Genomic DNA, 144179 nt, shown 5'->3' on the forward strand with positions numbered 1-144179 from the left:
TTCATACCCAATTTCATACTGAAAATTTCAGTATCGGTTCGATTTATTCAGTATTGTTAGTTTGGTTTTTTTTTTTTTTTTTTTTATCGGTTGGGTTTTAGTCGGTTTTGGTATTTTATGTATTTTTTTTCCATCCCTATCGTTAACAAACGCGATTTATGCAACATTAGTCATGCCAAATTTGTGTTTTAACTTGTAAAATTATGATTAGGGACCTCACAATCTCATAGCCCCGTTGTGGGCCGCAAGTATGCCAACAGTTTAATCCACATAGTATTAGGAGTTTTTTTCATGGCATTTCCATGTCTAGTGCGGTTGGTCCATGAGGCAGGCAGGCCTGGCATCTAATATTCAAACTACAAAAAAACAATTTTTCCCCAAAGCCCATTCTCAAATTTTCACGCCTATTATGTTAAGTCCATATACATTTCTTTTAACAACACTAGTATTTGCCTACACACTTTATATATATGAACACATTTTTTTGGAAAATGAGAAGGAGAGACGGAGAGAGAGAACGTCGGGGAGTGAGAGGTTTTTTTTTTTTTTTTTTTTTTTTTTTTTTTTTTTTTTTTTTTAATACTGAAGGTATTTTAACATCACCTGTATGTGAGGCTTCAATAAAAAACAGAAAAATTTGGACCTATGAAATTACAGTATTGCCCATCATTTTTTTTGTGTGATAGAAGACTAATTTGTCTTTTTACCCTTTTTGGTTGACAAAGAGGGTTTCATTAATTAATAGAGATAAGAAAACCTAAAATAGCCAAGACTTTGTTTATACAACGAAATTCTAATTGTATGGGAGGGACGAGATTTGGTTTTAAACGAAGAGCCAATCATAACTAGGTATCAGACACAACATTGACAATAAATTTTATCATCATTTATGTGAGTCGAACCCGCAACTAATTTTTTTTTTCTTTTGATACAATGCTAACAAGCTATTATAATAGAAAACTTCATTTTAATCCCTATATAAGATTGTTTTTTCACTAATACCGTATGTAAGATTACAAACTAAAAATAATCCTCCATGTCACATTTAATCATTTTTTTTTTATAAATTTATTGCATTTTCAGTTTCCCTATTTACCCTTATTACTCTCTTAAAACCAATTAGAGAAACAAATATATAATTAATTTTCAAGAGTGCTTAATTAACTAGATCCATAAATAACATGTTCCTTATAACAATAACATTACCATAAACCTCCATGTGTTATTCCAATCGAAGAACCCATAAAACTTAGAAACCATTATCAAACAAAAAAAATCCAGATAAATCAGAAACCAAATTCTCATTGTATTCGGAAGAAAGAAGAAAAAAAGGGCTTTTAGACGCCAAATTGATGGTGAATCCAAAGATAAATGGAAAAAAAAATACAAATAGAGAAAATGGAATGTGAAATCACAACCTCATTGACCATACCGAATTCATCAAACCTACACATAGTACCTAACCAGCTGTACCGAATATTAGGACCCAATTGACAATACCCAAATGAACATTTTGTATGTAGAACAATATAGTGTACCTATATTCTCAATGCATTTTTTTTTTTTTTTATAGTTTTGGATTCAATAAATTAAAAATGAATCCAGAGATAAAGGAAAAGAACAATTTTGTATGTAGAGAAAATAGAATGTGAAATCACAACCTGATTGACCATACCGAATTGATTGGACCTAAACTATATAACGTACCTAATTTATCAGATCTAGTGAACTAAAACATAAAAATACAAACCGTATCAAATCTATTGGACCTAAACTATATAATGTGCTTATTTGACCGTACCGAAACTATCGGACATAAATAGTGCATTCTCCACTCAATATAAAATTTGAATAAATATAAAATAAAATAAAAAAAACACAAAAATTAGGTAGTTATAGACAATAAAGATGACATTTTTTAGACAATGAAGATGGAAGTTACTTTTATGAGTGATAAGATGTAACCGTTACATTTTTCAAATTTTGATGGTGGAGGTTACATTGTAGACAATAAGGATGACATTCTTGTAAATAGGAGTAAAATATGTGGTTTTATGCCACTTAGTACTACGGTTTAGTGGTATTCCTTTTCACTGGTAAGTGAGAGGTCTTTATTTCAATTCTCGCCAAGGTCAAATTTGAACCACATTATTGCTAGCCCATTGTGAGGCTAAGCTCATCCCCCTCCTCTTAGTGTAGATAATAATGATTGTTAAGAAAAAAAAAAAGTGGTTTTATTATTAGTGGCATGTCATGGTGTATTAAAATGAAAGAATCTTTTTCAGACATTGAAAACCTTTCAAGTTATATTTTTAAAAATCATCTTTGACAAACCCTTATCTCTAAAAGCCTCTAGTTTATGAAGTGTATTACTTTGAAAGCGTTTCCTTAACATTTCTATGTTGGAATTTAAATTGAGTATTTCAAAATACAATTCTTCAGTGGTCACTTTAATACTATTCAATTTGTTTTTAAATTCCTAATTTCAGTTTTGATTTGTAAAACTGAAAAGTGGTTTTATTATTAGTGGCATGTCATGGTGTATTAAAATGAAAGGATCTTTTTCAGACATTGAAAACCTTTCAAGTTATATTTTTAAAAATCATCTTTGACAAACCCTTATCTTTAAAAGCCTCTAGTTTATGAAGTGTATTACTTTGAAAGCGTTTCCTTAACATTTCTATGTTGGAATTTAAATTGAGTATTTCAAAATACAATTCTTCAGTGATCACTTTAATACTATTCAATTTGTTTATAAATTCCTAATTTCAGTTTTGATTTGTAAACCTGAAAAGTGGTTTTATTATTAGTGGCATGTCATGGTGTATTAAAATGAAAGGATCTTTTTCAGACATTGAAAACCTTTCAAGTTATATTTTTAAAAATCATCTTTGACAAACCCTTATCTCTAAAAGCCTCTAGTTTATGAAGTGTATTACTTTGAAAGCGTTTCCTTAACATTTCTATGTTGGAATTTAAATTGAGTATTTCAAAATACAATTCTTCAGTGGTCACTTTAATACTATTCAATTTGTTTTTAAATTCCTAATTTCAGTTTTGATTTGTAAAACTGAAAAATGATGCATTATAACGTTGAGGTATAATGAATGGTTTTGAATTACAATTGATGGACTTTGAATTACAATTGTGGTGCTGCCTAATCAATCATCTTTTTAATCCTCCAACGTTCTTTTGTATTTTGTCATATATATATATATATATATATATATATATATATTATATCTTTTTCCCTGGAGTAGATTTTGGCTATTGAATTTCAAATTCTTTCTTTCTTACAAATTCCACTAGTTGAAAAGAATCCCATCGTCCTCTCTTATTTTAATTTCATGTATTCTCTAACATGCTATTATAATTTCCACGTCATATATGCTAAAGGAAAGAATTGAGTTGTTCATTCGATCCGAGTATTGTGAGTGTACGCTTACAAGGATCATAGGTTGTTGTATCCGAGTATTGTGAGTGTACGCTTACAAGGATCATAGGTTGTTGTATCTTGGAGAGTAGGGCGCCATAACCTGCTACACTGAGACATTGTCTTAGAGGGGTGAAATCTACTCTTAAGAACAGTGACTACACGCCTCAACCTAAAATCTCGTTCTAATCAAGGATCGGTGAAAAGCGTTCTCTACCTATAAAGATAAGTATTTTGTTGTTAATATATTAGTTTTATCTATTTTATTATTTCGATGTGAAATAATATTTACTAATATATATTTATCTTATGATTTGTTGTGGAAGAAGTAGCATCCATATCGCCAATATTTCCAACAATCTTAAGAGTAGATTTTGGTTGCTACTTCCATCATTTGCCTATCATTGTTCTATATGTTGGTAGACGAAGCTGGAACTGAGCTATAAAAGATATGGTAATGGCATGTGATAATAATCTTATAACATGAGCCATGGTCAAGTGACACGGGGGAATTGTCATGGACCAAATGAATAAGGGGTACGTTTTTCTTATGGCCTCTATTTTGGTTGCTACTTCCATCATTTGCCTATCATTGTTCTATATGTTGGTAGACGAAGTTGGAACTGAGCTATAAAAGATATGGTAATGGCATGTGATAATAATCTTATAACATGAGCCATGGTCAAGTGACACGGGGGAATTGTCATGGACCAAATGAATAAGGGGTACGTTTTTCTTATGGCCTCTCATTAGTCCGAGAGCAAAGGATCCAACCTTCGGTGAATATAAAGGATGAAATTTTGACAAGTAAGATCCAGCTTGTTACCTTATCCTCTTTGAATTTTACTGATGGCTATATCGTATTGTTTAGCAATATATAATTAATTTGATCTTGTCCGGTCTTGAGGCTAAGAGATAAAACAGTCGTTGCCCTTTAATTCGATTAATTTACTTTTTATCACGTATAGGTCTTTATATTAACTTTTTGGTTGGTGCTATATTGCCTTGCCTTCAGTTACACCAATATAATTTAATTGCACCGTTTCTTGTAGAGATTTGAATAAGGAATGTTTTTGGCATCTGATATAATTTATTTTGTATCAGTTTTGATCCAAGTGATATTAGCATGCAATTTAACTCAGCTTTAATTTTTATATAGTTTCCAATAACAACGGTTATATTTGTCTAAATTGTCCAACCTACTAGATTAGATTCCAATCTTAAAAGAAAGGTTCTCAGATAACTACATATCTTTTTTATAATATTCCAATTTGTGGAGTTTTCTTCTGCACTCTACTTGTGAATTATATAACTTGAATGACATCCCAGATTTTGTAAGTTATCTCGAAGAGTCTCCTAGCTCTTACTCTGACAACTCAGAAGTACAAGATTATATTACTTAATTTTATTATTGATTATTTCAGTCAATTACTTCTCTCAAATTCAACTTCAGTCATATGAAGAACTGCAAATAAATGAATTAATATTTTTCTTTTTCCTGTTGTGAAAGCAAGTGATTCTTATTGTGCATGAGTTGAGTTCTCTTAAAAGACTAACAACTATGTCAGCATGGAAAGTTTTTATGCAAATGAAAGTTTTTATGCTAATTTTTCAGGTCTTTTCTAGAATACCATTCAAATTGTGGTGGTGGAGAGCCCTTGTACGGAAAAGTCTTTTGCAGGTGTCGACATACATGGAATGTGGGGATAAAGCTAAGAAGGTAGCCAGACAATAACATATGTGACTGTGAATTCATATGTGATGAAACACTTAATTGGAGTACATTCAAAAGTCTTAGAGAGCCATATATTTCGCGTGCAAATATATGAGAGGTACTCTTTATTGATAGATAATGTATGGTGAGTTTTATCTTTCATGTATGATGATAATATTATTTCAACTATGATACTTACTTTTTTTTTTTTTGAAGAAGAAGAAGAACACTATGATACTTACTTTGATATGTTGAGAAGCGATGTCTACAGCTATCCTAATTAGACATGCAGGCCCAATATGAAATCCAGTTGGTAGTCTTAAAGAAAACTTAACATTGGATGGCAAATGTTTTTAATCCTTTTATGTGGAAGAGATCAGTTTATCTGTGTTTATATGTGGCGATAGCCTAGCTAAGAGAGTTTGAGCTGAATTTAAATTTATCTAGCATATATGCATCTGACATAATATTTTGAGACACATTCTGAAATCAATTTTGTTCTCACCAATTATGGTATGGAAATTATATGACCATTATGATATTAACACTCAGCTGGTGAGATATAAAGGATTTGAACAGCTATAACAAAAAGTTCCATGGACCATTGCAAAGGCATATTTTGAGTGCTAAATATTTTGAAGTACTATATAGTATATATTAATATGAATGAGCAGTAATTTTTATTAGACAGCTTATGGTAATGTTGTAAGTGCAAATGCCATATTATGTTGAAATGTCATTGGCAAAAATATCTTAAATAGATATGCATGTTCACTTTGGATTGAAACATGAGTTGACACTAGTTGGAAAAGATATTTGTTTGAGGCTTAACAATCTCTTTGTTATATCCCATTTTATATGGAAGAGACCAACTTTGTTTGAGTATATTATTGTGATATCCCACTATCTGTGGAAGAGACTAGTTCGTTCATTGTGTGTGATATCATAGATATGAGGGCATTAAGCTAAATGACATATGTATTTGATATAATTGTTTTGAGGTAAAAAATGGATCTAGCTAATCCTCTGACAAATCCACTAAGCTAGATGCTTGTGATGATTATTAAATCGAGGGGGATGAAACTTATGCCTATAACATCGATCAAGAGTGATGGTAACCCTACCTATGTGAACGGAGATCCCAAGAATTAGGTTCATATGGGTAAGAACAAGTCACTTGTTGATCGGGCGTGCACTATCGTTTATATCGAATGTTATTATGAACGAGAGTATATCCTTATGGTGTAGATAGTGCTCTTACTGCAACGTGTGAAGTTGAATTTATGTTCTTAATGAATATCATAGCCTATATATAGGTGGTGTGCTTGACTGCAGTGCACACTTAATGGTTTCACCTATTTGAGTGTGGGAATGGGGCCGCTTCCTATGAGAGCTTAGGCAGGTTATCTAGAGCACTCATGAATATCCAGGTGGGCGCATGGCCTATTTGTGCCAACCCGCTAGAACAAGCTCGATTTTGAGGTTCAATATGGATGGTTAGTCCTATGATTCACACAAAGAAATCTTGGTTCATAGAAAATTAAATTTTCACCAAATTTCTGTGAGTTATGTATGACTAGCTCGTCCTAAGGCTGGTTCATAGTCCAAAAGACACCAGTTTTGATGCGTTGGATTCTCACTTTCCTTTGGTACTTCCTTGTCCTTTCATTATACTTCTGTTTCTCTAATTCCCTTCTTCTTGTGAGTCGATTTGTATTTTGAAATATGTGAGGGATTGCTGGAATTTAAATTGGGTATTTCAAAATACAATTCTTCAGTGGTCACTTTAATACTATTCAATTTGTTTTTAAATTCCTAATTTCAGTTTTGATTTGTAAAACTGAAAAATGATGCATTATAAGAGCAACTCCAGCGTTGGAGCCCTCCCCCCTGGCAATACACTATTCAATCCACCTAATAAACAGTAATTGCCCTTAATGAACAGTAAGTAGCCCTGGCAATAGAATTTGCATCTCCACCGTTACACTTCAATAGCCCTGGCAATAGGCAATAAAATATTAGTATTTTTTTTATTTATAAAATAATACAAAATAATTTTAATTGTAATATCGGATAAGATTTTTAATCGTTCTCGTTGCGCCACGTGTCATTATCCGAAGTATTATTAAATAATACAAAATATTACAAAATAATACAATTATTGGTGATGGATTTCTGATAAGATTATTAACCAATCACGTCGCGCCATGTGTCATAATCGGTTCACAATCTTTGAGGATAGATTTCCATCAGATTTTTAACGAATGACGGCATGTCACGTATCATAATCTGTTTACAATCTTTGAGGATAGATTTCCATCAGATTTGTAACGAATGACGGGATGCCACGTGGCATTATGCACAACCTAATCCTTTCTGAATCCTCTATATAATCCACCATCCATCCTCACAAATCTCACACCAAAATTCTCAAGCTCTCTATCATTATTCATAGTTTCTGCTTCCTTATTCACAAAAATCTGTATCATTATTCATAGTTTCTGTTTCTTTCTTTCAATGTCTTCTTCTTCTTCCTCAAGGATGATGTGGGAATTCAATCAGGAAGAGGAAGAATTGTTTAACGAATCAGAAGCAACATTCAATCACCAAGGGGTAAGAAAATGAGAGGGAAGAGGATGAGGAGCGTCAAATGAGAGATGACAAAGTAAGAAGGGGCAGAGCCTCACATTCCTGTCGATTCTTTGGTTCTTTTCCCACCAATTTTCCCAAGAAAATTGGTATGAATAAGACTCCACATTTCTCGCAACTGCATCTCATTACCCGTAAGCGAACTATGAGTAACTTCAACCCAGCTAGTACACAACGTAACATCTTCAATAAGCGACCAATTCGTACCTGCACCAGTGGTCATTTTGTTGAAAAAAAATGGATTCAAACTTTGAGACAAAGAAAGGAATGTGATTGAAAGTAGTTGAGAAAATATGAAATTGTTGTGTAAGGTAGATGATAATGAGAAGGTATTTATAGAAAAGTAAAAACAATTTTTTTTACAATTTTTTTTCAGATTTTTCAGATATTTTTTTGAATTTTTTTGAATTTTTTATTCAATTAATTAATCTCTGCCGTTGGATATAAAAAAATTTGAATTCCAACGCTCCAGATTGTGCCACGTGTCACAACGGTAACTTTTCAAATTTTTAAAACTATTTTTTCATTTATTTTTTCATTTTAATATCCACCGTTGATCTCAGATCGAACGGTGGATATTAAATCTGACTTTTTTTTTTTTTTTTACCGTTGAGATCTAACGGTCCACATTAAGTGACCGTTAAGATCTAACGCACCGTGGGAAGCCACATGGCTTCCCAACGGTAACTGACACAACCCTTTTTTTTTCTGATTTTTGTGTCGGGACGCGCCCCCACGCGTGGGTAGGGTGCACGCGCCTGACACAAAAAAAATTAAATAATGCGCTGACGCCACCCTGGCGTCAGCCTTGCGTCATCCCCACCTCGGGCTCAAGGGCTGGCAATCCCTCACGGGCCCTTTGCTCGGGCCTCCCCCTTCCACCGGGCTTCCTCACGCTGGAGGCCTGCCACCGGCCCTCGGGCCTTTGTTTTGGACACTGTCCCCCGAGCAATTTGCTACGGTGGGAATGCTCTAACGTTGAGGTATAATGAATGGTTTTGAATTACAATTGATGGACTTTGAATTACAATTGTGATGCTGCCTAATCAATCATCTTTTTAATCCTCCAAAGTCCTTTTGTATTTTGTCATATATATATATATATATATATATATATATAGATTCTATCTTTTTCCCTGGAGTAGATTTTGGCAATTGAATTTCAAATTCTTTCTTACAAATTCCACTAGTTGAAATGAATCTCATCGTCCTCTCTTCTTTTAATTTCATGTATTCTCTAAAATGCTATTATAATTTCCACCTCATATATGCCAAAGGAAAGAATTGAGTTGTTCACTCGATTCGAGTATTGCAAGTGTACGCTTACAAGGATCATAGGTTGTTGTATCCTAGAGAGTAGGGCGTCATAACCTGCTACACCGATACATTGTCTTAGAGGGGCGAAATCTACTCTTAATGACAGTGACTACACACCTCAACCTAAAATCTCGTTCTAATCAAGGATCGGTGAAAAGCGTTATCTACCTATAAAGATAAGTATTTTGTTGTTAATATATTAGTTTTATCTATTTTATTATTTCGATGTGAAATAAAATTTACTAATATTTATCTTATATGATTTGTTGTAGGAGAAGTCGCATCCATATCGCCAATATTTCCAACATTCTCTACATTCCAAAATGTGAATACACCCTCCAAAGTCCACAGCAACACCAATTCTATATTGCTTCATATTCCATCCTATAGAAAATGATTACATTGCAAACAAATGAGAGAGAATTGACCATCAAAATCAGACTTTATTCTATCCTATAAGATATAAAGATTATGAAGAATATTAATTTTCTCAACGCAGTAGGACGCGGCTTGCCGCAGCATGAAAATGATCTTCTAATTAGACGTGTGTGGTCATTTGAAGGCCTTAATTACAACTCTGATTATCTCAATTTTCAATTTAATTACTTGCTTCAACTAATTTAATTAGCCACTCAAGCATGAGCATCTGCATCACTCTTTAGAAGTGGTTGTCAATTTGTCACACACCAAACAGAAAAGCATGTCCAATACATTATATATAGGTAATGCTAGATAAACTAAAATTTTAAATTAAATTTATAAACTAAATGATGTGTCATCAATAAGAAATAAGCACGTTAATAAACACTTAAATAATAATTAATCTAATCATTAACAACACATCAACACTTAAGTAATATAATTCAATCATCTCCTTAGCATTATCCTTATATATTTTGTTGGAGAACCTTAGCATGTCCAATACTTGGAAGTTGTAACTAAAGCATGCGGTTGTTATTGTGCGCTCATGATTCAGGCGCACGTTAGCGTCTCCACCAGAAGAAAAATAGACAAGTATCGGCCATGAAAAGCAAAAGCAGCTTGTTAGGCATTGCCAACTCAGGTTTTGCTGAAATTCCCAACTGTAAAAGCTTTATCGAGAGTGGGGGACCGGGGGTATCTAAGTATCTTTGCTTTGCGGATCATCATTGAGCACTCGTATGAATGAAATGGTCCTTTATATCCCAACTGGGATTCCCATCAGCCATGATTATTCATTTGGGTTGTGGTGGTTGTTGTTGTTGAAGAGGCCTTTTGATTGGGTTTTTGCACTAAATTAATAGCTGCCCCATTTGAGTCGAGCATGCATGCATGCTACATGGCACCTCTAATTACACACAGATATATATGCCTCTGTGTGTTTGTGACCACACAAAGTGAATGTTTTGACAAAAGAAAGGTGCACATTTTAGTTGCTAAACATCATATCTTGAAAAGTATGAGGCACTTTAGTTTATATACATACCTAACCTAGCTAGCTTCCGCCTTCATACGTTCAATTGAAGCTCTTCGAAATTCCTCATTTGACTTGGCTAACGCTTCCTGAGATAGTTAACGGATAAGATGTTGTTTGAGTTATAATAAAAATAAGGCCTGCTATGGTCTATCTATTTTTATGTACGCAAAAGTCACACGATTCCGACCCACCAACTTTGAAGTCCAAATCAGGGATTGGATGACCATCTCATTTCTATCTAACATGTCCGAGGGTTATACACGGTTCTCTCCGAGGCACGTTTAACACGCGTCATCTCGCCCTCATAAATGCATACGCGTCATCTGACACGCTGAGGTCACTACCAAGATCGTGCTAACCTCCTCAAGATAAAACTGAAGGTCACCAACTAGGAATTACAATCACTATTAGTGCCAAATAATCGATCTACTCCAGCTCTAGCCCATTGGTATGATCAAGGTTGCTCCATCTCCCCTGCCTTTAAATAGAGCCATAAGCCTTCAAGATCAGAACCTTCATCAAATTCAATCATTACAATTAAACAAAATCCTTGAGTGATCCTTCAATCAACCCAACTACTTTTTAGCACAAACTCAATTGCTCTTTAGCCAAAACTCACTTAGCTCTTTAGCTACAATCTCAAAGCCTTCATTTGAAGAAAATACTGCCTACCATCATGGAGATCTAAAACTTTTATAGCTCTGCCATGGTATGATTTGGTTGATGTACAATTCCAACCACCATCACTTTCTCGATGAGATAAATGTTTTGTACTAAGCTCAAACTGAAACTAGTGATTTTGGCGGGCTCCTTTAGCATTATCTTACCCTTCGTGGCGTAAATCTTGCTAGACTTTTACTATTTTCATTACATTTCAAGTTATGAAGCTCGGCCCATCGACCTAGATTTTACTTTTGTGAACATTTGTAATCTTGACTCCATCATGAGATGAATATATTCTTTTGTCATTGAGTTTCTATTTTTCTTTTATTTACTTTTTTGGCAAGTATACATAGAGTTACACTGAAATTTTTGTCCTTATTCGCTAGAGGCACATAAAAAAACCTAACAAAACCAAAATCGCACTTAGTGCACAATCATTTGATTAAGAACTTAGATTAATGCACATCTTTAACATGCACTCAAACACACTGTTTATTGGCAGCTTCCAACAGTGGCAAGCTTGTATAGACATAAATTAACCACATCTAATAGGAGAAGGACACATGGATTATATGCTAAATATGACGGCTTTGCCCTTGACATTATGAGTAGACCCCCAAATTACCTTAAGGAAAATAAGACATAGTCTGCCCTGAGGTAATGGGCCTTTAAGCCATAACAGACTATGGCCTCTCTGAGCCGCCTATGGTACAAGTCATGAGCTCTCCGAGTATGATATAGGCTCTCTGAGCTGCCCATAATAGGTTCTGCCACCGGGTCATACCCGGTCCAATGATGGTAGATCACCAACTCTCCGGAGCCTCCCTTTAGACCAAAAGCGACACTCAAGATACATGCATGTTGAACTCAGTCCAAACTCCTTCCAAGTTTTGACACCAACAAATGCCATGTTGTGTTCTTTTGCAAAGATTAAATCAATAATTTGCTTTATGATTATTTTCTGCTAATTACTGAAAGGAAGCACATTTAAGACTTAAAAAAAATTATCAAGGTATGCATACTATATGCATTGATTTTGGATGTTTATAATTTTGTAGCCAATTAAATACGTTTTCTATATTTTCAGTTAAAATTGAAAACATCACTTATTAAACAACCTCGCAAATTCTCACATTATAGAAATGCACAATTCTATTTGTCGGTGTTTTTTTTCTTTTTCCTTTCTAAAACTATCCTTCAAAAATCATTCTTTAAGACAATACCGGACAGACCATATAAAGTCAAGGTGAAATATTTTGTGGTCACGAAGTACTATAGTATAATGGTATTTATTTTCACTTGTAAGTGAAAGGTCTTAAGTTTAAATCTCAAGAATGATAAGTTTGTAACTAATTTGTTCATGCACCCTCTTATATTGTTGTATAAAAAAAAAAGGTTAAAAAAAGGTAAAGGAGAAAAAAAGCAGTAAAATAAAAAAAAAATTGTTAAAAGTTTAGGTTTTATGTATCCGCTTGGTACCTTAACCAATTGGATTTAGAGTAAGAGAAGTCTCAACAAAGAATGAGCCTATGTGAATAGGCTAATAAGTGTACACAAAGAACAAGCCTATGTGAATAGGGTAATTTTAGGATTGGTGACAAAATTTCTAAATTAAATTTTGTAAACTAAATAATGTGGATGTTCATGATTGAATTATTACTTGAGTGTAATTAAGGTACTTATTTTCTAGTATTGCACGTCTTTTAGTTTATGAATTTAGTTAAAAATTTGGCTTCCTTCACATTATTCATGTGGATATTGTAAGACAAATTACAATGGTGCACTCTCTTGGTGCCGTTTATCTACTTTTTTGGGTGTGAGTTCCCCTAACACAATTTTGAAATTGCTGTAATTCCAACTTATCCACCTCCATCCAGTTAGGAATATTTGAGGATTATTATTACTGATCTGTGCCACTTAGACAATGATCCATATAAAAATTCACTCGTTAAAATTATTTATCCTTTTGTATTCATGCGTAGACAGTAGAATATTCATAGATTTTGATTGGCCTAAAATGGTCACTTGAAAAAGGGTGGTTTTGCCATTATGTGCTGCTTATTTTCTTCCAACAACTGTTTCATTGCCTTAATTACTAATTAAGGCACATATACTCTTTGCCAATTAGCTGGAATGATCAAGTTTTGATACTAGTAGAAATTATCAATCGTTATCATGTCATCGTTATTGTGCGGTTGTTATGTCATCGTTATGTAATATAATTTGTATGCTATTATTACTAAATACTGATCATTTCAGCCATCAAATATCAAAAATTGATCATACCAACTAATTGCCTTATGCTCTTTTCCCTTTGCATGATGAGGAAAGAGTAAAATTATATCCCAATTCCATACACTGGTATGCACAAAGAGGTACAAAATTATTACCATACCGAATATATACTTACTGTTGAATTTACTAAATTCTTTCTTTTATTTGAATTCTAGTAATTGAAAACAGTAAAAAAAAAAAAAAAAACACCCAAAAACCAACTGGCAGAATCAGACCAGCTGATGCTTAAGCAGTAGGTGTGGTTAGTCCATTATTTATTAACTTGACTGTATCTTAATATTTAGTTTATAGCTAGTGTATCAGCATATTTAGTGCAAATATTTTGTTATTAATTATTAGCTATTTCAATTCCCATAAAATAGAACAGATTGTGCGACAATACGTAGTATAATTTAGACTCCTAAGCCTCGTTTGATGTTTAGGATTTGTTTGGCTTGGACAATTCACTTAATTCTATGAATGTTGATATAAATATGGATGCCAACTTGTATACGTTGTTCAAGTGAAGGTAAAAGATGAAATCATGAAGAAAATTTATCTAATTCACACAAAAATAGTAGGATTAATTGAGAGGGACAAATTTTCTTCATGACTTCATGTTTTACCTTCACTTGAACAAAATATGAAAATTGACGTCCATATTTCTATTCAACATTCACTCAATCTGGTAAGTTGTCCAAAAACAACTAATCCTAAGCATCAAACAAGCCCAAAGATACTAAACTCTCCATGAACAAATGTTTATATAAGATCGAATCAATCCCTCGATCAATTTAGTGCAATAGGTATTCAATTATGAAAATGGCTATTACATTGAGGCAAGGGTCATTCTATGCCCGTATTATCTTTTATGAGGTGTGACATCGACATATCTTTTTTTACTTTTCACACATCCTTCTAATTTTTGACAGTCGAATCTAATGAATTGAAGAATATCAAATGACATAAATTAACAAAAGGTGTGTGGATATAGCACACCCCGCATTATTTATTTATTTAAAATATAACTCTAAGAAGTCAGTAAATATACCACAACTAGCTAAAGTGTGTACATTGTTGTATTATTAATGTAATTAATATAAAGCATTAAAGCTGGCAAAAACACTGGAGATTTTTTGGTTGAGAGTTTTGGGAGAATGTATATCATTTGACTATGGTTAGAAGTAGGCTGAATGCCTCTAGTCTTTTCAGGTCTACTAGAAACTAGTCCTATCTTTCGAAGTATAGGATACCCATCAGACTTCCAAAATAATAATAATAATAATAATAATAATAATAATAATAATGTAATATTAATCATATAGTGGAATGTTTGTAAAAATTGTTCCCCTACAAAGTGTGGGATAGCTCAGGCTTCGAAAAAAAAAATGTAGTATTAAGCATATAGTGGAATGTTCTGTAAAAATTGTTCCTTACATCATTAATGAATTCCTCGCGGTATCAATAAAGAACATAACGTAATTAACCTTCTATATATGCAACTGTCAAAGTGTTCCACTTGTAAAAAGTGAGCCAGTAATAACATACACGAACCAACTAATCCAACTAGCAGAGAGCGAAGAAAATCCTCACATTAGGGAGAAAAATAGAGGAAAGACAAACTACCACAGGCCTTTGCCTTTGACTGTAGGGCTGATAGTAATCTCTCTTGGTCTGTTCCCTTCAACCACTCTCTGTTTATTCTATTTTCTATCCATCTCCATCTCCTGGGTTGTGGTCGTTCGTTGCTCTCTTGAGAAATTTTCTTTAGCAGCTATGACCTACTGCTTAACATCAAACCTTAGTGCAGCAACTGTTGTTCAAATATGAGATCGTGATTTTTGTGCACTTGAAAAAGATTATGAGGATGAAGTTCGATCCGTAATTCATAGCACTACTTTTTGTTGATGGTTGTAAGATCATCAAAGAGTGATGCGGTCTTTTCATTGTGGTTTCTTTAACTATAGGTCTCTGACTTCTAAATTTAGTACTCGTTGATGCTATCATGCTCTTATTTGTGCTCCAGTATCCACTAGTGGCTCTTTACCACAATAATGAAAAGCTCCAGTATCCATTAGTGGCCCTTTACCACAGTAGTGGAAAGGAGTCAAGCTCTTGTACAACGACGTGAGTTCGAACCTCATCGGTGACTAATATAACAAAATCTATCATTTGACAGGAAAAAAAAATCCACTACCAGTCTTCCCCTTTTAACTTACACAAAATAAACCCTAACCCTAAATTCAACGACAACAAGAATCTGTAATTTTCTAACAATATATAATTTAATTTTCAGTCTTCATCGACTCCTTCAAAAGCCCATGCATACTCATCGCGAAGCTTCCGCTCTTCCTCGGGCGTGAAATCACTCTCGACGCCGAACAACTTCCTCACGTACTCGACGCTCTTGTTCTTGATCCGATCGGCGACGCACTGGTTCAGCACCTCCAGCATTTGATCGACGTTCAAGTAATCGGCGGCCAGGGTCAGCTCCATCACGTTACCGGTGGTCTCGTCCTTGACGAAATCGTTGTTGAATTTCCTAAGCTCCTTCTTCGACACCTCCTCCTGCTCCGCCTTCCGATTCAGATCTCGACTTTTGGTGCAGAAATCGATGATCTTGACGAGCTCCCCGCTGTGGACATTCGGGACCGGCATCACCATGTCGCGTGCCACGCTCTCATCTTGGAAGAACGTCTTGACAGTCTGGAACTGCATCGCGACATTCTCGTCGATCTCGAAGATCTCGCCATCGGAGGTCTTGAGGGAGATCTTCTTGCTCTCGTAGTTTTCCGTCGCCAACTGCGCCTCTTCCTCAGTGTCAGTGGCGTCAGGAGCTTCGATATTCTCTTTCTCGGTCGACATGTCGATGAGCACGGTTCACGAATCTATGTTTAGGGTTTAGGTTGTAAAGAGAAGGGGATTATATATATAGGTGTTGTTTGGGATTTTCCGAAAGGAACTGAGGTGGGATTAATTCACTTCTAATTAGGATTAGGGAGAGTTTGTGTGTGGCTTTAATCGTTAATGTGTTAATCACACGTTTGGGATGGGAATGAGAATCCATGAAGGATTTGGAGTTCCTGCGGAAAACCAGGACTTTCACATTTGACATGTTTATATCTTTGATCATGTTGCAAGCATCGTTCTAAAAATCCCTACCTAGCGCCACCTAAGTCTCACTTAGACGTTAGACGGCTAGCCACGATCCCGATTAATGCTTAAGTATTTGAAAATTAAGAAAGGGCGCTAGACCTGATGAGGCACCCACCTAGACCGCCTAACCCATCCAGACCCGCGTAGATTGCGATTTATTTAGATAGAAAATAGATAATTTTCATTTTGCATTTTATTTTTATTTTTCAAAAAATTGTAAGAGACTTGTTGAATACTTAAATGAACACACATTATGTGTTTGTTCCCCATGGTTTCATTATGTTCCAATACTTCATATAATATATATATATATATATATATATCATTCTATTTTGTAGTTTATGACGTAATTAATTATATTTTAAGTATAAACATACACTTATTTACACGAAATATAATAAATTTACTTAAATCGGTCTAGTTCGTCTAAGTGACTGCCTAGGCGCTAAGCTCTAGCTTGTCGCCCGACTAGCGCCTCGCGTCTTTTAAAACCTTGGTTGCAAGTGGCCCTTTATCACTGCGGTGGAAAAGTGTTGAGTCATTGTACGACGGCGTGGGTTCGAACCCTGTAGGTGGCTAACCTAACATTTAATCTAACAAAATCTGTCATTTGACAATATCTTTGATTATCTCCAATGAAATTTTCTTTGATTTTCTGTTAATAAAAAACATCAACAAACCAATATATCTAAACTACATATTAATGAAACTCTTTTTGTCAACCAAAAGAGGATGAAAAGGTAATTTAGTCTTCTACTAAAAATAAAATTATGGGCAGTTAAGTAAATTCACACAAACTAAATTTTACAATTTTTTTTTAACCTCACCCACAGGTGATCATAACATCCTCTAATTTGAAAAATAAAAAATAAAATACAAACTTCTCTCTCCCATTCCACATTCCTCTTTTTTCTCCCTCTCACTTTCCAATTTTAAAAACAGATATTATCTTTACCAAAAAAAAAAACAGATATTATCACACACAAAGTGTGGGGTATTATGCTAGTGTTAATAAAAAAAAATAAAGCAATATATTTGACGAGTTTCACAACCTTCTTTAATATTGTGTTTATTGATTCTTCTTGTATGTTACGAGAACTGTTTCATATTCCCTTTGATTTGCTTCTAATACATTTTCTTTGTACCTTCGAGGTTTTTGAAATAAAAACATGTTACCATAAAAATGTTTGTAAGAGTATGTGCGATTCGGTTTGATTCAGTTAAATACTAAAAATATAACCAAATCAACTAGTACTCTATAGTTCAATTTGATTCAGTTTTGACCAATACCATTATTGAAAACAAAACCAAACCAAAGCATTGTTAATCAATTTGATTCGGTCGGTTAAAGTCAATTCCAACGCACTAATTAAAAAAGGTCAACATTTCAAGAATTTTAATTTCTAAACATCCTCACACCTAACACATTCCAATTCAATCAAAAGACTCAGTTTAACGGAACATAAAATTTCATCAAGTTAACTAGGACTAAGTTTTATTTAAATAAAATATCATACTAGAAAACGATTTACTAGTTAATTATAATTTTACATAAACATAAATACAAACATATCTCCTAATTATTAATAGTCATTACAACTTATATCATGTAGAAACTCAAAGTATGGTACCGTAAGACTTCCAAATAACCTATAATAAGTCGACATGTGCAAAATAAATAAAATGAACAATTCAAAGATATATGGTCGATACAGTTTGGTTTTAGAACTCTTTGAAAGTGTTTTTAAAATGACTGAAGCCACTTTTGATGAAATTGATTTTGGGTTCCAAAAGCATTTAAGTGCTTGTTGGATGAAGCACCGGATATGTGTTTCTTGTAGGAAGCACTTAAAGTATTAAGAATTGGTTTCAAAAATATTTTTACTAAAAACATTTTTAGTCATTTTTAAAACACTTCCAAACGAGTCCTTGTTTCAAAAGTATAAAACCAAACCAATAAAAGTTAGTTCTGTTGATGCTACCTGTTTGGATACTCCAAAGAAGCAGCAAGCATCCGTACTATGCTTGTGTAACGTGTCACAAGTTTGTTTATTTATTTTTTAGCAAATGATAATATCTATACTAAGAGTAATGTAATTCAAATTCGTCTTTGATGAGAATTATATCTAAGACCTATCACTTACAAGTGAAGAAGAATACAACTAAACTCGTAGTACAAAGTGACAATGTGCCACAAGTATTAAACATTATACTCAACATGTTCCCAAGTTTTTGAAGTCATTCATATCCTAATTGAAATCCAGTTCCGTTTCCAAAGAAAGATCAGTCTTAATATCTTATCAGTATTGGTTGTTTATACGATTATCTTTTTATTATTGGATATTGAGTACGTATAAACACATGAACAGGTGCTCCAGCAGTGTACTCCTGAAAACATTATATATAAATCGAACAAAATATTACATGTAAAGATCTCAGGTGCGCTTATATCTGTTTATGTCTAATTTTGTGAGTGGTATAGGAAGGGGGTGGGTGGGGTCCTCTCAGAAGAATGAGATTCATGGAGACAAATACACTTTCTTTTAAATTCTGGGCATGTGGCTTTCAGTATAAAGCAGTTGGCACTGATCGATGTTATTCCCCTACTACGTGCATCTTAGTGGAGTATACACGTAAAGCTTCTTTATGCAAAGATAGGTAGATATATGCCATCTCTCTCTCTCTCTCTCTCTCTCTCTCGCTCTCTTAAGCAGCACTACTATTCTGTACTGGTGCACAAACAATCCCTCCTTTTTTTTATCATCCATGCTTGTTCTTACTGCTGCACCCAATGATCCCCTCAATCATCACATTTATAAACCGCTTCTCTTCCTCTCCTCCTTCCCTGCCACAATTCCTACCAGATTTTAAAAACTACCCTTTATTTCCCTCTTTCTAAAACCTTCTCTCTCTCTCTCTCTTCATCTTTGATTTTTCAAACATGGCTTCTTATAATTTTACCAGCTTCGTCCTTTCTATCTTGCTTATAATTCACTCGCTTTTTTATCCGTTTCAAGCCGTCATCAGTACAAATACTAACCAGTCTGAGTTTTTTGTGCTCATAATAAAGTCTGTTTCAGCTAACTCAGGAAACTTCCTGTCAGATTGGGATGTCACAGGACGGAAACCTTACTGCAACTTCTCCGGCGTCACCTGCAACAATGATGGGTATGTTGTTGAGCTTGATATCTCCGGTAGGTCTCTGTCCGGCAAGTTTCCTGCAGGAATCTGCTCTTACCTGCCTCAGTTGCGCGTTCTCCGTCTTGGACGTAACAATCTCCAGGGTGACTTTGTGGACAGCATCACCAACTGCTCATTCTTGGAAGAGGTTAACATGGATCATTTGTTCCTCAGTCAGACGCTTCCGGATTTTTCACCCTTGAAATCTCTGAGAGTTCTTGACATGTCTTATAATTTGTTCAAAGGCAAGTTCCCCATGTCAATGTTCAATCTCACCAATCTTGAGGTGCTCAACTTCAACGAAAACGGAGATTTCAACTTGTGGCAACTTCCAGATGACATCCAACGGCTGACAAAGCTCAATTCTATGATCTTGACAACGTGCATGATTCAAGGAAATATCCCTCCATCAATAGGAAACATGACTTCTCTTCTTGATCTCGAATTGAGTGGCAATTACCTGGTTGGTAAAATTCCTGCGGAGCTTGGTTTGCTCAAGAATTTGAAACAGTTAGAGCTCTACTACAACATACTTGTTGGAACTATCCCTGAGGAGCTTGGAAATCTCACTGAACTCGAAGACTTAGACATGTCAGTCAATAAGCTGACTGGAAATATTCCAGAATCTATTTGTCGCCTTCCCAAGCTCCAAGTCCTGCAGCTTTACAACAACAGTCTTTCAGGTGAAATACCAAGCGCCATTGCAGACTCGAAAACACTGAGCATGCTGTCACTGTACGCTAACTTCCTGACAGGAGAAGTTCCAAGAAATCTGGGGCACTCATCATCAATGATTGTCCTGGACTTGTCCGAGAACCATCTTTCTGGTCCATTGCCAACGGAGGTTTGCAAGGGAGGTAAGCTGCTCTATTTTCTTATGCTGGACAATAAGTTATCTGGGGAGATACCAGAGAGCTACGTAGAATGCCAGTCTCTTCTTCGATTTCGACTTAACGGTAATCATCTGGAGGGTTCAATACCTGCAGGACTTCTTAGTCTTCCCCATGTTTCGATCTTTGATTTGAGTTACAACAATTTGAGTGGTCAGATTGCAGATACAATTGGAAGAGCTAAAAACTTGTCAGAATTTTTTATACAAAGCAACAGGATTTCAGGTATTCTACCACCTGCAATCTCTGGAGCAATCAGCCTAGTGAAGATTGACCTCAGTAATAATTTTCTTTCTGGTCCAATTCCTTCTGAAATTGGCAACTTAAAAAAGCTAAATCTACTGATGTTGCAATGCAACAAGCTCAACTCTTCCATTCCCGATTCACTTTCTTCACTGAAATCTCTCAATGTTCTTGATGTCTCCAACAACCTCTTGACTGGAAAAATCCCAGAGAGTCTCAGTGAATTGTTACCAAACTCCATCAACTTCTCAAACAATAAGCTTTCTGGTCCAATTCCACTCTCATTGATAAAAGGCGGGTTGGTGGAAAGCTTTTCAGGCAACCCAGGCCTCTGTGTTAAAGTTTCTTCAGATCAAAATAATTTTCCCATATGTTCACAATCTTTGAACAAAAAGAAGTTGAATGCTTTCTGGGTTATTATAGTTTCGGTAGTCCTCCTCCTCATTGGAGCTCTGCTGTTCCTAAAGCGCCGATTTGGAAAAGAAAGAGCAGAGGTGGAACATGATGAGACCCTGTCCTCATCATTCTTCTCATATGATGTAAAGAGCTTTCATCGAATAAACTTCGACCACCGCAAGGTCATTGAAGCCATGGTTGATAAGAACATAGTAGGCCATGGAGGATCAGGGACAGTGTACAAGATTGAGCTGAGCAGCGGGAATGTGATTGCAGTGAAGAGGCTGTGGAGTAGAAAAGCAAAAGATTCTGCAGAAGATCAGCTGTTCATACACAAGGAGTTGAAAACTGAGGTGGAGACGCTGGGAAGTATCAGGCACATAAACATTGTCAAATTGTACTGCTACTTCTCAAGCTTGGACTGCAACCTGTTGGTTTATGAGTATATGCCAAATGGTAACCTTTGGGATGCCCTTCACAAAGGATGGATCCCTCTAGATTGGCCTACTCGTCACCAGATTGCGCTCGGGATTGCACAGGGTTTGGCATACCTCCACCATGATCTGATGCCTCCAATTATTCACAGAGATATCAAGTCTACGAACATCCTGCTTGACGTCAATAACCAAGCCAAGGTTGCAGATTTTGGCATAGCCAAGGTTTTACAGGCAAGTGGGGGAAAAGATTCCACCACCACTGTTATTGCTGGGACTTATGGTTACTTAGCCCCAGGTAATTTCCTGATCAAACTTTCCATAGATTGATTAAACATTTACAGTTAAAGTAAAACTATTATTTATTCTACAGACCTAAGCGTAGTCTAGTTGACTAAAGCAGTATGCTCCCTCGTCGACACCCAAGTTCGAATCCCCTTAGATTAGAATATCACTTGATACAAAAAATAAACCATTATGCGTTACCTTTTGTATCAAATTTGTTTTTTATGCTTGCTCTTAGTTGTTGCTTTTTTAGGTTAAACAAGTACTATATGCGTGGTATCTTGATTTACTTTTACTAAGTAGTGTTTTGACTTAAATTAGTAACTACTCCAAATCATGTTTAACTAAATTTAATTGATTGATTTGTTTTTTTGGGACAGAATATGCATATTCATCCAAAGCAACAACCAAGTGTGACGTCTACAGTTTTGGGGTAGTTTTGATGGAGCTGATAACAGGGAAGAAGCCAGTGGAGGCAGAGTTTGGAGACAACAAGAACATCATATACTGGGTTTCAAACAAAGTGGAGACCAAAGAAGGAGCCATGGAGGTGCTTGACAAGCGATTATCGGACTCATTCCAGGAGGAGATGATCCAGGTTCTTCGCATTGCCGTTCGATGTACCTGTAAGGCGCCTTCTCTGCGTCCGAGCATGAAGGAGGTGGTTCAGCTGCTGATTGAAGCTGACCCTTGCAGATTTGATTCATGCAAGTCATCAACTAAGACCAAAGAAGCACCAAATGTGACGGAGGTCAAGAACCCTTATGAGTTCTGATTTGCATGGAAGAGTTTGTTTGTTGGGTCCCCCAGTCCTAGGTCAAATACTGTTATATAGCCTATATATATATATATATATATATATATATATATATATATATATATATATATGATATCAGATAACCATATAAGTAAAGTTCCTCCCAAGCTGATTGGGGGACTGGTCATAAAGGTATAACTAATTATAACTCTCTTTAGTTTTTCATGGAGGTGGCTTGTAGATTCCATATCTCAATCTCTTTGTCTATTTTCTACTTTGTAATTTTGTTTTTGTAACGATTTGAGGAATTCAGTCACTATAGCTGCTTTTTTACACTAACCCTAGCTCATCAGCATCCATATCTCAGAGGGATCAACTAATCAAATCTTCCCTAGCTTTTGTGAATTTTGTTTTTTCCTCTTTATCTTTTGTGCTCTTTTGTATTGGAGTGGGGAATAAAAAGGCACATATATGTTAGTGAGGAGTGGAGGGTTGTGAATTGTGGGAGAGCCTTCTTTATGCATCCAAAAAGTGCGTTCCTGATTCTGATTTTAAAGGTAAGGAAGCATATATGATTCTTGTGCGGAGGGGCCACTTGAGTTAGCAACCCTTTGGGCATGACTGACAGCTGAGCATATGTTGCAAGACGATATTTTAAACTAGTCTAATTGACAGGGAGAGATATTTGGACTTAAGAGTAACGAACGAACACATTGTCTTAACCAACTGACATAACTCGTATCTGTAACATTATCTCCATTTATAAGTTAAGAATAGATGAGAAGGAAGTAAATCTTTGTATTCTTTTATGTTGTTTCCATTTTTTTTCTAAATGAACTCGATTGATTTATGTTGGAGTGAGGTGTGCGCGCATGGAAAAGCACCAAGCTTGCTTCACCATAGATAGTGAGGCATGAACTTCCCACTCACAAGGTGGAAATAGTCTTTAATGATTAAAGGCATTCCAAATGTGACATATCTTTATTCCATTTCTCTCAAATTCATTTCGTCTAAATATTTTATCACTACCTAGTTTTATGATGCTTTATAACTAGCTAGACGATGTTATAGACAACATCATGTTCAACCTAAAATTGATCATTTTTCAATTTTCGTTTTCCTCGATACCAAGGGTGGACTTATGTACAAGCATTTATTTACGAAAATATAATTTAGTGTGTTGTGATTAATTTATACCTTACTAGAAAAGAATGACCCATCAATCTGACAGTCACAAAAATTTTATAATTAATTTTTATCTTAATAAAAAAAGGATGAACCCAACAATCTAACAGCTACAAAAATCTTCGTGTCATGTACGAATTCGTATCGTATAAGAAAAATCCTAAAGCATATCTTAATTATATGGTAAAAGAATAATCTCATAAGAAGTGAGTCATGTCACACATAAACACCGTGATAGAAAAGCAGTCGGCCATTTGGTGCAAATAAGAGTCAATGGGAAAAACAAGTTGCAAGATAAGCATATAGGGTTATATATATATATATATATATGATTCATGAACTACACGTGCGTGTGTTTGCAACTGTGTGAGAACACACACTTGCATTGCAAGTTTGTCTGCGTCTAAATTTGTGAGTGAGTGTTGTGCGGGGGTCCTCTTAGCAGAATGAGATTCATGGGGACAAATATTTTTATTCTTTTGGCATGGTGGAGACTCCATGAGATCAAAAGCAACAAGCTTTCGACAGTTTAAGGGAAATAATGGTTCTTCAAATGAAAAGTACAGGGTATCAAGATAAATACATAGTTGGAGATGAACTTGTATGGCACAGATATATTACTACGATAGTGTTTTTATGTAAATAATATAAGGATATGTTGAGAAAAATTAACGTATGTCGTATTATTGACACGAAACATTATTGTCACGAAATATTATTGTCACTATGACAGTGTATGTGTATCTATGTCATAAAATTTTAAGAGGCAAATATATGATATATGCTCCACAAGAAGTACAAGAGGCAAATCACAAAGCAGGCCACTAAATTCTAAGTTGATTCGGTCATTTCTACAAACACCTTTGCAATCATTCTCATGAGCTACCATCATTGACTTCCTTCAAAATTCCAAATTTCTTTTACATTCTTACACGAAATATAAAGGACATAATCATGACTTTTAACTGCATATAGTCCTAGAAAACGAGAGATATTTGGCCAAAAACAAGGTCCAAATCATTAAATGTCATAATACAAATGGTTGGGTATTTTAAAACAAATTTCAACCATTTGTATTATGATACTAAGTATATCAGATCGTATTCTCAACACATTGAAAAAAAATTAACTTAGAAAACAAAGTTGCCAGTGTCTGTTTTGAAATTTTACATGATTGTACGGCATATGATTTGATTATTTGAAGCCATTGCACTGCCTGAAATGACAAAATAGCTCCGGTTACTAGGGCTACCAACTCGTAACCCGACATTTTAATATCATATAATATGATTATAAGTAAATGAAAATCACGGTGGCCCGAAAAGATAAACAAATGAACTACAACCGCATCAGTTGGGATTTAAAAGTTATGTTCCGAGCTTGCATCCTTAGGATTATTGGACAAAAGAAGCATTGAAGGTAAGAAATTAGTGATGTTTGCCTAACAATGACATGCACAAACATATAGAAACAATACACAATCATAACAATGATTACTATGTCCACAAATGAAGCACTGATGAGGCCAAGCAATGGTGGTTTAAATTTAACTGGGTTGAAAATCATACCACATGGGAATTATGCCTTTGGGACTCTGATTCTTTGAGAACTAGACTGTGGCAAGAAATAGTAAAGCAATTAAAAAACTCGACACTTCCAAACATTTTTGTTTTTTTTTCTTTCTATTTTCTGATAAATGTTACGAGTGTGTTTTGTGCTGTAAGCCTCGTAAAAGAGAGTCGCGCCCATATTTAAGGGTTAAAATGTTGATGCCCTTGCCCTTAGGTTATGTTGTGGCAATGTCTGCCAAGTGCACACTAAAGCAGATGTGCAAAAAAATAGGATCCCACCCTAATATAATCAAAGTTGACTTGGATAGTTTGGTTTGGATTTGGCCATTGGAGCAGTGTCCTTTGTATTTGGTAGTAAACTCCATACGACAATATCTACCTAGTATTGAAGATATATCAACAACATCCACTTAATATGAAAACTTTCGTCGACATCAACAACAATTATCTCCATCTACTTCACCATCTCAATTCTCCACTGCCACCATCATTGAAGACATCGCAAATTCGCAACCATCACTAAAACAATCGCCACCACGATTCAGGCAACACAATCAGCCACCACCATATTGCAAATCTCCATCGTCTCCACCAATCAGTGCTACACCACCACCACCACCATCGACAACATCACACCACATCTTAGATCTGACAACCTTGGGTTTTTTCCCCATCCAATTGGAATATTAATTGTCATTGTGTAACTTAGCTGAACTTCTCTTCCTCTTAATGTAAAAATATCGATGTAATCAAAAAAGAAGATTAGGGACCAATTTGGTACAAATATTTTATTTTTATTTTTTTTTAACTAAATTGAAATCCCCAAATGCATATAAGGGATCAATTTTGCAATTAACTCTAAAGCGAATCATTTTGCAATTAACTCTATAAGTTAAATGCTAGCGTATGGACTTGGGTCCATAACGTGGACTTAAAGCCTAGCTTAGCATAGCATTGGGCCTTTTTAAAATGATCATATACCGGCTTGGGCCTTGGTAGTTTTTTATAAGACAAAATATATACATTAAGGGCCCGTTTGATGGGCTGGATGAGATTGAGTTTTAATAATAGGACTAGACTAACAGAGACTTGTAACACATGACTTATACCATATATATAAAGATAGGTTAGATAACTCACTATATTTTGGACTCGTAACTTATCCCATCCAATCCACCAAACGGGACCTAAGGGTGATGAACTTATATTATGTCAAACAATGAGTCAGCTAACAGAATGACGTCGAACTAATTACTTACGAGATTCATACGTCTTACTTACAAATAAAGAAGAATATCATTATATCATAATATTAAGTGGCAATAAATTCGGGTTTCCTACTTGTATGAGTTTGAAAAAGGCATCAAACTTAATACGTCAAAATGTGCAACACAAAACACACATATTAAAACTCAATTGTTCAAATAATAATTTTCGTTTTTGCTCAAAAAAGAAAAAAAAATCGTTAAGAAGTAAGAACAATGACCCATTATGAAATTCTACATTTCAAGAGAAAATATCCTGCAAAAATATAAGCATGGGAATTGGAGCGAAATATTATTACAACATTGTAAAGTCTCAATCACAATTTAATAAGTCAAACAGAAGTAATGAACATAGTTAAACAAGCGATGAGAAGAAAAAGTGTGTTTTTATCATTCTCTTTGTCAAAATCATCACAATGCATGCGGAACAAATAACGTCAACTCGACCAAAATCACAATTAAGGTTTATACCTAATACAAATTAGGGGGCAACCCTTCCTTAGAGCAACACAAACACACTTGTAAAATTGAAAAAAAAAAAAAAGAATTGGCTGGTGTTAATGTGAATTAACTCTCAACGCATTCAAGTTATGCAATGATGTTCATCTTTTTTTTTTTTTTTTCCATTCATTATTGTTTTTACCTAATAAGAAATGGCAAAGCAAACAAAACAAAAGGGATCGGAAATGAAAGGGGTGGCCGATCACTCTCTTTGTCGGGTTGTATGTCTTAATATATAGTCAAGTCCATTTAATCGTCCACCCGTTGGAGTTTCTAAAAATGGGATGTCTCTCTTTGGTGAATGCATTCTTTGGGGTCATCGCGGTTTGATTTGGAGTCAAAAGTATATTACTATCTCATGTTATACAGGAGCTAGATGAGGTGGAGAGTCTATCATCAATGTGATGGAACACCTCCTGTATTTATAAAAATAAAAAAAAATAAAAAAATAAAAAAAAAATTCACAATTTTCAAATAAACTTACGAAGAATGAGTTCACCGTCATATGTTATTTTTGACCAATAATGCATTGGAGTGAGATATTACAATGGTGGTAAACGTGTTCATGAACTTTTAAGCACGACAAACTTGATCAAATTTACATAAAATAATTTGTCGAAAAGTAACATAAACTAAAACTAAAACCCTAATCATTATTCTCCAAGTGCAGACAGCAGCGTAGCTGCTACGAATGTCTTGCCAGCAACCACTAAAACAGCAATACTAGTGAAAACGACCGAGTGATGAATTCGACAGATCACAGCACATCTGCCATGCAATTACAAAGTATTCCTGACGGCTGTGGCCTATGTTATTACTACCATTTATTAACAATTAAACGCTGGATTAATTACAGCCATCTACCACCTTTGCATCTGACATCCTTATATTAAATAGCTATATTTAAAGCAAACAGATCGAAATCAGAAACGTAAAAAGTAAAAACATATCAAATGGGATGTTTTCGGACAACAATTCTGTGGGGCTTCTAATTTCTGACTGGTGTTTGGGTGGGCCCACGAGTTTTGCTGGTCTCACATGTGAAGAGGATAAATTAAAAATGGTACACAAATTAGAAAAGATGGTGGTGTTCATGGGATTTCATAAATGGACCCAGCTTCTCTGTCCTTCTAGTTTCTATACACTCTTATCCTCTTCTATTTTATGCAGTCACGGTTAAGCCGCGTTAATATTTTATATTGATTTTTTTATAGAGATAATAAGACAAAAAACAATAGTGATATAAAATGTTAACGTGGCTTAACCGTGACTGCACAAATAGGTGGGGATAGGAGTGTATGAGAACTGGGAGGGTAGAGAAGCCAGGTCCTTCATAAATATGTATATTAGTAAGTGGTGGATTACTCTAATGATTAGGATATTTCGAATTAAAATGACGCATAACTGAATTAAACAAAAGATTACTTAGTGTTAGTGTCTAAGATGATTAGTCTCAGTTGTAAAACATACTCCATACTCATACTCTAACATAGGTCACCTCAATAAACCTTTTTTACCTCACAACGTGGTTAAGGCATTTTGAATCAAAACCGACGTAGTTGAGTTCATGGGCGAAGCTACATGGGGACTTCGCCTCTCTGGTCTTCTGAATTGCGCTAAAATATGTTGCGCTACTTCTTTTGCATTTTATTTTTTAAATACCCAGGCCAAAACGATGTCGTTTTGGAATTGGGATAAAAAAAAAATATTGAACGACATATATCGTTAAGGAGAGTACAGTAAGGCTGTCATTATTCAAGATCCTGTCAAGTTGTTTGATAGTGTAAAGAAATTGGGTGTGCAGAGAAGTTTTAAGTCCTATGAAGCTCTATTTAAGGCCGATTATGCACCACAATCGTATATGATGGCTAAGAGGTATTTTAATGCAATGTTGAGTGAGAGTATAGAGCCCTATAGGCATACTTATATTTATATGAGTCACTCAGTCATACTACAAGGTGTTTGATGAAACACCCCTACTTAACTGTCTCTCTCTTGAATGCCACGCTCATGAGTTATTGTAAAGATAATCGATGGGAAGACACCTTGTATCTCTTCCATAACATGATATTTGAGTTAAGAGGCAATGATGAAAAACTCGATAATTTCACCATTCCTATTGCTCAGAAGACCTATGTGAGGTTAAGGCACTCACATATGAGAAAAAAATACATGGGTTTGTGAAGAAACATGACAATGTTGGATTGAATATGTTTGTTAGTTATGCGTTGATTGGATTGTATTCCAAATGCAAAGAAATGGGCGAGATTGTGGAAGTGCTTGACGAGTTTCCCCAAATTTATGGCTTTGCCACTGGTTGAGTTATATAGAAGGGTGTCAAAGATAATTAATCTAGGTCACCTCGATAAAAGTTTTTTCCCCTTACTGCCCAATGAAGCTTCAAAGTCATGTCTCTTGAAAAAAAGGAAGCCTTCATTTTTTTTTTTTTTTTCCTTTCAATTTTTTGGAAATTGAAGAACTTTTTTAAAATTATTATTAAGGGGAGGGAAAGTGTTTGAAACTATTACAATAATTTAAGGAATGAAGTTTCGAACTCATAACGAATGGGTGAAAATTCAACACCATATTAGTTCACCTACTTGCAAACTGAAAAAAACTTATTTGGTAATTGTTTTCACTATTTTAAGAAAAATGAAAGCTAAAAACAAAATTGTTACCAAACAAGTTTAAATTGTAAACATTTGATAAAGAATGATATCTAGATACAAGAGAATTTGGAAACGTATAAGATTTTCTCCGATAATAGATCTCTAAAATTTAAGATATTAAAATGGAATAACATTAGGGAGCTGTTATTGAAAATTCAAAATAATTTTTGTGCACTCTAACCGTATAGAAATACAAGAGGAGAAAAAAAAACACGCACTTGGAAAGAGTGTCGAATAACTTTTTTAAAGCGTCAATAACACTATAATATTTTTCTAGTCATGTATTGTCAACCTCTCAATCCATCTCAACTAAAAACACTCAAAAATGGAGGTACAAAACATATTATTGAGTGCATCTGTCCAAACTACACTAAAAGATGAAAATACTGCATCATATTTATCATGCATGGACGATACATGATAATTGTAGGGAAAAAATAACAAACTCCAAATAGAGGTAAATGAATGTGACAATTCATAAATCTATGGATGGCCAACTAATCTCCCTTTTCATACAATCTCTGTACCACATAATGCGAATGCAGTTGTGTTTTTTCGGTTTTCGAGTTAAATGGTACGTTAAATTAGAGCCGATGACGTCAAAAAATACATCTTAAGAGCTCAAACTCAAAATTTGAGTTCTAAACTTTTGCTCATTTTCCACTAAACCAAACCTTTGTACGCAAGTGCCTTGGTGGCTTGGCAGTTGGCATTCAAACCTTTGTACGCAAGTGCCCGAATGGCTTGGCGGTTGACATTCATTGTCCAGAACTTCAGTGGGTCACTTGGTGTCTTGCACTTCAACTCCCACCATTTTATAAACTAAACTAAAATTCAAGAAACAAATTCTATTATTCATGAAATAAATAATAATTGACGTTAATTTTTACAACGACAACGACAATAACAAAGCATTTTTCCATTAGATGGGATCATATGTGTGAATTCTAGAACGTACGGCACTGCACTCAGTTTTCTGTCAAATCTTTCGTTAGCTCTAAGTACTCTATGTCTTTTCTTAGAGTCTCTTTCCAAGCCTTCCTAGGTCTTCTTTCCCCTTGTGCTCTGAGCCTCTATCTCATATCACATTTTCTAATCGAAGCATCTGTAGGTCTTCAGTTCAAGTGTCCAAACCACCTTAATCATTTTCTCTCATCTTATCCTCAATGTTGGCTACTCCTACTTTAGCTCAAATATCCTCATTCCTAATCTTGTCATTTCTTGTGTGGCCGCATAATCGGTGAAGTATTCTCATCTCTGCTACACTTATTTTTTGCACGTATTGATGCTTAACCGTCCAACATTTTGTGCCATAAAGTATTGCTAACCTTATTGTTATCTTATAAAAAAATTTCCCCTTAGCTTTATTGTCATATGACGGCCACATAACATCTGATGCACTATTTCACTTTATCTATCCAATTTATATTATATGGTTAAAATCTCTATTAAATATAAAGAAAAAAAAACTCAGATCTTGAATGACATGGTGCTCTGCAATTTCATAACAAGGTGTATCGAAAACAGTTGGATCGTATTAAATGCCAATCTGCAAACAACTTTTGGGTGGATCGATGTAGACATTCTTCGTCAATGAAAATGTCAGGTCGCGATTTTGACGTCGATGCAGTCTTCTGGTAGAAAGTCTCTTTCCACCTGTTACAAACATATGAAATATTGGATTCTAGAGATACTGTGATTTCATCGATTCATCGTATATCGTGCAATCAGTTTTCGTTAGGTACTATTTATATTTAATTTTAAATTTTAAGTTTTGAAATGATTTCTACTTGTCCGATTTACGATAAACGAATGAGATCACAGAATCTTTAAAATTCTTAGAAAAAGAATCCAACGAAGACCTTTTTCTGAAATATTGAAATATTCATGCTGTCTTAGCCGAGTAATGCCGCGCTTGCAACTGTACTCCTCAAAGAGGGTTTTCTTGCGAACTTAAGGGGTTCTTGATTACTGCTTAAAATATTTCAGTTATCACCGAAGTGGACGTATGCATGCATGTTTAGTTGAAACATGTGCATGCATGTGTTCGTAGGGTGCGTGATGCTATTTATTTTGCGGTTTTGTTGATTCTGTGCGTTGCTGGAGTCCGTCGATAACAAGATCTATGGGGACGTTTGTACAACATGTTGAGAGTATTAATTTTACGTGGAAGAAAGGAGGAACATTGAATGTACTTATAAATAATTAAATTTTTCTTATATTGTCAATTAATCTTTTTGTGTAACCTTAACTTCGTCACAACAACTAGTATCTCATTAGCCATGTTGGGCAACAATACCCATTCATGTTTGGAAAAGCGAGTGATTTATTCACTTGCAAATAATGTATCTTTATCAAAAAAATATTTCATGATCAAAACCATTTAGTCTCTTAATCTTAATTCGAAGATCACCCATACAATTTATTTGTTTTGATGCATTTGGATGACTAAACAGTCTCCAATTCAAATGATTTTCTGCAGAGATGATCTTCAAATGAAAATTAAGAGACTAAACGGTTCTTATTATGAAATTTTTAAGTAAAGATACTTTATTTACAAGTGAAAAAATAAGCTCATCCAAAAAAAGAAATGCATATACAAGTACCATCCGCTTTTATTTATGAATAAGTCTATTATTTTTGGATTCACGTAAATCAATAGTCAACTTTTCTAAGGGTCCAATTTTTGTCGACTTACATTAGACTATCCTCATTTCTACCACCAATTTTTGTGGACAGAAATTTTAGCGGACTCCATAAGACAAAGACAAAGTGTGCCAAGCCAAAAGGCTAGAGGGATCCTTATATTTGAGGGCCTCAAAGATTTTTATTCTACTATATATTATATGTAAGTATAAATTTTCTAATAAAAAAGTTTTTAACTAAAAATAATCATCATCATTTGATTTATCTACATTACAATTGATTAAGTGGAGCTTATACTTAATTTATTAATTTTTCACTTTTCCCTAGAAGTAAAAAAAAAAAAAAAAAAAAAAACTTGTGTTCTTCCACTTTCCTTTAGCAATAAAAAATTAACTTGTGTATAACTTTTTTTCATAAACATAAACGTATTTTAGTATCTCTCTTTTAGTCGAGCTCCATTTTTTCATGGATGAACCCTAAATCATGATTCATTGCAATTGGACATTATTCATTTAGTAAAAGTGAGATGCCAATTTCATTAAGTTTGAATATTAATTGATGAACTTTGTATGAATATATTGTCCAAAATATTATCATGTTTTTAAATAAGGAGGGATTTTTATTTTTTATAATTCGCATAGGACCTCTAAAATATCAAAAACAGCCATGCCAAAAGCAATGGGTAAATTGCGATTCAAATTGAGTGCAGAAATAAAATTAGAAAATACACGTATTTAAAATTAAAAAAAAAGTTCGGGGGATAGATTATAATGACGAGTGAGCGAAAAATAGGTGATTGGGTACCAAAAATAAGCATAACTCATAAGGGATTATTTTTGCTCACTATAAACTTAATTATTTGTCACGTGTTATTTCAACTAACTCTAGTTAACCTTCACATTAAATATTATTTTTTCAATTTTGAAAAAAAAAAAATCAAAATTAAGTGAAATGAGACATGGCAGATGATTAAATGTATATGAGCATACACTAAAGTTTAGGGTGGTGAGCGAAAATGCTTCTAGTAATTAATAGTCAATTGTTTTATGAATTGAATTTTTGTTGTGTTGTCATACACTATTTATTGTATCAACAAATTTATCATCTATGGATTCATGTTAATGAATTCTCATTTCTTTTTTCTGTTTGCTTTTTGAAATAAAAAATTATTGAATTTAAATTTAGTACTTTCTCCAACAAAAAGAGGGTAAATATCAATTGTTCTTTACTTGTAAGTGAGATCTCCAACAAAAAGAGATCTTAGGTTCGATTATAACTAAAGGGGAATTTGAACCACATTATTGCTAGCTTAATTAAGGCTAAGTCCATCCCTTCCCTTAATATAGATAATATCGTTTATTAAAAAAAAAATATATATATATATATATATATATATATCAATTGTGTACACTGTGGTCATTTATTAATAGTCGATCTCTCTTTCAATATATTTGGACTCATTGTGACAACCCGTTCCAAATTTTACGTTTTTATTTTATTTTAAAAGCGTGAATTTATGAAATTGCTCTAAAGGCAAGGACTTTGACTTCCGTTGACCATCGACTTGAGAGATGTGGGACTTATTCTTTTAGCATATCCTCGTAGTACTCATTGGTACGAACGTATAGGCGAAAGCCGTTTGCGAGTCCGGATTATAACGGTATAGTTACAGACGTTCGAAATTGGTTATTCAAGGTTTAGTGTTTATTTAAATTAAATCCCCACTTTGTGGGGTGAAGCCCAATCAGAAATGGAGGAAAGAAAGACAAGGAAAAAATAAAAAAATAAATAAAGGGAAAAGGAAGTGGTTTCCCGTCCACCCGCACCCACCACGAGTTCCCATTTTCCAAGGCCGATTCCGGCCAACTCCGGTGGAGTTTTTCGATGCCACCACCACCATCTTGAAGCTCTCATTCCCCTCTACAAAACTCATCCAAGAACCACCTTGATTAACCATGGTATGTGGCGGTTTGAGGCCACGAAAGTTGACGAAAATCAATAGTGCTCCGGCCACCCTTTTCGATTTTCCGGCAAATCGGCAAAGCGATGGCTGATGCCACCACTTGGGCTTTGTAGCCCATCATCCCAGGAGCAAAACCCAACCAACCTTGACCCCGTTGGACCACCATAGATAGGCCTGGCAAACGGGTCGTGTCTGTCGTGTTCGTGTCGTTTTCGTGTAACACCTGTTATCTTAACGGGTCGTGTCGTGTCACACCCGTTATCTTAACGGGTCCTTAACAGGTCGTGTCACTTTACCCAACGGGTAAAGTGACCCGACCCGTTATGACCCGTTAAGAAAAAAATATATTTTTTTACAATTTGCACATACCACACATTGCGACATAAATATTACTTGAAAACATTAAAACATTTCTCGTTCAAGTACTATATCTACACTCGAAAATGAAAGCCTAATAAAAAAAATAATACATACACTACTATTCTATTACAAATATTTTAAATTTAAATTGAAGATCGAATTCATTCATTGTATTCATATAGGGTCAAGGAGTGTAGTTATAAAAAATCATCAAAATCGGAGTTAAAATAACCGTTAAATCTTGATTTTTCGTTTATAACCGTCGAAAAGCTTTGTCCCGTTACTTGATCTCTGAATGTTTTTTTTTTTGTGATTTTTTGCTGATGTGATCTCCAAGCATATACAAACAATTTTGACGGTTTGGATCGTTGAAATTAGTTTTGGAGAATTCGTAAAACGATAGATTGACTAACACTTAGAGTTTATATATATTTTTATTAAGTATAACATAAGATTTTGTGGTATCCACTTGTGTAAATATTTTAAATTGAAGATCGAATTCATTCATTGTATTCATATAGGGTCAAGGAGTGTAGTTATAAAAAATCATCAAAATCGAAGTTAAAATAACCGTTAAATCGTGATTTTTCGTTTATAACCGTTGAAAAGCTTTGTCCCGTTACTTGATCTTTGAATGTTTTTTTTTTTTGTGATTTTTTGCTGATGTGATCTCCAAGCATATACAAACAATTTTGACGGTTTGGATCGTTGAAATTAGTTTTGGAGAATTCGTAAAACGATAGATTGACTAACACTTAGAGTTTATTTATACTTTTATTAAGTATAACATAAGATTTTGTGGTATCCACTTGTGTAAATATTTTAAATTGAAGATCGAAGCCATTCATTGTATTCATATAGGGTCAAGGAGTGTAGCTATAAAAAATCATCAAAATCGGAGTTAAAATAACCGTTAAATCGTGATTTTTTCGTTTATAACCGTTGAAAAGCTTTGTCCCGTTACTTGATCTTTGAATGTTTTTTTTTTTGTGATTTTTTGCTGATGTGATCTCCAAGCATATACAAACAATTTTGACGGTTTGGATCGTTGAAATTAGTTTTGGAGAATTCGTAAAACGATAGATTGACTAACACTTAGAGTTTATTTATACTTTTATTAAGTATAACATAAGATTTTGTGGTATCAACTTATGTAAATATTTTAAATTGAAGATCGAATTCATTCATTGTATTCATATAGGGTCAAGGAGTGTAGTTATAAAAAATCATCAAAATCGGAGTTAAAATAACCGTTAAATCTTGATTTTTCGTTTATAACCGTTGAAAAGCTTTGTCCCGTTACTTGATCTTTGAATGTTTTTTTTTGTGATTTTTTGCTGATGTGATCTTCAAGCATATACAAACAATTTTGACGGTTTGGATCGTTGAAATTAGTTTTGGAGAATTCGTAAAACGATAGATTGACTAACACTTAGAGTTTATTTATACTTTTATTAAGTATAACATAAGATTTTGTGGTATCCACTTGTGTAAATATTTTAAATTGAAGATCGAATTCATTCATTGTATTCATATAGGGTCAAGGAGTGTAGTTATAAAAAATCATCAAAATCGGAGTTAAAATAACCGTTAAATCTTGATTTTTCGTTTATAACCGTTGAAAAGCTGATGTGATGTAACATTCCGTCCCGAAACTAACGAAACGTACATTGAAATTACAATTTTACCCCTAATCTATTCGTTTACGTGTATATTTGTGTTGTGTGGGTGGTGGGACCACACACAATCATACATTTTTTCTTTTCTTTCCGGGATTCCCTCCCTCATTCCCTCACTCTGTCTCTTCTCTCTTCTCTCTTCTCTCTTTCTCTCTCTCTCTTTCCCCGAGCTCCATTATTCTTCTTCTTCCTCTACACACGGACACACATACAAGCATACCCAAATCTTCACCAAACAAGAAACCAATTACACCATTGAACTCGTGAGGTTGTGAGGAGCACAACCATACTAATTCCAGGTAAGAATTCGAACGTTTTCACGTCGTTTCAACAATGGCCGATTTGAACACTGTTCATGCAAACCTAAACTAGCTTGTTTTTGGAATTTCTAAGCTTGTAGATGTGTTTGTGAGGTCCCAAGGAGCCTCGGAGTGGTTCGTTGGGTGAGTTTGGACGTCGGGATCGTCCTGTGCAAAGTTGGCCGAACTTGGATCGTTGTTGCAGGTGAGATTCCTTGATTTTTAGGCCTTAAAAGTAGTCCAACGTGATTCTACTAGTCCTAAGCTTCATTTTGGTATAAAGAACGTGAAAAATGGTTGAAAAACGAAGGAGAAAACTTAGTTTGAAAAATTACCCAGTTTTCCGGCGCCGTCGCCGGCGCCGGAGGTTCGCCGGAGAAGAAAGGGGAATATTCCGTTAAGTCTAACGGAATATTCCTAACGGCAGTGACGGAATCCGGTTAGATTTAACGGAATATTCCGTCAGTTAACGGAATATTCCTGACGGCGTCTGTTGACACCGTCAGTGTGCAGCGCACGTGACCGCGCGTGGGGGGCGCGTAGGTCCGTGGCTGTTCAGGCGCGTGGGGGCGCGTGCGTGGTCCAAAAATTTTTCTAAAAATATGGGCGTGATCCTGAGGTTGTGTAGATCACGTTGGTATATTCATTTGTCCAATTTGAACAATGTATGAGAAGTTATTACGAGAAGTTGCTTAGGTGCTTTTAAATTAATGTTTTCGTAACTTTGTCGCGTATAGGTGATTCGTTCTCCGAGGACGAGCGTACACACTCGAGGCAGGGGGGCTACGACCCTTCTAATTACCAGTGAGTGGGCTTTTGTTTTCCGTATATACCTATATACATATTAATTCCCAGAAATTAAATAGAAAAGGTTATATGTTTTATGCCATGCATTATTTGAATATTGTTTACGCATCATCGCATGTATTAGTAATGGCATACATATATATAAATGCGTATTTGGTGCTGTGGACGCACAGGTAAGTGCCAGGTAAGCGGTATTCATGTGGTTATCCATTCCTGTTTATTATGCAATGGTAGTTTGAGAGGTTTAGAGAGCTCATAATCTGCACCCCCGGTGTTAGTGCTCCCGCCCAGAGAGGGGCAGAGTCCTTCACGTGTATGTTCACCAGCACCACACGCTCGCCTTGGATCCAAGTTAGGTGCAAGCCTTGTCGTGCAGACCACAATAGGTGGTTCCGACTCGTAGGTGACCCGCGATTATTCGCATAGTCTTCACGTGATCGTAGCACTAGAGCGTATATATATTACACCCAGTCTTGTCGTACAAACCACGTTAGGTGGCTCCGACTTGTGTGCAGATTCAGATGTTGAGTTGAGATTGGAGCTCTATAGGCAGCGGTACATGTCACGTTAGGTGACTCCCGGCTGCCAGATTATATGTTATTGATGTGGTTATGCTTGAGCATTTATATTTGATTATGAGATTCTGTTGTGGCATATTCTCAAGCATGAATGGCATATTGTGAGCATGAATGGCATATTGTGGAGCATGATTGGCATACCTATACATACGTATATATGTTCATTTTCTGGGAAGTATACAGGTTTTACGGCGAGGGGATAGAATGTATTTTGCTAAAGAGTTTTCAAAGAACTTTGTTTTTGCCCACTCACGCTTTTGTTTTTGCGCCCCTCCAGGTTCTAGTGGTCTAGCAAGTTCGGTGGTTTATCCCAGAGGGCGTCCCGGCATTTCTGACAGACACTCACCATTGTAGGGTCACCTTCGGGTGTAAATATGTCGTATCTTTTCCTTTTGGACTGTTGTAGATTTGCTCTGAATTGTGTCTCACATACACTAGTACTTCGTATGTTATTAGGTTTTTAATTATTCGTACTTTTATGTTACTATCTTAATAGCTTCCGCACGCGCACATGGTTACGTCACCTTCGCGTGACGGCCAGCACGCCCTGATCTCGGTCGGGGTGTGTCATGTGATCTCCAAGCATATACAAACAATTTTGACGGTTTGGATCGTTGAAATTAGTTTTGGAGAATTCGTAAAACGATAGATTGACTAACACTTAGAGTTTATTTATACTTTTATTAAGTATAACATAAGATTTTGTGGTATCCACTTGTGTAAATATTTTAAATTGAAGATCGAATTCATTCATTGTATTCATATAGGGTCAAGGAGTGTAGTTATAAAAAATCATCAAAATCGAAGTTAAAATAACCGTTAAATCGTGATTTTTCGTTTATAACCGTTGAAAAGCTTTGTCCCGTTACTTGATCTTTGAATGTTTTTTTTTTTTGTGATTTTTTGCTGATGTGATCTCCAAGCATATACAAACAATTTTGACGGTTTGGATCGTTGAAATTAGTTTTGGAGAATTCGTAAAACGATAGATTGACTAACACTTAGAGTTTATTTATACTTTTATTAAGTATAACATAAGATTTTGTGGTATCCACTTGTGTAAATATTTTAAATTGAAGATCGAAGCCATTCATTGTATTCATATAGGGTCAAGGAGTGTAGCTATAAAAAATCATCAAAATCGGAGTTAAAATAACCGTTAAATCGTGATTTTTTCGTTTATAACCGTTGAAAAGCTTTGTCCCGTTACTTGATCTTTGAATGTTTTTTTTTTTGTGATTTTTTGCTGATGTGATCTCCAAGCATATACAAACAATTTTGACGGTTTGGATCGTTGAAATTAGTTTTGGAGAATTCGTAAAACGATAGATTGACTAACACTTAGAGTTTATTTATACTTTTATTAAGTATAACATAAGATTTTGTGGTATCAACTTATGTAAATATTTTAAATTGAAGATCGAATTCATTCATTGTATTCATATAGGGTCAAGGAGTGTAGTTATAAAAAATCATCAAAATCGGAGTTAAAATAACCGTTAAATCTTGATTTTTCGTTTATAACCGTTGAAAAGCTTTGTCCCGTTACTTGATCTTTGAATGTTTTTTTTTGTGATTTTTTGCTGATGTGATCTTCAAGCATATACAAACAATTTTGACGGTTTGGATCGTTGAAATTAGTTTTGGAGAATTCGTAAAACGATAGATTGACTAACACTTAGAGTTTATTTATACTTTTATTAAGTATAACATAAGATTTTGTGGTATCCACTTGTGTAAATATTTTAAATTGAAGATCGAATTCATTCATTGTATTCATATAGGGTCAAGGAGTGTAGTTATAAAAAATCATCAAAATCGGAGTTAAAATAACCGTTAAATCTTGATTTTTCGTTTATAACCGTTGAAAAGCTGATGTGATGTAACATTCCGTCCCGAAACTAACGAAACGTACATTGAAATTACAATTTTACCCCTAATCTATTCGTTTACGTGTATATTTGTGTTGTGTGGGTGGTGGGACCACACACAATCATACATTTTTTCTTTTCTTTCCGGGATTCCCTCCCTCATTCCCTCACTCTGTCTCTTCTCTCTTCTCTCTTCTCTCTTTCTCTCTCTCTCTTTCCCCGAGCTCCATTATTCTTCTTCTTCCTCTACACACGGACACACATACAAGCATACCCAAATCTTCACCAAACAAGAAACCAATTACACCATTGAACTCGTGAGGTTGTGAGGAGCACAACCATACTAATTCCAGGTAAGAATTCGAACGTTTTCACGTCGTTTCAACAATGGCCGATTTGAACACTGTTCATGCAAACCTAAACTAGCTTGTTTTTGGAATTTCTAAGCTTGTAGATGTGTTTGTGAGGTCCCAAGGAGCCTCGGAGTGGTTCGTTGGGTGAGTTTGGACGTCGGGATCGTCCTGTGCAAAGTTGGCCGAACTTGGATCGTTGTTGCAGGTGAGATTCCTTGATTTTTAGGCCTTAAAAGTAGTCCAACGTGATTCTACTAGTCCTAAGCTTCATTTTGGTATAAAGAACGTGAAAAATGGTTGAAAAACGAAGGAGAAAACTTAGTTTGAAAAATTACCCAGTTTTCCGGCGCCGTCGCCGGCGCCGGAGGTTCGCCGGAGAAGAAAGGGGAATATTCCGTTAAGTCTAACGGAATATTCCTAACGGCAGTGACGGAATCCGGTTAGATTTAACGGAATATTCCGTCAGTTAACGGAATATTCCTGACGGCGTCTGTTGACACCGTCAGTGTGCAGCGCACGTGACCGCGCGTGGGGGGCGCGTAGGTCCGTGGCTGTTCAGGCGCGTGGGGGCGCGTGCGTGGTCCAAAAATTTTTCTAAAAATATGGGCGTGATCCTGAGGTTGTGTAGATCACGTTGGTATATTCATTTGTCCAATTTGAACAATGTATGAGAAGTTATTACGAGAAGTTGCTTAGGTGCTTTTAAATTAATGTTTTCGTAACTTTGTCGCGTATAGGTGATTCGTTCTCCGAGGACGAGCGTACACACTCGAGGCAGGGGGGCTACGACCCTTCTAATTACCAGTGAGTGGGCTTTTGTTTTCCGTATATACCTATATACATATTAATTCCCAGAAATTAAATAGAAAAGGTTATATGTTTTATGCCATGCATTATTTGAATATTGTTTACGCATCATCGCATGTATTAGTAATGGCATACATATATATAAATGCGTATTTGGTGCTGTGGACGCACAGGTAAGTGCCAGGTAAGCGGTATTCATGTGGTTATCCATTCCTGTTTATTATGCAATGGTAGTTTGAGAGGTTTAGAGAGCTCATAATCTGCACCCCCGGTGTTAGTGCTCCCGCCCAGAGAGGGGCAGAGTCCTTCACGTGTATGTTCACCAGCACCACACGCTCGCCTTGGATCCAAGTTAGGTGCAAGCCTTGTCGTGCAGACCACAATAGGTGGTTCCGACTCGTAGGTGACCCGCGATTATTCGCATAGTCTTCACGTGATCGTAGCACTAGAGCGTATATATATTACACCCAGTCTTGTCGTACAAACCACGTTAGGTGGCTCCGACTTGTGTGCAGATTCAGATGTTGAGTTGAGATTGGAGCTCTATAGGCAGCGGTACATGTCACGTTAGGTGACTCCCGGCTGCCAGATTATATGTTATTGATGTGGTTATGCTTGAGCATTTATATTTGATTATGAGATTCTGTTGTGGCATATTCTCAAGCATGAATGGCATATTGTGAGCATGAATGGCATATTGTGGAGCATGATTGGCATACCTATACATACGTATATATGTTCATTTTCTGGGAAGTATACAGGTTTTACGGCGAGGGGATAGAATGTATTTTGCTAAAGAGTTTTCAAAGAACTTTGTTTTTGCCCACTCACGCTTTTGTTTTTGCGCCCCTCCAGGTTCTAGTGGTCTAGCAAGTTCGGTGGTTTATCCCAGAGGGCGTCCCGGCATTTCTGACAGACACTCACCATTGTAGGGTCACCTTCGGGTGTAAATATGTCGTATCTTTTCCTTTTGGACTGTTGTAGATTTGCTCTGAATTGTGTCTCACATACACTAGTACTTCGTATGTTATTAGGTTTTTAATTATTCGTACTTTTATGTTACTATCTTAATAGCTTCCGCACGCGCACATGGTTACGTCACCTTCGCGTGACGGCCAGCACGCCCTGATCTCGGTCGGGGTGTGTCATGTGATCTCCAAGCATATACAAACAATTTTGACGGTTTGGATCGTTGAAATTAGTTTTGGAGAATTCGTAAAACGATAGATTGACTAACACTTAGAGTTTATTTATACTTTTATTAAGTATAACATAAGATTTTGTGGTATCCACTTGTGTAAATATTTTAAATTGAAGATCGAATTCATTCATTGTATTCATATAGGGTCAAGGAGTGTAGTTATAAAAAATCATCAAAATCGAAGTTAAAATAACCGTTAAATCGTGATTTTTCGTTTATAACCGTTGAAAAGCTTTGTCCCGTTACTTGATCTTTGAATGTTTTTTTTTTTTGTGATTTTTTGCTGATGTGATCTCCAAGCATATACAAACAATTTTGACGGTTTGGATCGTTGAAATTAGTTTTGGAGAATTCGTAAAACGATAGATTGACTAACACTTAGAGTTTATTTATACTTTTATTAAGTATAACATAAGATTTTGTGGTATCCACTTGTGTAAATATTTTAAATTGAAGATCGAAGCCATTCATTGTATTCATATAGGGTCAAGGAGTGTAGCTATAAAAAATCATCAAAATCGGAGTTAAAATAACCGTTAAATCGTGATTTTTTCGTTTATAACCGTTGAAAAGCTTTGTCCCGTTACTTGATCTTTGAATGTTTTTTTTTTTGTGATTTTTTGCTGATGTGATCTCCAAGCATATACAAACAATTTTGACGGTTTGGATCGTTGAAATTAGTTTTGGAGAATTCGTAAAACGATAGATTGACTAACACTTAGAGTTTATTTATACTTTTATTAAGTATAACATAAGATTTTGTGGTATCAACTTATGTAAATATTTTAAATTGAAGATCGAATTCATTCATTGTATTCATATAGGGTCAAGGAGTGTAGTTATAAAAAATCATCAAAATCGGAGTTAAAATAACCGTTAAATCTTGATTTTTCGTTTATAACCGTTGAAAAGCTTTGTCCCGTTACTTGATCTTTGAATGTTTTTTTTTGTGATTTTTTGCTGATGTGATCTTCAAGCATATACAAACAATTTTGACGGTTTGGATCGTTGAAATTAGTTTTGGAGAATTCGTAAAACGATAGATTGACTAACACTTAGAGTTTATTTATACTTTTATTAAGTATAACATAAGATTTTGTGGTATCCACTTGTGTAAATATTTTAAATTGAAGATCGAATTCATTCATTGTATTCATATAGGGTCAAGGAGTGTAGTTATAAAAAATCATCAAAATCGGAGTTAAAATAACCGTTAAATCTTGATTTTTCGTTTATAACCGTTGAAAAGCTGATGTGATGTAACATTCCGTCCCGAAACTAACGAAACGTACATTGAAATTACAATTTTACCCCTAATCTATTCGTTTACGTGTATATTTGTGTTGTGTGGGTGGTGGGACCACACACAATCATACATTTTTTCTTTTCTTTCCGGGATTCCCTCCCTCATTCCCTCACTCTGTCTCTTCTCTCTTCTCTCTTCTCTCTTTCTCTCTCTCTCTTTCCCCGAGCTCCATTATTCTTCTTCTTCCTCTACACACGGACACACATACAAGCATACCCAAATCTTCACCAAACAAGAAACCAATTACACCATTGAACTCGTGAGGTTGTGAGGAGCACAACCATACTAATTCCAGGTAAGAATTCGAACGTTTTCACGTCGTTTCAACAATGGCCGATTTGAACACTGTTCATGCAAACCTAAACTAGCTTGTTTTTGGAATTTCTAAGCTTGTAGATGTGTTTGTGAGGTCCCAAGGAGCCTCGGAGTGGTTCGTTGGGTGAGTTTGGACGTCGGGATCGTCCTGTGCAAAGTTGGCCGAACTTGGATCGTTGTTGCAGGTGAGATTCCTTGATTTTTAGGCCTTAAAAGTAGTCCAACGTGATTCTACTAGTCCTAAGCTTCATTTTGGTATAAAGAACGTGAAAAATGGTTGAAAAACGAAGGAGAAAACTTAGTTTGAAAAATTACCCAGTTTTCCGGCGCCGTCGCCGGCGCCGGAGGTTCGCCGGAGAAGAAAGGGGAATATTCCGTTAAGTCTAACGGAATATTCCTAACGGCAGTGACGGAATCCGGTTAGATTTAACGGAATATTCCGTCAGTTAACGGAATATTCCTGACGGCGTCTGTTGACACCGTCAGTGTGCAGCGCACGTGACCGCGCGTGGGGGGCGCGTAGGTCCGTGGCTGTTCAGGCGCGTGGGGGCGCGTGCGTGGTCCAAAAATTTTTCTAAAAATATGGGCGTGATCCTGAGGTTGTGTAGATCACGTTGGTATATTCATTTGTCCAATTTGAACAATGTATGAGAAGTTATTACGAGAAGTTGCTTAGGTGCTTTTAAATTAATGTTTTCGTAACTTTGTCGCGTATAGGTGATTCGTTCTCCGAGGACGAGCGTACACACTCGAGGCAGGGGGGCTACGACCCTTCTAATTACCAGTGAGTGGGCTTTTGTTTTCCGTATATACCTATATACATATTAATTCCCAGAAATTAAATAGAAAAGGTTATATGTTTTATGCCATGCATTATTTGAATATTGTTTACGCATCATCGCATGTATTAGTAATGGCATACATATATATAAATGCGTATTTGGTGCTGTGGACGCACAGGTAAGTGCCAGGTAAGCGGTATTCATGTGGTTATCCATTCCTGTTTATTATGCAATGGTAGTTTGAGAGGTTTAGAGAGCTCATAATCTGCACCCCCGGTGTTAGTGCTCCCGCCCAGAGAGGGGCAGAGTCCTTCACGTGTATGTTCACCAGCACCACACGCTCGCCTTGGATCCAAGTTAGGTGCAAGCCTTGTCGTGCAGACCACAATAGGTGGTTCCGACTCGTAGGTGACCCGCGATTATTCGCATAGTCTTCACGTGATCGTAGCACTAGAGCGTATATATATTACACCCAGTCTTGTCGTACAAACCACGTTAGGTGGCTCCGACTTGTGTGCAGATTCAGATGTTGAGTTGAGATTGGAGCTCTATAGGCAGCGGTACATGTCACGTTAGGTGACTCCCGGCTGCCAGATTATATGTTATTGATGTGGTTATGCTTGAGCATTTATATTTGATTATGAGATTCTGTTGTGGCATATTCTCAAGCATGAATGGCATATTGTGAGCATGAATGGCATATTGTGGAGCATGATTGGCATACCTATACATACGTATATATGTTCATTTTCTGGGAAGTATACAGGTTTTACGGCGAGGGGATAGAATGTATTTTGCTAAAGAGTTTTCAAAGAACTTTGTTTTTGCCCACTCACGCTTTTGTTTTTGCGCCCCTCCAGGTTCTAGTGGTCTAGCAAGTTCGGTGGTTTATCCCAGAGGGCGTCCCGGCATTTCTGACAGACACTCACCATTGTAGGGTCACCTTCGGGTGTAAATATGTCGTATCTTTTCCTTTTGGACTGTTGTAGATTTGCTCTGAATTGTGTCTCACATACACTAGTACTTCGTATGTTATTAGGTTTTTAATTATTCGTACTTTTATGTTACTATCTTAATAGCTTCCGCACGCGCACATGGTTACGTCACCTTCGCGTGACGGCCAGCACGCCCTGATCTCGGTCGGGGTGTGTCATGTGATCTCCAAGCATATACAAACAATTTTGACGGTTTGGATCTTTGAAATTAGTTTTGGAGAATTCGTAAAACGATAGATTGACTAACACTTAGAGTTTATTTATACTTTTATTAAGTATAACATAAGATTTTGTGGTATCCACTTGTGTAAATATTTTAAATTGAAGATCGAATTCATTCATTGTATTCATATAGGGTCAAGGAGTGTAGTTATAAAAAATCATCAAAATTGGAGTTAAAATAACCGTTAAATCGTGATTTTTCGTTTATAACCGTTGAAAAACTTTGTCCCGTTACTTGACCTCTGAATGTTTTTTTTTTGTGATTTTTTGCTGATGTGATCTCCAAGCATATACAAACAATTTTGACGGTTTGGATCGTTGAAATTAGTTTTGGAGAATTCGTATGCCATCAATCAAGTTCCGTGTGTGTGTGTGTATATATATATTTATTAAGTAGATTTAAATCTATTTATTTTGTACGTATAAATTATAATTGACTGGTACATGGAATAGTACATACATCACGTGTCACGTGTTCATTATAAAAATAGTGAGATATGTCATGACAGTCATGTGTGTGATAAAAAGTTAATAACTTAAAAAAAAAAAAAAAAATTTCTCACCACTTCTATTAATTTTCATTTTTCCCTCTCTTTTTTGTTTCCTTTTCAACTTTTTCTTATCATTTTAACTTTTCCCTCCAACATCTTTCCCTAATTCCCTCACTTTTTTGTTTTATTTTCAACTTTTCTTAACATTTTCATTTTCCCTCAATTTTTTTTTTCAAAAAGGGCGGCAAGTTGGCAAATGCATTGATCATGCATATTAAATTATTAATTAATATGCATTATAGTTTTTATAAAATTTAATATATATATATATATATAATTAGTATAGATAGACTTAATATTTTGGGGGTATAATTATTATAGTATATATAATTATTATAATTATTATAAATTTTATAGTTAATTTAATATATATATATATATATATATATATTTATTATAATTTTTAGGGGTATAAAATTGTAAAATTAATGTATATAATTATTACAGTATTTTTTTAGGGTTATAAAATTATAAAAATAATATTCTGCTTATCGTGTATCGTGTTTACCCACGTGTATACCCGACCCAACCCGTTATCTTAACAGGTGCTTATCGGGTTACCCGATAAGACCCGATTCGTTATCGTGTCGACCCAAACACCTGTTAATTTCGTGTCGTGTCGTGTCGGGTTATCGGGTCGTGTCAGAAATTGCCAGGCCTAACCATAGACGACAAATCGACATCGGGAAGTTTTAGGCACCCGCCGGCTTTGTGGGCAAAATTGACCATCTTCCGTCCACTTTTGGACTTCGTGGCAGGGACCAATCATTCAGGACGCCTCCATGCGTGCACTAGAGAATCATAGCGTGGACTGCAGGTGAGTGGATTTTTTCCTTTTTATCGTACATATTATTGAGAGTTCTATCGACACTTTTAAATTGATTAGGTATATTACCTTCATATAATTATTGTGAATGCTTGAAGTACCTATATGAACTACGAATGGTTTGATCCCTGTTTAGGGTACGTAGGCAGTCTAACGAGACGTTAGATGCAGCCATAAAATATTTGAGACAAAAGCCTTGCTTGGGAAATTGAGTAATGCGAAGGAAATTGGTAAATGCAAGTTTTAGTTTTGTGAATTAGTTAGTTAAATTAGTGTTAACTGGGTTGTCATGGATAATTATCTTTGAAAATAAGTAGTTCAGGAGTATGGCGTTATTGATTGTACACTTCACACCGTATTGTTTATAATTGAAAATGCTACAACATGGTTGAGTATTAGATTGCATCATGGTATATCCATATGTATATTACTTGCATATAATTATTGGGAATGCTTTCAAGTGCAAAGGTGAACTCAGTACACCCAGGTAAGTTCAGGTGAGTTTATGATATTAGTTGAATCGATTGCGTTACAGCATGACTACAGTTATGTGGTAGGCAACTTCGATACTGTCGTACTGGTTGCCATGAGTTGCACATGTTATATTGAGATGCATTGAGAGCTCATAAACCTGCACCCCGGTGTTAGTGCTCCCGCCCGTGGCCAGGGCACAGTTCTTCACGTGATGTTCACCTTCCGTACCTTACCCTCACCTTGGATCCAAGGTAGGTGCACAGTCCTGTCGTACAGACCACTTTAGGTGGTTCCGACTCATAGGTGACCCGTGATTATTCACACAGTCTTCACGTGATCGTAGCACTTGAGCGTATTTATTTACACCCAGTCCTGTCGTACAGACCACTTTAGGTGTTTCCGACTCGTGTGCAGGTATACTTATTGAGCTATTGGCTAGCCATGATTGATGAGATATTGATAAGTCGTACAAGTCACTATAGGTAACTCCGACTTATATGCTAGCCAGGATTGATGAGATATGGATAAGTCGTACAGGTCACTATAGGTGACTCCGACGTATATGTTAGCCATGATTGATGAGATATGGATAAGTTGTACATGTCATTTTAGATGACTCTGACTGATATATCACTTTGTATTGATTGAGTTCATTTGGCCTACTTATTAATGTATGGTGGAATTGATGGTAAACCGTGGTTTTGGTCATTTCTGAGTATGGTTTGGATATATGTATATATGTTGTATTGTCCTATAGAAAACGATAAGGGAATTACAGTGAGGGGTTATTACTGTTAGAAAGGTAATAGTTTTGGGAAACTTGGTTTTACTGCTTACTTACACTTTATGTTTTGTACCCATTCAGGTTTTAACTGCTAAGTTCGTATCGACGAGGATATATAGCTAATCTTAGTATTGATGGCTACTTTTAATGGTATGATTCTTACCCACACTACTGCACCTTACTTATGCTCTGATATCGCGTGTGAAATGGGTTCGCTCCCACTCGTAGCGCACTCTGGTACTTAGACACTTTTAGATTCAAATTTATTCACTTTTTATACACTATCACATTTTATGGCTTCGTCACCTTCCAGGTGTCGGCCAGCACAGCTCAGTTCAGGGTCCAAGTGGACTTTCTGGGTAGGGGTGTGTCGGTTTAAATTATCACATCCCGGCCCAGGGCGGATCACTTCCCAGGCTCGCTCCACCACCGTAGCACAATATTGTCTGCTTTGGGCTCTGACCATGCCCTCACGGTTTTGTTTCTGGAAACTCACACGAAAACTTCCCGATGGGTCACCCATCCTGGGAATGCTCTCGCGTGCTACTCGCTTAACTTCGGAGTTCCTATGGAACCCGAAGCCAGTGAGCTCCCAAAAGGCCTCGTGCTAGGTAGGGATGAGAATATACATATAAGGATCATTCCCCTGGGCAATGTGAGATATCACAATCCACCCCCCTTAGGGGCCCGACGTCCTCGTCGGCACACCACGGCCAGAGTTAGGCTCTGATACCAAATTATCACATCCCGGCCTGGGGCGGATCACTTCCCGGGCCCGCTCCACTACCGTAGCACAATATTGTCCGCTTTAGGTTCCGATCACGTCATCACGGTTTTGTTTCTGGAAACTCACACGAGAACTTCCCGATGGGTCACCCATACTGGGAATGCTCTCGCGCGCTACTCGCTTAACTTCGGAGTTCCTATAGAACCCGAAGCCAATGAGCTCCCAAAAGGCCTCGTGCTAGGTAGGGATGATAATATACATATAAGGATCATTCCCCTGGGCAATGTGAGATATCACACTCAAGCTATAAATCAATTTTCTTGTTGGGTTTGATAACCATTTCATTTTTTTTAGTTTTAGTTTTTACTTTTTTACAAGACTCAAAATTTGTTTGATAATTGTTTTTAGGTTTGAGTTAAAAATAAAAAATAAAAACTGAAATTCAAAACTAAAGTTACATTTTAAAATTTGACTTTCAGTTTTCCTTTTTTTACCACTAAAAATAAAAAAAAAGTTACCAAACAAGTTTTTAAACGCAAGCTAAACCCAAATGTTATCACATGGACCCTAATTTTTTGTGGTGTGAAGGTGTTTATCATCTTTAGATTTGTTTCAACTTCTCTATTTCATTTTTTTTTTTTTTTTTTTTTTTTTTTTTTTGTTTTGTTTTGTTTTTTTTTTTTGTGTTTATGCAGACAAAGATGTATTTTACATTTTGAGGAGGGGAAGTGAACTAAACTACAAAATGAGTTAACAATAAGTTGGTTCAAATTTGCCGTATTCGAGATTTGAACTTAAGACATTTCACTTACAAATGAAGAGGAATGCCACCAGACCGTAATATTATTTAGCAACTTCTTTTTTTGTTATTAAATCCATACTTTGGTGTGAAAAATTATTTTAGAGGTGTAATATTCACATACCCTATTTTACTTTTCAAATTCTTTTAATTTTCGGTCATCGGATCAGATGAATTGAAGAAAATCAACGGATAAAAATTAACAAGAAATGTGTAAGAAGTAAAATGAGATTTGTGGATATCACATTCCTTATTTTATCGCATCATAAAGAAAAAGAAGACAAAGGGGTGAGTGTTTGTAAGGAGAAAAGGAACGAAGAGAAAGGTGAAAATGGCACTTCACCGGCCTCCCCAAATCCAAAAACCGTAATGCTTTCCAAAACATAAAAACTACCTCCCCCCAACCAATCAAATTTGCCATTATAGACCACCAACAACAACCCACCCTCGTTCGCCCTCTCTCTCTCTCCTCTCTATCCTCTCTCTCCCTCTCTCTCCCAAAACCCCACAACAAAACCCAGAAGGAAAATAGCTTTTATAAAGGACTCAAAGAGGACAGCGAAGGGGAGAGAGTGAGAGAGTTGTCTGTGCTCGCTTGGCTTGCAATGGCTGTGAAAGACATGTCGTCCTTCTCCTTTTCGCCCACTCTGTGCAGTGACCCAGTTGCCCTTGAGGTGGAGGTATTTTCTCACCATGCTTTGGTATTTCGAGGGACATTTTCGTGCATTCACAGACTGAGAGCACTACAATGTAGCTCTTTCGCTCTGTAAAACGACGAAAAATCCAACCTTTATTGGTTGGGAAAAGGCAAACAGGATGGAGCCAGGCAAAGTTCACATATATTTTCTTAAAAAAAAAAAAAAAAAAAAAGGGCAAAAAGTAACAAAATTTCATACCCTCTTATTTATTTTTATGGGGTTTTCCTTGTGGGGGGTTTTTTCCAAATTTATTTGGGAAGTGAAAGGTCCTTGAAATTTCAGAAATGGAGGTGGAGCCTACTGTTCATCATTTTTCATGGGTACTGAAATGTCAAGAACAAGACTCTGTTAATGTGATGATGATGTATGTGTAATTTCCCCCAAATTTTCCATACATCTTATAAAATATAGCGGTATAGTTTATGTGGTTTCCCCTTTGTGCTATTTTATTTTTAATTTCTTTTAATTTTATTTGCTTAGCAATCATATGAAAAATCATCTGAATGTCTGTATGCTGCTTGTTGAAGTGAATAAGGGGTTTAATGATTGCAAAGCAGCCTGCTTGATTAAGAAATTACCCTCTGTCTGTCTTCATGGACCGTTTGATTTGAATCGGTTATCTTTCTTTTTCACTGGTCTATTTACGGATGTGTGGGAGTTGGTAAGGTATAAGACTTCATTCAATGCATTGCATCATAGATGTTATTTTTTTTACCCTGTGTAGGTTTCCTAAGCTAATTAGTTGCTGAAAGTTTGTGTTTTAAGTTATGAAAACACGATTCAAAACGAGAAGGATCGATGAAGCAGGTCCAGGATAAACTCTATGTCTGTAGTGTTGTCGATCTGCCTTGGCGATTTCTTGCCATTGCGTCTCATGAAACTTGAAATTATGAGTGTTTTTGTTGTCTGAAATCAGTAACGATGGAGGAGAAACTAGGTTTCTGTCACCTCAACATTTTCCTTCTTTTGCCCTTCTCTATAGGGTCAAGGTTGTCGACTGTAGAGGATCTAGTTATAGATGTCGGTAAGGTCCAAAATACATGGTTGAAACTTGCTAATGGGTGGAAGGGATTTAGGAAATCATGCTGAAACCATGTTGAAAAAAGAACCAAAATTTGGTTTATCATTCTCTGTTACAATTGCTGTGCATTCTGTGTTTTGAGTCTTGCTTCAGATTGCCAATTTCACGAACTGTTTGTTGGTATAAGTACTTTGTCTTAAGACTGTGCAAAATTTTCCGTCCTCATGTCTATCCCTCGGACAAAGCAACTTCCAGACCTCGTCCTAACAGCCCTCGAACCAATTTCTACACATGGCATGACCGAAACTTTATCAGAGTCATACTTCGGTATACTTCAGTTGTCTCCTTGTTTGACATGCAGTCTGCTTAAAGGTCATCTGCATATATTCTCCCAGCTGCCGATACATTATAATTCTTTTATAATCATTGCAGAATTAGCCTAACCATTTTCCAGTTTACCTGCTGAATGTCTTCTCAGATCATTCAGAAGCGATCAGTAAGTGCCGTTTCATAATCATTTGATACCGTCTCTGGTTACGCAATGTAAATTCTGGGTTGGGTGTAAATTTCTGCTATGCTACTTATAATATACCTCCCAAAAGTTACTCTTTAAGTTTGCCTTAGTCTCTAACATGTTTAGGTTCTGTCTTGAAGCAATTTAAACCTTTTACTTATAAGCAGTTCTTGTCAAGTATTCACTCCGCGGTTATATTTGCTAATCCGATGGGGATCTAGCGCCGCTTGTTGAATATTTGTATAACACTACAATTTACAATTGCTTTTGAATGATTATGCGATTATTAAATCTGTCGTTCCTGGATGATTGGATATCGTTTACATACATGTTCAGTAGAGAAGACAAAGATGGCTGACCTTGGCCTGCTTAGTAAGTTGAGATCCTACAGCAGGCCTCGATCAACAAGGTCTTTGATTTAACACACTACATTGCCACATATTTTTAGCATTATTTCTGACTTGTAGCTGCAGAGCTCAATGGATCTTCTGCAGTTTGTATTTGTTTGTTTGCTTGTTTGCTTCTGCTTTGTCTTCGTCTTCCTTCTCGGGTTTCCATATGAGCATATTTTACATGTCTCTGTTTTGATCATGTTCTGGTACGACCGTAGGAATTGAGGTGATGCAATAACGTGCTAAACCTAAACCCTTCTCACCTTACAAGGTTCGTCGTTGAAAAATCCGTAGATTTGAAATGTCATCCATGAGATTTAAATTCAGGTCATCTTCGAGCAAAAGGAAATGATAAATACGAACTCTTTTTTAGTTTCGCACACTTTTATTTATTTTTGTCGTTGTTTTTGTTTGATTTGTTCAATCCTATGGCTAAAAATATAAATGAGCATGTGTAAAAATTTAAAAATGATATGTGAAAATCATCTCTCGCGATCAAAATCGCTGACGACCTAGTCCTAATTATTGTGCGGCTTTTTAGCCAAAATGATCTCTGAGATTTGCATAACTCCTCACCTTGGTCATTGAGATTTGAAATCAGTAGAAGTGTTTTCTGAGATTGTTTATTATAAATCATTTTGGTCATTCCTTGAAAAATCTCCATTAAATAAGAATAAAATGATAAAAATACCCTTAATTTTTTGTCAAATCATTTTGGCATATTGTTTGTTAAATTGAGGGTATTTTTGTCATTTTGATCCTTATTTAATATAATTTTTCACGGAAGAATCGAAATAAATGATCGTGGACAATCTCGATGATCACTTCTATTAATTTCAAATCCCAAAGATCAAAGTGAAGAGTTATACAAATCTCATGACCATTTTGACTAAAAATCCTTATTATGCGAACCATCAATTCGGTAGGTCTAGTCTGCATATGGGCCTACAGCATGCATTACTATTGGGCCTCAAAATTCATGCTCACCAACACTGAGATCCATCAACAGTGGCTCACAAATCCGCCGACGCGAGAAACGCTGCAATATTTTTGCCTGCCTTCACAAGATCGGCGGTGGAGTCGCCTTCTTCCTCCGTGCGAAGTGAGAGGTAGTGAGTCGGGGAAGGAGAAAGTTGAGCTGAATGAGAGTGTGGAGGGAGACGCAACCGAACGCAAAATAAAATAAAATAAGAAGTGCTCAAAAAGTGATAAAATTACAAAAGCATCCTTAGACCATCTTCAACCTTTAAGTTAAAACATAAAATTTTTAACTCAAAAAATTTAAATTTTAACCTAGAAACAAGTTTTTTGCCCTAACTTTTCTGAGTTAAATTTTTAGTCCAATGTCACTAACGAATGAATTTATGATTCTTAAGGTAATTTAAAAAAAATAAAAATTTATGTAGACTATCCAATTTAATTTTATGAATATTTTAATCTAAAAAATTTAGATTCCAATAAATATTGAAAAATCACTAAACCGACATTATGAAACTCGTGGAACAGTATGAAAGAATATGAAACTCATTTTTTTTCCAATTATTTTAGCTGTTGAATTTAAATGTGGACCATTAGATTTGATCATATTAGATCTTAGCTATTAAATTTAATAAATTTATAAATATAAAAGTAAAATAAAATACACACGTATGATAGGCTAACCCACTAACCCAGGAAAAACCCTGGATTGAATTTGCCCCAAAAATAAGTTTTTGGTTAAAACTCATATTTAGCCCAAAAAATTGGAGCAAGTTGAAGTAAATTTAGAATCTAAAATTTAAATTTTGCTCCAAAGATTAGAGTTAGTCTTAACGTCAAAATTTTATAGAATTTTCGTTTTAAAATCAAATTTTGTCCCGCAACTAAAAATGAGCTCAAATTGTAGGGTTTCCACTCATCCCTTTCAGAAGCATTTTCGTCACTTCACAACTTCGAAAAATAAAATACAATAAAATTAGAGATCAGCGGTAACACACCGAGCGGACCTTGGTGACAATAGGCTGCAGTAGGTAATTGACATGCTAATAGCCTAACATGTAGGAATCTGCACAAAAACCAACCTAGTAATTTGATATAAAACTCTAAGATATTTGCTAATTGAGTAATTCCCGCTCCATCAAAACCCCTAAATTGTAGGATTTTTTTTTGCTAAATGAGACCTGGGCCACCACTAATTTACAAAGTAAAACTAAATTGAAATTTAAGAGGCAAGTGGCCTTCGATGGAAATAAGTGTTGTTCTTACTATAACGTAAGTTTAAATCTAATCTAACTTTTAAATTAAAATTTAAGAGAGCGGCCCAAAAAAATAAACCGATTATTTTCTACTAGGGTCCAGTGCATCATGGTGGAAGTAAAAACAATCCAACCTGACCCCACCCCACCCCACTTGCCCACCACTAATTACTACTCACCCTCTTATTTTAAAATGCCTTTTTTTTTTTTTTTTTTTTTTTTTTTAAAATCTTTTCTTTTTGGCCAGATCTAAATTTGAAAATTTAAACGGTCTAGTTGTTGAGAGGCAGCCAGCGTGTCCCAACATTATTGACAGTGCTGGCAAACCCTGATTTTAACCCCACTCCGCGGTCAATATTTAACCCCGGTAAGATTTACTCCCCTTTATAATCCAGACCTAGGACTCCCCCATTTTCCAATCCAATCCCACTACCCATTTCCTCAGGCGTCTTGGTAAACGCCGCCCTCCTCCTCCTCCTCATCCTCTTCCTTTCTCCTAACAGTCGGAACCCAAACCCTCCCCCTCAACCTCCCGCAAAAATGAGAGAGTGCATTTCCATCCACATCGGGCAAGCCGGAATCCAAGTCGGCAACGCCTGCTGGGAGCTCTACTGCCTCGAGCACGGCATTGGCCCCGATGGCCAGATGCCCAGCGACAAGACCATCGGCCGCGGCGATGACGCCTTCAACACCTTCTTCTCCGAGACCGGTGCCGGAAAGCACGTCCCCCGCGCCATCTTCGTCGATCTGGAGCCCACCGTCATCGACGAGGTCCGCACCGGCACCTACCGCCAGCTCTTCCACCCTGAGCAGCTCATTTCCGGCAAGGAAGACGCTGCCAACAACTTCGCCCGCGGTCACTACACCATCGGCAAAGAGATCGTGGATCTCTGCCTCGACCGCATCAGGAAACTCGCTGACAACTGCACCGGGCTTCAAGGGTTCTTGGTCTTCAATGCCGTCGGTGGCGGTACCGGATCGGGTCTCGGATCGTTGCTTCTGGAGCGGCTTTCGGTTGACTACGGAAAGAAATCCAAGCTGGGATTCACTGTGTACCCTTCTCCTCAGGTTTCTACATCTGTTGTGGAGCCTTACAACAGTGTTCTCTCCACCCATTCTCTGCTGGAGCACACCGACGTGTCTGTGTTGCTCGACAATGAGGCCATCTACGACATCTGCCGCAGGTCCCTCGACATCGAGCGTCCAACCTACACCAATCTGAATCGCCTCGTCTCTCAGGTATTTCATCAAACACCTTACCTGCATAACCACTGATTCGTATTGGTTATGATTTGATGGCTGATGGGTTGTTGATTTTTTGCGGATTTTCAGGTCATTTCTTCGTTGACAGCGTCGTTGAGGTTCGACGGAGCTCTGAATGTGGATGTGACCGAGTTCCAGACGAACTTGGTTCCATACCCCAGGATCCATTTTATGCTTTCCTCGTATGCTCCGGTGATCTCCGCTGAGAAGGCGTACCACGAGCAGCTCTCGGTGGCTGAGATCACCAACAGTGCATTTGAGCCCGCTTCCATGATGGCCAAGTGCGATCCCCGCCATGGCAAGTACATGGCCTGCTGCTTGATGTACCGTGGTGATGTCGTTCCCAAGGATGTGAATGCCGCTGTGGCCACCATCAAGACCAAGAGGACAATCCAGTTTGTGGATTGGTGCCCTACTGGGTTCAAGTGCGGTATCAATTACCAGCCACCAACTGTTGTTCCCGGCGGTGACCTTGCCAAGGTGCAGAGGGCTGTTTGCATGATCTCCAACTCCACCAGTGTTGCTGAGGTGTTCTCTCGCATTGATCACAAGTTTGATCTGATGTACGCCAAGCGTGCTTTCGTGCATTGGTATGTGGGTGAGGGCATGGAGGAAGGAGAGTTCTCAGAGGCGCGCGAGGATCTTGCTGCTCTGGAGAAGGATTATGAGGAGGTTGGCGCCGAGTCTGCCGAGGGAGATGACGGAGACGAGGGTGATGACTACTGATCCTCAACCTTGATGGTTTTATATGTTTTCGTATTTGCTATGTTTTCTTTCGATGTTATGGCGACTGATCGGTGTTTCTGGGTGGTGTAGCTATCCATCTTCATAGCACACTCACTTTTGCTGTGTCAGTATGCAATCTATCTTATATGTCTTGCTGGATTTTTCTGAATACAATCGATCTCAAACTAAAACCCGATATTAAAACGATTAGAATTTCCGGTTCATGACATAATGCAATTCGAAGCATTCCATCCCGGAAATATCAGTGACGTCCTAATTTTTCAACTAGGCGGTTCTCTATTTCGAGTCTCTTCTTCGCTATCAGCCCATACTTCTGAACTAGATGTGTGTCGGGAATCGCTGCAAGTTTGCTCTTGAGGGATGTGTTCTCCGACTTGTGCTCATACAGGCATTTGAAGGGCACAAAACTGCCTTTGTTGTTGCATTGCCAACCATGCGCAGCCCTTAAGGCAGCTCCTAGAGAAGCCGAATCTGTAAGGTTTGAGAAGGAAGAAATAATGAGTTGCGGTCTCTCGATACGCATAACGCATATATTTGGCGAAACGCTTACCCGGCCCTTGAACTGTGTAAACCTCACACCCAAAAACACAAGCTGCGACGCCCAGGATGGCGCGATTTACAGACGCACCCCCGGTGGCTATTAATCGTTTTGGAGAAGGCATTCCAACTCTTTCTGCATGACCTCGCATTGACACAAACTGGCCCTCTATTACAGCCCGAACCTGCAAAACTCGTAAATTCGCCTTTCACAGGGAGAGTTCTTGTGGGGAATCCTCCACCTATGTGAACAATGTGCATGTAAAAAGTACAAACCTCAGAAGCACCATCGAATTCCTTCTCTACTTCGCGTTCATTCACGCCCTCCAGAGTCTCGCCATTGAAATTTTCAAGAACGTAGCGATGGAAACCAGCTGAAGGCATTACAGAAATTAAGTAGTTGAAATGCAGTTGGGTAACCGGGCACTCCAGAAATTGGTTGCGATGGAAACCAACATGTAAACACTTAAAAGAAGCAACAATGTAGTGTTAAAGCTCCCGGGTAAAAGACTCCGTCGGATCGCTTACCTCCGATCAGTGCACTTGATTCCCAAGGCAAATAAATAGACAAAAAGCTATCATTTAGATCAACCGTGTTTTATCTACCTTCAATTTGGCCGGAAACTGCGGTGGCTTAACTAGTATTGTCGTTCGAAAACCAACCCAGAAAAGAAGGCAATTCGACAGGAGATCGTAAAATTGGATAAACCTCAGTCAGTAAGTGAGAGAGATTACAAGTACAAACCTGGAAGTGGGGGAAGAATTTCATGCTCATTGTAGTAGAAACCCAGCTTCCCACCTGTACAAGAAAGTAGAAACTACAATATGAAATATGGAAATTACGACAATAATTCCAAAAAGAAAGTATTTATTTAGCCAAAATGATCCCTGAAATTGGCATAACTCCTCACTTTGGTCCATGAGATTTGAAATCAACAGAAATGGTTTCTCAATTTGTCCCCATCAATCAAATCTCCATTAAATAGGGATAAAATGACAAAAATACCCTCAATTTGTTAAATAATTTGGCCCATTGTTTATTAAATTGAGGGTATTTTTGTCATTTTGGTCCTTATTAAATAGAATTTTCACGGAAATACCAAAATAATTGGTGGTGGACAAACTCAAGGACCACTTCTATTGATTTCAAATCTCAGGGACCAAAGAGAAGAGTTATGCAAATCTCAGGAACCATTTTGGCTAAAAAGCTTGTATTTATTTACTTTTCCGGTTTATGAAAGGAAACAGAAGAATTAATTCAGGCAAGCCATGTACTAACCATTTAGAGGTAATGTATTTGAAAGCGCTTGAGTGAACCTGTCCCAACTGCTTTCCATGTAGCGGTTGCGAATATCTAATATGAAGATTGAGGTCATACCAGGAAACTAGACAGATATCTCAATTGGAACCCATAAAAATGTGTCAGCGCACGGTTTGTACCTTCACGAGTAAGCGACCCGTTCTTGTAAACCAGCATTACCATGTACCCCTTTGTGTCAACAGGGTTAGGGAAAACATTTCCTTCCAAGCTAGGTTGAAGATCATCAGTAATCCAATTCAGCTGAGCAACAGATACGAGTAAATGAGAACAGGAGATATCGGTAAGAATCCAGAGTAACTTCAATAGTAAATTACGTAGAAGAAACCATTGAGATTCTGGTCATGACTTGTGCAACATTCAATACTATAATAATTCGCAAACCTCTGATACCATTTTAACTGGTTACGCTAAGGGCAGGCGAAGATATTTTAAAATGCTACACTATGAAACTGCAAACTATTTAGTAAAAGCAGTTTTAAAGTTTTTCGTTCATACATTTTTCTTTATTTCTCTCTTCGTCTTGCCTTACGTTCTCAAATTTGAACTAGTTTTTCATTTTGCCTCCTTTCCCCACCTTTAGCTGAAAGTGAAAACTAAAAGCTAATATCGAAAAGTAACAGAAGGGAGCCCAGAAACCATTTTCTACTTTTTTTAGCTCTATGTTTTCCTTTTCTCTCAATGTTTCAACTCTCATTTCTCTCCTATCCCAATTCTGTTACTTGGAAAAGATAACAGAAAATAGAAACGGTATCAAGAAGATCCGAATTTCAACTTACGGTGTCACTTGTGCCAAGACTGATTACTAGATCCCCTGGGGTACTTACGGTTAAACCTGCAGCTCCAACAAAACTAAATCATACGACAGCACCCTCACTATATGAAATGATAAACTACAACAACCAACAGCAGAACCATGAAGGAGCTAAAGAGATTTCACCAGTTCATCAGAAATTTAGAAATATTAGCAACATATTAAGTGATTTAAAAGAGTTCGGTTATGGAAACTTGAAAATCAGGCACCTGCCACACTGTTGAGGTTGTCTCCTGTCCACAGAATAACCAAACAATTCTTGTTGAAGCGAAATCTGGAACGAGATTGAAATTTCTTATCTGTTAGGGAAATATTTTCAGACAGAAAGTATACATGTAACTACAGTGGCTGCAGACTCAAATCATGACCATGGTAGCATAACTCCGTTCAATACGAACAAGTTTTTGATGACAAACTTTCATGATCATCCACATTTTCAGGCTTATTATTTGAAAAGTTATGCAGGATACAACTACCACACGACTTTATCGCTCCCTGTGTGATATTTAAAATCTTTGTATCACTTTGTGATATCATAGTCGTTTTTTCCTATTTGATAAGTAGAACTTGGATACTATAGATTAAGTTGATTTTGAAATGGGAGAAACCATAGATTTTTAGCCTTTCAGGTACCATGTAAATCCCTAAACCCTACACAAAAGCGCTTATCCAAAAACGGAAAAACATATAAGATCATAAAAGCGGACTGCGCAAACTACGGTTGTCCACTTCCTGGTTTCAGAGGCGCATTCCATTACTCAAGAATACCATCCCATGGGTCCATTTGGTTTGCTATTTTATTTAATTACTTCACCCTAATGCAGGATTATGTTAACAATTTTTTTCTTTTGTGGCGCACGTAGTTTATTTTGTCCCTCATGAAATTTCTAACACAGCGTATAACGATCTATGTCAAGAGAATGCTACAAGAGTGCCACTGACCTGTCCAGAAAATAGGGAGCAATGTGGCCAGCAACAGAATGGGCAGGAGCTATCTTTCCAAGTTTTTCCTCCAGACCAGGGGCAGTGGCCTTCAATTAACATCAAGCACCAAGAAAATTAATCAAACTAGAAACAGTAAACTGATAATGCTACTCCAAGAAAAAGCGAGAAACTTAACAAGATCAGAGAAACATAATTAACAAGGAAAATTTACTCTTAAAATATGACAGACCTCTAAAAGTTTCTTAGACCAGGCCCTTTTCTTTATATCCATCAAGTTCATCCCTGCACCGTCGGACTCATCAATACAAGCATGTTTCCCTATCAGAAGAGATGCCATAAACGAACTAACCAGGGAGATCCTCTCAGTGTTTCTGTAAGCTTCAGGATGTGTCTCGAATATCTTCTTAATCTGTGGGCCTGTGAATCTTTCATAACTGCGTGAACCCGTAAGTTGGGATAACTCCAATGCTCCACCAGCAGCCTTCTCTAACTTTCTACACTGTGCTGTGGTGGTGCTGTCCATCCATATTGGTGAATCATTTACTGAAAATGCTCCTTTAAACTGATCCACGAATGGCTTCTTGGGGTCCAATGATGACAATAGCGAAGAACTTCCATTCTTCCAATAGACACTGCCATGTTGCTGTCCACTGCCGGAAACAGCAGCAATTTTCCCAAAATCCAAATTTGAGCTGGAAAGCTTTCTAAGCACAAGATCTAGAGCTTCCACCCACATCAAGGTGGGTGAAACAATTCTACCATTAACCGAAGGGTCCCGGTAGACTCCGTCTTTGGTTTTGTAATGAGGCAAATCAGTGTCAAATTGGACAAGCTCTGTAGTAACAACGTTGAGATTGGAGTCTAGCACAGTTGCCTTCAGAGACCTTGTAGTAGAAAGTTAGAAACCAATAACAACTACTAAAACAAAATCATGTTTTACCCAATTCAGATTACGGAGCATCCAGAGAATCATATTCCCATATGAAATTTAATTTCACAGTAAGACAATGAGAACCCACAAAACATTAACAAGTAACAATCAAGTTTTACCCAATTCAGATTACAGGTTATACTAATTGACTTATCATGGACTGCAGTAAAACAATGAAAACCCACATCCATAACCATGCAAAACTGTGAACTTGTGATGTGGGTAATTCTGATTTCATGAGCAGCATCAAGAAAGATATGAAATTGGAGGGAGAAAGAGTGAGGGAATGGTAACTTACTGAGTGGAACTGTCAAACCCAAGAAAATAGGAATCCTTGGGGAGAGAGTAATCTGCCATTGGAGAAGTCAAACCAAGTCTGATGGCTTCTGCTTCAAGAAAATTGGAAGCCTTGATTATACCAAAGTTGGTGACGAGTGAAACGGAGATTGGTAACGTAAATGTATTGAGTCGACACAAATCCCGGTATGGAAATTTTAGCAGCAGAGGATAATTAGGAGAAGAGGATTAGAGGACGATAAAGGTTACTGCTATCGCATGTTTTTTAAAACCAATTGATAATATGAACCAATTTACTGATAAGTCATGTAAGGTCTCTCTTCTCATCAATATGAAAATTTTTAAACTTAACACGTGGACACAATAGTATGACGTGGAGTGCATGTGATAATTTGCCTTCATACACGTGGGACAATCTGTTCTGATACCATGAAAAAAGTTGAGATTCCATCATATAACCATCGATAATATGAGAAGTAACCCAACTTATTTATAAGCTCATGCAAGGTCTTTCTCTCATCAACAATATGAGATTCATTCTCAACACTTACCAATATAATATTTTTTTCATCGACTATTTTCATGCATCTTTTAATCACATGCTGACCCAACATTTATATTATCAATAATATATTCTTTATTTTTTTTTATCAACAATAATAAATAAGAGTTGTCAACGTTAGCTAGTTAGTAATTTAATACAACATTAATAACTTGTACCAAACCTTAACCCACAATGTAGTCTAGGTGTTGAAAAGTTCAGCCAAATCAAAAATTGTTTGGCCCTCTTAAGTATTGTTGCGAATATTTCATTATTTATCCATTCATCTATTTATCAAGTCATAAGATTACTAAGCGGCTTTCAATTTTATTAAATTTTTGCATAAATGATCTTTTAATGAAACCTACAATATGATTAGTTTAGATTATAAAAAAAATATTATAAATTAGAGTCTATAGAGTAGAGTTAAATGAATGATTAGCGCCTTAGTAAAGCACTAAAATAGACATAATTTAACAATAATGGTGTAAAAGAAAAAAAATGCATGAATTTCATTTCCTAAAAATCATCACGTGCGGGACACCCTTTGTCATGCACAGCTGCTAAAAGGTTTTCAAGAGATGGAAGTGGAAGAGGATTCCAAACTTGTCATTGATGCAGTTAAGAAGAATAAGTGCGGGATTCTTTAGAGATTGAAGGTTATTACTCAAGACATTCGCCAAATTTCTTCGTCTTTCAACCATATCTTCGGGAGGCATTATTTTGGAGAGGCCAACTTTTTTTCAAATGCAATTACTAGTGTAGGATATGATGTAGTAAACACCCACATTTGGTATGCTACTCCGATATGGGGCCTATCATGCTTTTTAGGGACTAAGCCAGAAATTATGTTGAATGAGGGCATTTGTAAACAATAAAGTAACATTAAAATTAACAAATATGGTAAAAATCAGACTACTTAGTAGTCTAGATTACCAATATCATCGAATATGGTTACTTCTATATGTAACCATGTTATCATTTATATTTGATCTTCCATCTATTTTCACGACCATTCTATAATTTTTGGGGGTCTTTCTATGTAGGTGGTCATTAATCCTGAATGAGGTATTGTCCATATGACAAGATTATGTTATTTCATTGAATTGGTTTCAATTTGGGTGTATTACTTGGTGTAAGATTTTCTCTCCTCCTAATCCCCTCCCCATCCCTCCCCTCCTCTTACACTTTTTTTCTTTTCTTTCTCTCTATAATTTCTAAGCATGGAGATAATGAATTAAACATACTTTTTTTTTTAACAAATGATATTGTCTACACTAAAAGGAAGGGGATGGATTTAGCCTCACCATGTGGTTCAAATTCGCATTTGGCGAAAATCGAACCTAAGACCTCTCACTTACAAGTGAAGAGAAATACTACTAGACCGTAGTACTAAGTAACAACATACTTTAATTAGATATATTAAGTCTTTGAGTTACTATATGTCAATTAATAGTAATATTAATTTATAACATTTATTTATTTTTTTTACTTTTGTAAAATTATTAATTATCGATTACACTTTGCATGAAATTAAATGTGTAAAAAAAAATAAAATTCAAAGAGGCGTATTTTAGGCATTCAAAAAAAACATTTTAATAGTAAAATCAAACATAATTAATAAATTTGTTAATATGAAAGTAGCCAATGAGTTTTATTTGAGTAACAATTAATATCAATTTTTATGTAAAGAATTAAATTTGAGGGGCTAAATCATATTTTGAATACTTCATTGGCCATATATATGTTCAAGAGTTTGATTATTTTATAGTTTCCCATTCCCAGCTGGAAAAGGAAACCCATTCCCAGTTCATAAGTTCAAAACGGAAACATGAAATTACCAGATATGAAAAGTTATGAAGACAAACTTGCTCTCAGTTGAGTTCCTCCATATTTTCCACCGTTAGTTTCTTCCCCTTCGGTCTCTATCTCTCCATTAATTTTCTGAGATGTTGATTGTTAAGAAGCCAAGGCTTGAAGACCCCCGCTTCATCTTCCCGGAGAAGCAAACTATTGGCGTAGCGGACGGAGTCGATGCCCGTGCCGGTGACTACGCAAGGGAACAGATGATGCTGACGGAAGCTACTTCGAGTTTATTAATGTTGAAGTACGTAAACTACTATGGTATCATCGACAACAATAATTGCTATGGTCAAGAAACGAAGACAAACGTGCACGATTTGGTTTGTGGGTCGGTTTATCTTCCCAAAGATAACAAGTTAGGCGAAGACGCTCACTTCATCTGCCCGGAGAAGCAGACTATCGGCGTGGCGGACGGCGTCGGTGGTTGGGCCAAGAAAGGCATCGACGCGGGTCATCAGTACGCGAGGGAACTCATGAACAATGCCTTTATCGCCGACCATAATCCGAATAACATCAACGTACAGAAAAGAAAAAGAAAGGTCGCGGTTATGATCGAAGCCGTTGATCCAAGAAAAGTGCTGCAGGAAACTTATGCTAAGACCAAGGAGAAGGGCTCGTCGACTGCTTGCATCCTCAGCCTTAACAAAGAGAGCTGAGTCTTGCATGCTGTGAACGTTGGAGACAGTGGGTTCTTGCTATTTAGGAACAAGGAGGTTGTGTACCAATCTCCAACTCAACAACGCAGGTTCAACTGTCCATATCAGTTGGGGAATGGCATCAGCGGTGACCGCCCTGATTCCGCTTGGGAGGAGTGCATTCAGACAATCCCCGGAGACATCGTAGTGCTTGGGACAGATGGCTTGCTGGACAACATGTTTCCAAGTGAGATTGAGAAGGTTCTCGTACAAGGTGGTGGTGGTGATCATGATCTTGATCTTGGTTGTGGCGCGTTGGCTTCAAGCATCGCCAATCTAGCTCTCTATAACTCGTTTGATAAGCACAACCCTAGCCCTTTTTCAGAAAACGCTAGAAAGGCTGGGTTCGAGCACAAAGGAGGCAAGATCGACGACATTACTGTTATTGTTGCTCAAGTTGTGGCTTTGTAGTAGACTGGCTAGCATTAGCTAATAGTATTCATATGTAATTACAACTTAGTTCCACGGATGAATGAAAATTTTGTTCTTCTGTTAATCGAGATGTATGTTTTTGTTTGTTATTAATATGAATGAAAATTGTTCTTGTATTAATCAAAATTTTACGTACATTAAGTCTTTCAATTAACCTTACTTTAGGTTTTGCATATCATGACATGCATTATGCCCGACATTTTTGCGAGACTTGACGTTTCATAATGTTAAGTCTTCCTCTATTTCTTTTGTCATGAGCCTCCCTCTCATAATTTCATCTTCTAACCAGAGCATTTATAGGTTCGGTTCATGTGTCTAAATCACTTTAACTAATTTTCTCTCATCTTATCTTCAATCACGACCACTCCTACTTTAATTCAAATATCCTCATTCTTAATCATATCTTATCGTGTGCTTACATATCTAACGAAGCATTCTCATCTTCGCTACACTTATTTTTTATACGTGTTGGTTTTTGACCTCCCAACATTTCATCTTGTCAGAAATAGTTTCTAAGCATGGAGATAATGAATTAAACGTACTTTAATTAGATATACTAAGTCTTTGAGTTACTATATGTCAATTATTAATAATAGAAAAACACTCAAATCCGAAATCCTTTAAACCACGCAATGAAATGGTAGCTGATAATGTTTTCTTGAACTACCTTTTTCGGCCATCTTTTTACTACTATTTATCGTTTTGGATTTGTCCCAACTTTTTGCAATCTTGATCCACTAAACCCTAAAGAGAAGGAAACTCTAAGATTATGTATAAAAATGCTAAAATTACGAAGCAATAACTTGCTGTGGTGTAGTCGTTTTTTATTATATATATATATATATATATATATATATATATATATATATATCTGTTTGCAAAATATTACCTACATATATATGTAAAAAATAATTTTCTTGACTTAATTAAGTATGTATTATTACACACACGCGCGAGCGCACACATACACACATATATATATTAGGCATGTTTTATTGTTATATATTAAGCAATGAAATTATAACATTAATGTTTTTTTTCTTTTTTCTTTTTGTAAAATCATTAATTATCCTTTACAATACGCATGGACTTAAATGTGTACAAAAACATTCAAATAGGGTATTTAGGCATCCGAAATTTTTTAAATATGTAAAATCATGATGTGGAAGCAAAACAATAGGTTTTATTTGAGTAAATAGTAATTTTTTTTTTATATAAAGAAAATCAAGTTTCAAGTCATATTCTGAATACTGATTTGCTATATATGAGAGTTTGGTTATTTTATGGTTTCCCATTCCCAGTAGGAAAAGGAAACCCATTTCCAGTTCGAATAGGAAACTTGAAATTACCAGTTATGAAAAGTTATAAAGACAAAGTTGCTCTTAGTTGAGTACCCCATATTTTCCACTGTTAATTTCTTCCCTCTCTGTCTCTCTTTGTCTCTATCTCTCCATTATCTAAGATGTTGATTGCTAAGAAGCCAAGGGTTGAAGAACCTCGCTTCATCTGCCCGGAGAAGCAAACTAATGGCGTGGCGGATGGCGTCGGAGGTTGGACCAAGGGAGGCGTCGACGCCGGTGACTACGCAAGGGAGCAGATGATGCTGACGGAAGCTGCTTTGAGTTCATTAATGTTGAAGTACGTAAACTACAATGGTATCATCAACAATAACAATTGCCATGGTCAAGAAACAAAGAGAAACCTGCACGAGATGGTTTGTGGGTCGGTTTATCTTCCCAAGGATAACAAGTTAGGCGAAGACGCTCACTTCATCTGCCCGGAGAAGCAGACTATCGGCGTGGCGGACGGCGTCGGCGGTTGGGCCAAGAAAGGCATCGACGCGGGTCAGTACGCGAGAGAACTCATGCACAATGCCTTCATCGCCGTCCATAATCCGAATAACATCGACGAACAGAAAAGAAAAAGAAAGGTCGCGGATATGATCGGAGCCGTTGATCCAAGGAAAGTGTTGCAGGAAACTTATGCTAAGACCAAGGAGAAAGGCTCGTCGACTGCTTGCATCCTCAGCCTTAACAAAGAGAGCGGAGTCTTGCATGCTGTGAACGTTGGGGACAGTGGGTTCTTGCTATTTAGGAACAACAAGGTTGTGTACCAATCTCCAACTCAACAACGCAGGTTCAACTGTCCCTATCAGTTGGGGAACGGCATCAGCAGTGACCGCCCTGATTCTGCTTGGGAGGAGTGGATTCAGACAGTCCCCGGAGACATCATAGTGCTTGGGACTGATGGCTTGCTGGACAACATGTTTCCAAGTGAGATTGAGCAGGTTCTTGTACAAGGAGGTGGTGGTGATCGTGATCTTGATCTTGGTTGTGGTGAGTTGGCTTCGAGCATCGCCAATCTAGCTCTCTATAACTCGTTCGATAAACACAGCCCTAGCCCTTTTTCAGAAAACGCTAGAAAGGCTGGGTTCGAGCACAAAGGAGGCAAGATCGACGACATTACCGTTATTGTTGCTCAAGTTGTGGCTTTGTAGTAGACTAACTAGCATTAGCCAATAGTATTCACATGTAACTACAACTTAGTTCCACGTATGAATGAAAATTTGTTCTTCTATTAATCAAGATGTATGTTTTTCTTTGTTATTAATATGAATGAAAATTTTGTTTACATTAAGTCTTTCAATTAAACATACTAGGTTTTCCATGTCATAACATGCATTATGCCCGACATTTTTGCAAGGCTTGGTGTGTCATGACAAGCTTTCCGACATGCATTAATTTTACGATGCTTGACATGTCATGACATGTATTTTGCGACACTTTGCGAGGCTTGGTATGGTATGGGCATGTCATAACATGCATTATGCCGACACTTTGCAAAGCTTGGTATGCCATGGCTTGCATTATGCCATCATTTTTGCTAGTCTCGAGATGTCACTGAGATGTCCTTGGTCTGGCATTGCGTGTCATAGGGAAGCCATTGGCGTGCCATGGCATGTGAGAGAGTGGTCTTGTCATGTCATGGGGAAGCCGTTGCATGTCGTTGGCATGTCATCTCGTGGGATTGGCATGCCTTTGGCTTGTCATATTGTGGTTACTGGCATGTTACGGGCATTTTTAGCTTGGCCAAAGCACTAACAAACACTGCTTTCTTAGACCATGAAATGTTTCGACATGAACCCCAAGATTTTACATTTAAGTCTTTGAGTTCAGATTCATGCTGCAGAATTCATTCCTGAAAATGTTGGGTTCCATCCAAATTGGGAAAAGTTTTACTTACTTATCAAGAGTCAAACAATACCTCTACATAGTAACAAGGCTGAATGTAAGGCGTAAATAACAACATTATAAAGGAATATGCCATTGAGAGACTACATGAATTGATGTCTCTCCACGTCGAATGTTGCCATCAGATGCATACAAGGCCACAAATCTGGCTCCGAATAAGCTCGTGCTCGAGAACTTGGAAGAGTTTGTGTGATAGTAACATGAATAAGTTAACACAGTTACGCGTTGGTGACTTACCAGATGGATCTCTAGGCAATCTGACGTTTATTGGAAGTGAAAAAGCGTCACACCTTTGCGAATGCACTTCTCCATTCAAATTTGTCCGATGGGCTCAAATCGGAGCAAACTGTCATGGGAAAACGCAGAGAGATGAAACTGCAGGATCTACCGGCACTGAGAAAACATATGGAGTGGCACTGGCCAACACGCGAAGTTCCATAATCTTAAAATCTTGACAGTTGCATGGTGTATCAAACTGAGGAGCATCTTCACAGCAGACGTGTCTCGGTATCTTTTGCAACTGGATCAATGCTGGCACCATAAAACGAGTTCATCTAAACGGAAAATTTAGCCTCAAGTATTAAATCGCGAGATTCGTCTCTCGGAATATAAGTATATAAATTTCTCAGCATGGAGATAATCATGATGATATCAAAATGTCACGACAAGACGAACAAGAGCAACTGCAAAAGGATAATAACTGTAACATAATCTTACTACTGCACAACTAGTTAAATTTTGCAAGTTCCATTCCCGGTCGCTACTGCCTGCTTAAAATACACGATCCTTTGACGGGAACTGGATCAAAAGCAAAATTATAGAATCTCATTAGCCTAGAATATGCAAAATGCTTACAGCTTTCTCTACTTTTCTTAAAACTCACAAGCAGCCTCGCTTGGATACTAATAAGATAGTATGCTCCACGGGCTATTGGCATTCCTATAAACTTCACATTGAGCCAATGGCACAACTTCTACCCGTAAATTGAGTTCTAAAGCTGAAACTTACAACAGCCCATGTCTTCAATCATTTGCTCGTCCTCAATGTGGAGAAGGACGTGATGCTACCATGAGAAGGATGTGATGCCAATGGCACAACTTCTAGCCGTACGTTGAGTTCTAAAGCTGAAAATTTACAACAGCCGATGTCTTCCCCACATGGTCTTTTCAGTGGAGGTAGTGAGATAACCACATAAAGAAGGGCAAGAGAAGAAGCTGCATTGCCAGCAACGGCTGCTACCGAAATAGGTCAGGGAAAGACCACATGATGAATCTTGCAAAAATGTCGGACTCCAAAAACTCAATATGAGCAGCCCTTCCTATGAAGGTGTTCAAGTTCTTTCCATACAATGAGGTATCAAAGTTGATGTCACAGCGCATGAACACTCGATTCTCAGACTGAGGAGCCCGTATCTGGTCCAAGCAATCATTCAGCATTTCCAGAAACACTTTTCCCTTCCTTGAGAAATCCAATGAAGCAGCCTGGCACATATCTATTCTAGCAGAATGGTAGGGAACATAACCGTCCTACAAAACACAATTAATAATATTATGGGTATCAGAGAAAATTATAACAAATTATTAAAGAAATTTTCTTTTCTGTAACAAGAAAAAGTTTCACTCTCCATTGGAATAACATAGATATCATGAAAATAAATTTTCCTCAAAAAACCATAATTAGAATATGAAGAGCAAAGAAGTTTCATGAGATTCTAGCTATTCCATTTTGGTGCTAGTAAATCACTGCATTTTCTAAGACATCGACCTTTGTAAACTGAAAGGTACCCTTCGATACAAGTGTTTCTATGACACGTCAAAATGTATAAAGAAACGAGAGTGGTATAAAGAGTTCCTCCCAAGAAAACATTAAATCTTTCAGTATGAAGAGCAAAAGCAAAGAAATAGTGCATGGTGTCTTCGTAATGTAGACCATGGTCATTATGAAAGCATGAATAGTTAGTAATGTCAAAATCTAGCATAATGATCATGTTTTGGAGCCACAGAGCGAACTACAAAATAGAGTTTTAAGAGTCCCAGTTCACCAAGGTCCATAGAGTACTGCTCACATCAATGATAACTGAATGAGCACATTGAGTTTTTAATTAGTTCAGCAGTAGGATAAAAGTCTACAGGTTGAGGATGGATGACAAACAAGTCTATTCTTTTTGGTCAGTATAATAAGCGAGTAAGATGGCAATTGATTTTTAAGAGATCGTAGGTGCTAAACTGTCAAACATAGTGGCTCACATGAGAATTTAGGGTCTGTGGATAGACAAATTGCATGTCTCACATTAAACTTGGCGGAAAACAGCAGAGTTGAAGCAACAAAAACAATGTGTCAGTTAAGTTTAACAGTTCAATTAGGTCATGAAGCCCCAGGGAAGAGATCAAAATACCTGTGGTGAAGATAACAGGACTATGTGCTTGAAATTCTCAAGTGTCTTCTTCTGCAAAAAGAATTACTTCAGAACATCAGCAAAAATAAACACATCACATTTGTCAACCATTTTTTCTTAAACCAAGTTATAATTATAAAAATGCAGAAGTCATGTTTGCCTCGACTTTGAATCACAGAAAAATGTATCGAGTATGCAATGTCATGATTTGCTTACATTTCCCAAGATGATGAGCAGTTATCAGGCAAACACCTCAATGGCTGAGCTAAATGCATTAAATAAAGGAATTCTCAGTACCTTACACAGCTTGTAAAAGAACGTATTTTGAAGATCTGGATCATCTGTGAATGTAAGCTGATGAATGCACTGTGTGTTCTTGAGCTTCTTCAAGAGCCACAACCCAGAGCTGAATAAAGAGTTTGAACAGTATAGATACCCCAAGTGTGGGCCCGATATAGAAAGATATATGTACAGGTATCTTAGGAATGGTTCCATAATGCTATCTGCAAAAACAATGGCCAATATCTTACACCAACTGCATATAATGGGAAAACATGATGTCAATAATTTAATACCTGTTAGTGCCGTTCTTATGATAACATTCCCAATAGAATGTCCCACAAAGCTAAGCTTAATATCAGCTATGCTTCCAGATCTCGAAACTTTATCCATTTTCTTCTTGAGGAAAGAAACTACTTCCTGGGCCAACCTTTGTCCCATTTCTCTGAAGTCACCAGATGTTTTGTCTTCATTTGCCTCTGACATTAGAAACTCTACCTTGGGATCTATCAATAGCCATTGATTTCGAATAAGCCGTAAATCCAAGTGATGCCCCTGTAGTGTGAGAATTGAAATAAGCATCCATTAATCTGTCTTAATAAGGTTCTAAAAGATGCTAGGCGCTAGTCAGGCGGCGGGCTGGGGCCTAGCGCCTAGACGGCTAAGCATGCTCCTAGGCAGACTAGGCGGATTTAAGTAAATCTACTATATTTCATGTAAAGAAGTGTTTGTTTACTTTATACTTAAAATATATGCAATTTCATCAAAAACTACAAAATAGAATGCCACATATATTATGAAGTATTGGAACATAATGAAAACATGGGGAACAAGCATATAATGTGTGTTTATTTAAGTATTCAACAAGTCTCTTACAATTTATTGAAAAAAATAAAATGCAAATGAAAGTTATCTATTTTCTTCTAAGTGAGTCACAACCTAGGTGGGTGCCTAGGCGGGTGCCTGGGTGGTCTAGGCAGGTGCTTCAGCAGGTCTAGGTGCCATTTCTTAATTTTCAAACGCTTGGGCATTAATCGGGACGGTGACCGGCCGCCTAGCGCCTAGGTGGGGCCTAGGAGGGGATTTTTAGAACAGTACAAAGTACAAATGAATAGACTTATGCAGCTGTTCCATCAACAAAACTGGTGTGAAGTTGTAAACTTGCAGCATAAAACATGAATGACCAATAAATAAATATATTAACCCACAAATCACTAACGTTTAACTATCTTTAAGAATCAAAATATATAAGACTAACACAACCAACAACGTCTAAGATCACTACATATACAAAGTATTGTGAACCTCCATATGCATAAGTTATTACAAATAACTAGCAAGTTTTAACCTAAATTCAAATTGATACCTTGACAAGTTCAAAATTGTTAGTATTTCTACTTTAAAAAATAAAAATAAAAAAAAGTCCACACATGAAATACTGGAGGGGAGCAAGGAAAGAACAGAGAAAACGACGAAATATAATAAAATTAGGGGAAGCTATAAGAGAACAAAACTAGCCTGAAAGCCATGCACAAAGACGACAAGCTTTAAAACACGGCCTTTCTTTGGTGAGATATAGTCAGATTTCTTGTTTATGGAGTCAGAGCCAGATCCAGAGAGTAAGCCAGGAGAGTTAATCACGTCCAAGTTTCTCAAGTACGAATTTTCACTAGTTGTACGCCTAGGCGCATTCAACACACGTTCCACAATGACAATAGGAATTCTTGATGGATCTCCAAATAAATGCATGTCTTGAATTGACCGATTGTTAATCTGAATTTAAAATTTTGGTTTAGAAAAAAAAAAAAAAATCCAAGAGGACTGACAATACGGCACTTCATCTGAAAGCAATGACTCACCTTCATTTGCGCAATACTTCGCCGATGAAGCTCAGCACGGGTAGCAGCTGTCTGGGCAGGCTGTACAGAACACAAGTCAGATCCATAAAAGATCAATTGAAGAATCTAAATTTGGCTCATAACTGAACTCTGCACAAGGTACATGGAACACCAAACACGTTGGACAATTTTTCTTTCATAACTAAAAAATCATGTGGAATACTTACATCGTCGGTTAATTTCCACATAGGTGAAAGTCTTTTATGGCCACCATTGTGGGAAGACTCTTCACCCCCACTACTATTCAGAAAATGATGTGGCATCTCAACCTTAGAGTAAACCATCCATATTGACCACTCAGCTCTTCTATCCTTCGCCCACGTGTCACGCAAGTATTCCAGTATCTTTGTTTTGTTAAACCTGCAATGAATAAATATCACCATACAAACGTACAGAAGATCTGGAAATTAGACCAGAGGAACTAGCCCTCCTTTTTTTATTGTGGGTACAAATAGGAGATTAATCAATCAACATCAGAGAGGACCCGAGCCATTTTTATTGAACAGCTTAGACAAATTTGGGCCCTTCTAAAGGTGATGCCTTTTTTTTCCCTTCACCCGCAGATTTGCAATAACCTGTCGATACGTAATGACAGACTACTGACAGGTTATATTGACAATAAGAACTTGTTGGTATTGCACGTCCAGATGTCCTTCAATTAGGCATCCACTCTAATTCACCCTCATATGGGGGCCCCTTTACTCTAAGAGAGGATGCCTGTTTCAGTATACATATATGATAGATATGTATATGGTACCTGTGGTTTGCTACAAATGTCAAAGTCAAATTCAGTTGTTGTTTCAAATTCAATATTTTCAACTCGGCCATTTTTCTCAAAATTCTTAATTCTTTCAATCGCACTAACAAAACCACAGGTATGATGATCTTTCAAGCAGTCTGATCAGGGAGGGGTGTAGTGGCATTGCAGAAGAAGAGGAGGGGGGTGGGTGGGAGGAGTGGTGGCTGGGGTCGGGGTCGGGGTCGGGATAGATCAGGGGCAGTGGGATGGGGGTTCTGGGCTAGCTGCAGGAGGGGAGATATCAGAATTGGTGTTCCAGGTGGACTGAAAAGACTAAATACCTTTATTCTGACTAAAATTGACAACAAATATCAACCACAAAGGCCATATTTACAAAATGGAAACCACGTTACTAATTTGACAATTATAGCAAACCACAGGTCCATTTGACACACACACATATATATCATGTGCATATGTAAATCTATACAAAAACACACACATCCATGATTGGGACTGTCATCCAGTATTGCATCGTTTCAATTTTTAAAAAAAAAAAACCAATAAAAAACCCATAATAAAGTAATAACATTATCAAATGAAAGCGAACCTGTGGAAGTTCAAAAAAGTGTTCCATAAATATAAAACTTGATCGCCCAACGAATGAAAAGAATTCTGAAGGGCACCCCTTGATAAGTGGCGTATGGCCTCACCACTTCCAAACTCCGATGTGCCATTTAATTTCTGTTCAAAAACATATAAAGTAAGAAAAAATACTAACCTTAAAGCATACAAATTCAAAAAAAAAAAACAAGGGATAAGAACATTGTGCTGTATGAAATAAGGAAGGACCTCAAGACCATTTTGTGGCTTGCCTTGTCCTGAAACTTTGTCATCTGCTGTCACCCAATTTTCTTGCAGGAAATCAAACTTTGTGTCGTCTATTTTAGATATAAAATCGGTCAAATCAATAGCTTGGTCAATAGCCTTGCCAAGTTTCTGGAGTTCTTCAAGCAGTATGTCACGAGCATTTAACAATGATTTAGCAAGAATAATGTCATTCACATCTGCAGCAGCTGCCTGTGTTGATGCCTAGTCAATAACAAATTTTAAACCGTACATATATATAGAGCATCCTCTGAAGAAAAAGGCATAGAAAACGTAAAAAAATAGATTAAGCATATTAAAAACCTTTATAGTTCAAGAGCATAGCCAATTTTGAATTTTTTTTTTATTCAATTACATTGATTCGACCACCCATCTATTTGTATTGTGCTCAGTACTCTTTATTCTCAATGCACTTCTCTTCATAAGTTTAAAACCTTCTAGTGCTAGGGACTTAATAAAGATGTCTGGTTAAAGGGAACTGATATTGCCATGAAACTTCTGCTCTAGGCATTCAGACTTAAGCTTTTCGAGTATTAAATTATTATATAATATAAGAATATAAAATAATGAAATCAGTATTCATTGTCATTCAAGCATAATGACCAATCCTCAAATGGTGCCATGCCTCAAGGTGCGCCACACCTCGCTCTCTAAAAACACTACCAAATCTCGTGTATCACAGAAGTGTTTTTTTTTTATTCAATCACCCTTTTCCAAAATGCATGGTTTGGTTAGTAACTATTTGGTGAGAACAGCGGTCAAGAATTGTTTCTCAACTTAAACAAGTTTAGATGTTATTTTTCAACATTGATGTCACTTTGCAGACAATAGATGTGTACTTTTCTACTTTCCAAGTCAGGTTATTTGTAATTCCATATCATAACCATAATGTAATTACGTATTAGCGCTTCTCAGATTATGCAATCCCAAAAAGGTAGCTATAGCCTGTAAATTAGTCGAGTCTGCTCGGTGTATTTGTCTAGTCTTTTTTCCTCCAACAAAAAGTCATTAACTGATTTATATAATATAATGTGAATCCTAACATAATGTGAAGGACTTCCACTGAATGGTACCCTGATCTAGCACGAAGCAATTTCAAATGAGTGTTTATGACATTTATATAATAAACAAATGCTAAGGATATTCTTGAGAAAAGAGTCCCAAGGATATTGAATAAATTAGGGATAGTGAAGTAATTTAAACTGTTGTAACTAAGGAAATGACTCACAAAGCCCTCTATTACGAAAATATAAACTTAATGCTACTACAAAGTGAATTCCTTCAAACTGCAATGTGTAGCCATAGGGCCCACAACCATGCAGAACTTTCATGTGCCCAATCATTTGATGTTTGTATGTTCTGGTATTGTGTAAATGCCCTTAGAAAGCACGTGTGTATGCACAAGTTATTGATATTGTCATCAAGTACATGAAAGAGAAAAGCAAAGATGACAAACACATCGAAATACACTGCTAAACAAGATAAAATATTCAAGAGTGAACAATGTCAAGCTTCCCAAGGGCAAGAAAAGATCTAGTAGAATTTAATGGGTAACAACATACTTGATTGGACCCAGAATCACCTTCTGTACCAACATTTTCAGGAGTGGAAGAATCACTGAAATAAATCAAATCTGAGTTAAATTTACAAATAAATTATGCACAACAATTAGTTTCCAATATCACAAGACTACTAATTTCCTCAAAATGGAATGCCAAACTATGTTATAGACTAGAATATGTGACAAACCTGGGTACCTTCAATGGGTGTGTATAAGAGACAGCTTTCAGTAGACTGATGTGTACACTAACATCAACAAGTACTGCATGGAATACATCAAAATGAACAGGGCAATATGAATGCAAACCCAGAAGAGCTTTAGAAGGAATTCGAAATTCATGGACAGCGGCAGGGCTAGCATCTAGAGAAGCCTGCAAGTCAGACCTGCAATTATACAATACAATCACCAACTACAATTTCAATTGCGAACTTAATCATGTAAGAAAACAAAAAAAAATGAATCATGTCAACTCACCTATTTCCCAATATGGGGGCATGCAGAAGTTCAAACTTCAAAATAATAGGAGACGAGGATATACCCTGAAAAGTATATACTATAAACATGAATACTTTATAATTTATATGAACATTTCTACATTCTACTGGGCTAAAATAGAATATATAATCCTCAAATTATAACACATACTTAGCCAACAATGACAGTCTTCGAAAAGTAATCTAATCTCATTTGCAAATCAGTATTTATTTTTTAAAGAATTTGACCTGCTTGCCTCTAAGATATTAAGAATGCAAATGGGACCTTTCAGCATTGGGAGGAAATAAGATCAGACCAAACAAATTAAGCTAGTAGTCAATGTTATGACGGAAGTAGGTAGCCAACCCAGATACCAAACATGTTATGAGGGCTACCATCTTCAATAAAATCCTTATAAGTCACAAATGCGTGCATACACACATATACATGCGCACAGAGCAGGAAAGCAAGAGAGATTATAGTACCTCAAGTCCAGCAAGAGATAGATTGAACGATATCATGATTGATAAAAAGACATCCTGCCTGGCATATTTGATTCGAAACGGCTGACTTGAGAAGCTGTTGTCAGTATCATCAATCCTCCATACTCCATATACATCATCAGAACCCAGATCAGAAGCTGCCAGTCAAACAATTTAATTATCTCTAAACTCTTGCCTTTAGTTTATGAAAATAGCATTACTTAAATTCCACAAGCTTTTAACTGAAGCAAAACATTGCTCAGTAAATCTTAAAAAAGTGGTCCACCCAATGGTCACTATTTATAATTTTAATTTTTAGGAAGAGACATTTTATCGCAAACAAATGGAATAAAAATACAAAACGGATTCAGGGGTTAAGGGGACCACTACAAAAACAAAGAAACGAAAGCAAAGAGAACAAACTAAGAGGCTCTCCCACAACACCACCCAATGATCAATATGGGGAACAAAGAAACCGTGGGTGGATTCTTCTATACTCTTCTATTAACTACTTTAACTTTGTTCAAGGATTATTTTTAAACCATGAGAATATCCAACAATCTGTTGTAAAAAAATAGTTGGACCTGGGTAGGTCATGTAAAGTTTTGACTCTACACTGTCTATTATTTAGAATATGAACCAAAGAAAGAATAACACTACAAAACAAAATATGAAAACCTAGCTCTTAAACAACAGCAACCAACTTGTGATAAATTGAGAAAATTCAAAAGCAGAAACAATTGACCATTGAATGTATACACTTTCAATGTAAAAGGGACTTGTCAAAACTTCTAGGGCAGTTTACGATATTTCAATGCCCAGGTTCCAAATTTTACTTAAAACCCATCACTGCAACACATAACAAGGTAAGATTTGTAAAATTATACTGCATTATAAAATTTTGGCTTAAACCATGAGTAACTTAGCAAAAGATCTCAAACCATGAGAGTCGAGCCCCATATTTATATATACTTACAACTTACAAGCAAGGAACTTCACATGTATTTATGATTGTACTTTAGCCTAGAAGAGTGAATAAGTAAAAAGCAGCCATAACAACTCCAGTGAAAGTAAGTTACCTTCATATTGCACAACTCTTGCTGGAGTCCCCACAGAAGTATATTCACTGTCCTCCCATCTCACTGTAATCTTAATTTGGTACCATCTAAACGAGCAAAACATAAATAAGTTAACAAAGTCCCATAAATTCAACTAAGCAAAAAACAATCACAAACAAGCTCAAAATACACCAATTAACAGAAAATGGTCAATTGCCCCTAGTGGGTTACCGCCTTCCTCTAAAACCCACTGCATCCCGGGTTCAAACCCCACACCCAATCCACAAAATGCAGATAGAAACAAACATACCCCTGCTGGAAAAGGTCGAGATTGTGAAATCTGTGAATGTAAATAGCAACCTCTTGAACAGCGTCCAACATAGCCACCGGCTTAATCTTAGCCGGGGGAGGCTTGGCATCTGGCAACCTCTTTGCCGATGATGATTTATAGTTCAGACCCACAAACCACCCCAAATGCGGAAACATGCGTAACCCTAATCCAAAAAATTTGCATCCCTAATCCTCAAACACTTCCGATTTCAGCTCCAGCTCCAGCTCCAGCTTCCCGCCTAATCCTCATCAAATATCACCATCTCAGAAGCTCCATTTCATGGCGGAATTGACCCGATTGTGCTGCCGATGACGAAACGTAACAGTGTGGGGGAGTAGGAAATTCAATCAGCGAGCGATTGTGACTGCGATAATTGGCAATCCTGAGACGATTGTATGCTGGCAGCTAGGGTTCGTGGAATTTGGGATTCATCATTTGAAGTCGGAGTAAAAAGTCAGAGAGGGGAAGAAAACATCAGAGACCTCATCAACGTGCAATCCGCTAATTTTGTTTGCGCTCTTTTACAATATTGTCCTTGGCGACGGAAACCAATATCCGCTAAAGAATGTCGATCAAATTGCAATTTCTGTCATCCTTCCGTCTATTTTCTTTAACACGTGAAAAGTTTCCTTAGATGTCGTTTCAGCAGGTTGATTTCTTTTTAAGCAAAAGTGTTGGTTAAATTATTAGTTGTTACGGGAGAGAAATGGTGGAGATTGAACATTCATAAAGTGCGGAGTTGTTACGGGAGAGAAACGGTGGAGATTAAACATTCACAAAGTGCGGAGGTATTATTGCTTTCTGTCACTACTCTAATGCCATATGCATCTCATGCCACTTGATTGCCTCCACCAATTGCCACATTGGCGTGGAGTTTCTTTCTTCATTTATAATTGAAAATAAAACCAGATCTCCCCACCCACATTAGGTATCGTCAAAAACTTGTAAAAGAGATAATGATCGTGAAGACTTGGCACCGGTGTGGAACCGGCCAAAACCTCTCCGAAAATCAAATCAATATCGAAATATTTAGAATTCAAGCATTGGCTAGTGAGCAACGAGTGATATGCAAAGTGCAATGTTTGATACCTTAGATGAACTCTAGAATGATGTATTTATATGAGTTAGGAGGTGTCCTATTATGGATATTAATTTGCATTTCATGTTGAAGTAGTTCTTACAAACATAGATTGATAAACAACTACTCTGATTGAAGATTTCTGATATGGATCTTGAAATGGTTTTGAGGGATATCTTCTTCTATTGAACAATTAGTAGAAGTCGATAGATTCTTTATTGGGTATTCATGTATCTCCATATCCATACATATAATTATAAACCCAAGTATCACACTTCTGGGCACTGCGAAGCAATAAGGGTTTTAAGGTGAAATCAAATTCATATCTACAAGCACAAGATACTAATGATGCCTTAGGTATGAGAACTATTTGCATACTATAACCTAAAGTTTTGTAACGTTTGATAAGCTTTGTAACCTCAGGTCAATGTTCAGTGAACTTGTTCAACAGACAAGCATATGTTTATCCACCACAAGTGAAAAGTTGCAATTTTTAATGAGTATAAGGACTTTTTAAGTGTAAAAATAGTTTAAGAATTTAATTTAATTTTTTTTTAACCTAGTCGGGGTGGAAAGCACGTGATTGTAGAGAGGATGGTTATGCTTACTCCTACAACTGTGATTTATTTCAGGTATCATGCACAACAATTGAACGAAATAAACTATAATCGTGTGGTGCTGCTACTTGTGATCCTGCCAACTCCTTTTTCGTGGTTTGATATTATAGGAAAGGGATCTTGAGAGGATCTCTTTCCGATATTATGTTAGGTTAAGTGGTTTTGTACAATACTTTACTCATTCTTTAATTAGCACCTATTTATCTATTTGTCAACAGACTAATGATCAAAGATAAGTCATTCCCCATATTGAGGCAACATGATACGTACTAGTTTTTGGAGATGTTCAACGCCTAAACAAGTCTTCTATGACTAGGACCATATTAGAATATATGACTTACTCACACATGTTGAACTGGATGTAATGGCAGGATCTAATCTCGAAATGAATGATGTTTCCAGTGATATATGGTCATAAAATTGTTGTCTTCGTTACATAATCTAATAATACAATTTGAGTATAGGAATGTTATTTTCAATTTTTGTCAAAACTTTTGAGATGCTCAAGTATAGAACAAACTTTGTGTCCAACTTTATTTTGCTACTTGTGTTAACTCTCAAAACTGCGACCAGTATGGTCAACTTTTGATGGGTGTAGTGGTAAGTATGAGAACAATAATATTTACGTGGTTCACCAATGATGATGGGCTACGTCCACTGAAGAAATATACTATTATTTGCTAGGAGTTATAAGGGTGCTCAATGTCCAGTAATAAAATTCAATATTTAGGGTACAACTACTTCGAAGGAGTAATACTCCCCTTTATATAGGCCTCTCTTTACCCAGAAAGTGTTAGGCCTAGGCTTGGCAATTCCTTACACAACCCGATAACCTGATACAACACGATACGAAATTAACAGATGTTTGGGCCGACACGATAACAAATTGGATTGTTATCGGGTAACCCGAGAAGCACCTGTTAAGATAACAGGTTGGTTCGAATATACACTTGGGTAACACGATACAGGATTAGCAAAATATTAATTTTATAACCCTAAAAAAATACTATAATAATTATATATATTAGTTTAACAATTTTATACCCCTAAAAACTATAATAATTATATATTTATTAAATTAAATTAAAAAAATTGGTGACCATTGGATCGGCTGAGATTTAATCTCAGCCGTCCATTGTGCATTAGGTTGGACCTATCTTCTCTTCTCTCTCACTCACTCTAATCTATCCAGTCCAGACTTATTCCCGCGCCGTCTCCTTAATCTACATCTCTATCGCATCCTCCTCCTTTCACTTCATTCAACTCGACTCCAGCAGCCACAAGAAAACCACACACAGGCAAGCGCACGCTAAAGGTATGAATTTTGTATTTTTGGGTATTCTATGTTTTTTTTTTCAAAAACTAGTAATTTGGGGTTTTCATGAAAATTAAAACTATTTTTGTTTTGCTGTACTAGATGCAATGTCTTAATTATTTGTATGGAATTATTTGTCCCAAGTATTGGCAATTGGCAAGCATGTCGTTTTTTTTTTTTTTTAATTGTGAACGCCGCAAGTTCATTTGTATCTATGTTTCATGTGGGGTCTATTTACTTGAAGTTAATAAGTGGGGTCTATATTTGTTTTCCAGATTTGGAGATTTGGAACAAGCAAAGCAATTAAGCAAGGCTGCACCCTGCAAGTGCAAGGTATTTTTAATTGAATTGTGAATTTGAAAGTAAATTTGAATTGGATTGTGATGTGTGGATATGTGAATTGGATTTAGAAAAACCAAATATTAAAAACCATTCAACTTAGGAGAAGTTTACCAAAATAATTATGAAAAGAAATAAAACAATAGTACTTTACAGCATCCGTCACTAAGGTTCGTAAAATCTTGCTCTACATCATCCATTGCTTCAAGAAAGAAAAACAAAACTTAAAATATTGCTCATACCAATTTCATACCATATCCATTTCAATTTCAATTTCAATTTCACATATCCAATCTTAGTTTATGCAGAAAAGAGTTCTGACTTGGAAAACATTACTGAAAACATCATCAACATAACTCTTGAAGGCAATAGATCAAGTCAAAGTTCCAATACAATTTCCTCATGATGATCGATAAAAATTGAGGATTTTGTAAAAGGAATAACATGCAAGCTATGAGTTCTATTGGCAAGGTTTAAACTTTTGAGAAGAGCTTCACAACCTTGAAAACAAAAACTCTTTCATTTTGTATATCCTTGCACATTTAATATTTTGTAATAGACTAGTAGTGTATGGATGTTTTTTTTATTAGGCTCTTATTTTCGAGTGAGATGTAGTACTTAAACGACAAATGTGTTTTAATGTTTTGAAGTAATATTTATGTGGCAATGTGTGGTATGTGCAAATTTAAGAAAAAAATATATACTTTTCTTAACGGGTCATAACGGGTGTGACACGACATGACCCATTAAGATAACATGTGTTACACGAACACGACAGACACGACCTATTTGCCACACCTAGTTAGGCCTTTGAAGCTCGAACCGCTCACTTGATGGATGGGTTGCAGGCATGAGTCCCACTGCAAACTACTCATCTTGTGGCTGACTAACGCATGGAGTAGTAGTGACATTTGAACAAGTCTAGTCCTTTGATTTCTATGTCAGAACACTACAGCGCAGAGCGCTCGACTATGATGGTTTGGAACGTAGCTAGACCAAGCACTCGGTCTCATAGTCATGACGTTTCGTCATAGACTTCCTTTCAAGTTGATGATCGACACGTGGCATGGAGTTGACGTTTGGGCAGACATGTCCCTTGGAACTTCGTGTCAGAAAGTTGTTAATTATGTCATCCGCCTTGAGCAATCATAAAGTATTTTAAGTTCCAGCACTTGTTACTTTTACTCGGTACTGAGAGATGACGGTTTATTGGTTTGAGGAGTCAAGGATGAGGTTCTTCAACCATGCTTGAGGCAAAGGCTCGACCTATGGAAGCTCTTGAGCTCATTCATGGGCCTAGTAACTTGATTTCTTAGCACTCGTAGGCTTTTATGGGCTTAGTCTCAAGGTCCATCTCGAAGGATTATAACTAGGTAACTTTAACGAAAAACTCCTGGTACTGTTTACTTTAATGAAAAACCACATTTTTACACTAAAAAGTCAATCATGTTACTATTTACTTTATCCTTTATTCTGTCATTTTCGTTAAAACTCAAAGTTTTCAAACCATTTTCATTAGTTTTTCTTTATAACTATACATTATTTTAATGTGTCGATAAAGAATCCTGCGTTAACAACTTGATACAAAATGTTCCATTAATTCTTATATGGAAATGTCCTTTGAGAAAAGGAAATATGTTTAATGAGATCACGTACCAGTTCCACTCCAAAAACTTTTCCGTTTATAAATATTAATTGTACCACTCATAAATGTGTCATCGTGTAAATAAAATCAGTATAAATAATTAGTAACTATAGTGTATATGATTATTTTTCTCTCCTTAACTTGAGATCCTGTATTCGATATGCCCTCCCCAAATGGGAAAAAAAGAAAAATGATGAAAGAAACTTTTCACTAGTTACATATGGTACATAGGAGGCAATTTTAGCCAAAAGACGCAACTAAGACCAAGACGATGCATGCAAATAATGGTGCCAGTTTCTCTTAATATTCAATTTCGTTTCCAAATAATCGATCAATATTATATTAACTCAATAAATCTCTGTCAAACTGTAAAAGAAAAATGCATCTCAAATTAAGGATTTTGACCCAGGTTGGATTAGATTGGCATTTTGGGTGACATATATAAAGCGAATGTGAATACAACAGTACATTATTTCGAAAATTCGACAGGACCGTGCGAACGTGGTCCCTCTCAGAAAATAAAACCAAAATCTATTAAATTAGAAAAATGAATCAAAACCAATAACGAAAAGCCATATGCAAGAAGATAATGGAGTTGTCTTGTCTCTAAAAGTAACTTTATATAGCTCGATCACTGCATGGGCCATGGTGAATCGTGAAGGTGAAGTGTGCCAGTGACATCAAATATTATATTTTTGGTCCATTCAATATGCGTCTTAAGTTCTTAACGTAATCATACGAGTTATATTCATTCTGTTTTTGGTCCATTCTTTTTCTCCCACTACAAAATTTTATATATGCATTAAGACCAACTTTGATATCGATCGGCCTAAAGTTTAGGTCAATGAGATGTTCTTATGAATTAACAAAACATAACACTAATTGATTTGTTTAACAATTTCCCCTGCAAGTAACAATCCTAGTTGAATTGAGGGTTTCCTCCAATTTGTATATTTACTTTCTAAACATATTTATTTATAGAGGAATAATGTCACGTTTAGTGCAAGCACTATTAAGAAACTTCGCATTAACTTATAATAATGAGGAGTAGGGTTTTTGCATGGAATTGGTTCTCGGCCTCAACTGATTCCTTTGTTATAGCTCCTCCAACCTCGATCGAATATCATTTCTTATGTTCCGGCTACCATTATTTTTCGTCTGATTATTACTTTCAAGTCATCTTCACATGTACTTCGCATGAGTTTGGTCCTTTGCACCCCCATGAAATTAACAAACCTATTGTTATTCTTTCAATCCTCTATCTTTGTTAGAATGTTCTAGCTAGGTCAACCATGCTTGTTGATAACCATGCCGTCTAATGATCATGACCTAATTTGATAAAGATGGTGGGGTGAATAGAAAGAAGATAGGATGGGTCGTCATGGGAATTGGGATGGGTGGCTTACAAGTGTCAAGGATCATGTCAACCTCAACGGAAAGGGATCCTCTCTGGATCGCTTCCACCAAATTCACCAAACTTATCAATTCGGACCCTTGAAATTTGATCAAACGGCTAAAAACACAGGCCCTTTTAAAAGTTATAATAACTTTAACCGTTGAATCAAATTTTAAGGACCCAGATTTGTGGATTTGGTGAAAGGGAAAGAAAGGAGAAATCTTGATATATGTATATGTGTGTGTGTGTGTGTGTGTGTGTGTGTGTGTTTGACAGAATTGTGAAGAGTGTCGTAAATTAGTAGTAAGGTTAGACATGAAGTAGACTCGTGTACTATTGTATTCCTTGTAGAACACGTAAATCCTCTCTCGAGTTAATATGAATAAAGGCGCCATGCAAGAAAAATAACACACAATGAAAATTGCCGCCCCTCTTCCTCTATCTCTCTAAATTTTCCCTACAAAAAAGAGTGAATTTTTGTGAGCCGAAACCCTAAACCCTAATACCGTCAACTGGGGTCAACCATTGCAATTTGCATGGACCGACCATGCATGAAGTCAACTGGTTTTTTGTTCGTCAATTATTGTGTTGTCTCTTCTCTGTCCGCCCACCATCTATCTCTTCCATTCACACATGCAGCTAGCCAGCAAACTAGTCAGTGCTTTTAATTATTTATTGAAATTTATTGCACCCCTGATGTTTCGGGTATATATCATACCTAACATTAAGCCTCAAATTGCTGTTAATGTTTCGGTTGAAGCGTTGTTCAAGGATGCAAAAGCACAATATTTCACTCCTTTGAGACTAACTACAAAGCTGCTCCTTTTTCTTTTTCTTTTGCAAACGCTGTAATCTTCCTGAGAAGATTTAAACCTAAAAAGAAGCTAACTAATACCTAAAAAGGTGTATCTGTAAGCAACCAAAACCTTGACTATACCAGGTAGGACATGTTATCCAAAATCAAAGGAAACTAAAAACATACCAAATTAGGACTCAAAAAACGTACAAGAATAATTCTACAACTCCAGCATAAATCTATTTTTTCAGAAGTTATCTTGACCTGCGTCTCGCTGCAAAAACAAAATTCTCCTTTTCCACTAGTTTTGGATTGCTATTCCAACATGGATGAATCAAGTAATATAAATCTGTGATTTAAAAGGGGAAAAAAGATGCATTCAGAAGGGTGTGGAACGGAAGAAACAAAAGATTTTCATGATTGAGTTTGAGAATAAACACATGGTCAAGAAAACTTCCGTTTAGCTTTTCTTTTCCCTGACAAAGAGGAGTTCTTTAGGATAAGTAAAATGCTTTGTTCATGCACCACCAGCAGTGGAAAAATGCACATTGATTATTCTCTACTAATTTTGTCTTCCAAGGACCGATGAGAATGAGAATCCTGCTTTGCTTTCTACAAAAGAGAAGGAAATAGGAGAAATCTTCAATGTACCGAAAACACAGCACGGTACACTAAATGTTATAATACAAGTGATTGAAAGTTTTGTTTTTCAAGTATCTAACCAATTATGTTATGACATTTGGTGTACTATGTTGCATTCTTGGTAAATTGAAAACTTTTGTTTTTTCAAGTATCTAACCAAGTGATTGGAAGTTTTAAAAAGCAACATCCAGACTGCTTTTAAAAGTTGCTGGCCAGTTTGGAATTGCTGTGCTTTTTTAATAAATTGCTTCTACTATGCTTTAAGAATAATTAGCTGCAAAATAAAGCAGCTGAGCGTTTGATAAACTGTATTGTTAAAAGTGTGGTGAGTATGAAAGATAATGTAAAAACAGTGTTTAGAAAAATAAATAATGCTTTGTTTAAAATTAAAGAGCTTATTACAGGAATTAAGAATATTCTAAAGGCTCAACTCTGCTTTTTATCAAAGCATCTTTTAAAAGCAACCTACAATCTGCTTTTAAAAACTGCTGTCTCAAGGTCATTCTTTTAAAACAAACAGTATGTTTTATTTTTACTGCTTAACTTTAAAGTGAAGCAGTTTTTTGTGGAAAAAATAATAATAATACCAAACTGAGCCTTAATGTCATTGCTTTTAGAAGCAAAATATTTTATTTTTATCAAACACTTATTTATTACTTAATTTTAAAGTGAAACAGTTTTTGTGAAAAAATAAATACTGAATTGGCCATAATCTACCATGTTACATAATAAAATAGATACATGTGTGTGTGTGTTACCGATCAATTAATTAACCTATGGCATGTTTAAGTTTATAGTGGGAATTGATATGGAAATTTCCAAAATAGCAAAAGTTAGACTACTTTTTTACAGAGTGTATTTAATTTCGAAGGATATAATAAGAGTTTAAAATACAACAGTATTTAATTAAGATTCTAAATGAATGTAAGAAAATCTGGAGGATTTTAAAGAAGTTTATAAAAGTCTATATATATCTTGGTGTATTCAATGAAGAATTTGGTAGAGCCTATAATAGTATGGGTTTATTAATTAGGGTTTGATTTTAAAGTATATTAAAAAGTGAAGGATTTTGATGAATTTGTAGAGATTTCATAATGTATTTAAACTTTAAGAAATCATGCCCCTCTCCTTAAATTTTGAAGGAACTCGCTCAAAATTCACATAAGGTGTATAAAAGTCCATTAAACTCTATCAAACTAAGAGTGCACTTGTGAGCGGAAATGAAACCATTTGACACGTGATGTTAGAGCATAAGTAAAGTACAGCAAAGTAGAATGAGAATTATACCATCGAAGGTAATCTCCAATTCCAAGATTTGCCAAGAATCCTCGTCGATACGAAAGCTAAGTTATTAAAACCTGAGTGGGCCTAGAAATAAAGTTTTATAAAAACCATTTTGAAAACTTTATAACCTCTCACCATAAAACAAATATAGTTTCCAAAATATACATATTATGTATAATATAAAAATACTTACCGCAATCTGCAATATCTCAAAAATTCAATACATCACAAAATGCATAAATAGGCATATAACTACTAGTAATCACAATATCTCGCAGGAATGAACATATCATATCGAGTGCTCATCGACATATGCTGATACACGAGTTCATGCAAAGGTATTCTAACATGAACAAGACTAGGTGTAATAATGATTTACGCTCTAGTATTACCATCACATGAAGACTGGCGCTATACGCATCATATACGAGTCCTAATTGCCTATAGCAATCTAGGACAATATTGACACATACAATGGATCCAAAGTGAGTGTATGGTGCGATGTGAACATACACATGAAAGATTGGCCCTGACTCGGGCGAGTACTAACACCAGTGCAGCAAACGATGAGGAGAGAACATAAATATAGTCATACCACAATGATTCGATAATTCTAGTCAACATAAAATTAATCATGGCTAGAAATATAATTAAGGAATTAATAATAATACGCATACATGTGCATCCCGTAGGATGTAGCATAATGTCATAATTTCTATCAATGCGCTAAATCTTATAAACGTCACACTAATCTAGGCATATTGTGGAAAACTCTTTATGAAATGTATAAATGGAAACTAACAATTATATATATACTATATAAAAGAAAAGACCCACTCACAGGTACTTGTGATGCCACATCCATTTGAGCTGGGAAAGCTGGAGTCTCCGACAGTAATCGCACTTAAGCATAATATTGGGACCCATTAGTAAAACTTAACTTAAACGACTAAATCAAGGAAAATGGAATGCGGATTCGGAATCAAAGAGTCAAAATATGCTTAGAGGGGTCCCGGGCAATTTTCATGAAAGGTCAATGACAAGTCAACGATCAACCCTAAAAAGTCAATTGAGACGCCCCAGCGGTCAACTACATTAAAACTTTGAAATTTCACTAAATGGATGTCAAAAACGGACTCGGGGTGTCGAAATTAGCCTAGGAGTATTTCTGAGAAAATTTCAAAAAGTCAACTAACGATCAACAGTTAATTTTAATAGAATATTCCCTCCTCGGAAAGATGTTATGTTAAAGTTAACGGAATATTCCAAAGGAATATTCCCCTTCAATCTATAAGTGGATCCGGGTCGGTCTCACGGATCAGGGTTTGAGCTTGGGCCCTTTTTTTTCTTTTTTTTTTCTCCCTTCTTCTCCGGACGGTTGCCGCTGCAACCACCGGAATCTGGAAATCTCTCCATAGAACAAAACGAGGTCCAATTAGCTTGATTTCTCAACTATTTTTCACATTTTACCTACCAAATTAAAGCCTAAGAGGAGAGGAAATGAAATATACCATCACTAGGTATTGTTGTGGCTGGGAAAATGGTCGAAGAAGCCAACAAAGTCGTGTGAGTTCGCCGGAATCTGGGGAGTGTTTCCCCGAGTGGTTTCTATCCCCAAACCCTACAACAAAGGCCTAAAACCTTAAGGGGGCGTTTGTTACGCCGGACTATCTCGGACTGGATTAGCTTCAAGGACTAAGCTGGACTGGCTTAGACTAGACTAAACTGGACTAACTTAGTGAAGTGTTTGGTGCAGTATTGGACTAAGAAGCTGGATAATAACAAATTCTAATATTATTTTATTTAATATATAAATTATTAATATTTTATTATGATCTTATCTTTTTCTCCATCTTTTCTTCTCAGACCTCTCAATTCATCTCTTTCTCATTCCTGGTCAAACTCCTTATTGATTCCAGTCTCTATTTCTCTGTCCTCCCTCCCTCTCTAGCTATGCGTTGTTCGAACAGAACCTCATGGCTCCAATTTTCCCGATGAGTTGCAGGTTTCCCGATGTGTTTTTTAGCCAACCCTCATTAAATTGGATGAAGTTAGCACGCCAAAAAATTCATCACCATCCCTGGACCGAGATCTTAGCTTTGTATGCTCGAATTTGTCATGGATTTGAAGAAGCCCAAACAGGCCGAGACTTCCAAGCCATTTTCCGACCACATTTTGGCCTCGATTCAAGTAAAATCGTAATCTTGTCACTCCCAGCTTCAATTTGGTATATTTTATATGAAAGTTGGTTGTGAAATGGATCTGAAAGAGAGTCGGGAAATTAATGATTGATCTAGGTGACCGGCGATGACGAGGAGTCTGTCGGGAGTGGTCGTTGAGCATGACAAGGACAAGAAATAGAGGATAGTCTTAGCTAGTCCCATGGTTATTGGGGGGTCTCACTAAGACCTCTTAGTGAAGGGTTTTGTCCATGCTAGTCCCCTTTAGTCTCATTAATGTTAGTCCCAGCATAGAACAAACACAGTATTGGACTAATAGCTAGTCCAGTCCAGTCCAGTCCAAGTTAGTGAGGGCAAACAAACGCCCCCTAAAATCTTTCACAAATGACGAAAATGATGAGAGATAAGGGGTTCCCAAGGCCTACCTTGGTTGGAAATAGTGAAGTCTCGCCGGAAAACATGGAGGTCAAGGTTTGGGTTTGAGTTCGTGAGCAAGGGTCTCGGTTTAGGCTCGGGTTCGTGTGTCCCACCTTAATCACCTGAAAAAGTTAGTGAAGGTGGCGTTGTAGTCTCACGGCGTGGGTTTGACGGAGATGATAGCCGGTGGTGTCGATGATGGTTTTACAGAGAAAGAGAAATGCGGGAATGAAAGGTGGACAGGAAGGAGAGTCTAAGAGAGAGCTGAGAGAGATGAATGAAAAGAGAGAAAGTTGAATAGTGAGGTGAGGTGTCAGCAAGATAATGGGTGAATAAAGAAAGAGAGTGACAAATGAGTGAAGAGCCCGGAAAATGGGAGACACGGAAGAGAAGGAGGAGTATAGGGTGTGGTTCCACGTGGCTCACAAAACAAGTCACAAAATGTCTCCCAATTGAAATTACCAAATCGCCCTTCACGTTTGTAAGTCTGTAAAATCTCTATCGTAGCTTCAAATTCGATTCTGCTTTTGCTTACGCATTCGTAGTGATAAGTACTACGTGAATACGCTAAAAGAATGTTTCATACGTCTCACAATACGCCGATCAACGAAAGTCAACATCCTCGCCTCTAAGAGCATTTTCGTCAATTCACTCTTTTAAAATTAATAAAATCATAAAATTAGGAATGAATTGTCACAATTTGAATGAATCATTATTTAAGCGATCTCGTGACTGTATTTCTAAATTTTAAAAAGGTGACACTAAAGGTTTTAGTGTGTAACAAACAAAAGTTAGTTGTTGGAATATTTCCAAATTAATAACTAATAAGGTACAGCATTATATGCTAAGAGCTATAATCAGCTTGTCTTTCAAGATGCGTGATGAAAATAGTCGGCAGCCGCAAGGGCCAGCATACATCTTTTAATCATAACAGTTCAATCAAGGTGAATGATCAAATAGTTGTTGAGAGAAATGCTAAAGAGATTCTTAAAATAGAGATTTTCTTATGAAGTGACAGAACTTTATGTTTTTCGCACAATGTTATATAATGTTGTCGCACAAATTAACATAAAACTATGAAGTGATAGAACTTTAAGAAGAATTCTACTTTAAAAGAATTCATTAGCATTTCTCTAGTTGTCGAATACAAAAAGAAAGTGCCTGTGCTAAACAAACAATTCCGTATTATTTTCAAGTCGCCAGTAAAGGGACCCGAAGGCAAGTGTGTGAGAAATATGAGACCGTATTATTTTCACGTCGCCAGTAGAACGACCAGAAGGCACAAGTGTATGAGAAATATCAAATATGAGATTAGAAAAATGCAGAGAGAGAGAGAGAGAGAGAGAGAGATTTCTCACACTAACTTTCAAAATCCACAATCAATGGATGCCATTGAAACCCACCAAATGGATGGACCAAATCCAAAAACACCACTGAATGTTGGAGACCTTAATTTAAGCCTATCACACCATCGATGGTGCACAAGGACACTAAACCCTAATGATAATGATTTCGACAATTTCCAAACCAAGCAAGTACCAACCATTTACCCTATCCTAGGCTCTCCAATTGCCCTATTATTATAGCCAATTTGTTTTGCTTCAAGAAAATATTAGAAATCATACTTTTGTATCATATTTATATACAATTTGATGTGGTAAATAACGTATATATTTCACGTATATTAATGAATTTATATAGAATGTTAATTGCATACATCATGCAATGAAACACAATTTTTTTATTTATAACTATGTAGTTTCCTAGAATCATTTTTTACTATATTTGTATTTTAAAGTAATGTTTGGTTCATAAATGGCTCAATTCCCTACCCTACCTTTTTGACTCCACATGCTTTGCACAAGTCTTCTATTTTGACTCTGGTCCCACCCTTAATGTGTTATCACCCCAAGGGGCCCTTTCCTTTTCACTGACTCATATATTCTCTCCTCACTCCCCATTTCTCTCTATCATCAAACCCTTCTGGTCTTTAAGTACCATTGCTCTCTCAACTTCCCTACGACCAAAACTAAGAGCTAGGAATCAAGAGAGAGAGAGAGAGAGAGAGAGATGGCAGGGAAGTTTCAGAAGACTAGCATGTACATCGATCAGAACCCTGCAATAATCGAAAACGGTGACTTTCGAAAGAACGTGGACGACGATGGCCGTCCCAAAAGAACTGGTACGTATACACTTACCTGTCGTCCAAGATATTTGAACTCAGAATCTGTTCAACTGTTTCGTATGAAATATATATACTTATATATGATATCTTTTGTCTTTTTGAAGGGACATGGATGACTGCTAGTGCACATATCATAACGGCTGTGATAGGGTCAGGGGTGTTGTCTCTGGCATGGGCAATAGCTCAGTTAGGATGGGTTGCAGGGCCTGCTGTTCTCATGGCCTTCTCTTTCATCACCTACTTCACCGCCTCTCTGCTCGCCGACTGTTACAGGTCTCCCGACCCTGTCAGCGGCAAAAGAAACTACACCTACATGGACGTCGTACGAGCCAATCTAGGTAATATATACATATTATTATTTTTTATTTTATTAATCAATGGTCACGTAATTAACTGGGGAGTTTTGCTGGGTTTTGTTTGAGCAGGAGGCAGAAAAGTGCAGCTGTGTGGATTGGCTCAGTATTCAAATCTGGTCGGTGTTACCATCGGTTACACAATCACTGCATCCATCAGCATGGTGTAAGTAGCCGCTGCCGCTCATCTCACTAACATATTATAATCAACTCATCAGATTCCTTGTCAATATCAATATATATATATATATATATATGTACGTATATATGTATTAAACACAATAAACTCGTGCTTCATAATTGTTCATGAGATTATTTATCTGTATATATCTCTATTTATTTTTTTATTTTTTATTTTTTGTCGAAGATATATATCTCTATTTAATAGTTAGTATTGAATGGTACAGCAGTCTACATATATTTGGACTATATACATAATCGTAACTAAACACGATTTTGTGAATAAATAATAGGGAGAATGAAAACTTTATGTGATTAAGTTGGTATTAAATAATTAATATTGTTGGAATACAGTAAGTGTATATACCCCTTTTTAGCAGGAATCTAGGTCCACAACAGCAAAAATAGGGACCATATATTAACTGTATAAAGCTTTTGTACTCTAGAGAAAAAGAGGGTGAGATATATAAGGCCTTCTATATTATGCCCGAAAAAAGAGCGTGATACTAATATATTAATCTCATATATAAATCAAACTTGAGTTTGAATTCAAACTTCAATATATTAAATTTTTAAAGTATGTCTCTTATAGTTATTGAACTCAAACTAATGTAGCAGTAATATTATAAGTATATTCTTAAATATATAGGTATTACACTCTCTCAAACTACTATAAAAAGCCTAAGAGGTCATATACAATCAATATTGATACTTACAATGGTTCTGTACCTATCTCGTTAATTTATTCTACATTAAAACGGAATTTTTGTTGAAACTTTTTTTTTTCTTTTTTTGGCTTTTTAGCCAAAATAGTCTTTTGAGATTAACATAATTTCTTACTTTTGTCTCTGACAAAGAAAATCGATAGAAGTGATCCCTGATTTTGTTCACTGTAAATCATTTTGGTCATTCCGTGAAAAAGCTGTCAATATACTCGTTTAAAAGGTGGTCACGTAATCGTTCACATGACAATTTGACGAGGATATTGACCAAATTTTCACAGAATGACCAAAGTGATTTACGCTAGACAAACTCATAAACCACTTCTATCGATTTTCATTGTTAGAGAGCAAAGTGAGTAGTTATGCAATCTCATGGACTATTTTGAGTTACCAAAAAAAAAAACAAAAAAAAAAATCCTTTTTTATTGAAGTGAAATTAACTTTGAGGTTTTGTAATAATGCAGGGCGGTGAAGAGGTCGAATTGTTTTCACAAGCATGGCCATCATGTGAAGTGTCACACATCAAATAACCCTTTTATGATAATCTTTGCTTGCATCCAACTCTTTCTCAGCCAAATACAAAACTTTCACAAGCTCTGGTGGCTCTCAATAGTTGCAGCCATCATGTCCTTTGCCTATTCCTCAATAGGACTTGGCCTCTCCCTAGCAAAAGTTATAAGTAAATATTTAAACCTAAACCCTAATAGATTCAAATATATACAGATGATATATCATATGTGTATATAATTGTTGTATGGAAAATGAATTAGGTGGACCTCATGCAAGGACATCCTTAACCGGAGGAACAGTTGGGATAGATGTGTCGGCCTCTGAGAAAGTTTGGAAGACATTCCAAGCCATTGGAGACATTGCCTTTGCTTATGCTTACTCTACCGTTCTTGTGGAAATACAGGCAAGTCACTAATTATCTATATATCTCCATCTAATCTCTAAACCCTACCATATATATTGTGTCTACTAGAAGTAAGATCCACTTGTTTTACAAAAAGTGTTATTAGAAATGTGATTAGTCTTGATTTTGTAAGAAATGCAATCAGTAATACTAGACGGACAAAATTTTCACTACATACACGTGTTAACGGTCTTAGGTGATGACGTGTTTACTGCTTTAAATATGCATCACTAGGTATTTCTTTGAGGCGATAGTAAACTTTTCAAGTATAATTGTCACATTTATCTATAAAATTATTAATTCGCATGTTACGGCGTCGTTGAAACATAATCTCTATTAGCCACTAAGCTAATTGTTTTACCTTGGTGCGCAAATGAACATAACAATATGCGTGAACACGCGGCTTGCTAGGGCGTGTTTGTTTGTCATATATCAATGATTTAGGTATATGTCTCACGGAGTAGGATTTTCTCCCCTTTCATTCTCCTTCCCTCTAGTCTCCTCCTCTCTCTCTTTCTTCTTTTTCTCTCTCTCTTTCAAGAAGAACACAAGATGTTAACGTGATTAAATCGTGAGTGTTCGAATAGGAGAACACTGGAGGAGAGTAAAAATGAGAAGGAAGAGGTTCCAGATCCATATCTCACATGCATGCAACATGGCTTGTTTTGCCTTTGCCACAAATATCGAAACAAAATATTTTGGCACCGTATTCATATACGTGCAACTTGACATGTGTGCCTGATTAACTGTCGGGGTGATACAACTGTGCTGGATTTCCATATTTATATAGACCTATAAAAGGTTTAAGATAGGGTCGATATATGAGTCGAGGTGTAGGTCGAAAATTAAATATGCTGATTTCAACCTTATTTCAACTCGTATCTCGACTCAATCTATGATCAGTCTTTATAGTTCAAGCATTTTAACTTCCTAACGGTTTTAAAAATTGAAAAATTGGACACCGAAAATTGTTATGCTTGTTAACATATTCTCTAATACAAGTATATCTCATTTACATTGATACGCTCCACGTATGTTAAAACTGTGTCAATAAATATGTTAGTTTAGTCTATCAGTTTTCTTTTAGTAGATACAAAAAACCCTTTAAAGCATGAACTGTCTAGCTTTCTCTTTGTGCATGGATCTCTCTTGATAATTTACTCAATGATTAAGCAAGTTGCAAACTAGGTTAAATTTTATCCGAAGTTAGTTAGAAAAAAATCGTAGATACATGTGGTCCGATAACCTAAAGTGATAAGGACCCAAAGTGAGAAACTTGTTTTGGAATAACCTATCCATTCTAACAAAAAGACAATTAATAAAAGTGACATAAAATTTAATTTTGTTTTCACATCACCAAAATGGAATATGTTTTGGAAGCTTAATTTACACTGTAATTAACCATAAAGTTAAATGGTTCGAAAATGCCGTAAGTTAGAATCTTCTTTTCATAAATTAGAATACTTTAAATGTAACATCCCACATCGCTCAAGAGAGTGGATCCTGTAAGCCTTATATATAGGTTTTTTGGAAGCTCACTGGCTTTGGGTTCTATAAGAACTCTGAAGTTAAGCGAGTTCGCGCGAGAGCAATCCCAGTATGGATGACCCACTGGGAAGTTCTCATGTGAGTTCCCAGAAACAAAACCGTGAAGGCATGGTCAGGATCCAAAGTGGACAATATCGTGCGACGGTGGAGTCGAGCCTGAAATGTGAGGGGCTCAGACCAAGATGTGACATTAAAGTATCATCTTCGACAAAAAAAATAAAAAATAAAAAATTTGTTTAGACCTTTATGCTTGGTTTCCTTGTTTGTAAATTAAGATAGTATAGAATATGATTTTGTAAGAAAATGAAAAGTTAAAAGATTTTAAATTCTTCTAATCTTTACATAGAGACTGTCACATACGATTAAAGAAAAAAGATCTATGCGATCTCCTTCTTTACGCTTGTTTTTGTATGTCTTTTAACCCTACTTTAAATTATTCAGTTTACAAATTATAAATAATTAGAAAGTAACCATTTAGTATTACTGTCTAGTGATATCATTTTCATTCATAAGTTAAAGGTTTTAGGTTCAATTCTCGTTAAATATGAATTTAAATCAAATTATTATAGGTAACTTATTGTGAGACCTAGAATACTCCCTCACTCCTTAATAAAGATAATATCGTTTAAAAAAAAATTAGAAGCAAAAATCACATATCTTCTAAAAGCATGTTTTTTAATTAAGTTTTTCTTTTTTTTTGATTAAGCTATATTATTTACACTAAGGGGTGAAGTAGTGGGTTAAACCTCACAATGGTAAACCATAATAATGTTGTTCAATTTTATTTTTGACGAGAATCGAATCTAAAATCTATTATTTAGAAGTGAAGAGGAATGTGTAATTAAGTTATTAGAGAATATATAATTATCCATGTCGGTAAGGTGGTGTCACATAGGTTATTGTTTAACTGTTTTAGCCGTACAGCCCGCTTTATAAAAGATTCCAAGAGGACCATCATCAAAGGTGTTCCACCGAATAACTTGGACCATTAAAAAAAAAAATAAATTAAATTCTTTCTACTTTTCTTGTCCTCCATTCCTTTTTTTCTTGTTGTAGACTATAGTAAATGTCATTGTCATTTGTGTCACGTCTTTCTCCTCCCCTCCTATGAATTATGAATTATGACGTCATATCTCCCTAAAGTTGTTCCTTTATCAGCCGGGAATCGGCACCATAAACTTTAGACATGAATTATATTATAATACCAGAAAAGAAATATGGGGTTCGGTTATTATAATATATAGTATTCTATGGTGCGAGTTTTATGCAGATTTAATCTTTGATTTTTTGGACCACTCTTTATATGTATATATACTATTGTGATGGAAATAAATTAGTATTTTTTGTAGCCATATTTATAATTAATTAGGGTTTGTTTAAAGTTGTTTTTGAATTGACTAAATGTGCTTTGTCATAATAAAGTAAAAAACTATGTTTTTTACTACGTTTGACAGAATAGCTTAATAAATTATTAATTTTTAACGACATTGGTGACATACTTTTATTAAAAAAAAAAACAAAAAGCACTTCTAACGAAAGTAGTTTCTCACCAAAACAGTCTAAAACAAGGGGTAGGTGATCAAAGTAATTTGCTAGATAAGTCATTTTTCCGTGACCTTGCAGAAAAGTTGATGTGTACTTTATTATTATAAGAAGACTGATATTCACTTTTTTTTTAAAAGTTTCTCAAAAATATCTGTTTAATTTTGTCCGTTACTTTCTTTAATTCATTCAATCTAATAGCAAAAAATAAAGTGTTTGAAAGCTAAAAAAAGGTGTGCGGAAATCATCACCCTATTACAGACTATTGAAAGTGAGAAATTACAGGTTGTAGAATCCTTGCTTCTAAGAATAATCCTAACGATTATGGCTGTGTCTCATGGATTTGGCCTAATTGCAGGACACACTGAAATCACCCCCGGCAGAAAACAAAGCCATGAAGAGGGCAACTAGCATTGGCATCACAACCACCACAGTGTTCTATGTTCTATGTGGATGCGTTGGTTATGCAGCGTTTGGGAATGATGCACCGGGAAATTTTCTCACCGGTTTCGGATTCTACGAACCCTTTTGGCTAGTAGATGTCGCCAACATTTGCATCGCCATCCACCTAATCGGTGCTTACCAGGTAATTAAGCGCTTGTTAAGCATAACCATGTTGCTTACCATCATTCTAGTAGAGGAGGAACATTCTACCTATGCAATACGACCGCCAGTCGAGATGGTATAAATAACAATACTCTTACTGTTCAGGTCTTCGCCCAGCCCATATTCGGGTTTGTTGAAAGCAGCTGCGCTCAACGGTGGCCGGAAAGCGAGTTCATAAACGGCGAGTACCCCATTAACATTCCGTTCTGTGGTCAATTCTGTGTCAACTCCTTCAGATTGGTGTGGAGGACTGCATACGTGGTGATGACGGCAATCCTAGCCATGCTGTTCCCGTTCTTCAACGACTTCCTGGGATTGCTCGGAGCAGCCTCCTTCTGGCCGCTGACAGTCTACTTCCCGATAGAGATGTACATTGCAAGGACAAAAATGGCCAAGTTCACTTTCACCTGGACTTGGATGAAGATTCTGAGCTGGGTGTGCCTCGTAATTTCGCTCATTGCAGCTGCTGCATCGATTCAAGGTCTGGCAACGGATGTCAAGAAATACAAGCCCTTCCACACCGAGCAATAGTACTAGTCCTTTTTTCACTATTTATATAACACACACACATATATATATATATATAGGTTTGAGTAGTGTGTGATCACTTTGTTTCCAGCAAAACCCTAAACTCATGAAGTCTGTAATTTTAAATATCTCCTAAAGTTTGAAGCTACCAAACTGGTCAAGGTTGCAAAGTATTTCTCAAAAGAAAAGTAAACGTAATTAATCCTTGATTATGCTAATATGCCAGAGTTGGAAAAGAAAATAAAGGAATGTGGATTAGCGAACCCTTGACCTATCCTAATCCTAATCCTAATCATTTGTCCCACTTATCCTCACAGGTCTCACCGCTAAAACCAAGGGTTTGGATACGGCTAAATTTTCACAACAGGTAAACAAAATTGAGCTAGTTTCTCTATCAATGGCAACGACGTCGAACCAGTAACACCTTTTAGTTCAAACTTTAAACACTATGTACTCATTTATACTGATCATAACATAAAACATGTTTACCTTACCAGTCAAACAAATCCGACAAATATTTAATCAAGAACAGTTAAGCACAAAATAAAAGAAAATCATTAAGAAACGCTGTTCACCATAATTGTCAACACGGATCCAAGGTTAGAACATGTAATCAACGTAGCACAATGCAGGTTATAGATTCTATGTTGCATGTTGCAATCAACAGTTAGGGAGAAAAAGAAACCGAGTATCAAAGACAGCATACAAACCTGAACCTTAACTAAAAACTGTCCTAATCGAGACATTTAATTCAAACCAAGGTAACCAAATGTTTGCCGAACACAAAGTAAATATCTGAACTCATCTAAGCACCTGACTAGGATCTGGATTGTTTACTATTCTACTACTAACATTAAAGTCATCCATCGGAGTCCTACTGAAAAAGGATAGTTGAACATGTTTTATTTCTTTTCAGGGAAGAAAAAAGATAACAAACTGGATTTACCTAAAATTGACATGGTGAGGTTATCCAACATTTTATATCAAAGTTTAACACATGCTCAGATACACAAGCTAGGTTAGAATGTGATATTAGAACTTCTTCGGAACTTACTACAACCTCATTATCCAATCCGGTCTTTTCTTAAACTTTCATGGGCGCCAAAAGGGATCCCTCACATAACTTGAAGAGGAGGAACTCAAGCTCTTCATGTATGGACCGATGAATTTTCCTTGTTAGATTCAGATAAATCTTCTCGGAACTGCAACATTGATCTCAATCTTCATCTTCAGCTGAGGTACTGTTTTCAAATAGCACATGTTACCAACCATATGGAATGTTCTTTCAAGCAACTTAGCGAGAGCAAGAGAGACCTAACCAACAAAGCATACTTTGCTACTATTGTGCCACAGTGTATTAGTATACGATACCAAATTCTATATATCTAATAATATGCCTAATATGATGACCAAATTAGAAGAAAGAAAAAACAGTATTACCCTAAATCACGAAGATTCAGTCTCACTCATTACAAAGGCCTGAATAAGGCTCTGCGCAGCATGCGTTTGTTCCGGTGTTCCGGATATTATAATCACAGTTTCAACTGCTCCAGGCTTGGGCTCAGTAATGGTAACTTTTGCATCAGAAATCTGGAACAGTGTTGGTCATGTTAGAAGTGTAAATGCCATTCAACAAAGCATGTTCTTACCAAAATCATAGATAATCAAAATATATGTATCTATAAATACACTTCGAAGTTCCAACAAAATTGAGTTGAACTTTTTCACGCAATGCAAACCAAGCAAACAGTAAGACAGGCCAATCAAAATTGAGGTTTAGTACAAATAATAAAAACAATTATTGGCATATTGCGAACTGCTTAATTTATTTCCAAGTAAAAGACAAGACATGGACTGTTGCATATCAGAAAGCACCAGGCACAGTGAGATACACTTAGTAACCCTTGACTACGCAAAAAATTGGACAATATTGAAACCCTAGCTTCCCCTCCTGTTCACTCTCGCGCCCCTCTTTCTTTCTTAGTGTCACCAACCTGCTTTCTCCATTTGTCTATGTATCTATGCCACTTCATTGGTTTTAACTTTTAGTTCAACAAGTGTATCCTGATAATTATTTTTTTAAGCCGATTCAATACAGAGGTAGACTATGAACATAACATTCTTTAATTAACATTATGCAACGGCAATAGAAATAACTGGTGACCTATTTCTGTGGAATTAGGAGTAATGCGGAAGTGCGATTATGAGAAAATCTCAATCAGCTGGGAGTAGTTTACTGAGCAGAACTACACCACCAAATACTTACAGGATTCGTAACCATTAATTTAATTTTATACCTAAAGTGGTAAGCAAAGCCATGTTTCTTCATTCCATTTCCAAGTATCCTCACAGCCCTTGATTTAATAATATGGCAATGTTGGTCGGATCAAGAATGTACCTGACGTATTTGTTTCAAACATTCACCATCTTCTCCATTGATAACAGGAACAAGGGAACCAGGCACAACAACTTCAACAGTGGTGTTGGTAACTATAGCTGATTGGGTTCCTCCAAACCCTGGGATTCTTCTTTGAGGAGCGCCTGGAAAGTTTGGCAAGCCTAGTGGACCACCACCTTCATGGAGTCCCTGTGGATAGGTTTGGGATACAAACGTAATCAGCAACTTACGTACTATTAGACTTGCCCATTTCAAACTACCATACAATGCAGATCAACGCCATCCATAATTCATGAAGTTATCTCAAGATGAAATGAGCATATGATGCAAAAGTTTGAAGCAACAGAGGAAAAAACCAACAAAAGTCGGAAAAGATTTAAGTAGAGAATTACAGAAACCATGTAAAGCAAAACTATAAATAAAAGTGTCTAAACCAACTAAATACCTGAGGACCCCAAGGTCTTCTCTCGGATAAATGTGGGGGGGCACCTAACCTATGAATATTGTGCATAAAAGGAGCACGATCATCGTGAGGATGAAAACTACCATGAGGGGGCAGGCCACCAACAGCATCAAACTTGTGAAACGATGGGCCTAAATTTGAATGCATTCTTGGAGGTGAGAAGTCCCTCCTCAGATATGATTGAAATGGTGGTTGATCCAGAAACGCAGGATTTTGATGATAATTTATAGAAGGAAATGCATCACCAAAAAAGTGAAGCCGCAACCTAGTGGTGATCTGCAGAAGAGCATCTTTAACGGCTTCAAATTCTCCATGTATCTGTAATAAGAGGAACAGTTTAGCAACAACCACAACTGAGTAGAAAAAAGGCAAGTTTGTTTAATATGACAAAACAAGTAACATTTGCGTGCAAAAAAAGTCAGAATTCCTGGACTATTAATAGCAACATGCACGTATCCACATAAAGGGTTACAGCAACTAAACTGAGAAGCAATAGCAGCAACTTCACATATAATGATACCCCAGATAGAGATATGGCCAACCTTGTCAGGCTGAAAGAACCACACATGCACTAAAGAAATATACCTGAACAACTTCTTCATCAACTGAAGCGCATTTTGGAATTTGATCCTTCCCCATTATGCGGATATGTGCCCTAGATAACTTTCTCATCTCTGCAATGATAGCACCACCCTTTCCAAGGAGACAACCAATTTGATTAGAGAAAACAAGAAGCCTCGCCATCATGGATTGTTCCTTGCTATTAGGTATAGCCCTGAATATCCTACTTTGCACAAGAATAACAGCATCTTGGACAGGTGATATCCTATCATCTGGGTGCTGCAATAGTAAATCGTTTGTCAAACAGTTTAGTTTGTGTTCATGTGCATGCATGTACGTGTCTCTATTTGTCAATGTGTCTCTTTTTGTCTTATGTGTGTGCAAACAACACGAGTCCAATAAAAATAAAAATCCAAAACCATACCGCAGGACCAGATATAACAATAAGACGATCGTCTGAGTCAGGCACGCCTTCCATAACCTTGATTTCACAGCCTGTGTCTTGCTTAAGTGTCTTTATTATGGTTCCTCCCTTCCCAATTACACCGCCTACTCTCTCTTCAGGGCACAATAAGCGGAAAGTTAGGACTTCCTGAGAAGGCTTCATCCTACGAGGGATGCCACTTCCATGTAATTTAGGGTTTAATCGATGAGCAGCAGAATGGGAATCAGCAAAATCTCCAGGCTGATCAATATCAGGAGCTCCTTGAGAATGGTTAGGTGGTGGATATATTTCTGGTCTTGGAAGAGGTTGACCGATTGAATTAGATGATGGCACGGTGGTGGGAAGGGAATCATCACTATCGCGAGGCAGATTCTCCAAAAGCTGCTGGGAAACAGATTCAATGGCTTTCCTAGCTGCATCAATGTTCCCCGTAATCTGCAGCAAAATTATCAAAATATGATGTCCAAATAGATCTTTAGGCATCAGAATTGTCAACATATTAACGTACACAAAAGTCAACTGTAATGTGCAAATTTCCAATGCTTAAATATTACACCCGATGCGTGAATATTACATCCGCACTATTCCATTGCATGAGCATTTGACAACCCAGCTGATTATATTAAAACTGAGTAATGGAAAACGTTAAAGTAGGTATTTCTGCAGCAATGGTTGATAGCATTACATAATATATATTGATATTCGAAGTTACCTGCACTAGTTCATCCGAATCTGAAGCACATAACGGAAGTTTATCCCTGGGAAGGATCCGGATTTGTGCCCCACTTTCAGATGACATTTGTTTGATAACACTACCACCCTTTCCCAAGAGGCATCCCACTTGAGATGATAGGACTAGTAACCTACAAACAAATGTCAAAGACTTATTACTTTCTTCATCCCCTCCATCGGTTTCTGTTTCCCCTTCAACTATTCTCTCAAAAACAAGTTGCAAAGCCTTCTGCAAAGATGGGGTTACTGAATCTTCAGTATCAGATTTTGAATCTTCGATAGGAACAGATTCCTGAGTTTCATCCTTCTCCCTTGGCTCCTTAGCATCATCTTGCTTTTCATCCACATTTGCCTCTTCAACGCCATCCTCCTTTCTATGCTCGCTACCAACATCATTCTCTCTATCAGAACCCATGATAATAACTATTTCATCACATCCTGGAACAGGTTCCTCGACTTTGACCTTTACAAGAGTTTCTTGAAAAATCTGTGATATGACAGAGCCACCTTCACCAGTGACATTATCAACTTTGGACGCAGGGCACAGCACCCGGAAAGCAACATTGCCAGCGGAGAGCTTAGAATCTAGATTTTCAGACTTCTGCAACTTCCCTTTCCCATTAGTCTCGGTAACGCTCTCCTCATGTGGTCTCTTCGAAGGCGTCAATGGAGCCGACATTTCTACCCAAAATTGTGGCAGACCAAAAGCACTGCAATTTGCATACAACCACAAAAACAATAAAACATAAGAAGAATCTAACATTCGGAGCCTCCGAAAATAGTCAGTAGAGCTCTAAAACCACAGTAAACGCTACAGTAACTTTTCGCACTTCGAATCCTCCTCCTTGTAGTTTAGATTAGATTCGAATATCGCTCGAATAAAATATAATAAACAAATCCTTATCCCAATTGCAAACACTTTTACCAACAAATAATACAAAACCAGCAGACATAACAAAACCCCTAATATTTTGTTTGGCAGCTAGGAAAATGTAGGTACCATGAAAGTTCCCTCACCTGCCCCAAATTGCAAAACACTAGAGTTCAGCCCCCGAATTGCAAAAACACATGAAATTTGTCTTCGGAAAAAGAAATAAGAGACAAGAGAACATGAGAAACTGATCGGTAAAGTCAAAGGCTCACCAGTTGTGGTGGATTCGGAAGAAGCAGAGGTTTCCGTTTGGTCGGAAGACAGAACTTGTTCAACTCCTGGACGTTGGTTTCCTTCTTCCGATGAACGAGTGCTTTGGTTTTGGAAAGCCAAAAGCATGAAATCCCTAATATAGTGAACCGGATTGGTCTCTCCGGTCTGGTTAAGGATGACCCGGCCCAGAAGGCTGTGTACTGTTGCACTGAAAACCCAATATAAGTGAAAAGGCTTCGGCCCATAGCTTATGTTTTCTATTACAAAAATAACACTTCTCGGGTTTAAAATTTGAAAAAATAAAAATAAAAAATACTCAATAATAAAAGTGATGGAGCATCAGGTTTAGAGAGGCATGGCACTCAAATCAAATTGCGAGGTTTATCGTAAGAGGCCTCGGTGAAATTAGTAGTAGAATTCGTTAATATTATAAGAGGAATTGGCCTCAAAATGCGAGGGATATATTGTATTATTGTTGAAATTTTTGGATATATAATTTTGTACATTCTACAACTCGACACCTCACGTGAACCATCGCACATTTCGCTTTATGTGAAACCAGTTCTACATTGGCCGTCTATCCTTTTTCAATTGAAAATAATAAAAAATTTGAGCAATGGAAGGCAATGCAAGTAAATTAAGGCCTTGCAATTCAGATTTTGTGAGCAAAAAACCTTTTTTTTGCAGTAAATTTATTTGCAAGTTGGCGATTTCAAAACATGGGAGTTCTTTGCGATTTTAATCATATGAACAAATGCTTTGATACCACATGTTAATGTAAAATGCTCGTAGGATTAAAACACACAATAGTAGTAATTGACAGATTCGATAGAAATATTCTTGAATCTCTCTACATGTGTAGCAAGGCAACTTATTGGTTTCTACTCAACAAGTTACGATATCTAATGATCATATTATATAGGGTGATGTGCCAATTTAATCCCTGAACTATCATCTCAGTAAAAATTAGATCTCTATCAGTAAAATAAGTTCCTAAATTCACTAAAAATTGATCATTTCAACCCTCCTATTACATTCAAAGTTATGCTATCCAATTTTTCGTCAAGTTAAGTTACTTGACACACTTTAGAGCATAATACCCTTTTTTCTCACTTATAAACCCATTAACATTTCATATAGGTTGCGAATCTAACATCTAATTTACCCTCCAAAGTTAATTCCATACATTATTTCTTTACGAAAAATTACCAATCTACCTTCCTATGTATATCACATGCAAGTAACGTAACTTAAATTGACAGAATATTGAATATAGTAGTTTCAAATCTAATATTAGGGATGTAGTTGGTAGATTTTTATAATTCGATGACTTATTTTTTCGAACAAAAAAAATAGTTTAGAAACCTAATTTTCACTCAGGTAATAATTCAAATGTTAAATTTGCAGTTCATCCTTATAGAGTACGTAATCCTAATAAGATCATTTATGGAAAGAAGGTCAAAAAGTTCCTAATAGGATACGCCATCATAAGTCTATTAGGAATTCTTATGCATATGTACTTTCCTTAATTAAGTAAATAATGGAATAGAAAACGCGTCTAGGCCATAATATCATTTTCACTAAACCTTAGCTGGCGCAATATGTCTTTACTTTATATTCTTAGTCTTTCCAAGCAATTCTAACTGACTAAGGTAACACGCAATAAAGAGAAACCACTTTAAAATGTGGTAAGTCGGAGTTTAATTAACTTCTAGGTCAAAAAAATAACTAAGGGACGTTGAATAACTATTTCATTTTCACGTTTTTTAGAACTGAAATCTTGTTTGGTAACTATTTTTAATTTTTAATTTTTATAAAATAGAAATTGAAAATTACTTTCTTGAGCTTTTAAATTTGACATTGAGATTTTATTTTTTAGTTTTTAGTTAAAAAATTAAAAATAAATAAAAAACAACCCTGAAAGTACTTAACAAATAAGGTTTAGGCTCATTTCTAAGTGAGAGGTGTTATGTTCGATTTTCGCTAAATGCGAACTTGAACCATATTATTGCTAGCCTATTGTAAGGCTCCCATTTTTCACCGGAAAATTTTATTTAAACTCATGTAACATCTTTTTGCACCCAACTTAAATTTTAAATGTTAATTGTCTATTTTACTCTATTGCATAATTACTATTAAGTACAAAATAAAATTAATAATAAAACTCAAATTTATCAATAAACTCAAACACTATAATTAAATCTTACGATTACTCTTTGTTTATCAACAGTTATGGATCCAATAGGCAGCACACTAGTTTGCATTGATGTACTCAACTCTGTGCTTCTTTCCATCCATCTCGCTAATACGACATTTGTATCCTTTACAGGCCCACCCATACGTTCGCTAATGAGTTCAGCAAGCCTCTGAACTAAAACACCAACATCGGTGACAGGACAGTCTAAAGCAATACACTGCAATTTGCACCAACTCTTCCAAGACAAGATCAACTTTTCGATTTACTAATGAAATTTCGAATCCAAAACTCCCAAGGTTTGTTTCAAGATTTGCGAAAGATGGCATATTTCCTTGAATTGCAGAATATGGGGAAAGTACATGTATATCATAAAATTGATCAATCACTTTCTCCTTATGGTCTAACACGTTGAACTCCTAGTATGAACAAGAGAATCCAATCCAAATCAAGATGAGTTAAAAAGCAAAGTAACGACTCTTGATAGAGTTAAAAATCAAATGGGTGTAAAAATAAATCAATATATTGAATTGGGTTTATGGGGTATATTAGGTAGTAAATTAGGGTTTAAAGATATATTAATAATTTAGTTAAAAATCAAATGGATGCAAAAAGTAAGTTGGGTGTAGAAATAAATTACAGCTCATAAACTCATAACATTTTTTTTTTGGCAAATGATAAATTTGGTAGATTAGATATTATATTAGGAAGTCGATGGGGTCCAAACCCACACCATGATGAAAGATTATTTCATCGAACGTCTGAGATTTCTTGCTCATGATTTTCGAAGGCGGTTTCGAATGAGGAGAGAGCTTTTTGAAAGCATCTTGAACGCAGTTGTCAATCATGACCACTACTTTGCAAGGAGGCTAGATGTCGCAGGCCGACAAGGTCTATCACCTCATTAGAAGCTCACATCTGCTTTTCGCATGCTAGCTAATGGGTACTCTGTAGACTTAACTGGTGAGTATTGTCGACTTGCGGAAAGTACTGCTATTGAGAATCTGAAGCACTTCTGTAAGGCAATTCAAGGCATATGTAGAGCTACATACCTCCGCAAGGTAAATCGTGAAGACTTAAAGAGGCTTCTACTCAAGGCAGACAAAAGAGGCTTCATTGGCATGATATGAAGTCTTGATTGTATGCATTGGGAGTGGAAGAATTGTCCTCCTGCTTGGGCTGGCCAATTCAAGAGCCGTCATAACAAGCCAACCATCGTGTTCGGGGCTGTGGTGTCTTACGACACATGAATTTGGCATGCTTTCTTCGGCGCTCCTGGATCAAACAACGATATCAACGTTCTTTGGTCTTTTCCTCTGTTCGATAATGTTGTTAATGGATGGGCACCAGAATTTTGGTACAAGGTAAATGGTAATAGGTATGAGCTAGGTTACTACCTAACTGATGATATTTATCCTAGTTGGTCTACCTTTGTCAAAAGTTTTTCTCATCCTGATAGTGTAAAGAAGAAATTATTTTCGCAGAGGCAAGCGTCATGCAGGAAGGATGTGGAGAGAGCATTCGGGATCCTACAAGCTCGATAGGCCATTGTTAGAGGGCCTGCACGATTTTGGCAGACCGAAGACCTTCATTCAATCATGATGACGTACATAATTTTGCACAACATGATTGTGGAAGATGAGTACATCGAGATTGAAGAAGATTCATATGAAAATATGGATGATGACCAACCAAGACATGCGAGAGCTATTGCAAGAGATGCTAAATATCTCGCTCCAACCACATATAAGACCCGATAAGATAGGGTTACCTTGAGTAAGAATATGAGACGTTTAAATAGAATTCAAACTCCTCAATGTCATGACACACTCTGCAAGGATTTGGTTGAGCATGTATGGCGCCGAGAAGGTGAACGTTGATGATGTTGGCTAAGCATTTATGTAATAATTTTAAGTGTACTATGTTGTTATTTTGTGTGGATGTTTGAACAAATACATAAGTATTTATAGAGTTTTTGGGTGAATTTTGAGTTAAATAATTTTTTTAATTATTTTAGCCGTTGGATTTAAATTTGGTTAGATCTTTTTTTTTTAACCGTTAAATTTGATTATATTCAATCTCAGCCATTGGATTCAATGTATTTTAAAATAACATATTTTAAAAAAATTAAATTTGAATTTGGACCGTTGGATCAACCAACAGTCCTTAAAGCCCAGCCCTTGGATTAAAATTATAGCCGTTGAGATTCTTTGGGTGGTCGACACACGGCTGACAACAGGGCCTACCCCTGTCGGAGAGGCTTTGCAAGCCCACCGCGTGGGGCGCGTTGGAGCGTGGGCAAGTCGAGACTGGCCCAATTGCCAGCGAGTCCACTCGCATGGGAGGGGGTATTTGGCCCAGCTTTGGCATTTGGCTTTTAGCCCAATGTTTTTAGCATGGGTTGGGTGGTGATTGGGGGGGGGGTGAATAAATGAGGAAATTTAACTTTTAGCCCACCATTGGAGTTGGTTTAATAAAATCATTTTTGGAAAGAAGGTCAAAAAGTTCCTAATAGGATACGCCATCATAAGTCTATTAGGAATTCTTATGCACATTTACTTTCCTTAATTAAGTAAATAATGGAATAGAAAACGCGTCTAGGCCATAATACCATTTTCACTAAACCTTAGCCGGCACAATATATCTTTACTTTGTATTCTTAGTCTTTTCAAGCAATTCTAACTGACTAAGGTAACACACAATAAAGAGAAACCACTTAAAAATGTGCAAAGTCGAGTTTAATTAACTTCTAGGTCAAAAAAAAAATAACTAAGGGACGTTGAATCGCTATTTCATTTTCATGTTTTTTAGAACTGAAATCTTGTTTGGTAACTATTTTAAGTTTTTAATTTTTATAAAATAGAAATTGAAAATTACTTTCTTGAGCTTTTAAATTTGACATTGAGATTTTATTTTTTAGTTTTTACTTAAAAAAATAAAAAATAAAAAAACCTGAAAGTACGTAACAAATAAGGTTTAGGCTCATTTCTAAGTGAGAAGTGTTATGTTCGATTCTCGCTAAATGTGAACTTGAACCACATTATTGCTAGCCTATTGTGAGGCTCCCATTTTCCACCGCAAAATTTTATTTAAACCCATATAACCTCTTTTTACACCCAACTTAAATTTTAAATATTAATTGTCTATTTTACCCTACTGCGTAATTATTATTAAGTATAAAATAAAATTAATAATAAAACTCAAATTTATCAATAAACTCAAACACTATAATTAAACTCTACAATCATTCTTCGTTTATCAACCGATGTGGATTCAACAGGCAGCACGCTAGTTTGCATTGATGTCCTCAACTCTGTGCTTCTTTCCATCCATCTCGCTAATAAGACAATTGCATCCTTTACAGGCCCACCCATACGTTCGCTAATGAGTTCAGCAAGCCTCTGGTGACAGGACGGTCTAAAGCAATACACTGTGCAATTTGCACCAAGTCTTCCAAGACAGGATCAACTTTTCAATTTACTAATGAAACTTTGAATCCAGAACTCCCAAGGTTTGTTTCAAGATTTGTGAAAGATGGCATTTTTCCTTGAATTGCTAAATCTGGGGAAAGTCCATGTACATCATAAAATCCATCCACCACTTTCTCCTCATAGTCTAGCACGTTGAACTCCTAGTAAAAATCAAATGGGTGTAAAAATAAATCAACATATTGAATTGGTTTATGGGAAATATTAGGTAGTAAATTAGGATTTAAAGAGAAAAATTTGTTAGATTATATATTAGATTAGAAAATCAACGGAATTTGAACCCACACTGTGATGCAAAATACAACACTTCTCTTTACCATTGTAGTGGAATGTCACTTGCATAACCTATAACTTTTCACTTTCTCACTTTTCCATTTTTCCCTCATAATTTCCCTTGTCACGTGCCATGCACGTTTTTATGTAACCGTTTTTTTATTCATTTTCCTAGTAAGAATGGGATTTCTTGTCGCAATAGGATTTCCTTCCGCCTTGTGCACTATAAAAACTCATTCAAATTGCCAGATCCACATCATTAATCCATTCCAACGCTCTCTCTCTCTCTCTCATCTCTTTTTCTCTCTCTTCAATTCATTTCCTTTGGGCCGAAGTAAACCGAATCGCCAGCCTCATAAACCCACGCGCAAATTACCTCGCATACCCTTTCGTCAACTCGAACCATTCGAACAAAAAGCACCGCCTTCAAGGGGGGCGTTCTAGTAATTTCATACAACCCAAAATGCCCGCTATAAAAACCGTACGCCAACGCGAAGTCCCCTGATTCTACGAGTTCTTCGAGTTCTGTGAGGCCGTCGCATTAGCTCGAAAAGCTCTACGCAGTAGAATCCATGGCTTCCTACGCCGCCGCCACCCCCAAGAAAATCCTCCAATCGGTCACCGTTAGGGTTCCGAAGCGGATCCTCTCGCCGTCGTCTTCCTCAGCGAGCTCTAAAAACTTCTGCAATCGGACATCCAATCGGATGCACTACCCCTCCAATTTCAAGCGGAGCGCCGCCCCAGCCCGGGTCATGTTTTTCCAGAACGAGTCCTGGAACGACTTGCCGAACCCGATCGTCGAATTTCTGCGTGCAGGTTTCGCGGAGCGCAAGGCGGTGGTCAGCGTTGAAATGGAGGGGTCAACGGTGTTGTTTGACTTTGTGCGAATGTTACAGATTGATTTGGGCGCTGGGAGTCAGAGATCGATCGCTTGGATTGACATGAACGGCAGGCCCTTCTTCCCTAGGGCGTTTGTCAGCGAGGATTTGGTGGACGGGTCGGATAGTCCGAAGGTCCAAATCAACCGACGGGTCAATGTATCGGGTCGGGTTTTGGGCAAGAGGCAGACGGAGGAAGAGCCGGCGGATGAGGACGAAGTGACATCGTCGATAAGGCCACGGAGTTCGGAGTGGCCGAATGTTAGGTTGCTGGGAGGAGTTGAGAGGGTTTACACAGTGTGCAGCAATTTGTTTCTCGCGGGGATGAGGAAGGTCGATCTCTCGGCTGCTGTGACGGCAGTTCATCAGTGCGTTCGTGACGGGCCGTTGGAGAAGGCTCGATTGGAGGTGTTTCAGAAGCAGATTGAGATCACCAAGGCGGCTCGGGGCTCGGCCAATGTTGTATACGCCTGGTGCGGCGTCTCGGGCAGCGATGTGAGAGGCATTTTGACACATGGGTTCGGCGCACCCAGCAAGGTTTCTGGGCCGCAGTCGCATGGCGTCGGTCTTCACCTTTCGCATTTATCGGTGCCTTTCCTGAGGTAATTTCAAATTTGTGTTTCATTTCAACAATACCAAAAACCCAATTGGAATTATGTGACCAAATGGCCCTCATTCTCCATCTCCATTTCTCGTTTATACGGCTTTGACTCGGAGATATTACTGCCGCAGTATAGTCGAGGGTGCCCATTGCCCAAGATTCCTTTTGAATTGTTGATAATTTGATATTGTAATGGCTGAATTCTGCAGTTCTGGGCAGTCGGAGCGGGATGATAATGGCGAAAAATATGCTATTTTGTGCCGGGTTATACTAGGCAGTGTTGAAAAAATTGAGGCAGGTTCTAAGCAATGCTACCCTTCTAGTGTGGAATTCGATAATGGCGCAGATGACCCTATGAATCCTAAGTGGTATGTGATATGGTCGACCAACATGAATAGACACGTTCTTCCCGAGTGTGTTGTGAGCTACAAATCGAATTACGTGCCAGGTATGTTTCTTTCGATTCTATTTGTTACGGTTGCTTTTTTGTGTTTTTTTGTTTCATTGATGATAACTGGTTTCGTTTTGTGGATTTCAGCTCAATTGGGAGGTTCGGTGCGAGGAGCATACCCTGTAGATATGTTAATTTCGAAGATTCAGAGCTACCTTCCTCCTTCTAAAGTTCAGGAACTGTCCTCTCTGGTTTGCGAGTTGAAGGTTAATCTTCTTTTCACCGGTTCAGAATTGTGGGTCATATTGTCTCTCTGTGGGTTATGAAAGATAGGAACAATAAAACGTAGTCTAAGAATAAAATGTTTTCGGTATTTCTCAATGTTGCAGGGTGGAAAGCTGGCGAGAGATGATTTCGTCAAACAGTGTAGATCAGTTACTGGGGAGCAATTGATGGCATCTGCTCTTAACGACTTGCATCTCCAGAAGCAAGGTTCTTAGGTTTTGTTTTGCTAGGAGGCATATATAAATGTGTTGTCATGGTCTCTACAATTGATGAAACCATGTGTAACCCCTTCCTTTAAATTCATACTAGGATCAGGGTGAAAATGCCCAACCATACAAAAGAGCGAAAACTATTCCAATTTTTTTTTCCTGGTTTGCCGAATCATAAATGTAGCTAATATGCTTTCAGTTTAGTATTGAAGAAAGGCAGTGTTCATTGTCTGTTAGTACTTGTGTTCTCTTGTTACGTAATTCAACAGAAGCCTGCATTGAGGTCGAGACTGGTTTTCCTATATCCAAGGTTGTACGAGAATTTAAACATTCTCACGTATGACAGTTGGTGCTCCTGTGTATGTGAATGTTTGTGCAGCTTATGCTCATGTGCACGAATTTGTGTGGTGTGTTATGCCTGCTGTTGCGGGATTGCTGTAAAGTTCTGTTATTTTCATTAACAAATTGGAATGGCATCTTCTTACAATATTCCCCTTCATGGAAGAGGCTTGTGTTTTGTGTGTGAGTGTGTGTGTGTGGAGCTGTGTGGGTGCCTCATGAGCGTTAAAATTTCAACGACTGAGTGATAAGATTTCAAACATGAGCGCAGTGGTATGCGCCTGGATCTGTTATGATGGCTTATGTGGAAGTTTTGCTTTTCAGAAGAAAGAGTTCATTGATCACTACTTCGGTTGCTTGGCATGGATGGTTGAAGGTGTATTATCATGCAAGTCAAGGCCGTCTAAAATGTCTCAGTTGCAGATTTGATGAACTAGTTTGCGAGGTGTAACTCTTCCAAATCTTCATCGTGAACTGTGAGTATCTATTTTGATGATCGTTATCTGGCAATTCTGTATATGTTTTGTGTCGAATGATAGTACATTAGGTGTGTTCTTTGATGTATTATTTCATGTGTTATTCGTAAAGAAAGAACGCTATTTCAAATCAGCGAGGGGCAGTAGACAATTTTGCGCCATAAAGACTTTCTCATTGTTAGTTTTGCAGAGCTTCAAGCTGCACACGTTTTGGAGTGGCTTACTGGTCCCAATCCCAATCTCCATGTCCATTCTGGGTAAAAATCATCTCCCAACTGGTGGTGGAAACCTGAGTTCAGACCCCAATCCGGTCGCCTTTGAACGTGCAGCCTAATTCCGAATGATATTGTTATCGTGTAAATGTTATGTCTAAACTGGCAAGTGCTATAACAGGAGCAAGAAATGTGTGAGGATATCGTTTCCTAAAAGACATCGGACAAATGTGTTTAACTGTGCGTTGTAAAAATCCCCAATGCAGTGGAAAACGAGGTTGATTAAAAATTTTCTAGGTACGATTTTTCAAATCTAAATAAAGTAGGTTTTACGTAAAGAAGATTTGGCTCAGCATGTTCTATTCTATACAGGTAGGAGAAGAGCCCAACTTGGTATTCTTAAAAAAAAAAAAAATGAACATAGAGAAATCAAAACCAAGTCAAAATGATACGAGTCAACTCCATCTTCTTGTGTTAGAGATCTTGCCATTTCTATAGAAACTAGATTACATCTCTTTTCCATTTCCATTCAAGAGTTCTTATATGTTTTCACGCCCATTTGAGATTCCCAAAAATGGACAACTTCCAACGGTATCTCTTTAGGTTTTTTTATGATACGTGAATACTGAACGCTTAAAAATAAAATTCCACAAAGGTCCTTGTACTCGTCACCAACTAGCTATGTGTGAATGGGCTATACATGCACACCCTACCATGAAGTGCTACTCATAATAATTCACCATAAGTGGAATCCTCTCAAGCAACAGAGCTATCATCATCTCTCTTTTGTTGGAAGATCCAACAACCAGAAAAACCCATAAAAAATAAAAATAAAACAAATTAATTCATCATCTATTGGACTCTTAAGTTGACTTTAAGGTAAGTACAGTTTTACCACACAATGCCATACATGCACACATCTGACCAGTGAGCAGTTACATCCACTAAAATCAAATCATCGCCACTCCATTTTTGTCCAACAAAAAAAATATCTTTCATCAAATAAATGTCAACATTACATGAAATGAGTTCTCATAAAGACGAAAAACAAACCAAAGTCTAACACGGCAACATAAACAACCGGCGCAACGAACAAAATCCGCACAAATGAATACAAAATCCATGTGATCACAATTAAGATTAATCACTACTCAAGCCCAAACAACCCAAAATCATGCCCCTATCACTTCGTTAGTGTGCTAGAAACACTACCCATTATACCAAACATCATATACAAGTGATTCATGTACCAAATTATATTTGCGGCACATTAAAAATTTTCTTCATCACTTGGGCTACATGTTTTCAATGCAATTTGCATTTTGTTACCCCCCACGGCCCACCACCACCCCTAAAGAGTTGGAAAAATGTTTCAACCCCATTGGCTTAGTACCGCAACTTTTCTCGGCTCCACTATTAGGGCAGTGCTCCTATTTTCTTGGTGCATGATCTTGCAGGAGGTAGTGCCAAAGAAAGAAAAAGAAAGTATGGAAAAAGTAAAACTAGAGGTGTAAGATTGGTGGTTTATGCCGCTTAGTACTATGATTTAGCGATATTCCTCTTCATTTGTAAGTGAGAGGTTTTAAATTTGGTTCTCGCCAAAGACAAATTTGAATCACATTATTGCTAGCCTATTGTGAGGCTTAACCCACCCATTTTCTCTTAGTATAGATAATATCGTTTGTTTAGAAAAGAAAAAGAAAAAGATTGATGGTTCATGGAATCATCACCACATCCACTTTTAAACAAAAGATTGGTGGTTCATGGAATCATCACCACATCCACTTCTCCCATATATGAATACTTTAGGTGAATGAAATGAATTAGACTTTTGTCTTGTTCCTATAAAGTGGATGTGATGATACACTTTTCTCAAAAAAGTAAATTAGAGTAATAATCTCTCAACTTTAACCTAATTAGAGTAATAGTCCATCAACTAAATATCTATTACTAATGGTCCATCAACTCATCAAAATGTGCAGCTATGGTCCTTTTTGTCAACTCCTTGAGAACTTTCGTCAAAATAAGTCACGTGTCATGCACGTGAGGCTGAATCAAGTGGCAAATATGAAAACTCAAATAAAAAAAATTGTAACAATGGTCCTCTTAACTTTAATACAACTGAAGAAATGGTCCTTCAACTTTAACCCAATTAGAGCAATGATACCTTTACTTTAACCCAATTCTAGCAATAGTCCTTTCAACATAATTCATTTTGACAGAATTCTAAGGGATTTGACGAAAATGACCATAGCTACACGTTTTGATGAGTTGATGGACAGTAATGGATTTTTAGTTGAGGGACAATTGTTTCAATTGAATTAAAGTTGAAGGACCATTTCTACAATTTTGTCACATCCCAGCCCGGACCCCCACGACATCCCGACTCCATCGTAGCACGATATTGTTCGCTTTGGGCCCCACCACGCCCTCACGATTTTGTTTCTGGGAACTCATACGAGAACTTCCCAGTGGGTCACCCATCCTGGGATTGCTCTCACGCGAACTCGCTTAACTTCAGAGTTCTTACAGAACCCGAAACCAATGAGCTCCCAAAAAGCCTCATGCTAGGTAGAGATGAGAATATACATATAAGGCTTACATGATCCACTCCCCTGGACGATGTGGATGTTACAATTCACCCCCTTAGGGGCCCAACGTCCTTATCGACACACATCTGACCAGGGATTGACTTGTTCGCTTTGGGCCCCAGTCACGCCCTCACGGTTTTATCCTGCCTCGGGCCTCAACCACATCTCGGGCTCGACTCCATCGTAGTACGATATTATCCGCTTTGGGCCCCCACCACGCCCTCACGGTTTTGTTTCTGGGAACTCACACGAGAACTTCCTAGTGGGTCACCCATCCTGGAATTGCTCCCGCGCGAACTCGCTTAACTTCAGAGTTCCTATGGAACCCGAAGCTAGTGAGCTCCCAAAAGGCCTCGTGCTAGGTAGAGATGGGAATATACATAAAAAGCTTATAGGATTCACTCCTCTGAGCGATGTGGGATGTTACAATTTACTCCATAGAAAACTAAAAAACTTGCAATCAGAGTATTTACTTTTACACTTGAAATTTTAGATCAGATTTGATGTTTATTTTTGCAATCTAAATAGTTAAGAATATTTACAAATACATATCGAACATTGGGTAATCCTAGTGTAAAGGTCTAAGTTTTGTAATAGCAATAGAGTGTGAAGTGTGCAAAAAATTTCAGTTTATTCATTGAGGCATTTTGTCGAACACTTGATAGGTTTGTTGTCGTCAATCGAATATTGTTGTGCACATGTCAACATATATTGACATATGTAGAAGCAATTTAATGAGTGTTATTGATAGGATTTGTCAAGTACTCTCGACATTACATGCCGAGTGCTTCCGAGAAATGCCTCCTTGAAGCCTATCATGCATTTCATCAAATATTTGATGGCCCAAAATGGACCCATACCATGCACACATTTGAAGAGTCCTAAAAAAACATCCACATATATATTTCTCAAACTCCAAATAATCCTCGTACCACATTGATCTCAATGTATATCTACCAAAAATCTTAGGTAGATTCTCTCTCTCCACTATTTGCTTTACACAAAAAAATGTGTGCCAGCATTTGGCGACTAGGATTCATTTTTTATATGAATTACAGGAAGTCATTCACACATTTTTTTTAATCTTTTGCACACTCTCTTAATTATGTTGTTATTCGTCTTTACTTTGTTTAATCCAATGACACACACACACATACATACATACATATATATATATATATATATATATATATATATATATATATATAAGAAATAGAAAGGGACGTGTATAATGATCATATTTTTGTATTAGATTATCATATCTGATATGGCAAATGATGTTTATATGTCATATCAATTAATAAAAATGATGTTAATTTTATGCATCACCTTCAACATAAAATAATACATTAATGTGGTTTAAGAATACGATCTCCTTATCATTACTCAAGGATATATAATTATATATATTAGGAATAAATTCTGACGTTACATGACCGACAGAGGTATATTTTCTGGCATGTTGTATTTTTCATGTGACTGAAGATTTATAGTTTCCAATTCTTATCACTATTTTTGACTTTTATATGCATGAAAATTACATTTAAAACATGACAATAAACTCCAATTATTAAAAATGATATTATAACCAGTCACTTACATGTCTTGGATTTGTGGAACATCGATATATACATTTATATACATATATTAGTTTGATCCATATTTGTATAGTTTAGTTAGTGACAGATAAAGCATTTGTAGCATTAATTGATACGCAACATTGAAATTACACCGAATAAAGTTTGCTATAAAACCTGGAGTGTACGTACAAATAATTTTAGTGCTGTTGCAGTGAAGATTTATGTTGTTTTGACGCAGATAAATATCATCATAGTTGAGAACAGTAATATGTGTCGTTGTAACCATATTATCAGAGAATGACTTAAATGAAACACGTTCACCTTTCCGTGGCGTTCTGCTCCAATAAAATCATGTCACTTAGAGAAATATAACACTACTGTAATAAGGCCATGACGTAACCGTAAGCTCATTTGGTGCATGTTGCTTTCCAGATTTGGTGCATGTTGCTTTCCAGATTAATGCATGCTTATATGCGAATTCCAAACAATGAAATTACGAGAGACAAATGCAAAGTGGGAGACAGATGAGAGAGCGTCGAAAATTCTGAGAGAAAGAAAGAAACAAGCGTGATATGTACATATATCGCCATTAACCCAAAAGCTTTTGTCCTCTTCACGTGAAGTTGGAACTACATTTCAAGTAATTTACAAGTCATGTCCACGACAAAATTTATATTCCAAAACATGTACTGCGTTCTAAGGACGAGGATAGTGACAAAACATGCAGATAATCATGGAGCCAACGAGGTCCACTGGGGTAGATGTTCTCACTCAAGTAATTTGTTCGTTAAACTGTTGACTATAGTTATATATATTTACATTCGTTATTTTTGAAGAAAATATATGTATTCCAAGTATAAGGATATGATTAGATTGATAGGAACTTGTTTGACAGGACTTGTAACTTAACCCACTCTATTATGGCTATCATGTCCAATCTTATTCATCTCACATTTGACACAACAAACAACACTTAAATCTAGTTTAATTGATGACAACCTATTTCGTCCAACCTACCAAATGAAGCCTTGTAGCATACACAATCCGTGCACCTCCTGTCGACCAGCAAGCAAGACACGAATTAGTTAACTCTATAAGAACAATTATTAAACTGCATACACGCCTATGTTTATAATATTTAGTTTACTCAAGTAATCTTTGAAAGGAAAACTAATGAAAAGGGTTTGAAAATTTTGAGTTTTAACAATAAGGACAAAATAAAGGGTAAAATGAATAGTACCATGATTAACTTTTTAGTATAAAATGTAGTTTTTCGTTAAAATGAACAGTACCGCAAGTTTTTCGATAAAACTCTCATATTTTGATTTTTCAATATGATCTAATTGTTGAGACAATTGAAAACGGGGACGACAACTCGAAACGTCACACATCCGTCGCCTACCGTGAATTGCTGTGGTCATTAGTGTTTTCTTCTTTAACATACTGCATATGGTCCGCAAAACTTTTCCATGTCCCTCTTAATATAAATTAATGTAAAACATCGGTTCTACTAAAAAAAAAAAAAATGTAGGCATAACTTTTGACAAATCTGTTTCCACAAAAATAAATAATGGTTGAGGAAGAGCATGCATGGTTTTGGTCGGCCACTGAGGAACACGAATGCAGTGATAAATCTTTGTCATTCAAATGAAAACAAATAGTAGCGAACAGCTTGCCATTGCTTAATTAATCCACACCATGTATAGATAAGATTATTCATCAGAGGCTCTCAGACCCATCTGGACCTAATTTAATATAAAAAATTAATTTGGTCGATCAATCTTTATAATCTTTAAAAAATTAAAAAATTAAAAAATTTAATTTGGTCGATCAATCGTTGTCAGCTAACTTTCTGAAGTTCGGTAATTTCAATGGATAATTTGGTGCTGTTTTTTTTAACGTTGGAGTTGTCCTTCATATATGCTTTTCAAATGCTTCATAAAATACCTTAAAGAGGAGTTACAGTTCTTATTATTTTTAAAAACAAATATCAACTTGGACGTTATATTCTTGATATGTATTCAAGTATGAATTTTCTCAGTTCAAAAGAATTAGTATTCTTGCAAAGAAAAAATGGCAGAGTGGGGAGGAACATAGTATATAATCATGTGTATTCTCTAATTATATTGGTTTTGATTCTATCGATTGCTACTGCTTCAGCAGAGAGAGTTGTTTCCACTATGAATATTGTGAAAAACTCATTGCGTAACCGAATGGAAGATAAATGAGTGAGTGATATCATGATGCTTTATATAGAGAGTGTTTTTTCTTTCATTAAATAATGAAGCTATAATGTAGCGTTTTCAAAATATGAAAATATGTCCTAGATAATTATAACTTATATTGTTATTTGTTCTATAAATTAAGAATGATGGAATTATGTCTTAATTTAAGGTTATTATATGTCTAAGAAATGTTTGTGAATGTCTAAGAAATGTATGTGAATCTAAGAAATGTTTGTGAATTTTATACGTGAAGCTTCAAATAATTTTTTCTGGATCCACCACTACTTTGAGTTAGACATGCCCAAATTAAGTGGGTTATCCTCACATTTTTTTTGCCTTTCACATACTCTTTTTAACTTTCGACTGCCGTATTGAATAAATCGATGAGGAATTACAATATTTTGAAGAATCTCTACAAGAGTGAAGGTGATCAATCTCGTTTTCTAATTCAAAAAGTCCGTTCCCTTTTGTTGCTACCTTGAAATATCGTCTCAAGATTTACTATTCATTTTTTCGTATTTTGCTTTTGGAATTTTAATTGGTTTCCTTTATATTTAATTATCTCGGTTTTTGTTCAAAAAAATAAAAAAATAAGAGTAAATGACAAAAAACTACCTCAACTATTGGTGCCACGATACTTTCATAACTCATCTTTTAAAATTGACAATGTCATACCTCATCTTACAAATTTATGCCAATGTCAGACATCCGTCAGTTTTTCTGTTAATTTTTCTGTTAAGTGCTGACGTGGCTAGAGACAAGACCCATTTTTTATTAAAAAGTTAATTAAATATTAAAAAATTAAAAAAAAACCAAAAACCAAAAATAACCCATCAACCCGAGTCTCCCCTCCCTAGATCCCCTTTTCTCCCACCCAACCCTCTCTCCCCTCCCTCTATCTCTGTCTCTCCCTTTCTTGCCTTTCTCTCTTCTCTTTCCCTGCAACCTGCATCCCTAAAATCCCAAAACCCCAAAACCTAGAAACCCTTCTCACCCGACCTGTAATGTTCCACCCTAACTTGCCCCTTCTGCAGGCCAGGGCACACTAGCACCAGCACCAGCGACCTCGCCACCTGCGACACAGCGCACATCCCCTTGGGGTTTGCGATCGTCTCAACGAAATAGCATCTCAACGATGCCGATTCCGCCTCCGTTGTTGAAGTCGCGGTGGAAGAGCTCGCAAAACGGGTAACAGTTGTAGATCCGGAACCTGTGGTCCGTCCCCACGGCGAAGCAGGCCTAGTATTGGTTAAAGTAGACGTGGAAGAGCGACGGAGGCGAGCGGGGCGCCAGAGGGGTAAACTCCGACGACAAGGAGGAGAAGGAATGTTGTTGTGGAGGTTGTGGCTAGAGTTAGGGTTTGGGGGCGATTGGGGGTCGTGGTTGTCATCGCTGGAGTCAATGACAGATGTAAGGTTGTTGTCGGTGGGATCGGAGAGGAAGGTTGGGGGAGTGACGAGTGGGAATGGTTTCTGGGTTTTGGGATTTTAGGGATGCAAGTTGCAGGGAGAGAGAAGAGAGAGAGGCGAGAGAGAGAGATAGAGGAGAGAGAGAAAAGGTTGGGTGGGAGAGAAGGGGATCTGGGGAAGGGGGACACGGGTTGATGGGTTTTTTTTGGTTTTTTTGTTTTTAATTTTTTAATAAAAAATAGGTCTCGTCTTTAGCCACGTCAGCACTTAATGGAGAAATTAACAGAAAAACTGACGGAGGTCTGACATTGGCACAAATTCGTAAGATGAGGTATGACATTGTCAATTTTAAGATGAAGTATAAAAGTGTCGTGACACCAATAGTTAAAGTAGTTTTTTATAATTTACCCAAAAAATAATCTTGGTTTTGAAAAAATTTAAAGTAGGGCAGTTTGGTAATTTTGAATTTCAAATGCTAATTCGGATCTAAATTTGAACTAGGCAAAGTAACCTTGAATTCATAAACGGCGTTGTCGTGGGCCGCCGCCACCATCTTAAAGTCCACGATCCGGACATAAAACAAATTTCCTTGGCTATCAAACATTTGGTGAATTTTAGAGAGACCGTGATAAAATCGGCCACTCGCGGAGTTTTTGGCGAGAATCTCACATACGATTAAGAAATGAAAGTTGCATCTTTTATCGTGATCTATTGGATTATGAAATTTGTTTCAACATTTATTGTGTTTCGAAAATCAAATTTTTTGTCACTGAATCACTCTGAGTGTCGTCGTGTGCGTCGATACATTGGTTCACGACATTGGCTTGTTTCAACGACTTAGTATTAAGATGGTTTTGCAAAATATGATTGTTGGGTTGAAAAATCATAATCGAGCACCGAACTATTTTGTGAGAAGTGACAATCCGATCGTTGCATCCTCGTGTAATTGAAATGGAATTTTTCTACTTATAACAGTTGGGTGTGATCCATAACAATCCACAAACAACTTGCATTTGGTGAATTCGTCTTGGATCCAATCTTCGTTTTAAAAAAACGCTAACTGCAGCTAAATTATTTAGTACTTATTAGTTTTAAAAACGAAAAATTTAATACAAGAAGGATAGCAAGGAATCTTAAATTTTCTCACTCACCAATCATTTTTGAGTTTTGTGTGCGAATATGTCGTCACTCAAAGTATGCTTCATGAGGCAATAGAGGTGTATTGAGCCTTTGTGCCTACTATGATTATCTAGATGATGTTGATGTACCCACATTTTTATATAGTCCTTATAACTAGTAACTAGTGGGAGTGCTCATTCTTTGCCGAATTATAAACACAAGTTTCTTTTTCATAAACAGTTTGGCCCATTAGAATTACATCTTACATTTCGAACGACATTAGGAAGAACGAACATAAGTTTGGTAAATGAAAAAAAAAAAAAAAAAATCTTAAAATCATAGGTTCAAAACAGCAGAAAGTATAAGCAGCTCTACACATGTTTCTCAAAAAACGCTTCTTTCATTGTAGACAAGTGAATAATACCGATTAATGAAACTTTTATATCCACAATACCATCTTATTTTTTTGTTTTTTGTTTTTTTGCTAAAGGCACTTTTAACATTATAATTTATCAAACACTTACATGCTTTTTATCATAGCCGTTCATTCTCACGGCGCAAAAGAAACAATTTTGAAAAAAAAAAACACACCAACCCAAAGTAGCCCTTACACGACATGAATATTTCGTAATGTAACACCTCGTGATAATGAAATAAATACACATAAAAATAAAATAAAAACACATGACTAAAATTTACACATCTTTATTTGATTGATACATAACGTTAACTCGGAAGATAAACCGGAAAGCGTGACCATTACAAAACGCGTGGGGTGGGGGCATCCAAATTCGGATTCACTTGGCACCGTAAGCAAATCATTTTACTTTTTTGGTCGGAAGCCAAATCTTATTTAAACTCCTATTTCCACATTTCGTTACACAATTTAGGCACATTACAAAACCATCGTCATCACCTTCACTTGTCTCTGTTCCTCTCTGCCTCTCTCGCTCTCTGTCGCATCAGACGCCATTAAACCTACCAGATCTTCAATACCCAGGAGTTAAATTTTGAAATTATCTTTCCATGGTGAGAGAAATGAGGGAGGAAATGCCGTACGGTATCGAAGAAGGTGGGAGGGAGGAAGAAGGTGGGTTCCCTAATACCAGTCATAAGAGATTGGTGGTGGTAGGTTACGCTCTTACCTCTAAGAAGATTAAGAGCTTTTTGCAGCCAAAGCTCGAAGGTTTAGCTAGGTAATTAATATCTGTTTGTGGACATTAATCACAATTTGATAATCTGAAAAACCCTTCTGTTTATGTTTTCTGATGTGCCCATGAGGATTGATTTGCGGACTGAATTTGTTGTGATGTGGGGTTTTTCCGATCTGGAATATCCCAGTCCCTACTGTCATTTTTGTTTGGCTGGCGAGAAAGTGAAAGAAAGTTGCGGAATCTTCTTTCTAACCATCAATTATTTCTCAACCAAGTCCTGAGATTTTTTATTTTTTATTCTTTAGGAGTTAAAGGCACGCAAAAGTTGTGTGCTTTTAAGTCATTTTCCAATGACCCATTTATTAAAAATGCAATCACGTTTGTAATCTGGGTTTAATCCAAAATATAAAATTGTAAATATGTTTTTATGACTATGCTAATCTGTGTTCATATGCATTTGCCAGAATTTGAATTTCTAACAAGATTCAAAATTTATGACTATGCTTTGTGTGACTTGGATGTGAACCAAGATTAGTGGTTGAATGTTAAATTTTCTTTTTCAATACTATTCAATTAGTGTGGATTTTTTTCCTTCTCTTAATTTCCTAGTGATGAATAGCTTTGATTCGGAGTTTCCGTGTTGGTGTTATGTCTCTGCGCTTTCAAGTAATGGTGATGTTGTTATGCAGTTTTTACTCAGGTGTTTCCTTACCAAGTGTAATATGTTGTTTGTTTAATGCAGAAACAAGGGGATATTGTTTGTTGCTATTGATCATAACAAGCCCCTTTCGGATCAAGGCCCTTTTGACATAGTGCTGCATAAGGTTAGGAAATTTCCTTTAAACAGTTGCTTATCTTGTTTGGTTCCAACCCGTACAACGAGGGATTTGGTAAAAGTCTTCTTCCCACTGTATTTATTTCACCATACATACCCACTATTGATTTTGGTCTGATAAATGTAGATGGTCAAGAGTAACTCAATACATTTTTATCGTTTCTCTCTTGCAGCTGTCTGGAAAAGAGTGGCGCCAGATTCTTGAGGTTGGTTTCTGTAAATTTCATCATTTTATAGCCTTAAGAACTTATATTCTGGACTGATTTGTCTTGAAACCACACTTGCTGCTTAAATTCATTATCCTCATCTTGTGCATGACATCATTTATACATTGCACGGGATCAAATAATCACCGACAGGTTGGTTGGCAACCAGAATGTTAATGCTTAGAACTTATTCCTGTCTGATGACACGTGCAGAGTGCTTCTCTTTCCTTCGTCATGAATTATGACTGTAGTTGAGGTCGAGGCCTCAAGCCAGCAAGTGATGATGTTTCTACTTCCATGGCCATCTAGCTGAGTTTTTCAGGTTTTCTAAGCCATTTTCTTGTGGAAGATTCGTGATTCTCTTCAATGGGTTCATGTTTTCAGGGTATAACTTACCCTCACTGTCAGCTGAATGGGAGTTAGCGAACTTGATGTGATGTTAGTGAATTTAGATTTGGTACACCTGCTATTGAGTGTCTAGGGCGCTATAAGTTCTAGGATAAGGTCTGCCCCTTCTTCAAAATCCTCTTTCGGATGCTGGTTGTGATGGCTGGTCCAACATTTGGGTGCATTTAGATTGCTGGCCATCGATTATACACTGGTAGGATTACAGCTGCAAACTTTCCTATATTGGCTGGATTGACGTTTTATTTTATAATTTGTAGTTGCTTGTGCCTATGGGAGAGTGTTAAGTAGTAGATTAAACAACGCAGTATGTTTGGTAATTGATTAAAATCTTGAACGACCTCAGCATGAACCATATACAAATTATATCGTGATTTCTGTTATTTTCTTTCCTTCCATGGCATGTAAACTACTTCTTTATTGTCTAGAAAAAATCCCTGACATGTAAAGGTCATGTGGAATGATGATTATGCAACTAGCACTTTGGACTAATCAGAATTATTATTATTTTGGTGGGCTCGATCATAGTCATTGTGATTGTGGGTAATGTGTCCGAAAGCATGGTTATGTTTTCTGGACAAATGTTGTGAGTGTCACTCAGTAACTACCTTTTGTTGTTTCTACTGCTAGTTTTCACTTATCAGATTTCCAGTCAGTAATCGATGATCTATGTTGTGTACAATTGACCCATTGTCAGCAGCCTGTATTAGGCTTATAGTTTTATGAAACTTCAGTTAACATGTAATTAACATTGTAAATCTTGTCATGCAGTACTTTAGTTCTTTCTCTATGTATCTTGGAAATTGTTTGGTTTTCTATCAGTATACTGAATTCTAATCTTCAGATCCAAAACACTGAGTTTTAATAGGAAGTGAATATTAACATGTCCAATGTGTCCCAAATAGGATTCTTTGGTTCTAAGACCTGTAATCAGTTACAGCAAACACAATTTATTCAATCTATCTGATATAAGATCAATTACTTTTTTCCTCTGCTTATGCCTGCTAGTATTTCAAAACCTTAATGAGGACATACTGTGTTCATCGTCAGTTACTTTAGGTTTGTACTACAACTTTAATAAGTTATTAAAAAAAGGGTTTAAGAAGGAATATTTTACGTCTGCCAAATGTTGGAAATTCTGGAGAAAGTTGATTGATCATTGTTTCCGTGTTAGACTACTGTATTTGACTATTTTCTTATTTATACATCTTTGCGATCAGTAACAATGATTTTTGTTCAGTTTTGCTTTGTGCTGAATAACTAGGGAAGGGGGTGCATAAATATATATATATCCACATTCAAGTTGTTTTCTGGAACAATAGTTTGCACAATCCAATGCTGTTTTAAGTGGACATTTCAAGTCCTTGTCAAATTTTTATTGTGTAATTACATTAACAATGGGACAATAAGGGTTCGATCTATTCTTTAAAACTGGACCAGAACGACTCTCGTCCCCCTTGTCATTTTTTATCCATGCACTGCACTGTCCTTGTATGCAAAAGACTCAAGTATTTATACATAACACTGTATTTTGTTTGCTTTCTTCTCCACTTATGTTCTATGTACGATTCATCATGCCCTAAGTTCATTTTTGTATTTGTAGAAATATGATATGGACTGGAATTATATGTTTGCTTTAAAGGTGATAGATAACATCTTTTGCAGAGTGTAGTTTTTTTTGTTTGTTTGTTTGTTTGATGGGTACTGTTACTGGAATTTGGTTCGATCGCTTTACTCTTTTAAATCATTATTGTTTTGTATTATTTGTTATGTACTTTGTAGAATTTGGGTTATACTCCCTTGACAACCCTTTTTCTTCCTTTTACAGGACTATAGGCAAACACACCCAGAAGTCACCATTCTTGATCCTCCTGATGCCATACAACATTTACACAATCGTCAATCCATGCTCCAGGCTGTTGCCGATTTGAACTTGTCTGATTCTTATGGTAACTTCTGTGCCTTTTGTTCAAATGTTGGATTACCTAAGAATAGTATTTTGCTTGAACTTTGGCTCACATGTTTTAGTCTGAGAGTCGGGTTAAATTATAAGCGTGGCAACTGAAATTTTGTCCTTAGTGATGCTAAAGGCAGTGGTATTGATGAATTCGTGCAGGCAAAGTTGGGGTTCCCAAACAGTTGGTTGTTAAGAAAGATGCATCATCCATCCCTGATGCTGTTGCAAATTTTGGGCTGAAACTACCCATTGGTATGCTTAATGTATTGTAGTAACTAGTTATAGTAAACTATCAGGACCATATGCTTACCTGTTGGTGGTGTTATATTACTTAAGTATTTTCTGTTAGGAGACATAAGTTCCATATCTGTAATTTTTTCTGGTCAGTCTTTTTTGATAAATGTACTGATTTTATGTTTCAGTTGCGAAGCCACTGGTCAATGATGGAAGTAAAAAGTCACATGAATTATCACTTGCTTACGATTGGTACTCTCTCCAAAAGCTTGACCCTCCTCTTGTTCTTCAGGAGTTTGTAAACCATGGTATGCAACTAAGATCTGTATAGTTTCTTATCATTATGTCCTGAATAGCAGCACACGCTCATACTAATTATTGAACTTTCGCTTCTTTCCTGGTTATAGGGGGTGTTCTTTTTAAAGTCTATATAGTTGGTGAAGCTATAAAAGTTGTCAGGCGTTTCTCTTTACCGGATGTTACCAAACGAGAGCTCTCCAAAACGGCTGGAGTATATCGTTTTCCGAGGGTTTCTTGTGCTGCAGCGTCAGCAGAAGATGCAGATCTGGACCCATGCATTGCTGGTGAGTTTTCCTGTCCAGGAATTCAGGTTCTTCCATTGCATGTTTACGAGTTTTGCATTTACTGGCTTTCAAACATAAACTTTGTGTTTTTTTTGCTGGATTTTGGACTCTTGAATATAATTTGGCATTGGTTAAAAAAAAACGAATTAAATTGGCTGGTCGTTGGTATTTGAAATTGAAGGGGTTGAGCCGGCAACTGAGGAATGAACAGTGAAATTCAACAATTTGTCTTTTATCTTTTTTGTTAGGCTCCAATTACTATAGCAGTGGTTTTGAAATTTCTATCTTGGCTGTGAAGTTTAAATGCAGGCCTCTCTAATACGTGTAATTACTATTTTTCTTGCAGAACTTCCTCCGCGACCATTACTTGAGAAACTTGCCAAGGAACTTCGCCGTCGACTGGTAACTCACACTTTTCAATGGTTTTATGCCATGGGCAGGTTGATGCATGGAAGTTGGAATTAATGAGTTTGTCCTGTCATTATATAGGGTCTGCGATTGTTCAACTTGGATATGATCCGAGAGCATGGGACCAGAGATCGGTTTTATGTCATTGACATTAACTACTTCCCAGGCAAGTGAATTATCTTTCTCAGTTATCATTTGACGGCTGACTGAGTTCAGCGTATTATTTACATCAGTATGTTGATTTTACCGATTGCACAAACAGAAGTCATTTGTATGGTTTATTTAACCGGCCTTGAATTTTTTTGCAGGGTATGGGAAAATGCCGGAATATGAGCACATATTCACGGACTTCCTCTTAAGCCTGGTGAAGGGGAAGCACAAAAAGAGATCTGGCTGAAAACTTTTCCATCGACTCTGCTTCAAGGTGACAGTCTTAACGCAGATAGCAAAGCACCTCAATAAGATTCTGCAGGGCAAGGTTCCGTCCCACGTACAGTGACTGGTGTGGATCCCTGCCGATGGCTGAAGGAGGATGGTTGTCCGTACATTCAAGCTGCTGACGGGAGATGTTCAGCCTGGAATAATGCTTCATGTACAGAGTTCTCATAAATCTAACGGCTCTGTTTGTTGGTTCGTTTTCTTCCTACTCGCTTGCGATGTTGGCAGGTAACGTAAGCAGCTGCTGATTACACAATCACATAATTTGTCGGGCTTTTTATGTAGGACGGGCATATGTCCCTGCGATGTATCAGTTTAATTTCGGATTAAATCTGCATTTTCATTTTTGAAGCTAATAAAGATCGAAAAGATGCAAATCTAGTATCTTTTCGTTTCTTTAACTGATCCCTTTTCTATTTCTTGAGAGTTTTGGCATGGTTGAGGCATGCCTTACGATGCACCATCGTTTCCATTAACGTAAACGAACTTTTAGAACACGAAAACCGCGGTGATTCGAGGGCTCGATTGTTTCTGTCGGTATCATCCGGGTTCCGGGTGTGCCTTATTATAGTCCGGTGATCAAATTGTGATCATGTTAGCTTGTGTGTTGGTTTCACACCAACAATCAAAGGGCTGGTTTGGTATTGTTATGTTTTGAAAAAAAACTGTTTATGCTGTGCTGTGAGAATAAGTAGCTGTGAAATAAAGCAGTAGAGTGTTTGGTAAACTTTTTTGTAAAAGTACTTTTGAAAAAAAAAAAAAACAGTATTATAATGTTTGATAAACTTTTATGTATAATAGATGTAAAAAAAAGTTGGTTTTTCAAAGTTGGGTTATACAGCTTTTTGTTTTTGGCTTTTTTTCACCTAAAACTATGAAAAAAAGTTGAATATGAATGTTTACCAAACATAAAAAAAGGCCCAACTTTTTTTTATAGCCATTTTTTTCAAAATCAACTCAGTACCAAATTAAGACAAAATCTACCTTACCTGTATCTCTATGCCTTGCGTCCATATCAAGAAATGAAAATCGTGTTAAGATTTTCAAGACTAACCAAAATTCTGTTGAATTTAGTAGATTGTGCTGATTTCGAGTTCGTATCAAGCAACTCGGACCCCCTGTTTGTATTAAATTCGTGTTTTACTATCGTGTCATCCTGAATTATCGTTATTTTATGGCCCGTTTGAACGGTGAAAATAAACTTGTAATTTTGACAAAAGTTAAGATTCTTTGAAAGCTAATTCTCTTGTTTGGATTACTAAGCAATGCAGATGGAGACTTGAGAGTTTTAAAATCATAAATCTGACGTTTAAATTTCAGCGATTAAAATATCGGTATTAGTAAAAATGTTGATATGCAATTTTGTGTAAATACCGACAGATAACAATATTGGTTGCTTTTGATAAAAATGATGAAAATTTAAAATAAAACTTTAATGAATACCAAACACTAGTTTAAACGAGATATAAAAATTCTCCTGATATTTAATGTTGAAAATATCGTCAATTTAGTCAAAATTTAAAGAATTTCTCTACTGTAAAGTGAGGCTTAGATTTCACTCCCCCTTCCATATCCTTCTCTGATTTTTTTCGATATTCCCCCATTTCTGCACTTGCATTTTGAAATCTAAAGATTCCTAATATCCAAACAAATGAGTACAAATTCTAATAATTCAATTTAAACAAGTAAATTTAAATTTAAATTAAACAAACAGAAAACAAACTTCAAATCTCCAAACTTAAATTAAACAAAACAGAGCATAATAACATGGATTAATTGAGGTAGAATGACTACTCAGTAGAGGAGGACTCTTCCGGAGAAGATGCAGAAGCAGAAGCAGCTTCGTCGGCACTAGAGAGCAAGGTCCACTCGGCAGGGAGAGGAGGGAGGGGAGCGTACACAGTGGGCTTGCGCTTAATGTCCCACGGCTGCGTTTTGCGCGGCCGAGTCTTCCGGTGGTGCGCAGTCGCCTTCTTCTGTGGCCTAGACGAGCACTCTATCACCAACCCACCACCACCGCCGCCGTTACCGGTGGTTGAGCCGCGCCATGGGGCCGAACTGGTCACACCAAACGAGGCCGTCGCAGATGGGTTCTTCACGGGCATACCCACCGCCACGAATTGAGACCCCAACACAGCTGAGACTGACATCTTCGCTTCGCTTAGGTTGCTCTTGCTTTGCTCCTCTGTTGGTTCGTTCGGGGATAACGTTGAGGATACCACATTTATCGTTATTTGTCTTGGACCTTGGTGTCGGCTTTTGGTGTTTAAATGGGCCTTTTGCTTTGGTCGTTGGGTCCAATTGAACAGTATGAGCAGCTACCTATCTGGCCCAACACATTAGTTTTGTTTCCTTGAGCGTAACGATAGCAATTTTGTTATCATTTAAGAAAAAGTATAAACTTCAAATACAACATCGTAGATTAAATTCGAAGGATCCTCACACAAAAAAGACTCTAAACAAAAAAAAAAGGTCAACTTGGCTAATCTAATGGCCACCAAGTTGCCATTTAGTACTACAGTTTATTTTCTCTTTATGTGTTAGTGAGAGGTCTTAAATTCGAACGGCGAATTTGAACCACACTTTTACTAACCCATTGTGAGGTACAGGTACACCCACAACCCTCAACCCTTAGTATAAATTATATCGTTTGTTAAAAAAATAAAAAAAAATAAAAAAAAGGCCACCAGAAGGTACTTAAATCAATGCATCACAGTTGAGCTATACTGAAGATTAATGAGATCAAAGAACACTTAAAAAGTCATACGTTTAAGGAAAGAGGGGTCATAACTGGTGTTTTCTGCAACCTCTATGTTTCAGTTGATGAACATAGCCAAGATATGGTGGAGAATTTTGTGTGGGATTACCGTCAACAAGTATACAAGTAAGCTAATGTCGAATCTGGTGTCAAGCCTTAATTTGTTTGTGAAACACTTGATATAGAGAGTCATTTCCAAATCAATAGTTGATTGGATCATGGGGCCCGTTGCAGTAGCTCTACTGACACACAAACGATTGTATGACACGACAGTTTTATAGCAGTTGGATTTTCAACAGCCAAATGATCCTAATTGTATAAAAAAATTTAAAAAATTACTATTGGTACATTGTGGCATTTTTGAGTGCGTTATTTTCATATTTGTAGAGACATCAACGGCTAGGATTAATGTAACCGTAAAAAATAAAAATAAAAATAAGAAAATGTTAAAAATTGATTACTATTTTATATATGCTTAATCATCTTCTTCATCTCCAATGTCATGAGAAATTTTTGATTGTGACGAAAACTCGTGTGGTACATAACGTGTTTTTATGTAAATGATGAAAATTTTTATTTTTTAAGTTATTAACTTTTTAATACATATATCTCACTATTTATATAGTGATACATAATGTATCACATTATGTGTTGATCACATTAAAAAATCTCTGGTCACGTCACGGCTCGATATTTATGAATCACAACTGGATGGTACACATGGTGTTCGAGGGATCCATCACCTGTGAATAGAGTTTGGTAGTTGGGAATTGGATTCCCTCCTAAGCAAATGATGGGGATCCTCATGACCACACAACACGGACCATTGGATTTTAATCAAATGGTTACAAACATAGGGTCTCTCTAAAACTTATAATAATTGTAACCATTAGATTAAAATCCAACGGTCCGTATTGTGTGATCATGAGGATCTTCACTATTTGCTCAGGAGGGAATTCAATTCCGGATAGTTGAGCAAAAATAAATAAATAAAAGACCCACGTGTTTGCCCGTCTGTCATCGTGTGGCACAGGGGGAAGAAGCAGCACACAGATTTGCTGGTCACACACTTCGCATACAGAGCCGGAGATTCCATCCTCTCCCAATCCCATAGCTGGAGAGATTAAATACCCTTATTAATATTACAGAGTAGACCGCAAACATCAGTAGCGTGAATTTGTAATTAAACACGATATTAAAATAATTGGTTATTTCGATGAAGCCAAATAAGATGAAATTATGATGGTCAGACCATCTTAGGTGAAATCACACTAAGTGCATCCTTAAGTTCTCGAATTAGTAAAAGAGTCATTCAATATTATGGTTTGATAGTATTTATCTTCATTTAGAAATGAGAGATTTTATGTTCAAATCAGATGATAAATTAGATACCAAATTAAGTTGTTTATTACGTAATTTTACTGAACTTTTTTTTTTTACTAATGTAAAAATATCGATTTATTAAAAAAAAATATTACGGAAGAGACACAGAATAGGTTTATAGGCGGCAGTGAAAAGACAGGTGGCTTGGGTTAGACTCAGAGAGATGGGGCCCCACTAGAGGAGAGAGAAAAAGGGGGGAGAGAGAGGAGAGAGAATTGTTTCTATTCCTCCACAATCCTGAAAATGGCGTAAACTTCGTCCGAGCTGGCAGCGAGGGCAGGCTGTACCCAGCTGTCTCCCAACCCCAAATTAAAAAAAAATAAAAATATACAATCTCACCAGTAACCCTCTTTGCACTTTCCAATTAAGAAACTCCAAATCCAAATCCCAACCAGAAATCAATGGCGGCAGCAGCATTAGCATTTGCTACAAGACTCCACTGAGAGAGAAAAGAGCATAACCATTTACTGTGATTCGATTTGATTTGATTTTGTAGCTCAAATGGATCCATGCCCATTTGTGCGGGTCACAGTGGGCAATCTGGCTCTCAAGATCCCCGTCGCCTCCAAGCCCGCCAGCTCCGTCGTCCACCCTTCCTCCTCTCCGTGCTTCTGCAAGATCAAGTTCAACAATCTCAACATCCCCCCTCAGAACGCCGTCGTCCCTTGCCTACATCCCGACACCCAAACCCTCGACTACCCCGCCACGGCCGCCACCTTCCACCTCAGCAAGTCTGATCTCGACCGCCTCGCCTCCAAGTCCATCTTCGCCTCCAAGCTCTGCCTCAAAATCTCCATCTACACCGGCCGCAGGGGCACCACCTGCGGCGTCAACTCCGGGAGGCTATTGGGCCGGGTTTCGGTTCCCTTGGATCTGGCGGGAACCGAGTCCAAGCCCAGCGTTTTCCACAACGGGTGGGTCTCCGTGGGAAAAGGGGCCAACAAGGGCGGGTCCTCGGCTCAGTCCCAGTTCCATTTGAATGTGAAGGCCGAACCTGACCCGAGATTCGTGTTCCAGTTCGACGGTGAACCCGAGTGTAGCCCGCAAGTGTTTCAGATCCAAGGCAACCTCCGGCAGCCAGTCTTCACCTGCACGTTCAGCTTCAGAACACCCGCCGACCGCACTCAGAGATCCAGGTATAATTCCCTCTTTCCAATTTGGGTTTCAGTTTGAATTTTTTGTTTGCCTTACGACGACGTTTTGTTCAATGCTCGTCTGAATTGAATCGATCCCGTTAATTCTCTTTACGTAGATGCCAATGGTTCAAATCTCAGTTTAATTTTGTATTCCCATTTTGCCCTTTGTTTTCAGGTCGTTACAGTCGGACCAAGGCAGCTCTCGGAGCTGGCTAAGCTCGTTCGGGAGCGAGCGAGAGCGACACGGAAGGGAACGAAAGGGCTGGTCGATTACGGTCCACGACCTCTCAGGGTCGCCTGTGGCTGCAGCCTCGATGGTCACGCCCTTCGTGGCCTCGCCCGGGTCGGACCGCGTCAGCCGTTCCAACCCAGGCTCCTGGCTCATTCTCCGGCCCGGCGACAACACCTGGAAGCCCTGGGGACGCTTGGAGGCCTGGCGCGAACGAGGTGGCGCCGACGGCCTCGGTTACCGCTTTGAACTCATTCCCGACACCAGCGGCCCCGGCGTCGTGTTGGCGGAGTCCACTCTCAGCCTAAACAAGGGCGGGAAATTCGTCCTGGATCTCGGGTCAGGGTCCACTAACCGAGCCGGCCCAAATTCTCCGGGTTGTAGCCCGAGGGGGAGCGGGGACTTCGGGTACGGGTTGTGGCCTTTCTGCATGTACAGAGGGTTCGTGATGTCTGCGAAGGTGGAAGGTGAGGGGAGATGCAGCAAACCTGCGGTGGAGGTGAGCGTGCAGCACGTGAACTGCACGGAGGACGCAGCGGCTTTCGTGGCATTGGCCGCAGCCGTTGATCTGAGCATGGATGCCTGCAGACTTTTCTCGCAGCGGCTGAGGAAGGAGCTGTGTCAGCAGTCCGATCTGGTCGGCTGACTGCGATGAACAACGTCGTCGTTTTGTTGGGGTTTGGTCCTTTTTTGTACTAACGTACAGACTGATGAGAGAGAATGTGTAGGTGTGTATAGTGAGAGGAGAGAGAGAGAGAGAGAGAGAGAGAGAGAGTAGACAGGGCACACTTTGTTTTTAATCGTGTGGCTATTGTTTAATTTTCCCTTTTAGTTTTTAAATGAAGGGTTTGATTTAGTTGCAATTTTTTTTTATTATTTGAGGAATGATATTGGAGTCCCTGACTTAAAAAAAAAGGTAAGTTACATTTTGCATGGATGCAATTTTTATATTTTTTAAACATTTTAATTTTATATCTTTACTATTATTTGATTTCAATTCCGTACAACCATCTTAATTTTTGTTATATTTTCAGTTATCTACTTATGTAAATCTCACGGGCCCCATATACATGTGTGACATGTGGATTAAAAAATAATAAAATGATTTTTAATTAAAGAAGGGCTCTTTCCTTCTCCAACTCATCCTTTCCTTTTTCTCTTCTTCTTTTGGCCTCCGCCCACCCCTCACTCTCATCTTCGCCTCATCTGAATATGCTTACAAAACGACACCCAAACATGAAAGGTAAAATGTAATTTACCTTTAAAAAAATGTTTGATGTTAGTTTTGGTTTTGGATTTGTGAAATAGTTTAAATGTGGATTAGCTGTGATCCAATTGTTGGCACAGCTAAGCATATTAATTAGTTTAATATTAGCTGCTTTTCCGTGTTTGTAGTCTAGTATAAAGTAGTTGTAATTAAATGATTAAGTTTTATGGATACGCAATCATGTATGTTTGAAGATTTGGGTAAGGGAAGGGCGTGCACGCGATGTACTTATTCTGTTTTTGTTTTTGTTTTTTTTTTCTTTTTAACGAAATAAATAAAACTGAGTAATTTGTTTTGATATAATAATATAGGGTACATTGCAATTTGAGTATCTGAATTATTACTTCAATTAAAATTAATTTCTTAAACTATTTTTTTTTGATAAATTAACCATTTGAATTGTTTGAAATCAGCCAATTAACTTTTTACAGTTAAATTCTATCTGTTATTCGTCAAATTCAAAAGTACATTAATATTTTTATCATTACTATTACTTGTAAGTTACAACCATCAAAATAATTATGACATTATTTTCATCATCAGTATTACTTGTCAGCTATAAATTATAATCACCAAAATAATTATGACATGGACTCAAAATAATTCCAAAACGCGAATGTGAAATATTTTCTGAACTTTGGTGAAGGCTATGCGCTCAGTACCGTCCGGTGAAGTGGAAGTTAATTAATTAAATAAAAGCAGAGGAATTATTAATTAATGTGGATGATAGCTGTAATGCGCTTTTGATGGAGGGATTATCATATATTATTGGCTTGCTCGTGTTTGGCTTTGTTTGGTTGGGAGGATTAGTTTTATACAACAATTATATCATATTTTGGTTGTGATTTGTTATGACTTTTGGAACTGTCAGTGTCACCCACCATTATTCCTTATTTAAATTATGGGATCCTTTAAGAGCAGAACATATTAAAAGATAAATATCAAATGTTAATTTGATGGCTGACATGGTAATGTTAGATTTTCTTTACTTTCAATCAATATGTTTTTTTGTTATAAATGATACTTGTATGATACGTTTTAAAAAGATATCAATTAAAATAAATTTTAAAGATCTAGAATTAATGCATTAATTGGAGCCACACAAGAATATAATTAAAAATGATTTGACATCATCTTTTCTCATATGTCAAACTGACATACGAAAACTCATATGTCAATCCACATAGGATTAACATATCGGTTAGAGCTTGCTCTTACCTTCAAATTTGATTACATGACATTCCACTTAGGATTTGACATCTCATTTAGAGATGGTCTAAACTACATTCCTAGTGTTTAGCTAACTTCTAGAATTATGATATGAATACAATGAGTAGGTATCTGTTTCGAAAATTCATAAGATTAATATTCAGATGATGGCCCAGGCCGTTTCTCTTGTAATGTCTTCGTTAGTGGTGGAGTTAGAATTTTAGATTAGGAAGGGCCTCTGACAAATGTTAAAAAAAAAAAAAAAAAAAAAAAGCGCAACAATATATACAGCCAACAATGTAACAACGTTACAACCGCTCATGAATCCCTCTCTCACACTCGCAAATTCATTTCTCAAACGTCGTCAACTCATTGTCTCATTCATCATCTATTCATTGTCTGAGTCACTACTTTGATACTTTAGATTTTTGGTTCGATTCTGATGTTTATTTGCTCGGTGACGACAATGTTGATTTTTCAATTCCACTCCATTTCATCAGTACATTATGGCCAGTTGGGAGTTTTTTTTTTTCTTTTATGAGTACAATGATATATTTTATACTAAGGGAGGGGGAGTTCAGCTAAGCCACATAATGAGCAACCTAATTTGGTATAGAATTCTCCATTCATGAGATTCAAACCTAAGACCTCTCACTTACAAGTGAAGAAGAATACCATTAGACCATAGTACTGAGTGGCTTGGCCAGTTGAGAGTTGATTGGCAAATAAAACAACCTAATAGACAGGGCTAACAAGAACATAAAAATTGCACATGGATGTCAGCAGAATTCAAGCTTGTCAACAACCACCAGAACCATGTGAAAACAATTAAACTCTAGGAGAAAAAAGCTCTCCGTGAAAATAATCTCAGGGTAGGTCGAGGACCATTCTTGTCCCTTTATGGCTCCGCCTCGCGAGACATTATTTTATCAAACAAAGATCATGATTCTAACTGCTTATTCTATTTACCATCGCTTAAAGCTCTCCGTGAAAATAATGTCAGGGTAGGTCGCGGACCATTCTTGTCCCTTTATGGCTCCACCTCGCGAGACATTATTTTATCTCGGAGTCACGTTCACCACTGCGGTCCACTGCATCAACCAGTCTTGTTTGTTGGAGTGGTGGAAGTCGAGAGAGAGAGCAGCCATAGAGGGAGCTGTCAAAAGCTTTTTTGTTGGAAAAAAGGAATAAATGTATGGTGGGGAGAACTCACTACTACAGTGTATTGTATGTTCAATTTTATTTACTGAATTTATTGCTCTCTGTTAGTTAAATTTTCAATAGTCTAAACTGCTTGTTAGTAAGCAAATATATTATATTCAACTCAAGTTTGATCGTTCATTTTACATACTATTGAGTAATTTGGGCTATTAAAAGAGAAAAAAATTCATAGGAACTGAAGCATAACCAATTCAAAAAAGGTTTTACAATTTACATGAGTAAAAATTGGTATGCGACAGAAAATGAGACTAATTGTTGCTAAAAATCTGTGCCATTCGATTGAAAATTTAATAAAAATCACCTTTTTAAAATTCAAAATAAGGAGAAAAGAACTTTAACAGAAGTTTTTTGGTACGCGTGACCCACATCACAACAATAATGAGTCCTCCTAACTATGTCACGCAAACAGTTTTAATGGAATTTGTTGATATGAGACAAAGTGAGACACGAGTTGGATTTTAGCAAATCAAGTGACACAATATAACACACACAAAGAGCAATTGGTATGCGGGTGTACGACTTTGCAATTATGCATCTTGACGAGTACGAGTAATTATTCGCTGGTATAAAACCTTATATGGTTCAAATTTATTGTTCATTCAACAAAATCTGTCCAGTTAAATACTTAAATTTGATGATGTTCCATGAATGTGCCTCTTCAATTTTATAGACCAATACAATCTCTCGAACATTTACTTGAAAACTGCACCATTTCTTGTGGCCTTCTCTCACGGACCTGGAGATAGGGTACTCTTTCACCGGCTCCATCTCTGGGATTGTGTTTTCTAAATTTGGATCCTCTCTGAAAATTAGTGTACGGATTCTAAAGACCAGAAAATTTGAACTCTTAGTATGGAAGTCACATATTTTAATAAAAGAGAGATAAGCGCATTGGAGAAAAAGAGTGTAAAAATCAATTTTCCCAATCACAGTTTTACTATTATCACATTTTCTTATTCCTACTAGTTGGCCTCTAAGTATGGAAGTCACATATTTACCAATGCTTATAACCATAACCATTATGTTGCTAGTTTTCAAATCTAAATATAAATTGTGAAAATTAATTGATTCTCAATTCAGTTCAATCTTGAAGTCATTTGATCACTTTAAGGATAGCTTAAAATTGACACATTCAGAAGCATGTCGAATTTGCGATAAGTACATAATCTAGTTGATGAAAATTTCGAAACAAGGAGACTGAAATTTGGGAAGGGATCTTGAGAGAATCCCTTCCACCAAATCCTGTCAATCAACAAATCCGGATCTTTGAAATTTGATCAAACGGCTAAAGTTATTATAACTTTTAAAGGGGCCTTTTGTTTTTAGCCGTTAGGATCAAATTTTAAGGATCTGAATTGGTTGATTGCCAGGATTTGATGAAAGGGATCCGGAAGAAGATCCCTTTCCAAGATTTGGGGCCTCTTCCGACACTAAAAGGAGAATTATCACCAGTTGAATAGTTAACTAATCAATCTAGTTATTTTTATACTTAAAATAGTAAATTATGAAAAATCACTTACCCACTTTTGGAAAATAATACTTTTTGTCCATAATTCTTAATTCATCACACTAGCAAGTGACAACTCAACTTGTTTGTTGTATTCTCTTTCTAATCAGATTGGATTGAAAGTCCCTGGTTTTTGTTTGTTGTCATTACCTTTTTTTTTTTTAAAAAATAATAATAAATAAATAAATAAATAAAAAGAAAAAAAAAAAGTTAATGGTTTTGCTACAACAATCTATCTTTTTAGGAATTGAAAAGACTCATAAAGACTATTTAGAATATCAAACAAACGATATTATCTAATATTCTAGATAGCACAAATTAATTCTTCAAATCCCGCAAAATATCTATTCACAATACAACGGGTGTAGCTTTAAAACAAGAGAAGTTTAACGAAAAGCTTCGGGTACTGTTCATTTTAACGAAAAAAACATATTTTAACACTAAAATATCAATTCTGATATTATTTACTTTACCATTTATTTCGTTATTATCTTTAAAACTTAAAGTTTTTAAATCATTTTCATTAGTTTTTCTTTAATACAATGTGCCATTCAATATTATGAGTGTTTTCGCCTTCTCACACAACAAAGGTATTCTCCTTTCTTCTTCTTTTTCGAATTCCTGCATTGAATAGTGGGCAGGGCATGAATTTCGCCCATTTCAGAATGCCAGTATGAGATGAGTATCTGTGAATGGGATGGGAAATCCCGAAAATATTTTGATTTTCCCAAGTTTCAGTCAATCGAGATAATCGGTTTGGTTTTGGGTTTTTTTTTTTTTTTTTCTTTCTTCCCAAACCATTCAATTCGGTTTTCAGTATGATAATTTCGATTCGGTAAACATCCTTATCCAAAACTGTTTAGATTTTTTATTTTCTTATTTATTAATTTTCTGTATCATTCAATATTATAAAGTAGTGAAGAAAAATCCAATACAGCAAGCTGATTTTTTTTTGGAATAAGCAATATTATCTATATTAAAGGGAGGGGTGGGCTTAGCCTTACAATGAGCTAGCAATAATGTGGTTCAAATTCGCCTCTGACGAGAATCGAACCTGAGACCTCTCACTTACAAGTGAAGAGGAATACCACTATACCGTAGTACTAAGTGACAGCAACCAAACTGAATTAAGTAACAAGGGAAGTTGAAATAGTAGCATACAATATATAATACTCATTTTTGAGCTTTCTACACATCATTTTGTTTACAAAAAAAATTGTAAAATATTCAATTTGAAGTGCGGATAAAACAACAATCCAGTTGGAAATGCTTTCAAATTATGTGCGTCTCGCACCCACACCTGATCTTTTGCAGTCACACTTGTTTGTATCAAATAAACACCACTGCTGCTTGAAAGTCACACAAGAATCATAAAGTCGTGTTTACACGTACCAATCTGCAACTCAACCCATGTTCTGCAAAACTAATTTTTTTTGTGATATGCAATTTTCTTGCTTTGTCGTGCTTTGAAGGAAGTCCCCAGGAGTAAGGAAAAGAAAAGAAAAAAGAAAAAATAGTTTTTTTTTTCTTTTTGGGCTACTGTTTGTTTTTCTAGGGTCTCACATTGTTTGACCTAGTTGGTTTGGAATCTTGGCCCTATCAATCATCTCAGACGCTGCATTAAACTCACACGGAGCAATGACATGCTGGACTCGTCATCCCCGCTATAATGAGTCGTGTGCATTGATTGCCGAAGTTAAGGTAGATTCTGATCATACAAGCAATGATGATAAGGTTTTAAAGGTTTCTGCATCTGTTTCGAATAATATATGAATAATTGATTCTGGTGCTACTGAACACATGACTTATGATTCTAGATAGGTACAAACATTAAACCCATCCACCAAAACTAACGTGAGTGTTGCTAATGGTAATGTTGCCCCCATTATTGGGGAATGTGCTGTCTCTCTTTATGATACCCTTAATCTTGATTATGTACTTGTTGTTCATTCTCTTGACTATAATTTATTATTTGTTTCTCAAATAACTGTTGCCCTACATTGCTTGTATTTTTTGGCCTTCCTTTTGTGTTTTTAAGGATATTCGGACTCGCAAGACGATTGGTTATGGTATTAAGAAGGGAAATATCTACTATTTGGAACTGACATCGAATAGTACTCGAATGTTGACTCAAGCTCTTGCCGTGGAAGGATCTCAGGGGGAGAAGAATAAAGCTTCGAAGGTTTGGTTGTGGCATTGTCGACTTGGACATCCTTTTTTTAGTTATCTACGAAGGTTGTTTCCTAGCTTATTTGTTCATAATGATGTTTCTAGCTTTAAATGTGGTGTTTGTGAATTGGCTAAAAGTCATTGTACTTCATTTCTGTCCAGTTTGAGTAAAAGTTTAGTTCCATTTATGATAATTCATTCTGATGTGTGGGGGCCCTCTAAAACTGCTACATTTGGTGGTGCTCATTGGTTCGTTACTTTTATTGATGATTGCACACGTATGACTTGGGTTTGTTTAATGAAGTCCAAAAGTGAAGTTCCTTATTTGTTTCAACGATTTCACAAAATGGTGCAAGTACAATATAAATAAAAAATACAGGTTCTCAGGAGTGATAATGGTGGCGAATATGTGAACTCTGAACTTCGTGCCCTTTATGATCATCATGGTATGGTTCATCAAACTACATGCCCATATACTCCACAACAAAATGGAGTTGCCGAATGCAAGAATCGTCAACTTCTGGAGGTTGTTCGTGCTTCCTTGCTCGAGGCACGTCTCCCTTTATCCTACTGGGGAGAAGTTCTCACTTCAGATGCGTATCTTATTAATCGTGTTCCCTCTTGATCAGTTGATTTTCAGACACCACTTCAAGCTCTTTCTTCACATGTTGATGCTTATGTAATCCCCAATCTTCCACCTCACATGTTTGGCTATGTGGCCGTTGTTCATCTCCACAAACAGCAGATGAGTAAGCTTGAACCTCGGGCCTTACGATGTGTTTGCGGGATATGCCTTCAGTAAAAAAAGATATCAATGTTATCACCCTCTAACAAAAAAGCTATTTATTACTATGGATGTTGCATTTCATGAGCATGAGATGTACTTTGCCAATCCCAATTCTTCACTTCATGGGGATAATCAACTAGAAGTTCAAACTCTTGATTATACAATTCCGGATACAGATATTGTGAATGATTTAGAATTAAGTGGTGATGACTCGGAAACAAGTGGTGATCATTCACAAGAAAATAGTGATGTGAATGACGTGGAATTAAGTGGCAATGTCTTGGAGACAAGTAGTGATCATTCACATGAAAACAATGTTGAAAACCTTGTAAGAGACGAGCCGACGCCACCAAACAACTCATTGCCTTCCTCACCACTGGACAATCCAGTGCCGCATGTTATCTCACAGTTAGTCTCGCCACTATTAAGCCCTAATGACCATAACGAATCATCTTCGATCTCGGATGCACCATCACCATGTCGTTTCCCTAACTGTGTCACCCGAGGTATTCCTAAACTTACTTATGAACCTAACCCTAAATGCAATACTAGATATTCATTGAATAAACCCAACCCTGAGCCTAATGTGCTATACATGTTAAGAAATTATGTGTTTACTAGTTACTTGTCATAATTATCCATGCAACTTCGCGCCGTTCTACAAGAACGTTGATGTTCTTATCTCCCTCTAACGGCAGAAAGATTGTCTCATTAAAGTGACAACTCGCAAATGAGCAGTAGAAAGATCGCGTGCAAGGGCTCAAAGATAGCTAATGTGAAGGAGAATCATAATCGACAAATATTTACATCCTTCTTTGAGGACCCATGTTGGTATGTTGCAGCGGCGTAACTTGGCACATGAAATGCACACCCAAATGTGTAAATACGAAAAACGTCAGGTTCGTACCCAGTAACCAACTGTAACATCATATAGGTTGGGTGGCAATGGGCCTTAAAGGTGGACCAACATAACTGTGTACAAGATTGCATAACCCTAGGCAAAAACCGAAAA

General features: G+C 36.7%; 13 protein-coding genes across 17 annotated transcripts; 8 read left to right on the forward strand and 5 right to left on the reverse strand.

Moving 5' to 3' along the window:
- Nucleotides 1-15798: 15798 nt before the first annotated feature.
- Nucleotides 15799-16371, reverse strand: LOC137716907 (SKP1-like protein 11). Its single transcript, XM_068456259.1, has one exon. The coding sequence runs from the start codon at nt 16369-16371 to the stop codon at nt 15799-15801; it is 573 nt and encodes a 190-aa protein (XP_068312360.1).
- A 3062-nt stretch (nt 16372-19433) lies between these two features.
- Nucleotides 19434-22974, forward strand: LOC137718531 (receptor protein-tyrosine kinase CEPR1-like). The gene is made up of 2 exons (XM_068458083.1): nt 19434-22103; nt 22471-22974. The coding sequence occupies exons 1-2, from the start codon at nt 19604-19606 to the stop codon at nt 22863-22865; spliced, it is 2895 nt and encodes a 964-aa protein (XP_068314184.1). The 5' UTR covers nt 19434-19603; the 3' UTR covers nt 22866-22974.
- Nucleotides 22975-55649: 32675 nt separating this feature from the next.
- On the forward strand, nt 55650-57422 carry LOC137718790 (tubulin alpha chain-like). Of its 2 annotated transcripts, XM_068458324.1 has the most exons (3): nt 55650-56481; nt 56575-57035; nt 57118-57422. In XM_068458324.1, the coding sequence occupies exons 1-3, from the start codon at nt 55783-55785 to the stop codon at nt 57242-57244; spliced, it is 1287 nt and encodes a 428-aa protein (XP_068314425.1). In that variant the 5' UTR covers nt 55650-55782; the 3' UTR covers nt 57245-57422. The 2 variants fall into 2 exon arrangements, with proteins under 2 accessions (XP_068314425.1, XP_068314424.1); XM_068458323.1 differs by having other exon boundaries at nt 56575-57422.
- On the reverse strand, nt 57248-62305 carry LOC137718789 (xylulose kinase 2-like). The gene is made up of 11 exons (XM_068458321.1): nt 62096-62305; nt 61096-61750; nt 60864-60952; nt 60131-60195; nt 59887-59942; nt 59230-59350; nt 59069-59143; nt 58535-58588; nt 58066-58163; nt 57803-57974; nt 57248-57723 (listed from the first exon to the last, which is right to left on the reverse strand). Exons 1-11 carry the CDS (start codon nt 62152-62154, stop codon nt 57494-57496), a joined length of 1674 nt encoding a protein of 557 aa, XP_068314422.1. The 5' UTR covers nt 62155-62305; the 3' UTR covers nt 57248-57493.
- Nucleotides 62306-64584: 2279 nt separating this feature from the next.
- LOC137717180 (probable protein phosphatase 2C 55) lies at nt 64585-65604 on the forward strand. Its single transcript, XM_068456480.1, has 2 exons — nt 64585-65114; nt 65202-65604. Exons 1-2 carry the CDS (start codon nt 64585-64587, stop codon nt 65602-65604), a joined length of 933 nt encoding a protein of 310 aa, XP_068312581.1.
- Nucleotides 65605-67087: 1483 nt separating this feature from the next.
- LOC137717181 (probable protein phosphatase 2C 55) lies at nt 67088-68122 on the forward strand. Its single transcript, XM_068456481.1, has one exon. It carries the CDS (start codon nt 67088-67090, stop codon nt 68120-68122), a length of 1035 nt encoding a protein of 344 aa, XP_068312582.1.
- Nucleotides 68123-69469: 1347 nt separating this feature from the next.
- LOC137717395 (uncharacterized) lies at nt 69470-79562 on the reverse strand. The gene is made up of 15 exons (XM_068456760.1): nt 78961-79562; nt 78672-78757; nt 77596-77750; nt 77111-77175; nt 76825-77019; nt 76638-76692; nt 75040-75279; nt 74798-74931; nt 73616-73808; nt 73410-73469; nt 73069-73323; nt 71847-72105; nt 71569-71774; nt 71272-71322; nt 69470-70402 (listed from the first exon to the last, which is right to left on the reverse strand). The coding sequence occupies exons 1-15, from the start codon at nt 79134-79136 to the stop codon at nt 70112-70114; spliced, it is 2421 nt and encodes an 806-aa protein (XP_068312861.1). The 5' UTR covers nt 79137-79562; the 3' UTR covers nt 69470-70111.
- Nucleotides 79563-92663: 13101 nt separating this feature from the next.
- Nucleotides 92664-99913, forward strand: LOC137717865 (amino acid permease 6-like). Its single transcript, XM_068457360.1, has 7 exons — nt 92664-92872; nt 92980-93213; nt 93301-93394; nt 94595-94809; nt 94901-95043; nt 98492-98719; nt 98845-99913. Exons 1-7 carry the CDS (start codon nt 92761-92763, stop codon nt 99268-99270), a joined length of 1452 nt encoding a protein of 483 aa, XP_068313461.1. The 5' UTR covers nt 92664-92760; the 3' UTR covers nt 99271-99913.
- A 150-nt stretch (nt 99914-100063) lies between these two features.
- Nucleotides 100064-105129, reverse strand: LOC137717864 (RNA-binding KH domain-containing protein RCF3-like). The gene is made up of 8 exons (XM_068457359.1): nt 105010-105129; nt 103847-104576; nt 103114-103569; nt 102714-102968; nt 102111-102446; nt 101666-101854; nt 100708-100857; nt 100064-100508 (listed from the first exon to the last, which is right to left on the reverse strand). Exons 2-7 carry the CDS (start codon nt 104543-104545, stop codon nt 100714-100716), a joined length of 2079 nt encoding a protein of 692 aa, XP_068313460.1. The 5' UTR covers nt 104546-104576; nt 105010-105129; the 3' UTR covers nt 100064-100508; nt 100708-100713.
- Nucleotides 105130-111279: 6150 nt separating this feature from the next.
- Nucleotides 111280-114643, forward strand: LOC137717541 (probable inactive poly [ADP-ribose] polymerase SRO3). 3 transcript variants are annotated; one of them, XR_011065806.1, is made up of 6 exons: nt 111280-112445; nt 112654-112892; nt 112983-113101; nt 113225-113327; nt 113993-114144; nt 114327-114643. XR_011065806.1 is itself a non-coding variant. In XM_068456938.1 (5 exons), exons 1-5 carry the CDS (start codon nt 111538-111540, stop codon nt 114007-114009), a joined length of 1386 nt encoding a protein of 461 aa, XP_068313039.1. In that variant the 5' UTR covers nt 111280-111537; the 3' UTR covers nt 114010-114296. The 3 variants fall into 3 exon arrangements, 1 of the variants encoding a protein (XP_068313039.1); XR_011065807.1 differs by having other exon boundaries at nt 114335-114643; XM_068456938.1 differs by lacking the exon at nt 114327-114643 and having other exon boundaries at nt 113993-114296.
- Nucleotides 114644-124164: 9521 nt separating this feature from the next.
- Nucleotides 124165-129902, forward strand: LOC137717748 (inositol-tetrakisphosphate 1-kinase 3-like). Of its 2 annotated transcripts, XM_068457211.1 has the most exons (10): nt 124165-124476; nt 125177-125258; nt 125443-125475; nt 127709-127829; nt 127997-128089; nt 128260-128379; nt 128479-128655; nt 129002-129057; nt 129145-129229; nt 129372-129902. In XM_068457211.1, the coding sequence occupies exons 1-10, from the start codon at nt 124307-124309 to the stop codon at nt 129458-129460; spliced, it is 1026 nt and encodes a 341-aa protein (XP_068313312.1). In that variant the 5' UTR covers nt 124165-124306; the 3' UTR covers nt 129461-129902. The 2 variants fall into 2 exon arrangements, with proteins under 2 accessions (XP_068313312.1, XP_068313314.1); XM_068457213.1 differs by lacking the exons at nt 124165-124476; nt 125177-125258 and adding an exon at nt 125689-126076.
- A 1275-nt stretch (nt 129903-131177) lies between these two features.
- LOC137718193 (large ribosomal subunit protein cL38) lies at nt 131178-131708 on the reverse strand. The gene has a single exon (XM_068457694.1). The coding sequence runs from the start codon at nt 131649-131651 to the stop codon at nt 131292-131294; it is 360 nt and encodes a 119-aa protein (XP_068313795.1). The 5' UTR covers nt 131652-131708; the 3' UTR covers nt 131178-131291.
- Nucleotides 131709-133737: 2029 nt separating this feature from the next.
- LOC137718053 (uncharacterized) lies at nt 133738-135915 on the forward strand. Its single transcript, XM_068457565.1, has 2 exons — nt 133738-134778; nt 134954-135915. The coding sequence occupies exons 1-2, from the start codon at nt 134144-134146 to the stop codon at nt 135651-135653; spliced, it is 1335 nt and encodes a 444-aa protein (XP_068313666.1). The 5' UTR covers nt 133738-134143; the 3' UTR covers nt 135654-135915.
- Nucleotides 135916-144179: the final 8264 nt, after the last annotated feature.

Source organism: Pyrus communis, chromosome 15 (assembly GCF_963583255.1).
Source record: "Pyrus communis chromosome 15, drPyrComm1.1, whole genome shotgun sequence".
NCBI classification, from domain to species: domain Eukaryota; kingdom Viridiplantae; phylum Streptophyta; class Magnoliopsida; order Rosales; family Rosaceae; genus Pyrus; species Pyrus communis.

Excerpts from the sequence above, each read along its gene's own strand:
- LOC137716907 (XM_068456259.1), bottom strand. The coding sequence starts at position 16,371 with ATGTCGACCGAGAAAGAGAATATCGAAGCTCCTGACGCCACTGACACT.
- LOC137718531 (XM_068458083.1), top strand. The coding sequence starts at position 19,604 with ATGGCTTCTTATAATTTTACCAGCTTCGTCCTTTCTATCTTGCTTATA. Across the intron at positions 22,104-22,470 it reads TTATGGTTACTTAGCCCCAG|AATATGCATATTCATCCAAA; the intron begins GTAATTTCCTGA and ends TTTTTGGGACAG.
- LOC137718790 (XM_068458323.1), top strand. The coding sequence starts at position 55,783 with ATGAGAGAGTGCATTTCCATCCACATCGGGCAAGCCGGAATCCAAGTC. Across the intron at positions 56,482-56,574 it reads TGAATCGCCTCGTCTCTCAG|GTCATTTCTTCGTTGACAGC; the intron begins GTATTTCATCAA and ends GCGGATTTTCAG.
- LOC137718789 (XM_068458321.1), bottom strand. The coding sequence starts at position 62,154 with ATGGCAGATTACTCTCTCCCCAAGGATTCCTATTTTCTTGGGTTTGAC. Across the intron at positions 58,164-58,534 it reads AATTCTTCCCCCACTTCCAG|CTGGTTTCCATCGCTACGTT; the intron begins GTTTGTACTTGT and ends TAATGCCTTCAG. Across the intron at positions 57,724-57,802 it reads TTACACAGTTCAAGGGCCGG|ATTCGGCTTCTCTAGGAGCT; the intron begins GTAAGCGTTTCG and ends CAAACCTTACAG.
- LOC137717180 (XM_068456480.1), top strand. The coding sequence starts at position 64,585 with ATGTTGATTGTTAAGAAGCCAAGGCTTGAAGACCCCCGCTTCATCTTC. Across the intron at positions 65,115-65,201 it reads AAGACCAAGGAGAAGGGCTC|GAACAAGGAGGTTGTGTACC; the intron begins GTCGACTGCTTG and ends CTTGCTATTTAG.
- LOC137717181 (XM_068456481.1), top strand. The coding sequence starts at position 67,088 with ATGTTGATTGCTAAGAAGCCAAGGGTTGAAGAACCTCGCTTCATCTGC.
- LOC137717395 (XM_068456760.1), bottom strand. The coding sequence starts at position 79,136 with ATGTTTCCGCATTTGGGGTGGTTTGTGGGTCTGAACTATAAATCATCA. Across the intron at positions 74,932-75,039 it reads AGCCACAAAATGGTCTTGAG|AAATTAAATGGCACATCGGA; the intron begins GTCCTTCCTTAT and ends GTTTTTGAACAG. Across the intron at positions 73,324-73,409 it reads GAAGTATTGCGCAAATGAAG|ATTAACAATCGGTCAATTCA; the intron begins GTGAGTCATTGC and ends TTTTAAATTCAG.
- LOC137717865 (XM_068457360.1), top strand. The coding sequence starts at position 92,761 with ATGGCAGGGAAGTTTCAGAAGACTAGCATGTACATCGATCAGAACCCT. Across the intron at positions 93,395-94,594 it reads ACTGCATCCATCAGCATGGT|GGCGGTGAAGAGGTCGAATT; the intron begins GTAAGTAGCCGC and ends GTAATAATGCAG. Across the intron at positions 98,720-98,844 it reads ACCTAATCGGTGCTTACCAG|GTCTTCGCCCAGCCCATATT; the intron begins GTAATTAAGCGC and ends CTTACTGTTCAG.
- LOC137717864 (XM_068457359.1), bottom strand. The coding sequence starts at position 104,545 with ATGTCGGCTCCATTGACGCCTTCGAAGAGACCACATGAGGAGAGCGTT. Across the intron at positions 102,447-102,713 it reads TTGATGAAGAAGTTGTTCAG|ATACATGGAGAATTTGAAGC; the intron begins GTATATTTCTTT and ends CTCTTATTACAG. Across the intron at positions 100,858-101,665 it reads GTTTGAAACAAATACGTCAG|ATTTCTGATGCAAAAGTTAC; the intron begins GTACATTCTTGA and ends ACACTGTTCCAG.
- LOC137717541 (XM_068456938.1), top strand. The coding sequence starts at position 111,538 with ATGGCTTCCTACGCCGCCGCCACCCCCAAGAAAATCCTCCAATCGGTC. Across the intron at positions 112,446-112,653 it reads TTATCGGTGCCTTTCCTGAG|TTCTGGGCAGTCGGAGCGGG; the intron begins GTAATTTCAAAT and ends TGAATTCTGCAG. Across the intron at positions 113,102-113,224 it reads CTCTGGTTTGCGAGTTGAAG|GGTGGAAAGCTGGCGAGAGA; the intron begins GTTAATCTTCTT and ends TCAATGTTGCAG.
- LOC137717748 (XM_068457211.1), top strand. The coding sequence starts at position 124,307 with ATGGTGAGAGAAATGAGGGAGGAAATGCCGTACGGTATCGAAGAAGGT. Across the intron at positions 127,830-127,996 it reads GAACTTGTCTGATTCTTATG|GCAAAGTTGGGGTTCCCAAA; the intron begins GTAACTTCTGTG and ends GAATTCGTGCAG. Across the intron at positions 128,656-129,001 it reads TCTGGACCCATGCATTGCTG|AACTTCCTCCGCGACCATTA; the intron begins GTGAGTTTTCCT and ends TTTTTCTTGCAG.
- LOC137718193 (XM_068457694.1), bottom strand. The coding sequence starts at position 131,651 with ATGTCAGTCTCAGCTGTGTTGGGGTCTCAATTCGTGGCGGTGGGTATG.
- LOC137718053 (XM_068457565.1), top strand. The coding sequence starts at position 134,144 with ATGGATCCATGCCCATTTGTGCGGGTCACAGTGGGCAATCTGGCTCTC. Across the intron at positions 134,779-134,953 it reads GACCGCACTCAGAGATCCAG|GTCGTTACAGTCGGACCAAG; the intron begins GTATAATTCCCT and ends CTTTGTTTTCAG.